The 144,179-nt window shown below is 40.5% G+C and overlaps 6 protein-coding genes across 9 annotated transcripts; 5 read left to right on the forward strand and 1 right to left on the reverse strand.

The window, feature by feature from the left end:
- The first annotated feature begins 7,919 nt into the window (after window positions 1-7,919).
- Window positions 7,920-51,389, forward strand: pkig (protein kinase (cAMP-dependent, catalytic) inhibitor gamma). 4 transcript variants are annotated; one of them, XM_085782996.1, is made up of 3 exons: window positions 7,920-8,212; window positions 42,245-42,447; window positions 50,694-51,389. In XM_085782996.1, exons 2-3 carry the CDS (start codon window positions 42,273-42,275, stop codon window positions 50,771-50,773), a joined length of 255 nt encoding a protein of 84 aa, XP_085639122.1. In that variant the 5' UTR covers window positions 7,920-8,212; window positions 42,245-42,272; the 3' UTR covers window positions 50,774-51,389. The 4 variants fall into 4 exon arrangements, with proteins under 4 accessions (XP_085639122.1, XP_085639123.1, XP_085639119.1 ...); XM_085782997.1 differs by lacking the exon at window positions 7,920-8,212 and adding an exon at window positions 28,407-28,555; XM_085782993.1 differs by lacking the exon at window positions 7,920-8,212 and adding an exon at window positions 29,942-30,053.
- Window positions 51,390-57,951: 6,562 nt separating this feature from the next.
- ada (adenosine deaminase) lies at window positions 57,952-89,530 on the reverse strand. Its single transcript, XM_085782958.1, has 11 exons — window positions 89,396-89,530; window positions 82,741-82,802; window positions 80,038-80,160; window positions 76,684-76,827; window positions 75,889-76,004; window positions 73,155-73,279; window positions 65,443-65,514; window positions 62,985-63,086; window positions 61,065-61,132; window positions 59,868-59,997; window positions 57,952-58,106 (listed from the first exon to the last, which is right to left on the reverse strand). The coding sequence occupies exons 1-11, from the start codon at window positions 89,441-89,443 to the stop codon at window positions 58,002-58,004; spliced, it is 1,095 nt and encodes a 364-aa protein (XP_085639084.1). The 5' UTR covers window positions 89,444-89,530; the 3' UTR covers window positions 57,952-58,001.
- Window positions 89,531-117,860: 28,330 nt separating this feature from the next.
- ccn5 (cellular communication network factor 5) lies at window positions 117,861-129,595 on the forward strand. Its single transcript, XM_085782960.1, has 5 exons — window positions 117,861-118,349; window positions 120,515-120,731; window positions 122,348-122,596; window positions 126,809-127,071; window positions 129,134-129,595. The coding sequence occupies exons 1-5, from the start codon at window positions 118,287-118,289 to the stop codon at window positions 129,422-129,424; spliced, it is 1,083 nt and encodes a 360-aa protein (XP_085639086.1). The 5' UTR covers window positions 117,861-118,286; the 3' UTR covers window positions 129,425-129,595.
- Window positions 129,596-133,359: 3,764 nt separating this feature from the next.
- On the forward strand, window positions 133,360-134,434 carry LOC146985212 (P2Y purinoceptor 1-like). The gene has a single exon (XM_085782961.1). It carries the CDS (start codon window positions 133,417-133,419, stop codon window positions 134,383-134,385), a length of 969 nt encoding a protein of 322 aa, XP_085639087.1. The 5' UTR covers window positions 133,360-133,416; the 3' UTR covers window positions 134,386-134,434.
- Window positions 134,435-139,412: 4,978 nt separating this feature from the next.
- Window positions 139,413-140,473, forward strand: LOC146985213 (P2Y purinoceptor 1-like). Its single transcript, XM_085783246.1, has one exon. The coding sequence runs from the start codon at window positions 139,478-139,480 to the stop codon at window positions 140,471-140,473; it is 996 nt and encodes a 331-aa protein (XP_085639372.1). The 5' UTR covers window positions 139,413-139,477.
- A 1,796-nt stretch (window positions 140,474-142,269) lies between these two features.
- Window positions 142,270-143,308, forward strand: LOC146985214 (P2Y purinoceptor 1-like). The gene has a single exon (XM_085783248.1). It carries the CDS (start codon window positions 142,313-142,315, stop codon window positions 143,306-143,308), a length of 996 nt encoding a protein of 331 aa, XP_085639374.1. The 5' UTR covers window positions 142,270-142,312.
- The last annotated feature ends 871 nt before the right edge of the window (window positions 143,309-144,179 follow it).

Below are 144,179 nucleotides of genomic sequence, written 5' to 3' on the forward strand. Positions count from 1 at the left end.
CTGTAACGGCTGTAATCCACACCGAGCCCGGCTCCAGCTCCAGCCCAGACCACCTATAGAAGCCCATTTCTGCCATTTAATGAAAAAAAGAAAAGATATAATAACTCAAAATAATGAGATACTAAATCAAAATTATGAGATAGTATATGATTATTTTGAGTGATCGCATCATTTTTGATTCAGTATCTCATTATTTTGAGTTATTAAGTCAAAATGACGAGATACTAAGTCAAAACTATGACATAATAACTCAAAATAATTGGATACTAACATCTGTAACATCTGTAACATCTGTAACGGCTGTAACGGCTGTAATCCACACCGAGCCCAGCGCAGCGTTCAGTCACCGAAACCACGGCAACCGCAGACTCGGCCGACGCCAAGAGACCAGAACCAGAACCAGAACCGCTGCCAGGTTTAGTCTGGACCTCAGGTTGTCATGGAAACCCATTTCAACCGCTTGATGGAAAAAAAAAAAGATATAATAACTGAAAATAATGAGTTACTGATATTATAGATACTAAGTCAAAATTATGAGATATAATTTTGACTTAGTATCTCATACTTTTTAGTTCTTATCTCATTATTTTGAGTTTTTATCTCATTATTTTTGACTTAGTATCTCATCATTTTGACTTAATAACTCAAAATAATGAGATACTAAATCAAAATTACGAGATAACTCAAAATAATCATATACCATCTCATAATTTTGATTTAGTATCTCATTATTTTGAGTTATTATTATATCTTGTTTTTTTTCATCAAGTGGCAGAAATGGGCTTCTATAGGTGGCCGTGATGTTGCTCTTGTTCATACTGCTCCTCAAATGCACTTATAATATAATATAATATATTATATTATATTATATTATATTATAAGAGATGAGGGATAATGAAAACCCACAGTGATCATCAGTGTGTGAGCAGCTGAAGTCAAACTAAGTGGATATTTTCAAAGTTTCCTGTGTTTATTCGACAAATTTCACCCATTTCGATTAAAACTCTTATTTTTACACTAAATATGAGCTGAAATGAATCTCTGTAATATACGTATATCTGTATATATATATATAAACGTTGGTGTTTTATCCCTCATCTCCCTCCACAGTAGAGCAGCGCTCTCTGGACAGGAAACTAAATACAGTGTTTTTTCTGTTTTAAAACCATGAACTGGTCTGTTGTAAAAGTGTAAAAAGCAGCTTCTGTAACTAGGGATGTCACCATTATACATGTTCTTGGTACGATTATTGTCAGAGAAATAATCACGGTACTCCGATTATCACGATTATTATGCATTAATTAATTTCACAACACTATGAATGTGTAAAATCAAATTTAGCCTAGTCAAAATATAATTACTCATGTTTACACAAAATATTTCAAGTATCTATTATAATATATGACCAATTCTTAACCCCCAGGGGAAATGTTTGAAATATTCAGGTCATAAATTGTCGTCTATACCAAATGTTTGTGTTTATTTTAATCGTTTTTTGTTTTGTTTTGCTTTTTTTTTTAAATTGACACACTAACATTTAAATTCCTAACCATTCAGTGTTACGTTAGATAAATGGACCAGTATCTGTGCATTTACCCATATTTTTGCACCACATCTGCCAATATAGTCTACTTGCCAGCCCATAGGGCCCCATTGTGAACCCGGAAATGTTGAGTACCCCAAAGTTTTATGTTAGAAATAGATAGTATGGGTCCCCAGTATTCAGAAACTGCCGGATGCTAACTTATATATATTGGGCAATTAGCATAATTGACCTCATTAGCATAAATTAGCATAATTGCCTATATGGGCAATATTTCAACAAAATTGACTTGGCTGATCTGGGCAATATTGGAGTGGTTTTAGGGGTTATTGATGATGCTGAATCCATTTCTGACATTTTCAAAATTCTAAATGGCTGTCTAAACCGGAAGTGACCAGATGTTAACCGCCAGTGGGCCGATTTTGATGGATTTCAAAATCTGGTCATCGGTTTAGACAGCCATTTTGAATTTTGAAAATGTCAGAAATGGATTCAGCATCATCAATAACCCCTAAAACCATATAGGCAATTATGCTAATTTATGCTAATTAGTTCAATTATGCTAATTGTCCAATATATATAAGTTAGCATCTGGCAGTTTCTGAATACTGGGGACCCATACTATCTATTTCTAACATAAAACTTTGGGGTACTCAACATTTCCGGGTTCTCATTGTTGGCAAGTAGACTAATATGGCGCCAATATATCAAATTTTTGTGAAAGTGACGGTATTTAGGAATCTTTACGATCAATTAATTGTGGCGTTTAATACCACGATTAATTGTGAAAACAAGTAATGATGACCTCCCTATCTGTAACTCAAACTCCCTCATACTGTTGGTTTTCTGTTTATTCATCCTGATGTGCAGACAGATGCTGCCATGGCCTCCTGCTGCTGCTGCTGCTGCTGCTGACGTCGATGCGTCGCCTTAAAACCTGTCGTTAATCAGTCGATGAGGCATCAGACGTCACGTTGGAACCAAAGCAATATTTAGTTTTTAGTTTTCTGGTTCAGTATTTTCAGGCCTTTTGTTCAGCTGTTGGTGTTTTGTTGTTTTTTTTTTGCTTCTCTCCGGCTCGCAGAGGATTATTTTTCTAAGTTAGATAATCTGCCTTATGTTTCTATTTTTTTTGTTTTTTTGGGACCTTTTCTGACCTGTTTGCCTGTGTTTGATCACGCCGTCTTAACGCAGCGCCGCCACACACACACACACACACACACTCGGTCTGGTTTGCCAAATCTCCCACCAGACCATGTACAGTACAGAAATGTGCAATAATAATAATGAAACTAATGATAATAATGATAATAACATTGGCTTGAATCGTTCTGTTGACTCTTTTTTTTATATATATATATATATATATACAGTATATATATATACACATATAGTATATATTTTTATTTGAAGCATTGAAGCATGTCTGTGATTGGTCAGCTGTGTTAACTTGTGTTGCAGGATATTTATTGTTGGTGACGTAGACGGTGTCAAAGTAAAAACTCCAGCTGATAAAAGCAGTGCTGTGTGTGTGTGTTTTCTCTGTGTGTGTGTGTGTGTGTGTGTGTGTGTGTTGTTGTTGTTGGCTCCTTCTCTGCAGCCTCTGGGGGACTTGTGGGTATTTTCACAACATAATTGCAGCTGAGTTGAACAGAGTTTCCCAAACCGGACTCACGGGCCGAAGGAGCAGAAATAGATTCATGTGAGAAGCTGAAGAACAAAAACAAAACTCTCTGTGCGTTTGATGAAAACTGGGTTTGCACAGTTTCCCCTTTATGATTCTTATTATGACGCATTATTATATAAATCAAACTTCTTCTTTTTTTCCCCTTTATTCATTTATGTGAATGGGACTGTGCATATTACTGGATGTTCAATAGAGGATTGTCCTATAAATACACCAGATTTAGCACAGCTGCTCGTTTCCATCCCAGTGAAGATAAAAGAAGGTGCTGGTTTAGGACTTCCCTTAGTGAACAAGACAAGGCGGTTTTATCTGTATAGCCCGTTTTTACCAACAGTTTGTCTCAAAGGGCTTTACATCCAGGGCCGTTGCTAGGAATTCTGGGCCCCCTTAAAGAATACTAAAGTGGGCCCCTCCCCCTAACTTTTCCTTTTTTTTTTTCTTAGACTACGTATGTATTATCGTTTTTTATTCAGCCTTCTTTGTTTTGATGCTAATGCAGCATTACACTGCAAAAACTCAAGTATCTTACCAAGAATATTTGTCTTATTTCTGGTCAAAACAAATCTCATTCTACTTAAAATAAGACTCATCATATTAAAAGTAGCTTGTTTTTAGATACTTTTTACTTCTTTCAAGCAGATTTTCACTTGGAATAAGTAGAAAAAATCTGATAGTGGAGCAAGTTTTTCTTCCTTATTACAAACACAAAATTGGCAGATTTTTCTATTTATTGTGAATTTAAGTGAAAATGATCTAAAAACAAGTTAATTTTTAGGTGATGAGTCTTATTTTAAGTGGAAAGAGATTAGTTTTGACTAGAAATTAGACATTTGGACAAGAAATAAGACAAATATTGTTGGAAAGATGTTGAGTTTTTACAGTGTACTATGAGTATTAGTCAGGGTCTTACGCAGAATAAATCAGTCATACAAAGATTAGACTACTGGGGTTTTTTATGGGCCCCACTGGGCGCTGGGCCCCTAGAGTTATCATCACCTTTCTCCCCTAGACAACGGCCCTGTTTACATCCCAACATTTTCTGCCCTCACATCGAGCTACTTTTAAAATTCTTGGTTTATTTTGTTGACATATTAGAGTCTTTAGTTTTTCCAGAGGAGGATTGTGGATATCTCTTTTTATCACTCTGTAAATGAGAAAATACTGTCACCAGCCCTAAAAAAACATCTAATTTTGCCACATTTTTAGTACTAAAATGTTGTATAAATGAGGCTGTGAATGATATATCAACAATCCCCTCTGTAAAAACCTTCAGAATATAGAAAGGGATCAAAGTGGAAGGTTTGGTGTCTGGAAGTGCTGCTGAAGTGGAGATTTCTAGAGAGGAGTCTGAGTCTGAAAAACTCTTTCTGAGAAAACGGCCTTTAAAGACTTGGACTGTAAAACTACAGAGATTGTTAATGTCAATCCTACTTTTAGGATTTGTTACTGATACAAAGGAAATTACCTCATTGTTCAGGAGAGAGAGAGAGAGCTTTACAGTGATACCTGACATGACACGGCTCAGACTGACTCCTGGTGAGTTTATTAGGAGAAATCTACTGATGAAATGAAGTAAAATAAAAACCTTAATGTGGATTTTCCACCGTTTCTTCCTATTGTTCTGAAAGAGGAAGAAAAACAGCCCAAAATCTCAAAATTGACCAGTGCATGTGTGTGTGTGTCATGTTAACATCAGTCAGACTGTAAATGAGCTCCTGAACTTTAAATATTCATCAGCAGCTCGTTGGTCGAAGCTCAAATGACCTGAAGTGGATTAAAACTCAGAGGTTCAAACAGCTGCAGGTCAGTAAATCATAAATTATAAATAATAAATACTAAATAAAAACCTCCTGAGGTGGATTATTCTTAAAGGGATAGTTCAACATTTAGTCAAATTGGCCCGTCGCCATAATCCCTATAGTCACAGCAGTAGGTTCGTTACCTTTAATTGTCGGTGCAAGCTATTTTGAGAACAGTGGAGCAGAGCCGTGAGCTGCTCAGAGCTACGCTACGGAGGCTCATTATGGGATTTCTTGGTTTCCCTCATCAAACTCATCAAATACACAATCCAACAACTCCACAATGCTCTGGTGGACAAGTTGTGAGCTGCACATTCACCACGCTATGAGATAATAACACAACGTTACCACACAGAGTTGTTTTAGAGGGAAATTCATGCAAAACCTCTGATGCACGTTTAGAGTTTAGAGTTTATTTATTTAGCACACATGGCTTGTACATGTAATGGTGCACGGAGGGAACGAAGCCGGTTGGCTTGTACATAGGTTCCACCCCTATAACAAATTACAACAAGACAAATTTCTATGGCTAACAAATAAACATAGAAAAAAAGAGATAAAGTGCATAGATAATCAACGTTATATGAGCAAAATGAACAGAAATGAGAAAAAAATAAAGAGATAAGGTGCAAAGTGATTTGGTAACAAATAGAGACAATAGAGATAAGGTACAAAAAAAATTAATTAATTAAACTCATAAAGAGACAAAGTGAGGATGTGGGATATGGAGAGAGCGAAAGAGAGAGAGGAAAGAGCGGGAAATTCAAGAGAAGTTGAGATGTATTTTTAATATGCCCATCATCTTTGTTAATCTCTTGCAAACCAGGCGTTGCCTTCAGGGACAGTTGTTCATCATCAGTCTCTGTATTTCCCTCTACAACAACTCTGTGTGGTAACGTTGTGTTATTATCTCATAGTGTGAGAGCAGACGAGGCAGACGAGTTGTTGAACGACCTTCACGCTCAGAGAAACAGAAACAACAGATGTGATGAGAAGAAGAAGAAGAAGAAGGAGAGTTGCATTATGGGAAATGTAGGATTCAGATCCATCATGAATGTAGAGAAGTTTTCACTCTGACTGAAAACAACATAATATCTTTTCATTTGAGCAGCTGCAGGTTCAAACTCTCTTCACCTCTGGAGAGATGAAGATACATCTACATGTTATGACATATATGATAAACCATCATAACTGTGTATTTGTACTGTAATACTACATGTGTGGAAAATACCTAAATAATGTATTTTATATGGTACTACTACTGCATGTTGCAACACTATGTTTAATTTATATATGTACATGTATTAAAACAACATACATCATATACGCTGCTTACACACGGTTTTATTATCGATTCTAAACACATATCTCTTTCTTTTATTGATATGATCACGTGTCAATGGGCCTCGGTCTATAGACGTAGATAGATATATGTATATGTGGTGTTTCTATATGATTCATTCATGAAAAATACACATAAATATAACATGATATACTGTATATGTTTATATACTTACATACATGCACTTTCTGATACATTTTATATCTTTATTCACTTTTACTCATATAGACCTTTTCTTTTTTTGTATTTTTTGTTAGTCATTATATTGCTCATTATACAGCTGGTACCTATAGGCACTGGCGGAGGTGCAACAAGCAGAAATGCTAAGCAGGTATTACCACCAACCTGTTAATTAAAAAAATATCTATCTATCTATCTATCTATCTATCTATCTATCTATCTATCTATCTATCTATCTATCTATCTATCTATCTATCTATCTATCTATCTATCTATCTATCTATCTCTATCTATCTATCTATCTATCTATCTATCTATCTATCTATCTATCTATCTCTATCTATCTATCTATCTATCTATCCCGTTCTTTCTTTCTTTCTACCACCTTTCTTTGTCTTTTTACTTCTTTCTTTCTTTCTTTCTTTCTTTCTTTCTTTCTTTCTTTCTTTCTGTCTACCCCTTTATCTCTTTCTATCTATCAAACCCCTCTCTCTGTCTCTTTTTTTCTTTCTTTCCTTCTTCTAACCCCTTTCTCTGTCTTTTTACTTCTCTCTTTCTTTATTTCTACCCCTTTCTCTTTCTTTCTTTCTTTCTTTCTTTCTTTCTTTCTTTCTTTCTTTCTTTCTTTCTTTCTATCTCTCTGTCTTTTTACTTCTCTCTTTCTTTATTTCTACCCCTTTCTCTTTCTTTCTTTCTTTCTTTCTTTCTTTCTTTCTTTCTTTCTTTCTTTCTTTCTTTCTTTCTTTCTTTCTATCTCTCTGTCTTTTTACTTCTCTCTTTCTTTATTTCTACCCCTTTCTTTCTTTCTTTCTTTCCTGCTTTCTTTCTTTCTTTCTTTCTTTCTTTCTTTCTTTCTTTCTTTCTATCTATCCCACTGTCTTTTTACTTCTCTCTTTCTTTATTTCTACCCCTTTCTCTTTCTTTCTTTCTTTCTTTCTTTCTTTCTTTCTTTCTTTCTATCTCTCTGGCTTTTTACTTCTTTCTTTCTACTCCCCTCTATCTCTATCTATCTGTTGATGTCCCTATATGAAATTAATTTCTAAAAGGTTTCAAATATAATTCCTACATGTATATTTTAAATTCATATTTACATATTTTTGTTTCTCATATACACGGTATATAAATATCTCCAGTGTTTGTTGTTGTTGTTGTTGTTGTTGTTGTGTTGTTGTCAGGAGGAACAGGTGAAGCCTCATCGGTCACGTGAACAACTTCAACCTGAAGACACTTTATTATTATAATAATAATCACAATGATAATAGTGATGATGACAATAATAGGACTGTGTGTGTGTGTGTGTGTGTGTGTGTGTGTGTGTGTAGTGTGTGTGTGTGTGTGTATCTCCCAGCCCACAGAGCAGCAGTGGGAACAAGCCTCCACGCGCGCCTCTGATTGGCTCGCACGCGGACAACTCCATTTTGGAAAAACAGCTGTTTGAAGACACCACCTCTCTCTCTCTCTCTGTGGTTCAGACGGAGCTCCAGGCTTCACGCTGCTCTATCTGTTCCTCTGTCTGGTCCATGGTCCCTGAACGCAGCATCCTGCTTCATCTGCTGCTGCGGCTCTTTGCTCTCTGTCTGTCCGGCGCAGGAGGGTCCATGCGGCCGCGGCTCGATTCCCTTTGTAACCAGTGGAGGAGAAGAGGAGGCGACCAGACCAGGGTTAGTGACGCTGCTGTATTCTCTCTCTGTGTGTGTGTGTGTGTGTGTGTGTGTGTGTGTGTGTGTGTGTGTGTGTGTGTGTGTGTGTGTGTGTGTGTGTGTGTGTGTGTGTGTGTGTGGTGCGTTTACGGACAGTGTGTGAAGTGACCGACCAACCGACCGCAGCAGAGTCACGAAGCGGCCGCAGGTCGGTGAGTCTGAGCCGGGCAGCTTCTCCTCCGAGCCCCGCTGCTCCGCTCCACGGTGCTGGAGCTCCGTGCGTGTGTGTGTGTTTATATGTGTGTGTGTGTGTGTGTGTGTGTGTGTGTGTGTGTGTGTCTGTCAGCCTTTAATGTGAATCTTTTTTTTTTTTTCTTTTTACATTTTTATCCCCTCGGACGTGTGGGGCGTTCAAGTGCTCCCATTATCCTGGTAGTGTATTGTGTGTAGGCTGTGTGTGTGTGTGTGGTTGTGCATTGTGTGTAGGCAGTGTGTGTGTGTGTGTGTGTGTGTATGTGTGTGTGTGTGTGTGTGTGTGTGTGTGTGTGTGTGTATTATGTGTGTGCGTGTGTACAGAGGCATGCACGTCCTTCTTCCCACACACTCTCTGCTGCTGCTGCTGCTGCTGCATTCACTGTCCGTGGTGACAGACTGTGTTGTTGCCTCTGAACGCCTCATCAGCTCCTCTCCTTTCCTTCCTCTCCTTCTCTTTCTTTCTTTCTTCATTTATTTTTTTATTTAACATATATCTATCTATCTTTGCTCTGCCAGTCCCCCCTCCTCCTCTTCCTCCTCCTCCTCCTCTTCCTCCTCCTCTTCTGTCCATCTACACACCAACTGTGCTGTGTTTGCTACGGGATGAGACGCTGACAGCAGCTCCAGATAATAGTCTGTAGCTATCTGTCTGGACGCCAATGTCACATTGCTGCTGCTGGAAGAGGAGGAGGAGGAGGAAGAGGAGGAGGAGGAGGAGGAGAAGAGAGGAGGAGGAGGAGGAGGAGTGATGGGGATGGAGGGATGAAGCTGCCCCCCCACTTTGCCTGAGTGTTGCTGGGCAGCTGCCAGTCACAGGCAACGGGGCAGTGGTGAGAATAAACACTGGCTGGCTGCCTGTGTGTGTGTGTTATAGCCTACTGTGTGTGTGTGTGTGTGTGTGTGTGTGTGTGTTACTGTGTGTGTGTCTGCTCTTCGTCTTCATGTTTATATTGGAGGTTTTTAAATAAAGCAGGTTTGCAGCGTTGCAGTGTTTCTGCAGAGCGAACAGAGCAGAGCAGTGCATTGTGGGAATGGTTTTTTTAGTTTTTTTTTAGTGTTTTTTTACATCACGGCTTCAATAGAAAAAAACTGTTGCTCACCAACCGTCCGGTGGCTTCATGTTGGACACGACCTGCTGATCCCAGGTCAGTGAGTGGTTTAAAGGGATATTCAACATGTTGTCAAACCGGCCCATTGCTATAATCCCTACAGTCACAGCAGCAGCAGCGGGTTCGTTACCTTCTGGTGGACAAGTTGTGAGCTGCACATTCACCACGCTATGAGATAATAACACAACGTTACCACACAGAGTTGTTTTAGAGGGAAATACAGAGACTGTTGATGAAAAACTGTCCCTGAAGGCAACGTGCATCAGTGGTTTTGCATGAATTTCCCTCTACAACAACTCTGTGTGGTAACGTTGTGTTATTATCTCATAGCGTGGTGAATGTGCAGGTCACAACTTGTCCACCAGAGCGTTGTGGAGTTGTTGGATTGTGTATTTGATGAGTTTGATGGAGGGAAACCAAGAAATCCCATAATGAGCCTCCATAGCGTAGCTCTGAGCAACTCACGGCTCTGCTCCGCCGTTCTAAAAACACCTTGCACCGACAATTAAAGGTAACAAACCTACTGCTATGACTATAGGGATTATGGCAATGGGCCAATTTGACAAAATGTTGAACTATCCCTTTAAATATATACTGTATATGTATAAAACACAAAGGAGCAAAGTTGGGATCATTGTTGTGATTATTGGTGAATTATTTGTTTGATAAATCAGTGACGGTGCAGCAGGATGATGAAGGTGTTTGGTGTTTCGTCTTGACAACGACTGAAAGAGATTAAACATATTAATATTATTTCTACTAGTGATTCATCAGGAGTCATGTTGTTGTGTTGTTGTGTTGTTGTGTTGTTGTTTGGCCCAGAGGTGAGTCAGTCTGGTCCTGGATAAAAAAAGAAAAGAAAAGAAGAAACACATCATCACATTAATACTACGGTGGCCTGGAGGGGCAAACCAACATTACAACTTCCCAAACACTTTCACAAACAGAGACAAGTCAAATTTACATTTTAGAGAAAACGTTTTTACATTTCATAAAACAAAATGACATCAACGTAACACATTTACCTTTCAGAAAACAAATGAACAAGAAACGAAACACTTTTACAAATAACATCAACCGGAAAGGGAATGTAGCTACCAACTAACGGGAGCAGCCAATAGGAGTTGTTGTTGTCGTTCAGCGGTCGTCAACCCGTCGATGGAGACGGTCCCAGTCGATCTCACTAACACCGGAAAAATTAGTTCAGAAACACATTACTGTAGACTGAATCTCCTTGTTGTTTACCATAGATATACTGACTAGATGCCGCGTTCCTAGGCAGCTCTATTGAGTGGAATACGTCAACGTGGCGGCCATCTTGGTCAGGGGGAAGCTGTGTCTACTTCCTGCACTAGTCAACAAAGGCAGAAGTCTATCAACCCTTAAAATCGCCATAACTCACCGAATATTCAACCGATTTTCAAGCCGTTTGGTTTATTATAAATGTCAGACATATATTTATGATACAACAACAACAAAAAATGTTTTGAATTTTTTTTATAGCTAATTTTTGTTTTTATGTATTAAACATACACTTAGATACTCAGACACACACCCACCGGCATAAATACACTGAAATTTGTTCTACAAGGTCTGACCAGGTCTGACTGCTGGTCAGACGTTTATGGTCAGCCCTAAGCTAACGGCGGTAGCTAAGCTAACCGCAGTAGCTAAGCTAACAGCGGTAGCAACGCTAACAGCAGTAGCTTAGCTAGCAGCAGGACGTCAGCTGTTAAAACCCTCCCGTTGTGGGACACGACATGAAACTACTCCAGTTAGCTCAGTCATGTTGGAACTCAGATATCCGCTGGAGAAAATATTTTTTCATGGAGCGTTTATTGAGTCACTGAGTTATTAAAGTTAAACAGGTAGCTAACCGTTAGCCCGGCTAATCTATGATAACCATGACTAATTACAAACATGTGCACACAGAAATAGTAATGTTTGTCCAATCATTGGTTTTATAAACTTTACAAACATCAGATTAGTCTAAACGGTGATATAGTGACATGAAAAATGAGATATAAATAGTGAAACTCTCGTCCGTCACTATTGTTCTCATGCTGGTTTTCTACCAGGAAGTAGTTGTAAACAACAAGGAGATTCGTCCTATAGGCCCGATTGATGTTCGGCTGGCTTTTTCCTATTTTTATTATTTTTTGGGTGCTACATTAAATTAACCAATGAGATAAGAGAACAGATCTTCTGTTCTGTATCTGCTGCTGCCAACAACAACACTCTGACTCTGAGAACATCTGCAGCTGCATTAGGAACTCACTCTGTCTGTGGTTGTTTGTTTTAAGTGGTCGTCAGATTTTCTCCTCTGAAGCTTCACTCAGATCCTCTTCCTCCTCCTCCTCCTCCTCTTCCTCATCTTCCTCTTCCTCCTCTTCTTCAGGCTGTTGGAAATCTTAAAGGGATAGTTCAACATTTAGTCAAATTGGCCCATCACCATAATCCCTATAGTCATAGCAGTAGGTTTGTTACCTTTAATTGTCGGTGCAAGCTATTTTTTAGAACGGCGGAGCAGAGCCGTGAGCTGCTCAGAGCTACGCTACGGAGGCTCATTATGGGATTTCTTGGTTTCCCTCATCAAACTCATCAAATACACAATCCAACAACTCCACAACGCTCTGGTGGACAAGTTGTGAGCTGCACATTCACCACACTATGAGATAATAACACAACGTTACCACACAGAGTTGTTTTAGAGGGAAATTCATGCAAAACCTCTGATGCACGTTGCCTTCAGGGACAGTTTTTCATCAACAGTCTCTGTATTTACTCTCTCTCTCTTCGCCAACAGACCTTCTGCCGAACGGGAATTCGGCTTTTTCTTTTTAGCATTAGGATCCACTTCTGAACCTCTTGGTCGCTGCTTCTGGTTCTCCACCATGTTGCTTCTAGCGGCGCTCGAAACGGATCTTTACAGACACGTAGAAGTTAAAGCAGAAGTATGCGATCCGGTGGTTTTGGCTAATGCTGCGTTCCAGGTAGGCTTTTGAAACCGTAAGTTACAGCTTCAAGTCACGACTTACGACTTTGTAGCGTTCCAGGCAACCCACTCGTGTTTCTCCGACCTGTTTTACCTGTGAAAGTCACTATAACGGCCACTCGTAACTTCTGACCCGTGAACTCGTACCAGATCGAACTGGTACCACTTCACAGGTCTGAAATACACGAGTTACGGGTTGCCTTGAACGCACCATAACTTCCTGTCAGCAGATGGAGTTAGCAGTCCCCGCCCTCGTCATGGATCTATTGGTCCTCGTCCCTACGTCACCACATTCAGGCGCATCCCTTGGCTGCACACACAGAGAGGACTGCCCCTTTATGCCGTTCTCTCTCCTCATTGGATAAAGGTTGTAGGATACAAGGAAAGTTTTCTCCTGGGCTCAGAGCAGAGCAGAGTGACTGACAGACCCGTGTTTCAGACCAAACACTCTATAGAAGTGATTGCTGTCGGAAGATACAACTATTTAAGACTTAGATTAACACAAACATTCACCTTACTTCTGCTTTAACAAACTTGAAGAAGGAGCTGAGACGGCGAGGAAGCAGAGAAACGTTCTGGTGTGATGCTGCTGGTCCAGCACCAGCACCAGCACCAGCACCAGCACCAGCACCAGCACCAGACCGTGTGTGTGTGTAACAGCCTCTCCTGTGTTCAGGGATTCGGGTCATTTCATGCTTCAGATAAAAATAGAAATCTATTCTCAGAACTGGTTCAAGTCGAGTGCATCGTTTGTTGAGACCGTGTCCGGCTCAACCTGGCTCGGCTCGGCTCGGCTCGGCTCGGCCTGGAGGCGTTCCTGGTCTTCCTGGCTGCAGTTTTTTACTTCTATATAATGATGAAATGTGTCTCAGAATGACATTAAATTCAGCCGAGGTCCTGAGACGCGTTGCAGCTGCAGCATCTGTTGGAACAACCAGAGTGTGAATCATTCTCCTGTTGATGCTGGTGAGAGGTGAAGAAGCTCAGATGGTTCCTGCAGAGCGGAGGAGGAGCAGGAGGTTGATGCTCCGACACGTAAACAAGCCTCACATGATGGAGCAGGTTTGATTCCTGCAGCAGGACCGGTCTGCAGCCTGAGGTGTGACTGTGTCTGCTGGAGAGGAAGTCGCTGATTGGACGAGTGTTTCCTGTGGTGAAGGAGCTTTTAGCTTTTAGTGGCTGATAAGACTGAACACCTGATTGACTGTGTGTGTGTGTGTGTGTGTTGAGGCACCCTAAGTAAAGTCTTTATTTATGGATCCACTTCATCCAGAGTTCAGTCGACAGAAGATCAGATTCTACTGTGACCACCAGGTTTTGTCTTTAAAGAGGGAAATACAGAGTCTGCTGATGAAAAACTGTCCCTGAAGGCAACGTGCATCAGTGGTTTTGCATGAATTTCCCTCTAAAACAACTCTGTGTGGTAACGTTGTGTTATTATCTCATAGCGTGGTGAATGTGCAGCTCACAACTTGTCCACCAGAGCGTTGTGGAGTTGTTGGATTGTGTATTTGATGAGTTTGATGAGTTAGAAACCAAGAAATCCCATAATGAGCCTCTGTAGCGTAGCTCTTAGCAGCTCACGGCTCTGCTCCACCGTTCTAAAAATAGCTTGCACCGACAATTAAAGGTAACGAACCTACTGCTGTGACTATAGGGATTATGGCAATGGGCCAGTTTGATAAAATGTTGAACTATCCCTTTAAAACCTTCCTTTCCCTCTATATGAGCATGTGTGAGGCTGAGATCTTGTTCTTGTTCTTCCACTGAAACCCTCTGTGACCTCTGATGTGACCACGGCCTGAGGGATCATTACGCCCACACACACACACACACACACACACACACACACACACACACACACACACACACACACACACACACACACACACACACACACACACACACACACACACACACACACACAGGGAGGGAGTGACACATGCAGGGTGGAGCTGGAAGAGTCCGACTGGAAACTGGCACAGGAAGCAGTTTCAGCCTCAGACAAATATAAATATACAGTATAAAAACAACCCGATGTGGCACGACGGCCTCGTTAACGACTGCAGCTGCAGACCCTGAACACAACATCAGTCCATTCTTCCATTGTTGCCACATTTACACTGCAAAAACTCGAAATCTTACCAAGAATATTTGTCTTATTTCTAGATTTCAAAACAAATCTAATTCCACTTAAAATAAGACTCATCACATTAAAAAGCAGCTTGTTTTTAGACACTTTTTACTTCTTTCAAGCAGATTTTCACTTGAAATAAGTAGAAAAATCTGATAGTGGAGCAAGTTTTTCTTTCTTATTACAAGCACAAAAAACTTTCACTGGCATTTTTCTACTTATTTCAAGTGAAAATTAATTTGAAACAAGTGAAAATGATCTAAAAACAAGTACATTTTTAGGCGATGAGTCTTATTTTAAGTGGAAAGAGATTTAGTTTTGACTAGAAATGAGACAAATATTCTTGGAAAGATGTTGAGTTTTTGCAGTGTAAATGAGGCGGTTTGTTGGAGTTGGTTGCCATGGTCACCAGAGCCTTTTTCTAATCAGAGCTGGTTGTTGTGTGAGTGGATTCTTCCAGTGTTTGAGCTAAGCTAATTAGCGACTTTAGGTGGAGGCAGGCTAACACTACCTATACACTTCCAGTGTTTGAGCTAAGCTAATTAGTGACTTTAGGTGGAGGCAGGCTAACACTACCCATACACTTCTAGTGTTTGAGCTAAGCTAATTAGCGGTGCGCCAGCTCTGCCCGTATCTCCCTTGTTGCTGCACGCACAGTCAAAAGGATGGTGTCTATCTGCTGGTCATGGACTCGGGAGTGAGGTGAGACACGAAAAAAAAATGTTGGCGTATCCCTTTAAGATCAATGAGAGCGATGAGACGGACGACCGATGTGGCCTTCACTGTCTGTGGGAGAATCGGAGCCTGTGAAGCTGCGAGTGGGAAACTCTGCTGCTTTAAATGACTTCATTGTGTTTAGTTTTGTTCTTGTTGATGTGAATCACAGCGGAGAGGAAACTGATGAGCTGCTGACAGGAAGTCGCTCTCACACAGGAACTCATTAACATCATTAAACTCACTTGACAAGTGTAAACATGAACTTTATGTTGATGGAGGAAAAAAAAAACCTCCTTCATGTTCATTTCACTCCCAGTTTCCTCCGATTATGTATTGATCTCAGTGGGATATAGAATCAGCTGCAAGGAACAACTGAGTCATTGGTGAAATAATCAATCAATCAACATCTATAATGTGATGATCCAGGAACAGTTTTAGTTGTTTTCATAAGAAATCTATGTTGTTTCCTGTTTCCCTCAAATGAAGATTTCATTTCATGTCTTTATGTCGATGAAGTCGACATTTAAAAAAGTTTCTTAAATAATTTTCAGGTTAATTAATGGTGAAATAGTCTGATAATAATGAGTTAATGATGATACAAGAATGACAGAAGTGAAATCTGCTTTTACTTTGAAAAGCTGCAGTATGACGGGGCTTTTAAACTGAAGGAGTTGTTGTTATGATTTTACTGTAGGAACACAACAAACACTGTGTGTGTGTGTGCATCTTTTCATGAGGAGCTGAGTGGAGGAGGAGGAGGAGGTGTAAGGGCGAGAAGTAGGGGGAGGAAGAGAGGAACAAGGAAGAAGAAGAGGGGGGGAGTAGGAGGAGAAGAAGGAGGTTAGGAACAAGCAAGAAAAGGAAGAGAAGAAGGGGGAGGAAGGTGAAAGAAGAGGAGGAGGAATAAGGAAGGAGAGAAGGAGGAGGAGGAGGAAGAGGAGGAGAGGAGTAGTGTCTGTCCAGGAGGAGGTGCAGGGAGTCGTCTCCTCCTCCTTCAGTCGTTTCTCTGCTGCATCAGGAGTTGAGAGGAAACACCGGAGCCTGTGAGGGACATTTCCTTTTATAGCAAAACACAGAACACACTCAGACACTCCTCCTCTTCTTCCTCCTCTGCTGCTCGACCAGCGTTCCTCTATCTATCCCTCCTCTTCCTACTCCCTCCTCCCTCCATCCTTCCTTCTCTCTCTCCTTTTGTTCCATCCTCGTCTGTGTTTCCATCCTCCTCCATCTCCACTCATCTCCCTCTCATCTTCGCTTCGTTCTCCTCCTCCTCTTCCTCCTCCTCCTCAGCCCAAGGGTCTCACTCAGCCTTGTGTGTGTGTGTGTGTGTGTGTGTGTGTGTGTGTGTGTGTGTGTGTGTATCTGTGTGTGTATCTGTGTTTTGTGTGTGTGTGTGTGTGTGTGTGTGTGTGTGTGTGTGTGTGTGTGTAGTGTGTGTGAGCCTGGGAAAAGACAGGGCATAATAAACAACAGAGGCAACAAACCACCTGCTTCCTGCTGCTGGTGTGTGACCAGAAATAGAAGCAACACACACACACACTAAACACACACACACACTGAAGCTCCAAACCAACACATTGATCCATCAACCGAATATATTATTTGCAGCTGCAGGTTCCAGTTTGTCTTTGAGGATTTTCACTTTTTCTTTGTCTCTGAAGTCGTTTTCCCACTAAACTCAGCGGCTCGACGCAGGTTTTTAAACGCAGGTCGACCTGCTAACGATCGGCATTCGGCTCCTTTGACCAAACTGAGCCGAGTCTGGAGTGGAGGTCTGAGTGGAGGTCTGAGTGTGAGGTCTGAGTGGAGGTCCGAGACGTCTGGCTCAGACCTGCGGAGCACCAGGACCGCGGAGGACAGAGAGTCTGCTACGGTTGTCATGACAACACAACACGTCGGTTAAACAGACGGTCGCTTCTTTTGTTTTCCAGTAGTTTGTGGTCGGTGTTGTTAGATGTTGTGATCCCAGTCTGAATGAGAGCAGAGTTTTGTTTTGGTAACGTTAGGCTACGTGATATGAGACGCGACCGGCGCGATGACGTGGCGTCACGTAGCGCTCAGCGTCATCACGTAAACTAGCGAGTGGACGTGGGTCTGGCGTTCCCACTGCAGCCGATCAGAGCCGAGCCGATTAAAGGCGATTTAAACCCGCGTCGCTTGCCGAGTCGTTTGACCCGCGTCGACGCGGCTCAGTGCCTTTCCCACTGCCACCAGAAGCCGATTGTTAGCGGGTTTAAACAGTGGGAAAGGGGTAGCCTATATGATTGTGAAGTGAATATTATGGGGTGTTTGGTCTGTAGCCTTGACGGAGCAGTGATTCTCAAAGTGGGGTCCGGGGACCCCCAGGGGTCCTTGAGAGGGTTTTTATTGAAATGTTACTACTTTTTTTCTAGAATTTTTTTTGTTTTAATCTTACCACTTTTTTGTAGATTTTAAAAAAAAAGTTTTTTTTATCACATTTTTCCAGATTTTGTAAACTTTTTTGTTTGTTTTTGTTTTTAGAAATTTTACCACTTTTTCTAGAATTTTTTTAAAACTTTTTTTTGAGAAATTTTACCACTTTTTTCTAGAATTGTTTTTGAGAAATAAAAAAAAAAAATTCTAGAAAAAAAAAATATATAGCCTATATATATATATTTTTTTTTTACTACTTTTTTGTAGAATTTAAAACAAAACTAACTTTTTTAACACTTAGTTAAAAAAGTTAGTTTTTGGAGAAATTGTTCCACTGACTAAAAAATGTTCTCATGTCTCAGAACAAATATTTGTGTAATTATTTCTGGTGCTTGCTTCAAAATCTTGTCCAATGGTCTAGTAATTTGTGTAAATTTCGGGTCCTTGATGTGAAAAGGTTTGAGTCTCTCCAGCTGAACTCTGGTCTGGACGTGGACCTGCTCCTCCTGCTGCTGCAGCTACGTTGTTAACAACCCACACGTTGAGTTTTATCGTGGTGTCGAATGAGAATCGAGAATCGTAGAAACTGGAGTCGAGTGCTGTCGTTCTGTTACCGTGACGACGAGTCTGAGCGTTTATCTCCGTGACGACGAGTCTGAGCGTTTATCTCTCTATCTGAGCCGCTGCAGCTGAAGATCAGAGGACGAGTCCACGTGTTGTTTTCTACCAACGAGTCTGAACAGTTGCTGTTTAGATTCATTTATTTCTTTATTTTTAACTTTGTGTGTGTGTTTGTGTGTGTGTTTCTGTGTGTGTGTGTGTGTGTGTGTGTGTGTGTTGCTGTGTGAGGTTGTAATCATGTTGAAGCACCTGCTCCTGACTCAGCTGTGACTCATGGGCCGTTGACGATCCTCAGTCACACCCATCCTATTCACACACACCATTACACACACACTACACTACACACTACACACACACACACACACTACACACACACACACACACACACACACACAGAGCGGGGGATTCCCTGCAGCCGGCGGCGGGAGGACGAGGACACGCCGGGGCTCAGATGTCTCACTGTCTCACGTTAAAACAAAGACCAACCAGTTTTTATTTTAGGTCACAGGGAAACACACACACACACACACACACACACACACACACACACACACACACACACACACACGCTGCTATCGACCGGGGCAGCTGTTGCTAAGTGAGCTAAGCTAAAACACACAGCTGTAGTAGAAGCTGTTTATTCTAAGATCGGCCATCTGTTGAAACCAGAAGACGACTTAGTAGATTTAACAAAATCAATCTGAAAGTGTGTGTGTTGTGTGTGTGTGTGTGTGTGTGTGTGTGTGTGTGTAGTGTGTGTGTTTGGGTGACTGAGAGCAGATCTGTGTTTTAATTGTGTGTGTGTTATATAAATGTTGTTTTTAGTGTTTAACACTGCAAAAACTTTAAATCTTTCCAAGAATATTTGTCTTATTTCTTGTCAAAATGTCTCATTTCTAGTCAAAACTAATCTCTTTCCACTTAAAATAAGACTCATCACCTAAAAATTAACTTGTTTTTAGATCATTTTCACTTGTTTCAAACTAATTTTCACTTGAAATAAGTAGAAAAATCTGCCAGTGAAAGAAAGTTTTCTGTGTTTGTAATAAGAAAGAAAAACTTGCTCCACTATCAGATTTTTCTACTTATTTCAAGTGAAAATCTGCTTGAAAGTAGTAAAAAGTGTCTAAAAACAAGCTGCTTTTATGTGATGAGTCTTATTTTATGTAGAATGAGATTTGTTTTGACTAGAAATTAGACAAATATTCTTGGTAAGATATTAGAGTTTTAGTTTTTGCAGTGTAGTTAGTGTTGCAGCTGCAGGAATCTGTTTCCTGGAGGATTCGGTCTCTTCCTTCATCTGGAGATGTGCAGGAGGAACCACTTGTTGATGTCGTTTTATGATTTTAAGGGAAGTTTAAAATCTAAACATAAAATTTAAACAGTGTGAGTCGCTAGTTATTATGACTCCATTATGACTGAGCTTTTGTGAGCAGAGCTGGACGGAAAAACATAAATTTTCTGGCTTTTTATGCTTTTATTTTGAAAGGACAGGAAATGGTGAAATAGTGAGAATGGGAACGACACGTAGCAAAGAGCAATACACAGTACGTATGAATTATACATGTTAGGTTTTTTTTAGATTATTGTCTGAACAAACAACTTGTCGTGTTAAATTTGAAAAAAAAAACTGCATTAATTAATGTAACTCAGATCTTTAGTGTAAACACTGACTTCCTGTTGATGCAGCAGGTCAAAGGTCAAATCTACATCATCAGTTCTCAGAATCTGAGCCACAACAAAGACAAATCTGTATCATAACACAAGAATAAATCAATATTAAATCAAATGAATGAGACTGTAATGTTAAGTCCTAACACCTGTTCCAGATGTGAACAGATACAGTAACATCTGTATGATCCAGTCACATCCTGCAGCTCTGACACGTCTTCTACTTTTATCATTGATCATAGTGAATGTGTTCAGTTTAACAGCTGTTTATAGCAGAGAGCTGCTGCTGAACTCGACTCCGTTATATTGAAATATGCAGCTTGATGTGTTATAATATTTATTGCAGACTCAGGTCCAGAAAGACAACACATAACACGTAGTAAAAGATGCTAAAAGTTCATAATTAACATGAAAAAACCTGTGTTAATGTTATTCTCCCTTCATATTTATAGATGTGAGCTGTAGAAACAGTTTCATACGATCCAGTTTCAGTCCAACAACTACAACGACCTCAGCTCAGTGTCTTATTAAAGCTGAAGTTAATGTCTCAGCTGGTCTATCCACCACTTTCCGGAGAATGACGCTGGGTGTCGCCATGACACTCCATTCCACCGGAAAGATTAGCTGGGCTAACCGTTAGCTGTTAGCCGTTAGCAGTGTCTTAAATAACTCAATAAACGGTCCATGAAAAAAATATTTTTTCTAGCTGATATCCTAGTTCCAACATGACTGAGCTAACTGGAGTAGTTTCATGTCGTGTCCCACAACGGGAGGGTTTTAACAGCTGACGTCCTGCTGGTAGCTTAGCTGCTGCTACGATAATAATAACCATGACTAATTACAAAAACGTGCACACAGAAATAGTAATTTTTGTTCAATAATTCGTTTCATAGACTTAACAAACATCAGATTTAGTCAAAATGGTTTTGGCAGCCCGGAGCCCCCACATTTGGTACCTACATCAGTGGCTAACGCTACCAGTTAGCAGCTCGCTAGAACCGGTGGCTAACGCTACCAGTTAGCCGCTAACGCTACCAGTTAGCCGCTTGCTAGAACCGGTGGCTAACGCTACCAGTTAGCCGCTCGCTAGAATGCTACTACGGGGTGAAATGGAAGTTAAAAACCGACTTCCGTTGTGGTGTGACGCAATGGATCATGGGAAAATAAAGTGGTGGATAATATCACTGGTGCTGTATAATAAAGTGGTCTCTCTGTAGTTAGCTATAAACGACCATGAAGGTAAAACAGCTCGGTGGCTGAAGCTGCTCAGTTTCACATCATACAATCAATTTAGCGCAGAGAGCTGAATTAAAACATGGCTGAATTATTCTTCAGCTCCTGTTTAAACTGTGGATGAATGAATGAATGAATGAATGAATGATAGGCTAATGTTTCACTGCTGCTGAGAGAGCTGCTGTTAAACACCTTAAACATCCAATCCAATCCAATTATATTCATATAGCATGATTTAAACAAACACAAGGTTTCCAAAGTGCTGCACAGCAAGATAAAAATACAATAAGTAACACAACAGAAGCACAATAAAACAATGGACACAATAAGATAAATAAAATACGATAAAACAGAATTAAAATCAATGAGATTTTACACGTTAAACATGTTATAGAACCCAGACTGGAGACAACGACCTGGAAACACGTGTGAATCAATAATCAATGATATTTACTACAATACTTTAACTATTTATGACTGAGACGAAGTGTTTAAGTCAGACGACAGCATCTTCAGCGCCGACAGTCCAGTGTTTCTCAGTTTAAACAACACAACCACTGATGAACGTGTGTTTGACCTTTTGACCTCTTCAGTTTTCTGCTTCTCATTTCTTATTTTTTTATCTGATCTGTTTTAGTGAAGTGAAGGAAGTTACAGAGACAGTGAACTGTTGTTTGTTCAGAGTGAGAAAAGGGTTTTAACATATTAAATATTAATGTACGTTTACAGATGATATAAAGGTTTAAAGACGCTCGCTGGGATTTAAACATTACACAAGAAAAACAGTCGACATCTTTATTATTTATGATGAGAAATGACTTGAATAAAAGTGTCAGAGCTGGATAATAAATAATGCAGGAACAATAATCCTCCCAGGGAGACGGTTAATGATGATGATGAAGATGATGATAACCTGCTGAGACTTTGTTTCATCATTTATCTTCTCTCTGTTATTATTTATTTAAAGAAGCAGGTCAAACTGAGCGATAAAGAAAAAGATAATCATCTTCTGCACCTGAGCAGCAGCAGCACAATAAAAACATTATATTACCTCACTGATCTCAGGTCAGACTCAAACCCATGAATCAGTTTTTTGACTTTAGCTACGTTTCCATCCAGCGTTAAAGCTATAGTGCGTAACTTCTACGTGTCTGTGAATATCCGTTTCACCCGAGCCACTACAAGAGGAGATGATACAACGCTGATTAATCCGTTTGGCTCCTCAAACGCCTCGCGGTATTTTTCAGTATTTGTTCTTTTTGTATTTACTGTCTTGGAGCGACTTTCCCGCGCTGGCGGACAGGAAACGACCGAAACGACGCGTTTTACTGGGTTTTACCCAAGGGGGCAGTTGTCGGTCTGAGAAGTGAAGCTCACTTCCGCGTTCAACAAACTGCAATCCCCCCGGCTGTCGCTGGGGGCTGGTACCAGAAGGGAGCAACTCCAATTGAGCCCCATGTTAAAATAGCCGATTTTACAGCTTAAAAGAACATATTTACCGTTTTACTATTATTAGGTTTAAAGTTCTGGCCAATTAGGGCGCAGAACCGTTGAGTGACAGGTCCGGCGACCGCTGCTTCGAGGCCAGTGGGCGGGCTCTCGGCCGGCCAACGGCCGCACCGCTCCAGATATGGCAAGTAGAATCCAACATGGCGCGGCTCAAACCCCCGTAGTAGCGGCACAAAACAGACTCCCCCAAACCAATGGGTGACGTCACGGTGCTACGGCCATTCTGTTTACAGTCCATGGTTTTACCTGACAACGAGAAGGGAGGAGGGAGGAGAGCGCTCCGCTGCTGCTAGAAGCAACAGCTGTTAGCAGCCTGGTGTCAGCCACATCGTTAGCAGTAAGTTACTAGGTGTGTAGCCCGTGTTGCTGTGTGTAACTTACTGCGGGGAGTCTGTGTGCTCACTGTGCTGTGACGAGCAGTGTGCGGCGAGTCGCCAGTGTTATAGTCTGTAAACCATGGTCCGTGACCAGCAGCATGTGGTGTGTTACGAGTGTTACTGTTACTGTGTGTGATGTGCATTAGCCTTACAGTCTATGGCATTAGCATAGCGGTGGGGAGGGGAGGGAGGTGCCGGCCGTATCGTTGTAATAACACAGAAATCCTCTAGGGGGCGACAGAAGTTACGCACTATAGCTTTAAGTTATATCGAATCATAACAGTAAAATCTGATATGGACAATAAGTTTTGTCCTGTCAATCTGATCAGATTTTCTTATGATTAGTAAAAGGATTATTATGGGATACATGCTGATGGAAACGGGTCTTTGTTGGATAAATGTGAATTACGATCACGTTTTACATCAGTTCTGCTTTTTGTTTCTGGCTTTTCAAAGACACGTTGGGAGTAAACAGAGGTAGATGCAGGTGGACAGACAGACGTTTCAACCTCGACATCCCAGAAGTCTTTGGGGCGCTGCTGTTCCCAAATATATAGCTACTATATTAACTTGTGCAGTATTTACCATTTGTTGGTAGATGAGATCCATGTTTGCTAAAAAGCTAAATGAACTTGGCTGGTGCTCAGTGGTTTCCACACTTCTTTGGCTTGTGCACATTTTGGTTCTATGATGTCAGTGCTAAAATAAATGGAAACACCTTAAAATGCAAGAAATGTCTATTTAATACATCAATCGATTGATCGCAAAACAGTGCATGGTGCCTTTACGCATGGGTTTTTATTCTATTTATTTAAGCATTCTTTCGCTGGCTTTATTCACATTAATGTTTTTACAGATCTTCAGATAATTCAGTTGAAACTCAGCTTGTTCCAGTTGTACTTGTATCTGGAAATCAACCGTATTCGACTGAAACAGACTTTGGATGATTTGGTGTTACAATATAAAGGTTCCTGTTTATTTTTAAAGATCTCCTGAAGTCAGACTGTGAGTCATGAGGATTCACTCTTTACTCACTCACTGTCACAGAAGGATGTTAGGACGCTTCTCTTTTCATTTACAGATCGACTTCTGTGTGTGTTGCACAGTGATTCTTTTCCTTGACTCTTATTTATTTGGAAACCAAATTCTCTTTTGAGTTGTGATGTGTACAGTGTGTAAATGTGAGGAATGTGGAGCTGCTTTCGACTGTGCGTGCAGTAACAAGGGAGATAGAGCCGTATCGCCCGTAATTAGCTTAGCTCAAACACTGGAAGTGAATGGGTAGTGTTAGCCTGCCTCCACCTAAAGTCGCTAATTAGCTTAGCTCAAACACTGGAAGTGAATGGGTAGTGTTAGCCTGCCTCCTACCCGAGCCGAAACCAGCAGTCAGATTTCATTTTAGCTCTAAACTCTGTAAATATATCACTTTATCCACATTTCAAACATGTTTAGGTGAGAAAGTAGCCGTTTAGATCAGCAGTGTGTCGTTAATTTGTCTAAATACCAGCTGTTAACAATTTTGTTTGGACGAATTCGGCGCTACTCAAGCTAGCCGTTGTGACCAACGCACTTCCGGTTACTTTCACAAAATAAAACACTCGTTGCCCTTTACATACAGAAAACCATGACGATAGAATTTGTGCTTTTAGTTTGAAATAGGAAGCTAACCTACCCTCGATGTAGCTAGCTTGAACCAAAATAAAGCGTCTTTGCTTGAACCCTCCGTTTTGACCGATCTGGTCCCGTTAGCGGCATTTGACCGCTCAAGATGCCTTACCGGAGAGTTTTGTCAGCTCTGAGACCAAGATCGGCCCGCCGGTTTCCGTTTAGAGCTGCTGAAGAGTTTCTCTGATGACTTTAGGTGGAGGCAGGCTAACACTACCCATACACATCCAGCAGGGTTGCCAACTTTTGGTCCTGGGCTGGAGTGAGATTCTGTTGGCGGGGGGGGGGGGGGGGGGGGTTGTCTATAATAATAATAATAATAATAGTTATGTTTATTGTAGTTTTTCTCTCTCTCTGTCTCTCTCTCACACTCACACACACACACACGCACACGCACACGCACACACAAACACACACACACACACACACACACACACACACACACACACACACACACACACACACACACACACACAAACACACACACACACACACACTATACCTGCAAACTGAGTAGGCTAGAGGTGTAATAGGTGACAAAATACGTATATCCCTCTAGGGGGGTCTGGGGGCACCCCCCCAGGAAAAAATTGTGATTTTAACATGTATTTGAAGCATTCTGGTGTACTCTGAGAAGAAAATAAAGGGAAAACACAACATTTGCTTCAGATAAGAGGGAAAAAAAGCAGATCTGTGGTTCCTATCATTGTATGGCTGGAGTGTATGAAACTGGTCTAGTGGGGAGCTGTGGCTTTTGGCCTGGACCAGCCTATTGAGCCTATTAATATATGAAAGGACAGAACAGACACGTCCTGTGATTTTCAGTCTTATATTACAGCCTGATGATACAAGTCAGGTCCTGAAATGTGTGTTTCTCTTCTGTAATAAACATTCTACATACCCATTCGGAGTTTGCAGGTGTGGCCCACGTGCATGCATGCGCAGTTGCGCACACACGTACACACAGACGTACACACACACACACACACACCTGTTGCTGCGCTGTCTCTCTCTCCTCTGCTCTCTGGACTGAGCTGCCTGGCTGTACTTTTGTGCTACCCAGTCTGCATCTTGATGTTATAGTTTTCAACGGACTGGCCCAACCAGCCCGACCACAGGCGTCAGTTCGAGCCGCGTTCAAAAACATAACTCAGTCAGGTCAGGTTGTGTCTCGGGCTTCGCTCTCTCCCTCTTTTTTTTGGCCATCGGATTCGGACCAAGTCGGGTCCAGGCTTCAGCACCGTGCCGCTGTTGGTGGGGGGGGGGCGCGGATCGACAACTCCCCGTCCTACTGTGCTGTGATCACATGAGCAGCCGTCCAATCGACACGCGGATAAGCATCACGAACACCAATCAGAGAGCCTATTGATGAGAGCCAAAGCTCGCTTTAAATTTTTTTTTTTTTTTTTTGCCAAATCGCTTGATTTTGGCGTGAGAATTGTTTGAGTGGCGTGAGAGCGTGAGACAGGACCTAAAAGCGTGTGACACACGCCAGATGCGTGAGAGTTGGCAACCCTGCTTCCAGTGTTTGAGCTAAGCTAATTAGCGACTTTAGGTGGAGGCAGGCTAACACTACCTATACACTTCCAGTGTTTGAGCTAAACTAATTACGGCGATACGGCTCTATCTCCCTTGTTACTGCACGCACAGTGGAAAGGATGGTGTCTATCTGCTGGTCATGGACTCGGGAGTGAGGCAAGACACGAAAAAAAAAAGTTGCCGTATCCCTTTAAATACGATATAATGAATGAGTGGAGCTGCAGCCGTTCTTACTTTTAACATTCCAGCAGTGAACGCCTCAGTCTGGGTGTAATTCTGTAGTCTTAATAGTGGATGAATGGATGGATGGGTGGATGGACAGACAGATGGGTGGATGGATGGGTGGATGGATGGACAGATGGATGGATGGACAGACAGATGGGTGGATGGATGGACAGACAGATGGATGGATGGACAGACAGATGGGTGGATGGATGGGTGGATGGATGGACAGATGGATGGATGGACAGACAGATGGGTGGATGGATGGACAGACAGATGGATGGATGGACAGACAGATGGATGGATGGATGGATGCCTCTCTCTCAGTCATTTCTGTGTTTTTCTCCTTGAGAGAGAAGGACGGTGGGAATCGATCAGTGAGTTGTGGATCGTGGATCGGCGGCTCGGCCCAGAGAATCTGTCCAGCCTGATTGATTTTTGATTTGTCTGCAGCAGCTTTCTGAAGTAGAGCGGCGCCGCCCGAGTGCCCGGCCCGTTGTTTCATTCATCAGTCCGACTGAAGAGGAGCTGAAGCTAATGGCCTCGGTCCGGTCAGGCTTCTTCTCCGACTGCTCCTCTGATTCCTATAACGCCTCAACGCCTCAACGCCTCGGGGCCTCGGGCCGGAGCAGCGGAGCGGTCTGGTGATCCGGTGATCAGGTGATCTGGTGATCCGGTGATCCGGTGATCCGGTGATCCGGTGATCTGGTGATCCGGTGATCCGGTGATCCGGTGATCCGGTGATCCGGTGATCAGGTGATCAGGTGATCCGGCTCGGTGTTGGAGCTGAAGAGACAGGAGAGCAGGGTTAGTGGTGGTTCTGTCTGACAGAGACTTTAATATCAAGTCTGAGACTTTGACCTCCTGTTGACCCAACCTGTTCCCTTCCTCCTTCCTTCCTTCTTTCCACAATCCTTCCTTCCTTCCTTACTTCCTTCTTCTTCCTTCCTTGAACAAATCTGTTCCCTCCCTCCATCTTACTTTCCTTTCTTTTTCCCTTCCTTCTGTCCACAATCCTTTTTCCCTTCCTTCCTTCCTTCCTTCCTTTCCCAGTTGACTCAATCTGTTCCCTCCCATATCTTTCCTTCCTTCCTTCCTTCCTTCCCTTCGTCTTTACTTCTTCTTCCTTCCTCTTTTGATCCAATTGACCTGATCTGTTCCCTATACCTCCATCTTTCTTTCCTTCTTTCCCTTTTTCCTTCCTTCTTCTTCCTTCCTTGAACGAATCTGTTCCCTCCCTCCATCTTTCTTTCCTTTCTTTTTCCCTTCCTTCTGTCCACAATCCTTTTTCCCTCCCTTCCTTCCTTTTTGACCCAGTTGACCCAATCTGTTCCCTCCCTCCTTCTATCTTTCCTTCCTTTTTCCCTTCCTTCTTTCCTCCCATCTTTCCCTTTGTCCTGCCTTCCTTCCTTCCTTCCTTCCTTCCTTCCTTCCTTCCTTCCTTCCTTCCTTCCTTCCTTCCTTCCTTCCTTCCTTCCTTGCAACAGGAGAGTTAAAGTGCCACAGAGCGAGGGAGAGGAGGTGAAAAGTTCTTGTGGTCGGTGTGAGCTCACGTTCACAACCTCCTCATGTTACATCACAAGCTGCTCTGTTCTCTTCACCGGGGGCAACTAGGGCCTTCACACCCTGCTGGTGGGGGGGCAATGACGAGAGGAAGGATATGGGTGAATATATACGGCAGCAGGGCTGAATGGACGGGGGGGGGGGGGTTATTTATTTATGAGAGGAAGAGAGCAGAGGAGCAACAATGCAGCTCTGCTCCCGACGAGGAAACAGTCTGAGTCTGAGGGGGCTGGTTGTCAAGCTGCTGCTCACATCATGACAACAGACCCACAACAGACCCACAACAGACCCACAACAGACCGAGCCACTCGGCTGTGGCGCTGCGTTCAGGTCGTAGAGAAAACCGACTGAAAGACTTTGGTAAGAAACAAGAGTTCAGTGTTATCAGCCTCGTTCTGCTGCTTCACATCAACGGAGCTACAGCAGCTTCATGTTGTAGAGGACTGTTGTTACGGAGCAATGAACTTTACTTCTCCGTCCTCTCCTTCTGTTTAACGTGACTGACAACTGGTAAATGGCTTTGTTATGTTATGTTATGTTATGTTATGTTATGTTATGTTATGTGTATTTATTTATTTGATATGGACATTGAGACTGTTCCAGATGCTTTGCTTGGGTATGTTTAGCACTGGAAACACTCTGCTCTATAACATGTGCACACTGCAAAAACTCAAAATCTTTCCAAGAATATTTGTCTTATTTCTTGTCAAAATGTCTCATTTCTAGTCAAAACTAATCTCTTTCCACTTATATAAGACTCATCACCTAAAAATTAACTTGTTTTTAGATCATTTTCACTTGTTTCAAAGAAATATTCAATTGAAATAAGTAGAAAAATCTGCCAGTGAAAGCAAGTTTTTTGTGTTTGTAATAAGAAAGAAAAACTTGGTCCACTATCAGATTTTTCTACTTATTTCAAGTGAAAATGTGCTTGAAAGAAGTAAAAAGTGTCTAAAAACAAGCTGCTTTTTAATGTGATGAGTCTTATTTTAAGTAGAATGAGATTTATTTTGACTAGAAATAAGACAAATATTCTTGGTAAGATTTTGTGTTTTTGCAGTGTGTGTAATTTTCAACACCAGTCCATAGGCGGCAGTTCTTTTAGATGCATCACTTATCTCACCTTAAACTACAGTAGTCTACCTTACAAGAAAATACTAAAGTGTAGTTTACTGTAGCTAAGTAATCCAGTAAATAACTGTTTCTGTTTTGTGGACTCATGCTGCAACAGTATACTACTGCATTTTTGAAATAATAATACATTTTATTTGTAAAGCACTTTTCATAAAGTAATCTCAAAGTGCTACAGTAATATACTCTAGTTTATAATAAAACTCCCATTATGCAGTGCATGTTACAGTTTTATACTGTTCAGTGTTTTTAGGTTATTTTACTGGACATTTTTAAGTAATTAACTGTAGGTTTTACAGCCAAGGCTAACAGAGTTGGTTGTTTTTAGTGACTGAACAGTGTGAAAGAAGACGAAACATGTCGATGTTTTCAGTTTAAAAAGGACATTTCTGTTGTTTTATCAGAGCTGGTGATTAGTTCACTCATCATCTGAACAACAGAGGTTGTTTCACTTTTCTATAAAGTTTTATAGTTGGAGTTAAAACGACAAACAAAGAGATGGTTTCAGCTTCTGTGATGTGAAGACTTGACTCTGTCCTGAGGCTAAAAACAGCAGACGTGACCCGTGACTCTGACAAACTGTGGCTAATTATTATTTCCATCATCATATGGCTGCTCATCTGATGATGGTTTTTCTTGACTATCGACAAAATATCAATCGATTAATGTTGGAAAACGGTGACGGTTTGTCCAAACCAACGCCCCAAAGAGCCCGAAACCTTCAGGAGTAAGTAAAGGTAACATCCGCTGATTATAGACTCTTTGTTTCTTTATGGGTTATTTCTGTTAATATACTATATTCATGCTTCACTGCAAAAACTCAAAGTCTTTCCAAGAATATTTGTCTTATTTCTTGTCCAAATGTCTCATTTCTAGTCAAAACTAATCTCTTTCCACTTAAAATAAGACTCATCACCTAAAAATTATCTTGTTTTTAGATCATTTTCACTTGTTTCAAACTAATTTTCACTTGAAATAAGTAGAAAAATCTGCCAGTTTTTTGTGCTTATAATAAGGAAGAAAAACTTGCTCCACTGTCAGATTTTTCTACTTATTTCAAGTGAAAATCTGCTTGAAAGAAGTAAAACGTGTCTAAAAAGAAGCTACTTTTTAATGTGATGAGTCTTATTTTTAGTATAATGAGATTTGTTTTGACTAGAAATGACATTTTAACTAGAAATAAGGCAAATATTCTTGATAAGATTTTGAGTTTTAGCAGTGTTTGTGTTTGCCATGCTGTTTTTGGCAACGTTAGAAATGATAAATTAGCTTTAAAGGTTTCATTAATAGCCTAAATGTAGTTTATTATCACTGAAAATGTGAACCCAGCTGGTTTTTTAGTGTTTTTGCGTTTAAAAACATGACAAAAAGTCAAAGGAAAAAAAAGATTTACCAGAGAACATGCAACCATTTCCTTGGTAAACTCTTTCTTGATTTTTATTCACTCTAATTAATGGATAATGAAAACAGTCATTAGCTGCTGGTGGGCTACAACATCCCATCAGACTAATGGCAGCGATGACGAGGCTGAAGCTGGAGCTCGGTTGCTAAGAGCAGCAGAGTGAAACTCATTCACGTGAAGGACTTTTTTTTTTTTGCTCTGTCAATAAAAAGCAGCAGCAGCAGAATGAGTTGACAGACTTGAGACGGGGTAATGGATGTGGAAGCCGCTCCTCCTCCTCCTCCTGGTGTGGGTTATTGCAGATAATGTGAGTTTATTACACGCGGCTCAGGCTTAAGAGGCTCCGGCGGGACGGTCTCCCTAATGGCCCGCTGTAAAGAGTCTGTGCTGAGTCACGGTCCCTCAGCGAGCTGCTGTTCTGTTCTTGAAGGGATAGTTCACCCAAAATTGAAATCTCCTCCCCCTCATGTGGACTAAGGGCTGGGAGAAGTTTCAGAGTCCTCCGTGGCTTCTCTGAGTTACAGGGGGTCTCGGCGTAGCAGTGCATGTCCATATGACGGTTGCAAATGGATACCAACTGTCTTCATAACAAAAAGACACACCAAAAAACATCCAGATACCTCCATGCTGCTCGTATGTAATGTCCCTCTGGTATTGAAGCCCCGACATGAGAAATTGTCCTGAAAAAATTAAATAAGTCTATATTTTAAGCTCCCAGTGTCTCATGTTGGGGCTTCAATACAAGACGGACATTACATACGAGCAGCATGGAGGTATTTGGATGTTTTTTTATGGACATGCACTGCTACGCCGAGACCCCCTGTAACTCAGAGAAGCCACGGAGGACTCTGAAACTTCTCCCAGCCCTTAGTCCACATGAGGGGGAGGAGATCATGAGGAAAATTTCAATTTTGGGTGAACTATCCCTTTAACGTCTCCATCCCTGTTACATGTGTGGTCACTGTTTACGTCCTAGAGGAGGAAGCCTTTGTGTGTGGCCTTTGCTTTTATTCACCAACAAGCTAATGGTGTGGTTTTGTCTGAGTGTGTGTGTGTGTGTGTGTGTGTGTGTGTGTGTGTGTGTGTGTTGCACTGCAAAAACTCAAAATCTTTCCAAGAATATTTGTCTTATTTCTTGTCAAAAAGTCTCATTTCTAGTCAAAACTAATCTCTTTCCACTTAAAATAAGACTCATCACCTAAAAATGAACTTGTTTTTAGATCATTTTCACTTGTTTCAAATCTGGTCATTCCTCCATTGTGAGAGAAATGAAGCTGCATCACATCACACTGCAAAAATTCAAAATCTTACCAAGAATATTTGTCTTATTTCTAGTCAAAATGTCATTTCTAATTCTGCTTAAAATAAGATTCATCACATTAAAAAGTAGCTTGTTTTTAGACACTTTTTACTTTTTTCAAGCAAATTTTCCACTTGAAATAAGTAGAAAAATCTGCCAGTGAAAGCAAGTTTTTTGTGCTTGTAATAAGAAAGAAAAACTTGCTCCACTATCAGATTTTTCTACTTATTTCAAGTGGAAAATTTGCTTGAAAGAAGTAAAAAGTGTCTAAAAACAAGCTGCTTTTAATGTGATGAGTCTAATTTTTTCTATAATGAGATTTGTTTTGACTAGAAATGACATTTTGACTAGAAATGAGACAAATATTCTTGGTAAGATTTTGTATTTTTGCAGTGTGATGTGATAATGCAGCTTCATTTCTCTCACAATGGAGGAATGACCAGAAGTTGAATCAGTAATAACTCCCTCGTCCATGTCGGCTTCACCCCCGGAGCAGGAAGGAAGGAAGGACAGCAGGAAGAGTCTGAAGGCCAAACGGAGTTCAGCTGCACTGATTTATTTCACATACACACACACACACACATACACACCTGTGACATTTGTGTTTGTAGTGTTTCCAACCGCAGGTGTGTGTCGAGTTTCACTTTGTATATACTACTACACACACCCTGGCCTTTCACACTGAGACTTTGTGAGTCATTCAGTGACTCCAGTGAACAAACAGTGTGACTCTAAGAGGAGGAACTAATTTATACAAATGTCATTTACCAAGAAACTTTCCGCATGCTGCTTCAGCTTCATTAAAGGGGAATTTCTGTTTTTTACAATCTGGACCTTATGCAGAATGCAGCCTCTAAATAACACATTATCTGCAGAGAAACTCCTTCATTTCACCAATATTTAGTTCTGATAGGCTAGTGCTATTCCCCTCTGAGTCCGGGGTTAGCTGTTATCAACATCCAGGGTCTGTAGGTTGACCTACTGACCTCTGACCTGGATGATGTCATCTCTGAGCGCCGCCCGGCTCATTCTGATAATAATCATTCTGCTTCGGCATTCGGGTCCATTTTTATCTCAACTAGCCGGAGCTTTAGTGAGTCCAGGTTGAGGAGAGGAAGCCTGTGGAAGCTGAACTTCATCCAGCTGCTCATTTTGTTCTGACAAGTCAGAAACACGTAGAAACAAACCGTAGCATTAGCGGTAGCAACAAGCTCAGAGATGACATCATCCAGGTCAGAGGTCAGTAGGTCAACCTACAGACCCCGGATGTTGATAACAGCTAACCCCGGACTCAGAGGGGAATAGCACTAGCCTATCAGAACTAAATATTGGTGAAATGAAGGAGTTTCTCTGCAGATAATGTGTTATTTAGAGGCTGCATTCTGCTGCCCTGTAGACTCCATTATACAGATATACGCGGCAATTCCCCTTTAATTTATCTCTAAACTATTTTACATTACACTTTCCTTTTCATTTAGTCGCCTGTCAGTGATGTGGTTTCCTGCCAGTGCCACATAAATGTCTATTTATATCACATTTTTCAATACAACATGGTCGTTTTCAGCTGTTTTGTTGTTTTTTATAAAGAAAACGAGATGAATGATTTTCTTTATCGTACGTCTGGATCTGAAGTCATTAGAGGAGAGCAGAGTAAATGTTTCCCTCCATCAGGACCGCCCTGCGTCTGCTGAGCTGTCGGCACTGATCGCTGATCAAATCACATCAGATCACATGATGTTGATGTGGTTTCCTGCTGCCTGGCGGTTGAATCTCTGTCTGGTTGTAGAGAAGACGACACGACACCTGAACGTAAAAACCTCCTCAACGTCTGGATCAGAGAAACAAGCTCAGGTTACTTTTATTGTTCCTGTAGGTGGATTTGTTTTGCAGACAGATGATGACATGACGTCCTTTTGGAAAATATATGCAAAACACAAAACACAATGAAATGTAACACAAAACCAACACAAATGAGCTGACTATAAACATAATGATAAAAGTGCTAAAAGTAGACTTGTACTTCTTGAGACCACTTTACTGTGGTCTTGGTCTCGTCTCGGTCTCGACAGTGTTTGGTCTCGGTCTCGTGTCTCTCGGTCTGGGACCGGCAGAACGGTCTGGAAGGGATTTGTAGTCTACAACATCCAGGCAGCCATGCTTTTTTATTTTTAGTATCATTATTTATGCGCCCCCCCTTCAAGTGGTACCAATCACATTTTTTGACACAGACGCGTTGGTACTCGTCCTCTCGCGTTCTACAACTCATGCAGAATAGAAAAATATGGTGTATGGTTTGGTGTATGTTTTTTTTTTTTTGTCTCGGTCTCGGTCTTGAGCTCAACTGGTCTTAGTCTTGACTTGGTCTGTCTTGGTCTTGGTCTTGTCTTGGTCTTGATACTCTCTGGTCTTGGTAGTGTCTAGCTGAAAGTGCTCAAGCCTCCACCAATCAGGGCATAAAAGAGAGACAATAAGGGTCAATGAAAAAATTACTCGGGTAAAAATTAGATAAATAAGAAGCCGGTGCATATTCTCATTTTTCCAGGTCATAGTATCTCAAAGGAGGTTAAATGTAAAGCAACTGGACTTAGTTATTTGTCTAGGAAGACGTTTCACCTCTCATCCAAGAGGCTTCATCAGTTCATGTAGCATCTGACCAGGCTGGGACTGGTCCGATGCGTACATGTCTTCCTAGACAAATAACTAAGTCCAGTTGCTTTACATTTAACCTCCTTTGAAAAAAAAAAAAAAAAAGATAAATAAGAAACAATGTTAAAATGAAGTTAAAGCAGAAGTAAGTGGTCCGGTGGTTTTGGCTAATGCTGCGTTCCAGGCAGGCTTTTGAAACCGTAAATTACAGCTTCAAGTCACAACTTACGACTTTGTAGCGTTCCAGGCAACCCACTCGTGTTTCTCCGACCTGTTTTACCGGTGAAAGTCACTATAACGGCCACTCGTAACTTCTGACCCGTGAACTCGTACCAGATCGAACTGGTACCACTTCACAGGTCGGAAAAATACGAGTTGCCTTGAACGCACCATAACAGTCCTCGTCCCTACGTCGCCACATTCACGGCGTTCCTTGGCTGCACACACAGCCCTGCATGCCGTTCTCTCTCCTCATTGGATAAAAACTGTAGGATACGATAAATGTTTTCTCCTGGGCTCAGAGCAGAGCAGAGTGACTGACAGACCCGTGTTTCAGACCAAACACTCTATAGAAGTGATTGCTGTCGGAAGATACAACTATTTAAGACTTAGATTAACACAAATATATCACTTACTTCTGCTTTAAAACCCAATAAAAATAAAACATAAACCAATAGAAACCAAGCTTTTACTGATATAATGACCTTGTCTGTTGTTGTTGTTGTGAAGATGAAGATTCCTCTGTGGATACTTCAGAAAGCAGCAAACAGCTGTGGTGGTAAAACTCCCATGATCCCTCACTAGAGGCAGAAACTACAAACCAACCGTGCATGGAAATAAAACACTCAACAAAACCAAACAGATTCAGGGAATTATGTCAAACATGTCCCACTATTTTACTAAAAGTAATTGAAAAACTGTTTGATGGATGATAATAAAAGATAAAATGTAATTGTTGATGATGATGATGATGATGATGAATGGACGTTGTGTCGTTCCATTTAATGAACAGGAGCTCTGATCAGCTCAGTCAGGCAGAATAAAGGTTCAAAGTCTCTTTACATGTTGATTTGCATCATACACAAATCGCAGCAGGTGAGCGACGACAACAACAACAACAGTCAGACACACAACAACAACAACAGCTTCATCATCACACTGAGCTGTTGTGGGTTTTATATCCAGGATAAATAGATTTTTATTTTAAAGCGGCGCCATTAAACAGCTGAGACCACACACCATCATCATCATCATCATCATCATCATCATCACTGGCCCTCCATGGAAACCTGTTAATGATCTCATGGTAGGACTTGATCCACGTGTGTGTGTGTGTGTGTGTGTGTGTGTGTGTGTGTGTGTGTGTGTGTGCAGCCAGACCTACTAATTAAACAAACAAATGGCAATTAGCTGGAGCTCCCATAAGTCACAGAGACAAACACAACAGACTGTCGCACTAGAAACACAGGAACAGCTGCTGATGATAAACAGCCAATAGCATCGAGCCGCTGGTGAAATATTTAGGCTATTTCATATTTATTTCAGACATGTAAAACAAAATAAGGCTCAATTTCAGTTTGTTCCTTCGTCTGTACGTAAAGAACAAAGAAGTTGAAGAACAAAAATCGGAAACAAAAACACAATGCAAATCAGAAAAGGTGAGAAGAAACTGTGCTTATACCTGTATCTGAAAATACAGTACAATGGTTGTTAGTAGAAGTGTGTGATATTAACAAAAAATTAGCAATTCTTTATAAAAGATAGTTTGATATTTTGGGAAAACCTAGCCAGCTAAAGCTAATCTAGCTTAGCACAAAGACTGTAAACAGAGCTAACATGGCTAACTGGCCAGCAGCACCTCTCAAAGTCTCATCCCAGGTAGTAAATTCACATTGAATCAGTGTTGAAATATGATTATCATTATGATAGATCATATTTTCAGCCACGCAACTGGTAGCCTACTAAATCATCACCTTCACCACTGTCTTCATGTAAAGCACATTGAGTTGCCTTGGTATGAAATGCGCTAGGCTATATAAATAAAGACGCTGCCTTGCCTTCAACTTTCACCCAAAAGCAAGTTGATTTTACATTAAAACAATGTTACTGGATCAATTCTGAATCAACCTAAATCTTTAAGTCTACATGTAAACATAACATATGTTATCTTACCTCATTTTAAAGCTCATAAGTCTAAGAAACATGAATTCACAGTAGCCTGCATTAATTTGCTTGCCATGCTGTTACTTTACGGTTACTGTGGGGTGTAGTGTAAGTTTCACACAGACATAAGAGAGGCTATTATATTCATCGTTGATAGTATTATGACAAGCAACTGAAAGTTTACACCAAGATCCACTGTTGTTGTTGAATGCTTGAACTGTGTAGCCAGTTTACAGCTGCTAATTAGTTTGTCTTGTTAAAATAGATTTAGTAAGAAGAAGCACCACTCTGAGTTATTTAGATCTTTTAGTGAACAAAGAGCAGCTGTGTCTGATATTGTTCATGTGAATGTGATTTTTTTTTTCTGGGCTGTTAGAACAATTAGCTCAGACAGGAGGCTAGCAGTTAGCTTAGCTGTTAGCTCAGACAGGAGGCTAGCAGTTAGCTTAGCTGTTAGCTCAGACAGGAGGCTAGCAGTTAGCTTAGCTGTTAGCTCAGACAGAGGCTAGCAGTTAGCTTAGCTGTTAGCTCAGACCATGGATGTATTACGCCAGGTTCACACCGGACGCGGAAGCGCCGTGAAGCGGAGCGGTCGCGGAAATCGAGCGCGAGCCGCGTCCCTCCAGTTCACACCAGACGCTGATTTCTCCGCGGCGGTCACAAGCGCCTCTGCTCCTCAGCTGTTGTTTACTCACATTCAGAGCTGTGTTTTTTATATCATGGATGAGTAAATAACCTCATATAATTATAACACCGTGTGCTGTGGGTCAAACAACTCCCTGTACTTCTCCACTTCCAAGATTAATTTCACGTCGTCCTTCTCTTGACAACAACTCGTCTCTGCCTCTCTCCCTCTCTCTCTCTCTCTCCCTGTTTGTTGTTTCTGTTTTTGTTGTTGTTTCCCACTCCGTGTCTCCCTTTCCTGTGTGTGTGTTTTCATCTCTCTCGCTCTCTGTTGAGAGTCTGACAAATATAAATAAGATCGCATTTGTCAATTGCTGTATTTTATTTTGAAAAGTGTTTTATTTTGAAAATTGACCGGATTCTCTCGTTGTTTCATGTGTGACTTCCTGCCAAGATTGACGCGATTGCTCGCGGCTCGCGCACAAAATAGAACAGACGCCGAAACGATAACTGCACGGCGCGAGCAATCGCGGCGCGAGCAATCGCGGCGCGTCGCGTCTGAACTACACAACCTGTTAACTTGGGCGCCGAAGGGACGCGGTCTCCGTTCCGCGGCTCAGACAGAGGCTAGCAGTTAGCTTAGCTGTCATCCAGTTTAGTCTGCAGTTGTCACTGTTAGAGCTGTGACAGTCATTAATGCATTCAGTTCATCTACTTAGATCAATTAGTTTAATTGATCTAATCAGTTAATCATTTCATCTACACACCAAGCCAATGTCTGTGTGTCTTGCTTTGCTGGAACCAAACACACTGTTTTATAGTTTACTTTATTTATTTATTTTGAAACAAGAAACCTTTTTTTTAAATTTTTTTTTTTAATTCTGTCGATACAATGAGATAGCCTAATCAATAATTTCTCTAAATGTTGCAGTACTAAACAGTCAGACATCAGCTAGCTTACTGCCAGGTGTTTATAAAACACTATACTGTTCCTGGACTTGTTGGGATGTATCAGTGTTAGCGAAGGCCTCGGCTGTGTCAACCTCATGTTCAGGTTGTGGCTCAGGTAGACGGTGTAATTATGAATCTGGTCTCCGTGGTGACGGGCTGGGCTCGCTGATGACTGTGCAGATAACAACCTGTACCACACACACACACACACACACACACACACACCACCACCACCATAGCAGCAGCACAGAGTGCTCTTGTCTTGTGTTTGGTAGCTACTGTATGAGCACTTGGGAGAAATGCCATCAACCCAGAACTCAAACCCAGGAGAGAAACACCCTTTTTTTGTTTTGGAAATCAGACACACAATGTTGTAGAAGGTTTTACAGCAGAAATGATCTCTAGGACCTTCAAGGATCTCAACCTGGTCAACTAGTAGCTATCTGGTCAGCCAGGTAGCCTACACTGCAAAAACTCAAAAACCTTCCAAGAATATTTGTCTTATTTCTAGTCCAAACAAATCAAATTATACTCAAAATAAGACTCATCACATTAAAAGCAGCTTGTTTTTAGACACTTTTTACTTCTTTCAAGCAGATTTTCACTTTTTTTCTTTCTTATTACGAGCACAAAAAACCTGCTTTCACTGGCAGATGAAATTATTTCAAGTGAAAATTAGTTTGAAACAAGTGAAAATAATCTAAAAACAAGTTATTTTAAGTGGAAAGAGATTAGTTTTGACTAGAAATGAGACATTTTGACAAGAAATAGGACAGATATTCTTGGAAAGATTTTGAGTTTTTGCAGTGTATCAGCCATCTGACCAGGCTGCTACCAAATGGCTGATATCTAGGCCTATAGCTAAACTCCTGTTTGTTACTACTGTTCTCATTCAAATTACGTGCTGGTTTTCTACCCGGAAGTAGATGTAATCAAAGAGGCGATTCTGTCTATTTATGCCATTGTAGTAGGCTACCTACATATTTGCATTAGGAACATGTCCCTGGGGTTTCCAGTGGCTCGTTGACCGGGTTGTGATCCTTCAAGGTCCAACATGTCGTTTCTGCTGCAAAACCTTCTACAACATCGTGTGTCTGTGTTATCTGCCTTTGCCCCCGGGGTATCGGTGACATTTCCTGAGGTAGTTGTGAGGCTACGCGGCTCACACGTTGCACTTCACTGCAAAAAAATTCCCCGTTTCCCAAACAGTGGAACGTCGCCTACGTCTGCAGCTCGTGACCTCTGGTGACCTCTGACCCAGGAACAGTGTGTGAGTGAGCACATGGAGGGAAAACAATCGCTGGACCTTTCTGAATCAGACTGAAAGAATGTGAGTGAAAGTGTGTTGGGAACAGGCTGGCCCCGGGTCAGCTCCGAGCTCCGAGCTCCGAGCTCCGAGCCGAGGCTGCCAGCTCCTTTTTTTAATTTATTTTTTTATTCCTCTTCCCCCTGGTTTCCCCCCGAGACTCTGATCCCTGGCTTTCCTTAAAGATTCCTAGCTCAGCTGCTCAGCTGCTCTGTCACGGTTGTTGTAGTGTTACACGCTTTATTAGAGGAGGAGGCCGAGGCTGAAGTCCTGTCATACTGTTCAGCACTCTGTGTGTGTGTGTGTGTGTGTGTGTGTGTGTGTGTGTGTGTGTGTGTGTGTGTGTGTGTGTGTGTGTGTGTGTGTGTGTGTGTGTGTGTGTGTGTGTGTGTGTGTGTGTGTGTGTGTGTGTGTGTGTGTGTGTGTGTGTGTGTGTGTGTGTGTGTGTGTGTGTGTGTGTGTGTGTGTGTGTGTGTGTGTGTGTGTGTGTGTGTGTGTGTGTGTGTGTGTGTTCTTGTACATGCTACGTTGTGAGGACTGGAACGAGTTTTTAACCAACAGACTGAGGACATTTTTGGGAAATGAGGACATTTTGGCCGGTCCTCACTGTTTCCAAGGGCTGTTTGAGGGTTAAGACGTTAGATTATAATTAGGTTTAAATTAGGTTTAGAGTAATGGTTAAGTTTAGGTTATAATTAGGTTTAGAGTAATGGTTAAGTTTAGGTTATAATTAGGTTTAGAGTAATGGTTAAGTTTAGGTTATAATTAGGTTTAAATTAGGTTTAGAGTAATGGTTAAGTTTAGGTTATAATTAGGTTTAAATTAGGTTTAGAGTAATGGTTAAGTTTAGGTTATAATTAGGTTTAAATTAGGTTTAGAGTAATGGTTAAGTTTAGGTTATAATTAGGTTTAAATTAGGTTTAGAGTAATGGTTAAGTTTAGGTTATAATTAGGTTTAAATTAGGTTCAGAGTAATGGTTAAGTTTAGGCATTTGTTTAGGATGGTTAAGGTTAGGGTTAGGGGATAGGGGATACATTATGTCAATGACATGTCCTCACAAAGATAGATTTACAAGGGTGTGTGTGTGTGTGTGTGTGTGTGTGTGTGTGTGTGAGACGACATTTACAGGACGGCTCAGTGTCTTTTTACGTCTCTAAACTCTCCTCTCTCTGTCCTTTCTCCTGCTCGGTCTTTCTGGAGCAGTCTTCTGTTCTGTCCCGGTCTCCGAGGACTCACCAGCTGTGTAGTGTTTTAGTGGCTGGCAGCACAATCCATGACCTAGTTAAATATGGACTGAGAACAGGAAACCGGAGGAATGGATGGCAAATGGGAGCTCCACTTTTTATTTTTTTTATTCTGGGTCTGTGTTGTTCTGGCTCCACCTCGGCTGCTCGTCCCTTTGAACCGGTGAAAGCTGCTTTAAAAACTCTCCGGTCTTTCGCATATCGATCTGTCCAGGACCTCCTTCCTTCTGGTTTTAGGTCCTTGCTGTGTCAGTTCCTCTGAGACCCACAGATAGACCATAATAATAGGGTAATAATAACAATAATAGATAGATAGAGGGTCTGGCTGCAGGCAAGAGTAGCTGAGTCTGAAGCAGCTTTTTGTTTTTTAGGACGACCAATTAGCACAAATAGGCCTATTGCTGCCTGGTGGCATCAATCGCTGTGCAGGAATAGAAACCACAATTATTAACTCCTTCCTTCTCCTTTTGTCTTTAATGATGATCTCCTAAAGACATAAAGTTACAGACGACACCTTCCCTTTGTTTATTTATTTCCATCTTTTCTTTGGGGGGGCAAACTTGAGTCTAATGACGCATTGATTGGTCAGTAAAACATGGACCAAAAGGTGTAAAGTCATGGTTTATTGTGCTTTCCCTTTGTACATCAAGATATGCATCGACAAGATGAAGATAAAGAGCAAAAACCACAAAACCAAAACAAGACAAAACCAGACAGAATTCATATTATGGTTTATATTTGCAAAACAAAAGAGAAGACTAAGAACAGAGAAGCTTGACTCTCCACTTCTCCATGTAGTCCTGTAACCCTTTAGTGTCAGTAATGTTGGATTTGTACTTTTTTTTTATTTTTAATTTGCAGATTTAGCTACAGTTTTTCAATTCAAGATTATTCCAAAGATGAACTCCTTTACTCATGTGACTTGAACTTTTGCATGATGCCACTGTGATATTCTTGTGTCATGTGGAACGGCTCAGGACGCAGTGAGACCTTCCTTCTCCTCCTCTTCCTCCTCAGACTGTTGAGGTGGAAACAGACAGCAGGTGGTTGGTTGGTTGATTGACTGGCCCCTCCCCCTGCGCCAGGGGGAATGCACATGTAAATGTGGGGTGGGGGGTCTTATGTCTTATGTTTTATGTTCTTATGTCTCTATGTAATTGAGGTGTATGAAATGTGGGAATGTATGTAAATGTATGTAAGTTGCACTTCTCGAGGTCGCTCTGTACCAAATGGAAAGGACAAATAAACTCATCTATCTACGTATCTCTCTCTCTCTGACAGGTCTAATGCGAGCGCTGGTCATGGACAGATGATGGACGTGGAGACGTCGTACTCGGACTTCATCAACTGTGATCGCACCGGCCGCAGGAACGCGGTGCCGGACATCGGCGGGGAGGAGGGGGCAGCGGGGGCAGGGGGGGCGGCGGGGGCCAGCACCAGTCAACTCACCAAAGACCTGGAACAGATGGACCTGAAGGCTGCAGGTGAGGGTTCACCAGGGGGGGAGTTGTAGTTCTCCAAGTGAAGACCACTTCCTCGTTCGAAAAGCTGCAGTTCCCCATCCGGCCTCTGGGGGCTGGGACCAGAAGGGAGCAACTCCAACTGACCTCTGGCTAAGCCACACCCCCAAAAGTGATGAGCCAATCACAGTGCGCATAGCTAGCCCATACACTCGGACATTCTCTGCTTCCACCTCCATTGAAATGCATTGCACTTAGTCAGTTTTCATTGGTTTTTATATGTTTTTTCTTGACATTTTAAGTTTAAAATGTTCAAACGGTGTTCATGGGGTACATGTAACTCTGACACTAGGTATCCTGAGAGGCCACGGGGGGGATTTTTTTTAACCTTTTCCTAAGCCACATCTCAACCAAGAGAAGTGTCTGCTCTGGATAAAGTTATGCAGTAGACCACAACACCAACTAAACCTGGATAAACTTAACAAGGATGTCTACATCTGTTCTAAGTTAAGTCAACAACGTAATTGAGGCAACATATCGTCAGAGATGTTTAGATGTTAGCCAGCATCACAACTAAGCATAAAGTCTGCTAGCTTAATGCTAACGTATAATGTAAAACTCCATAGACAGGCTAACAGAAGTTAGCCCGTCGCTATCGGCCTTTCGCGGCAACCGACAGCCATAGCAGTAAAGCTCAGTGAAGTTTTGGTGACTTCCAGATGATATTTAATCTTTCTGCCTCCAAAAATCATCAGTTGCCTCCTGTGAAATGTCTCTTACGTGTTTACGCTTCAAATTCGTGCATAAATTACGTTGAGTGACAGGTTCACAGAGAGTTTACCGGCCGTTAATTGGTTGCTTTGAGTTCAGTGGGCGTGTTCTCAGCCGGCTAACCGCAGCACCTCTCCAAATATGGCAAGTAGACTCCACCTAAAATCCAAGATGGCGCAGTTCAAACCCCCGTAGTAGCGGCACAAAACAGACTCCCCCAGACCAGTGTGTGACGTCACGGTGCTACGGCCGTTCTGTTTACAGTCTATGGGATTTACCTGTAGCTACACCACAGTGTTTCAGAACCAGCGGCCCTCGGCCCCCTGGTGGAACTCGGTGTAATTGCAAGAGGTTCATAAAACCATAAAATATCATTTAATTGAGTGACTTTACAGACATTTATCAGTTTTACTAAAGCTAAGATAATTGGTGTTTTTCCCAATCCCGTGTGTTTAAATGGGAAATTGGTCGTATTTTAATAAGGAGCCACATTTTGATGGTTTATTACGCCGTTACTACAAACTCAACACTTGCTGTTTTCATTTCATTTCACCTTTATTTATTCAGGGAAGGTCAATGAGAGCGAGTTCTCTTTTTCAATGACGCCCTGATTATATAAACACACAGTTATATATTATACAAATCATAATCAACAACTACATACTGTACAGGCTGGAGAACAGTTGATAGTAAGTTTTTGAAGCTATCTAAAGAAATGAGGTGATCCAGTTTCAGACAGCTTTGTAGGTTAGTCCACTTTGAGGGGCATAAAACTGAAAGTCTTCCCCAATTCTGTCCTGATACTGGGAGTGTTTAAGACCAAGGAATCCTGTGAACGAGTGCAAGTTACAAACTCTAAGTGAGATTAAACTGGCAAGGCAAGGCATCTTTATTTATATAGCGCATTTCATACCAAGGCAACTCAATGTGCTTTACATACAGACAAAACACTAAAAAAAGGAGCATAAGACAGAATAAAAACAAACAAAACACTAAAAACAGAGTTAAAGCAGCAGTAAGCGATCCGGTGGTTTTGTCTAACTTCCTGTCAGCCGATGGAGTTAGCAGCCCCCGCCCTCGTCATGGATCTATTGGTCCTCGTCCCTACGTCACCACATTCAGGCGCATCCCTTGGCTGCACACACAGAGAGGACTGCCCCTTTATGCCGTTCTCTCTCCTCATTGGATAAAGGTTGTAGGATACAAGGAAAGTTTTCTCCTGGGCTCAGAGCAGAGCAGAGTGACTGACAGACCCGTGTTTCAGACCAAACACTCTATAGAAGTGATTGCTGTCGGAAGATACAACTATTTAAGACTTACATTAACACAAACATTCACCTCACTTCTGCTTTAAGAGCAAATAAAAGTAAAATAAAAGAAAATAGATAAAGTTTTAAGTTCTCAGCTATAAGCACGTGAAAAGAGAAATGTTTTTAACCTGGATTTAAAAGTGCTTACAGTGATTTCAGTTCTGCTGGTAGTTTGTTCCACTTGTGTGCAGCATAACAGCTAAATGCTGCTGGTAAGATAAACAGGTAAAATTTCAAGCAAGGCTTTGTAAATAAAAACCATGCAATGTTGTTCCCTCCTTACACTTGTCAAAGTGTCTTGTCAAATTATTATTTTCTTGTCAAATTATGAGCCCGTTTCAGTGGACAGTCTCCAATTATTTCTCAATTGGGCTTTTATTGTGAAATACCGCACAGGAAGATGGTGTAAAACTCACTATTTGCTCTTTATTTCACACAACTGGAAAAAAAACAGCATTGAAATTCCTCAGGGTTGTTAAACATAATCCAGCATGCAGGGGGTCCAGACGATTGAGTCTAAACCTGGTAAATAAATATAAACACATTTGTGCGTGCAGCTGTCAAACTGTTGAACTTAAACAGTTCACAACAGTTTATAAAGTTGAAGTCTGTTAATGTTTCAGTCTGTGACTCATCACTGAACCTCCAGAGCCGACGTCCAGTCAGGTGAAGGAGTTAAAGTGGATTATTTTAGCTGTTATCCTCCACCACCAGCACCACCTCTACTCTCAGGACTTATTCACCCATTAACCCCCAAAACATTAAAAAAAGAGGTTTAAATTATTAACTGAACTTATTTCAGCGGCTGAACTCAGGACTCAGACTCGTGTGTTCATGACAACAGATCCATGAAACTGCTGACTCGTCACAGACACAGAAGTCGACCTCAGCAAAAAAATATTCTGTTGAACATTGCGACATTTTTCCTCCTTCTGTGATTCTGCAGCAGTTTCACTCAGAACTCAGTCTCATGTCGCCGCCTCCACATGAAAGCAGCACCAACAACTGAAACTATATAATAATAATGATAATAATAATAACTTTATTTTACACAAATGCCATAAAACCATAAGAGTTGGACCACGCAGCAACACAAGAACCCAACAACACATTGAGATCAGGACTCACACTGCAAAAACTCAAAATCTTACCAATAATATTTGTCTTATTTCTAGTTAAAATGTCATTTCTAGTCAAAATAAATCTCATTCTACTTAAAATAAGACTCATCACATTAAAAAGCAGCTTGTTTTTAGACACTTTTTACTTCTTTCAAGAATTTTTCACTTGAAATAAGTAGAAAAATCTGATAGTGGAGCAAGTTTTTCTTCCTTATTACAAGCACAAAAAACTTGCTTTCACTATCAGATTTTTCTACTTATTTCAAGTGAAAATTAGTTTGAAACAAGTGAAAATGATCTAAAAACAAGTTCATTTTTAGGTGATGAGTCTTATTTTAAGTGGAAAGAGATTAGTTTTGACTAGAAATGAGACATTTTGACAAGAAATAAGACAAATATTCTTGGAAAGATTTTGATTTTGAGGTTTTTTTTTTGCAGTGTTAGAGAGCAGGATGCAGTTAAGAATAAATAAAATAGATAAAAAGGGGGGGGGTATGCATGATAAAAACAAATCGATCAGATACAGTAAGATAAGAAAAGATGGGATAAAAGAGTTAAAACCAAAGAAAATGTAAAGTAAAACAAAAAGCATCTGAGTAAAACTGAGATAAAATAGAGGATGACATCACAGAAAAGTCTGTAAAAGTGGATAGAAACGATTTTATTGTTAATGTTTGAAATGTTTCTGTTGGAAACTCGTGATGTGGATGAACTTCCTCCAGAGAAAACCCTGATCAGCTGACTGAGAGGAGCTGAGCGGTTTGATGATGATGAGGCTAATTGATTAAAACTGTCTGAATTTACCCAGAATTCATGGCAGATTATAAAGAGGCTCAATGTAATGTAATGGATTACAGTGTGTCAGTCTGACGCCGGTTTAGACCAGTTCAGTGTCTACTACTACTGGATTTAAAGGGACATTGTGTAACTTCTCCTGTTCTCTATTCATAAAAAATGGATTATTTGGTTCTTCAGTCTGTTTTTCATTAATCAGTAATCCCCAAATCGTCTGTGAAAAGTCACCGCGGTAACGCAGTGAGGAGGAATGGAGCGTTACATTGATGCTGCATTCACCTGCAGTCGGGCAGACGGCCGTCGGTAGGCTACACTGCAAAAACTCAAAATCTTTCCAAGAATATTTGTCTTATTTCTTGTCAAAATGTCTAATTTCTAGTCAAAACTAATCTCTTTCCACTTAAAATAAGACTCATCACCTAAAATCGATCTTGTTTTTAGATCATTTTCACTTGTTTCAAACTAATTTTCACTTGAAGTTTTTTGTGCTTGTAATAAGAAAGAAAAACTTGCTCCACTATCAGATTTTTCTACTTATTTCAAGTGAAAATCTGCTTGAAAGAAGTAAAAAGTGTCTAAAAACAAGCTGCTTTTAATGTGATGAGTCTTATTTTAAGTAGAATGAGATTTGTTTTGACTAGAAATAAGACAAATATTCTTGGTAAGATTTTGAGATTTTGCAGTGTAACAAACCAGACGTCATTTTAGTCCAGAGAAAGCCGGTAAAACAATACCACATCACCATGACAACATATTGTCACGTGTATTGTTTTGCCTCGTGCTGACGGACCACTTGTTTCCATAGAGGCTTGTTTATGCCGTTACTCTGCCGTCTGCCCAATTTCAGGTGAATGCAGCATGAAAAATACGACTGAGTTGCTTGTGATCTACAACCACAACGCTACTGTAGATGGGAGGAATTCCTGGTCTGGTGGGAAACCTCAGACTCTCGTCACGCTGCCGCTGCGCTGCAACAGGAAGCTGCACTTCCTTCCTCAGGATTCTCATTACTCACGTCTATCAGAGAGCTTGAGAGCAGATGTAGAGCAGCTCATTGTTCCAGACTTTACCTCTGGTTCATACGTTTAGTATCTGAATTGCTCCATTTGTTTATGCCTTTCCCACCGCCACAAAAAGCCGATTGTTAGCGGGTTGAAACGGGTTTTTTGACCAGTGGGAAAGGGGGTATATGATTGTGAAGTGAATATTATGGGGTGTTTGGTCCTTGAGAGGGTTTTTATTGAAATTTTACCACTTTTTCTAGAATTTTTTTTAAAACATTTTTTTTTGAGATATTTTACCTCTTTTTTTGTCTTAATCTTACCACTTTTGTAGATTAAAAAAATGTTTTTTTTTTCCATATTTTGTAAACTTTTTTTTTTTTTTTGAGAAATTTTACATTTTTTTTTCTAGAAATTTTTTTAATTTTAATTTTTTTAATCTTACTACTTTTTTGTAGAATTAAAAAAAAACGACTTTTTTTAACACTTAGTTAAAGCAGAAGTAAGGTGAATGTTTGTGTTAATATAAGTCTTAAATAGTTGTATCTTCCGACAGCAATCACTTCTATAGAGTGTTTGGTCTGAAACACGGGTCTGTCAGTCACTCTGCTCTGCTCTGAGCCCAGGAGAAAACTTTCCTTGTATCCTACAACCTTTATCCAATGAGGAGAGAGAACGGCATAAAGGGGCAGTCCTCTCTGTGTGTGCAGCCAAGGGATGCGCCTGAATGTGGTGACGTAGAGACGAGGGCGGGGGCTGCTAACTCCATCTGCTGACAGGAAGTTAGACAAAACCACTGGATCGCTTACTTCTGCTTTAAACAAAACACTCCATTTATTTTCTACAAACCAACAGTTTCATAATGTGTCATCAGCTCTGGCCTCAATAATCCAGAAGCAAGTTTTCCTACAAGATGAAGTGGAATTCACTTCTTACCAACTTTCTCAAACTCTCTCCATCGGTTTTTAAAAAGTCTGTGAAACGCGTCCTGTGTAATCAAGAAGTGAATATCTAGTTATGTGAAGCGTCTGCCTTGTATGGAAGCCTGTATTACTGTCAATGCGTTGTCCGCTCATGTCTGCTGTGCATAATATGGAGCCGCAACTAATAATTGATTAATTGAACAATAACAGAATATTAAATTAATCGTCAACTATTCTGATAATCTAATAATCAGTTTGAGTAGTTTTTTAAAGAAAAAAAAGTCCAGATTCTCTGATTCCAGCTTCTTCAATGTGAATATTTCTGGTTTCTTTGTTCCTTTATGACAATAAACTGAGTCTCTCTTTGGTTTGTGGACAAAACAAGACATTTGAGGACGTCGTCGTCTGGTGGTTTGAGAAACACTGACTGATGTTTTACAACATTTTTTAACATTTTATCGACCAAACAACTAATTGATGAAACGTTTAAATAATTGACAGATTAATCGATAATGAAAACAATCGTTAGTTGCAGCTCTAGTATAATGTTTTTGTTTTTATTTTATTTTATGGTCATTGTAAAACCTTGACTATGTACGACGGAGTATTAGGGCCACACAAAACAAAACACAGACTTCGAGAATAAAGTCGTACATTTCTTACGAGAAAAAAGTCGTACATTTCTTACGAGAAAAAAGTCTTACATTTCCTACGAGAATAAAGTTGTACATTTCCTACAAGAAAAAAGTCATAACATTACAAGAAAAAAGTCGTAAATTTCCGAGAATAAAGTCGTACATTTTCGAGAATAAAGTCGTACATTTCCTCTGAGAAAAAAGTCGTAAATTTACGGGAATAAAGTCATACATTTCCTACGAGAAAAAAGTCTTACATTTCCTAAGAGAATAAAGTCGTACATTTCCTACAAGAAAAAAGTCATAACATTACAAGAATAAAGTCGAAAATTTACGAGAATAAAGTCCTAAATTTAGGAGAATAAAGTCGTACATTTCCTCTGAGAAAAAAGTCGTACATTTCCTACGAGAAAAGTCGTACATTTCCTACGAGAAAAAAGTCATAACATTAGGAGAATAAAGTTGTATATTTATGAGAATAAAGTTGTAAATTTTACGAGAATAAAGTCGTACATTTCCCCTGAGAAAAAAGTCATAAATTAACAAGCATAAAGTCGTACATTTCCTCAGAGAAAAAAGTCGTAAATTTACAAGAATAAAGTCGTAAATTTATGAGCATAAAGTCGTAAATTTCCGAGAATAAAGTCGTACATTTCTTATGAGAATAAGGTCGTACATTTCTTACGAGAATAAACTCGTACATTTCCTACGAGAAAAAAGTTGTACATTTACAAGAATAAAGTCGTAAATTTATGAGCATAAAGTCGTAAATTTACGAGAATAAAGTCGTACATTTCTTACGAGAATGTGGTCGTACGTTTCCTACGAGAATAAAGTTGTAAATTTACGAGCATAAAGTCGTACATTTCCTCCGAGAAAAAAGTCTTAAATTTACGAGCATAAAGTCGTACATTTCCTACGAGAAAAAAGTCAAAACATTACGAGAATAAAGTCGTACATTTACGAGAATAAAGTCGTACATTTCCTATGAGACAAAAGTTATAACATTACGAGAATAAAGTTGTACATTTACGAGAATAAAGTCGTACATTTCCTACGAGAAAAAAGTCATAACATTACGAGAATAAAGTCGTACATTTACGAGAATAAAGTCGTACATTTCCTACGAGAAAAAAGTCATAACATTACGAGAATAAAGTCGTACATTTACGAGAATAAAGTCGTACATTTACGAGAACAAAGTCGTACATTTCCTACGAGAAAAAAGTCATAACATTACGAGAATAAAGTCGTACATTTACGAGAATGAAGTCGTACATTTCCTACGAGAAAAAAGTCATAATATTACGAGAAAAAAGTCGTAAATTTACAAGAATAAAGTCGTAAATTTATGAGCATAAAGTCGTAAATTTCCAAGAATAAAGTCGTACATTTCCTACGAGAATAAAGTCGTACATTTCCTACGAGAAAAAAGTCATAACATTACGAGAATAAAGTCGTAAATTTTACGAGAATAAAGTCATACATTTCCTACGAGAAAAAAGTCGTACGTTTCCTACGAGAAAAAAGTCATAACATTACGAGAATAAAGTCGTAAATTTCCTACGAGAAAAAAGTCGTAAATTTACGAGAATAAAGTCCTAAATTTACGACTTTATTCTCGTAGTCTGTGGTATGTTTATGTGTCGTGTGGCCCTAACGCTCCATTGTAACTCTGCTAAATAAAAACCAACCACCTGTTGTCGTCCTGCAGAAGGCGACGCGGCGGCGGCGTCCCCAGCGCCTGAGGCCGACGGCGCCGCCGGCCAAGAGGGAGGAGGAGGCCCGTCCTAAACTCCTCAACCAATCAGGAGAGGAGGAGGAGGAAGGGGGCGGGGCCAAGGAAGAAGGGGGCGGAGCCAAGGAGAGAGGGGGCGGAGCCAAGGAGGAGAAGAGGAAGAGTAGAAGCAGGTGAAAGTGGAGAGTAGAGACATGGATGAGACGGGACAGCGTGGACACGAGGACACTCCGCTCCTCTCCGAGCCTTCCTATTGGCTGAGAGAGACTGAGCCTTCCTATTGGCCGAGAGAGACTGAGCCTTCCTATTGGCCGAGAGAGACTGAGCTGCTTAACGCTTCATTAGTGGTTTATATTCCCTGAGCAGACACAGAAAGCACAGAGACTCTGGACTGAGCTGAACGGAGAGGAAGAGGAGGAGCAGCGTATCCATAACAACCATCTGTCTGTCATTTTCTTTATTTCTATATGTGTGTGTGTGTGTGTTTGTGTGTTTGTGACCCTCTTGTTCCCCCCCCCCCACCACCACCACCACCTTTTTTCTTTTCTTCCGGTAACATAGTCGTCATTATACCGTCGTCGTGTTCGGACTTCATTCATATTTATTGCTAAATGTTCAGTGATAACTTTGTGATAGCAATTTTCTTTGTGTAATAAAATACTTATGAATTACTGTAACACTCTGGGGGCTTTTATGTTGACACACACACACACACACACACAGACAGGCACACACACAGACAGACACACACACAGCAGCTGTAAAGGTACACTGCAAAAAGTCAAAATCTTACCAAGAATATTTGTCTTATTTCTAGTCAAAACACATCTCATTCTACTTAAAATAAGACTCATCACATAAAAAGCAGCTTGTTTTTAGACACTTTTTACTTCTTTCAAGCAGATTTTCACTTGAAATAAGTAGAAAAATCTGGTAGTGGAGAAAGTTTTTCTTATTACAAACACAAAACAAGCTGATTTTTCTACTTATTTCAAGTGAAAATGAGTTTGAAACAAGTGAAAATGATCAAAAAACAAGTTAATTTTGATGTGATGAGTCTTATTTTAAGTGGAAAGAGTTTAGTTTTGACTAGAAATGAGACATTTTGACAAGAAATAAGACAAATATTCTAGTTTTTGCAGTGTAGCTCGTCCGTGTCGGAGCAGCAGATACTGAGCTCAGCAGCTGCAGCGGTTTGTGAACATTAGGAGGACGAGGCTGTTTACATCTCCACCTGCTTCTCGTCTCCCAGAGTTCACATCATGGAGAAAAACTGCAGCGTGAAGCTTCCTCTGCAGATTATTCACCTCTTTATGTCACCAGACTGATCCCAGAGCAGCTTCAGCTCTGCTGCATGTTTACATCACCGTGCATCGTTTCTGCTGCAACGTTTCCTCCTCCACGACGTCCCAGAGGGTTTTTCTGTTCTACCGGGTCCAGGTCTGGAGACTGCACTGCAAAAACTCAAAATCTTACCAAGGATATTTGTCTTATTTCTAGTCAAAACAAACCTCATTCTACTTAAAATAAGACTCATCACATAAAAATGTGCTTGTTTTTAGACACTTTTTACTTATTTCAAGCAGATTTTCACTTGAAATTCACTTGAAAGTTTTTCTTTCTTATTACAAGCACAAAAACTTACTTTCACTGGCAGATTTTTCTACTTATTCCAAGTGAAAATTAGTTTGAAACAAGTGAAAATGATCTAAAAACAAGTTAATTTTTAGGTGATGAGTCTCATTTTAAGTGGAAAGAGATTAGTTTTGACTAGAAATGAGACATTTTGACAAGAAATTAGACAAATATTCTTGGTAAGATATTGAGTTTTTGCAGTGTGGGGAGGTCACTGGAGTTCAAGAAACCAGTTCAAGACGAGTTTTACTATTCAAGTCATGGAAAACACAGGGAAAATTAGAGAAAAAGAAAGTCAAACGTTCTGGAACATCATCAGCTCCCAGAGCTCAGTCTGACTTCTTCAGACCCACTGAGGAGTTATTCTCCACTCTGAGTCGCTGAGTGTTTCCAGTGTTGGAGCTGCTTTGTACCACATCATCACATTACAATGAATGACAACAGTCCTGAAAGCAGTGTGCTCTCTGTGGCCGAGTGGCAGAGTAAAGGTTTAGTGATCATGAGGTCATGGGTTCGATTCCTGCCTCAGTCACATCATTGCTTTACTTTTGATTCCAATTATTCAGCTGTCATTGGACAGTCTTTGATTCCTCATAGTAGAAAGCTCATTGTAACTCAGGTTCTCTGTGGCCGTATGGTTAGTGTGTTAGGTTACCACTCATGGAGTTGTGGGTTCAATTCCTTCCTTAGACATGTTTCTTGTATGTTATTCCACATGTCTTTGTCAATTTATTCTGCTAATTCAACATGGTTCAGCAATGGCTTTCAGCATTCACACGCATTTTCCATTAGGAAATGCTGTTTCTAGTTTGGTTCTTTTCATTAACCAGTAATCCCCCCCATCAACAAAGTGAAGTGTTCCTTTCAGCTCTGAATGAGCCGTTCATATCATCCATATCTCCATGGAGCGGGTAAGCTCGGTGCTGCTGCCATGTGGTGTTTTTACGTAGCTGAGTGTTTCCAGTGTTGGAGCTGCTGAGGGACAGACTGGAGCGGTCTGGTTTAAACACTAAAACTACATGTTTGTGTTGTTTATTCTACATTTGTCATAAGCAAGTAAAAGATTCAATAAGTTACAAACTGGTTCAATTTACAAAATAAGGTTCAACTGTGGAAAAGACTTCTCCACAGCCTGAATGTGTTAGTGTGTGGTTGGTGTGATAACAACATGTAGTGTTGTGTCTGCATCTTCACTGGCCACATGATTTAGTTTGATTACGATTCATCACATCCTCAATTTTCTACATTGCCAACCCGTGGCTTTTTCATGAACATAAATAGTCAGATGAATATGATAACTTTATATTTACATACAATTATATAGAAAATATAATTTAAATGCATTTTCACAATACAACAGCTTCATTGGAGCCTGAACACACAAACAAAAAGGAGCACGCTGCACTTGTTAATTTCTTAAAGACAAAACCTAAATCTTGGCATTGTGCTTTAAAACAAAATGAATCACTAGTTGCGTTTCCATCAGCTGTTTAGATGCTCATCTACTGTAGATGTATCGCATCGGAAAATGATGATGGAAACGCCGTAATTTGAATTAAAATCCCCTGATTCGCACAAACTGAAATACGCTGCTATGGCCGGGTTTTGGTTGATTGCAAAGTTGGTTGGTGCAAAGTCTGTAGATGGAAACACACAGGATTCAAATTTCTTTTAATGTGCATTTCCCAGTAATTCAAATCACTTTGGATGGAAACATGGCTTAGTGTCTCTGTATGTGAACAACATCATCAAACTTAAGTAATTACTTGAATTTAAAAATCGATTATGTGACCTAACTGCATCGATTCAGAATCGTCCCATCAAGAATCTCGATGCATCTTTGAAACTATTACTTTTCAGACTGTAGCAGCTGAAAATGTCCTGGAAAAATGATTTTCAGTAAAAGAAAGAGGCCTGGAGCTCCTCCCAGACGAGTCTGAGCCTCAGGTCGAGTCTGACCAGATGTTGTCGTGCTGCTCTGATCCTCTCGCTGTGTTTCTGTCCAGAGCTGCTGTTTGTCATCAGAGTGAAACCTCTGCAGTCGGTCGTGTGTCGCTGCAGAGCAACAGTGACATCTCCCCCTTCACTCTTCATATTTGATTCAGATTAGCCTCTTTGCTTTACAAAGGTCAAAGGTCAAAGGTCTCTTTATTGTCATACAACACATGTTAAAAACATTTCGATGCCCGGTCCCGTGCCAGCCCACTAAGATAAATAAAAATAAATAAGTACAATAAATAGAAACTGTAGTTAAAAACTATGGTAATGTCACTTAGGAATGCAATTCTTATTTAGTCCTGGTTAATTCATGTTCAGTTAGTTTATGCAAATTGTGTGAAAATAAAGATTAAACAATAGTTTATAGTGGCAGGTGGTTCCAAGCTGGGCCAAAAATGGACATTTTGGAAAGTTCGCCTGAATATTTTGTAGTAAAATCTCAATAATTTTGTCCTGCTTCAATTAATCAGAATCAACCACTGCAGAGACAATGTTCACATATTGTACAATGATTTTATAGAGAGTTTGAGCTTCATTAGCATTATTCTAAAGGGCACTCATCAAAAATATGATAATTTTTTTTCTGTGTGTCATCTTCATTTACTCTTCACCAGTAACAGATATACTGAAATTTACTGTACACATCTCAGCAATTCCTCAATTTTTTTCCCTTTACTATGACACCAAAAGTATTCAAGTAGACCTTGTGGTTGCAGAGATAGACTCATTTTATTATGGATGTGCAATTTTCGAGAAAAGGCCTAAAAAATAGGCTGGTTTTTAAAAAGGTTAAAAACGTACACTTGCACTTTCGCTGCTGCTGCTGCTGCTGCTGCTGCTGCGCTCTGATTGGCTGGCTGCAGCTGCTCCTAATAAAGTGCCTAAACAAATGGGTCTGAAGGACAAAGTCCCAGCTCCATTAGTTTTTTTTAAAGGAAGTTTTTGTTAAAAAAACAAAAAAAAATCACAAATTTTGGACATTTTTTTATAGGGTCACCATGATACCTTTTTTTCATTTTGTGAAACATTGTATAGTGGAAAATTAAGGAAGTGTACTTCAATTTGCCATGTATTGTTGTATTTTAATATACTTTGGTGAGAAATATTTTTTTATGGGTATATTATATCGGGTAAAAAATACCCGGCGTTAGTGATGGTGTTACTTTTTGTAACGTTAGTGTTCTAGGGTTAATGAGTTGAGTCGGACCAGACACAGAAACATTTTTATAATAACAGCTTTTTATTTATGGTCAAAGGTCAAAGTTTTTTTGTTTTGTTTTTTCATAAGTGCGTAAAATGTGTAAATAAATATATACATCACATCATAAGAATTGAGAGAATAATTATCAAATGTAAAAACCACATGAGGCTTCTCCACAGGCTGCGTGACGGGACGGCGCCACCTGGTGTTCAGATAGAAGACTAGACCTTTTGGTTTCCAGCTGTTTCACCTGAAGTTGCTGTTGGGTTTGTTTGTTTTTTTTGCACCTTGTGGGCAGAAAGCACTTAGTCCCCGACCCCGACCCGATTCCCTTCAACCGTACGATGGATATTCACAGTAAAAACCTTAGTTTGTTTTGTCTTGTTATTTTTTTCCCAGAGGTTCTAAGTTCACAGCCTGAACACTGCAAAAACTCAACATCTTACCAAGAATATTTGTCTTATTTCAAGTCAAAATGTCACTTCTAGTCAAAACATATCTCATTCTACATTAAAAGCAGCTTGTTTTTAGACACTTTTTACTTCTTTCAAGCAGATTTTCACTTGAAATAAGTAGAAAAATCTGATAGTGGAGCAAGTTTTTCTTTCTTATTACAAGCACAAAAAAACTTGCTTTCACTGGCAGATTTTTCTACTTATTTCAAGTGAAAATTAGTTTGAAACAAGTGAAAATGATCTAAAAACAAGTCAATTTTTAGGTGATGAGTCTTATTTTAAGTGGAAAGAGATTAGTTTTGACTAGAAATGAGACATTTTGACAAGAAATAAGACAAATATTCTTGGAAAGATGTTGAGTTTTTGCAGTGTACTGAAACTGTTTTCATTTCTCCGTCTCCACATCCTTTTCCTCCCTGAAGGTTCCCGATCCGCTCCATGACAACAGGATGTAAACACGAGATGAACGAAGAAGAGTTTTGATATATAGATATAAAAAAAAAAGGAAAAAAAAGAAGAGAAAGTCACTCCTCGCACCACCGCGTCCTCCTGTAAACTAAATATGTAAGAACAAAGTAGAAGCCCTCATGATGATGATGATGAAGCACAGATACAACTGCAGGAAAAATGAAGAGTTCACTTTCACAAATGTTTCTTAAAAAGCATCTCATTCCTTTCAGTTTTCTTTCAGATTTTATAGGAAGATTATAAAAACCACTGCTGGGATTAAACATTATTATTAACAATATCCCACCAAAATCTGATTTATAAACTCTTCCTAAGTTAAAATAACCATGTTGCGTTGTTTAGGAATGAATATGAACGTGTTTTCTTTGCATTTTTCGAGGTCTGAAAATACTTTTCTGTGGATAAATGCTCTAAAAATGACAATATTTCTGTAACCCTTTAATTTACAGACCGTTAATTATGTGATAATGTCAAGAAATAGCCAAAAAATAACAATTAATTGCGTCATAATGTCTCGTCGAAATAGCCCAGAATAGAAATAACGGTCAATTACAACGACTTGGTGGAGAAAAATCCTGGCTTTTCCCAAAGAAATCAAAGCATGAAAACCATGTGTTTATGGAAAACATGACGATCCTATGAAATCGTCTGTTATTTCTTGGCTATTTCTTGATTCATGTAATTAACGACCTGTAAATTAAAGGGTTACCTCATATTATCACTTCAGTTTTGGGGAGAAATGTCGTCAGTAGTTAATAGAATAAAAGAAAAATGTTCATTTTACTCAAACACAAACCTATAAATAGTAAAAACCAGAGAAGCTCAACATGTTGAAGTGAAGCGGTCTCTCCATTGTTTCCAGAGCTGTAGGCTATGTGTTGAAGGCTGCAGCCATGTGATAAACAGCTTTTATATTATATTATATTATATTATATTATGTTCTTCTATAGGTTTGTATCTGGTTACAAATGAGTAAAAACACATTCCCACGTGTCCAGTGGGCGAGATTAAGGGTTGAGAGCGTCTTGTCCCTGGGTTCGGTCACCTGTCCTCCTCTTCCTCCTCCTCTTCCTCCTCACTGCAAAAACTCAAAATCTTTCCAAGAATATTTGTCTTATTTCTTGTCAAAATGTCTCATTTCTAGTCAAAACTAACCTCTTTCCACTTAAAATAAGACTCATCACCTAAAAATGAACTTGTTTTTAGATCATTTTCACTTGTTTCAAACGTATCTTCACTTGAAATAAGTAGAAAAATCAGCTTGTTTTGTGTTTGTAATAAGAAAAACTTTCTCCACTGTCAGATTTTTCTACTTATTTCAAGTGAAAATCTGCTTGAAAGAAGTAAAAAGTGTCTAAAAACAAGCTGCTTTTTAATGTGATGAGTCTTATTTTAAGTGGAATTAGATTTGTTTTGACTAGAAATGACATTTTAACTAGAAACAGACAGATATTCTTGGTAAGATGTTGAGTTTTTGCAGCGCTCCTCCTCCTCCTCCTCCTCCTCCTCCTCCTCCTCGGTGTGGGGTTAGAAGGCGGTGCTCCGGGTCATCCCGTAGGCCTCGTACAGGCGGAGCAGCAGCTCCTGCTTCTCCTGCTCCGGCAGGAAGCTCGACTCTGCAGACTTGATGTTCTACAGGAAACAGGAGAAGAGTTCAGGTGATAAACTCACTGTTTGGTGTTATAACATAGTGGCTGACCACTGTGTAAAACCTGCTTCATCACTGCAAAAACTCAACATCTTACCAAGAATATTTGTCTTATTTCTAGTCAAAATTTAATTTCTAGTCAAAACAAATCTCATTCTACTTAAAATAAGACTCATCACATTAAAAGCAGCTTGTTTTTAGACACTTTTTACTTCTTTCAAGCAGATTTTCACTTGAAATAAGTAGAAAAATCTGATAGTGGAGCAAGTTTTTCTTTCTTATTACAAACACAAACTTGCTTTCACTGGCAGATTTTTCTACTTATTTCAAGTGAAAATTAGTTTGAAACAAGTGAAAATGATCTAAGAATAAGTTCATTTTTAGGTGATGAGTCTTATTTTAAGTGAAAAGAGATTAGTTTTGACTAGAGATTAGACATTTTGACAAGAAATAAGACAAATATTCTTGGAAAGATGTAGAGTTTTTGCAGTGATGCTTCTGTCTCAGCTCCATGTTGTAACTCTGACACCTTTCAAAGTTCATTTAATTTGCGAAACGTTGTTTATCTTCCTACTTCGTTGTTCCAGGCACAGTGAAGTGAACAATGAAAAGAGTGTTTGTTTTGTTTTTTTGAGTTGGAGATGATGATGTGGAACAACAAATGCTACCAACACTTTAAAGGAACTATACGCAGGATGTGTACCTTTATTTTGCTACTGTGTGTGAACATAAATACACAATCCAACAACTCCACAACGCTCTGGTGGACAAGTTGTGAGCTGCACATTCACCACGCTATGAGATAATAACACAACGTTACCACACAGAGTTGTTTTAGAGGGAAATGCAGCCGGAACTACATTCGCTGGGCAGAGGGATTTCAGAAGAGAAAGTAGTTCAGAGTATTATCTCATAGCGTGGTGAATGTGCAGATAATTAAAGGTGATGAACCTGCTGCTGTGACTGTAGGGGCTATGGTGAGAGGAGGAGCTGAATAAATGTCGGACTGGCCCTTTAAGGATGAAAGGAATAATCTGGTGCATGAAATCAGCATCATGGTGGAAGCTGGTTGGTCTGAATACTAAACTAACACATGAGAGGAATCTTGATCTGAACGTCTAAATTACACTGCAAAAACTAAAATATCTTATTTCTAGTCAAAACAAATCTCATTCTACTTAAAATCAGACTCATCACATTAAAAGTAGCTTGTTTTTAGACACTTTTTACTTCTTTCAAGCAGATTTTCACTTGAAATAAGTAGAAAAATCTGATAGTGGAGCAAGTTTTTCTTTCTTATTACAAACACAAAAAACTTGCTTTCACTGGCAGATTTTTCTACTTATTTCAAGTGAAAATTAGTTTGAAACAAGTGAAAATGATCTAAAAACAAGTTAATTTCTAGGTGATGAGTCTTATTTTAAGTGGAAAGAGATTAGTTTTGACTAGAAATGAGACATTTTGACAAGAAATAAGACAAATATTCTTGGAAAGATGTAGAGTTTTTGCAGTGCAGCTCAGATCTCCCTGTGATGGAGCTGATTGTAAAAACCTCCATGGTGTTTTCACCGTGCGCCGGCTGCACTGAGGTTTCTTTTCTTTTCTTTCTTTCATCTGAGCTTTTGTTCCGGCGTTAATGAGCCACACAGACACATTGCCATGCACACGGTGTTCTCTAACCACAGCAGCTCTCTCTCTCTCTGCTCTGTGTTACATTACATAATAATCCCTGTGTGTGATCTGACCAGGCGTTTGAACTCGTCCTCGGTGAAGCCCATGTGCTGCTGCGCCGTCTGGTAGTCCAGGTGCAGCGTGGAGTTGAAGATCAGAGGGTCGTCCGTGTTCAGGGAGTAGTTGGCCTGGTCCTTCCTGAAGCTGCACAACAACAGGACGGAGAGGACGGACCATCCTGAGTGCTCTTAACTTGTTTTATTTTGTTTTATTTTATTCTACTTTGCAAAAACTCTTACCAAAAATATTTGTCTAATTTTTTGTCAAAATGTCTCATTTCTAGTCAAAACAAATCTCATTCTACTTAAAATAAGACTCATCACATTAAAAGCAGCTTGTTTTTAGACACTTTTTACTTCTTTCAAGTAGATTTTCACTTGAAATAAGTAGAAAAATCTGATAGTGGAGCAAGTTTTTCTTTCTTATTACAAGCACAAAAACTTGCTTTCACTGGCAGATTTTTCTACTTATTTCAAGTGAAAATTAGTTTGAAACAAGTGAAAATGATCTAAAAACAAGTTCATTTGTATGTGATGAGTCTTATTTTAAGTGGAAAGAGGTTAGTTTTGACTAGAAATGAGACATTTTGACAGGAAATAAGACAAATATTCTTGGAAAGATGTAGAGTTTTTGCAGTGCAGCTCTGGAAAAAATTAAGAGAACACTTCCACAAATGTTTCTTAAAAGCATCTCTACATGTATGACAGTCTTACTTTTCTTTTCTTTTCTTTTTTAAACACCAACACAAACACAACTCATTCTCCTTAATGAGACTCTGATGAGGTCGTCACCTGAACCAGATTATAAAAACCACAGCTGGGATTAAACATCGACATTATCCCACAAAAACTGATTCATAAACTCTTCCTGAGTTAAAATATTCTTGCTGTGTTGTTTAGGAATAAATATGAACATGTTTTCTTTGCATTATTATTATTCAAGGTCTGAAAGGACTTGATATTTCTGTTATTTAGACTAGTTTAGTCATTTTCAGCCAATAAAAGCTCTAAATGACAATATTTTTTTTTCAATTTTGGGAGAAATGTTGCCGGTAGTTGATAGAATAAAACAAAAAAAATAATAATTTAATTTTACTCAGACACATACCTACTGTATAAATAGTAAAACTAGAGACACTGGTCATTTTGGGAGGGGTCTCTTCATGTTTTCCAGAGCTGTGTGGTGTGTGTGTTAGAGGAGGAGCAGCTCACGTGATGACGGGATGTTTGGTGAAGTCGGGGTCACAGGCACCGGTCAGTTTACTGGAGACTGGACACACCTGCAACCAGAGCAGACGGAGACACGTCAGCTCCACTAGGGGGCGCCGTGACATCACTGTGACATCACTGTGTCCACACTCAGGACTCACACTGCAAAAACTCAACATCTTTCCAAGAATATTTGTCTTATTTCTTGTCAAAATGTCTCATTTCTAGTCAAAACTAATCTCTTTCCACTTAAAATAAGACTCATCACCTAAAAATGAACTTGTTTTTAGATCATTTTCACTTGTTTCAAACTAATTTTCAATTGAAATAAGTAGAAAAATCTGCCAAGTTTGTTGTGTTTGTAATAAGAAAGAAAAACTTGCTCCACTATCAGATTTTTCTACTTATTTCAAGTGAAAATCTGCTTGAAAGAAGTAAAAAGTGTCTAAAAACAAGCTGCTTTTAATGTGATGAGTCTTATTTTAAGTATAATGAGATTTGTTTTAACTAGAAATAAGACAAATATTCTTGGTAACATATTTGAGTTTTTGCAGTGTTGCATTACAGTTTTTCTCCGTTGGTTTGACTCATTTCTCAAAACAACATGGACAAACCTCCAAACCAATTATATTTCTCATTCATTTCATCAAATTGCAAATGTCTTCGTACATGTTTATAAATGATGAAGTCCAGGTAGCTGCAGCAGCACCGTGTCCAGGTGAATAGATGTTATTGATCTAAACTGTTGATTCTCAGTCTGATGGTTGTTCTCTCTCTAAAACACGTCAGCATCATTTCATTCTATCAGTCGTCACATGAACAATAGTCTGATCATAAAACCATGAATACCATAGATTTATTTACAGACTGTAGGCTATATCTACGTTTCTGTTCATGTGTTTATATTACAGTATATTCTGCTGTTTACATTTTCTTTTTACTCTGATGAATGGAAGTTTACTTTACTTTATGTGAATACAAATGGCTACCTTTCCTTGACAGTATGAGAGCAATGTGTGGTGTCAAACATTATAGGTTACTCTTACCATAAAATCCAGCTTTTATTTAAATTTTTTATTTTATTTTTTTCAGTTTTATATACAATTGTATTCTGTTAGCTAGACAATAGAAATAAAACTAGTCCAGTAACTATAGTGAGTGAAGCACTGGGCTCAGACTGAGAGTTGGACATGAGGGACATTTCAATGCTCCTCTGCCGTAGAGACAAAACATCTAAACACGGTGACCTGCAGTGACACGACGCCAAAGGGACGATGCATTCTGGGTAAACTGAATATTTATATGAGAAGGAAATTTAGTTTTGATACTTGAGTGAAGTGTTTATGGAGAGAGAGATGAGCTTTTACCAGTGATCTATGGAGTTGTGCTGAACTGTAAGTCTGTTTTACCAAAGAAACGAATATCAAAAACAAGAAAGGACTCGCCACACTGTAGTAGCTCCCAAATATACAAACATTTATTAGAGTTGTCCTTTTTATAGTCCTCTAATAAATTAAATTATCTACAAACAAGTTTATTTTATTTAAACATTTATTAGAGGACTATAAAAAGGAGCTACTACAGTGTGGCGAGTCCTTTCTTGTTTTTGATATTCGTTTCCCTGGACTCAGCACCTGGCTGCACTTCTGGATGTGTGCGAGCCTTTTTTTGCTCATTTTACCAAAGAAATGAGCCGAACCAACTGAGAACAACTGTAATCAAACTCTTTCTCCAGTCTGTGGTGATCAGACCTCTCTGTGTTTTCATGATGAGCAACGTTTGTTTTGTTACGTAACCGACTAATTTCTGCATTTTTGCGTTTTCCATTTAAATAAAAACCCATAATAAAACTCCCGGGTCAGGAACCTCGATGGTGTTTCTGCTTTCTGGTGAAACGTTGCTGCTGCGTGTGGAGTTCCTCACCTCAAAGTGCATGTCCTGCTGCAGCAGCTTCCTGTACAGCTGCTGGTCCTCCAGCGTCCTGTAGCCGTGGCCGACGCGCTCGGCCTTCAGCACCTCCACCGCCTACAACACCGTCCACACGGTACAGGGTTAAAACCACAACAACACAACAACAACAACTCTCCCATTCTGGAAACAGCCTGTTAATAGACAACTGCATAAATATGCCGCTCTGGTCTATGTTGTGCACGTCAGCAGAATCTGCTGCAGGTTATTTCTAGAGACACAGTCACAAACTGCTGCGGCGTCGCTGACCACAAAGTCTACACTGCAAAAACTCAACATCTTTCCAAGAATAATTGTCTTATTTCTTGTCCAAATGTCTCATTTCTAGTCAAAACTAATCTCTTTCCACTTAAAATAAGAGTCATCACCTAAAAATGAACTTGTTTTTACATCATTTTCACTTGTTTCAAACTAATTTTCACTTGAAATAAGTAGAAAAATCAGCTTGTTTTGTGTTTGTAATAAGAAAAACTTGCTCCACTATCAGATTTTTCTACTTATTTCAAGTGAAAATCTGCTTGAAAGAAGTAAAAAGTGTCTAAAAACAAGCTGCTTTTTAATGTGATGAGTCTGATTTGAAGTAGAATGAGATTTGTTTTGACTAGAAATAAGACAAATATTCTTGGTAAGATTTTGAGTTTTTACAGTGTAGAGACGTGAGATCGATGCAGACGGGACAGAATAATTACAGGATCTAGGATTTAAGTGTTCACATGTGTTTGTGTAGTTGTTGTTGTGCTTTTCTTATGGTGACGCCGCTTTTTTATTATCTGTGATATTCTTTAAAGGGACAGTCTAACATTTATTCAGATCCTCCTCTCACCATAGCCCCTATAGTCACAGCAGCAGGTTCATCGCCTTTAATTATCGGTGCATGTTGTTTTGAGATGGGCGGGGCAGAGATGTGAGCTGCCCAGTGAACGGTCCAGGTCCCCTGTCCCTCATCAAACTCATCAAATGCACAATCCAACAACTCCACAACGCTCTGGTGGACAAGTTGTGAGCTGCACATTCACCACGCTATGAGATAATAACACAACGTTACCACACAGAGTTGTTTTAGAGGGAAATTCAGCCGGAACTACATTCCAGACACGGCTGCTGGGCGGAGGGATTTCAGAAGAGAAAGTAGTTCAGGTAACTCTTTAATTTACAGGCTGTTAATTATGTGATAATGTCTAGAAATAGTCAAGAAATAACATGACATGTTTTTCATAAAGGTAAAAGATTACACATGCTTTGAATTTTTTTGGAAAGACCAGAATTTTTCTCCTTTCAATTGGCCGATATTTCTGGGCTGTTTCTATGCATCAGTCGTTATTTCTTGCGCATATTTCTCGACATTACTATAAAATTGACCGTTATTTCTTAGCTATTTTTTTGACATTATCACGAAATTAACGGCCTGTAAATTAAAGAGTCACCGTACTTCCAAGTATTTGCTCCATGTGTCGTAATGTTACATAATTAAAGGAGATGAACCTGCTGCTGTGACTATACACTGCAAAAACTCAAAATCCCTCCAAGAATATTTGCCTAATTTTTAGTCAAAACTAATCTCTTTCCACTTGAAATCAGACTCATCACCTAAAAATTAACTTGTTTTTAGATCATTTTTACTTTTTTCAAGCATATTTTGACTTGAAATAAGTAGAAAAATCTGCCAGTGAAAGCAAGTTTTTTGTGTTTGTAATATTGTTCCACTATGGTGATGAACCTACTGCTGTGACTACACTGCAAAAACTCTACATCTAACCAAGAATATTTGTCTTATTTCTAGTCAAAACAAATCTCATTCTACTTAAAATAAGACTCATCACATAAAAAGCAGCTTGTTTTTAGACACTTTTTACTTCTTTCAAGCAGATTTTCACTTGAAATAAGTAGAAAAATCTGATAGTGGATCAAGTTTTTCTTCTGGCGAGAGTCAGGCTAAGTTTTTCTTCCTTATTACAAGCACAAAAAACTTGCTTTCACTGGCAGATTTTTCTACTTATTTCAAGTGAAAATTAGTTTGAAACAAGTGAAAATGATCTAAAAACAAGTTAAGTTTTAGGTGATGAGTCTCATTCTAAATGGAAAGAGATTAGTTTGAGACATTTTGACAAGAAATAAGACAAATATTCTTGGAAAGATGTTGAGTTTTTGCAGTGTAGGGGTTATGGTGAGAGGAGGAGCTGACTACATGTTGAACTGTCCCTTTAAAGCCCCTCCCAGTCGGCCTGTTGTAGTTGTGTTTGTTGGGCCGGTGCCACCGAGGTCGCTCTGCTCTGCTCTGCTCATTATCATCATCAGTGTGTGACTGCATTGTGTGTCTTTGTGCAGCTGTTACATGTTCCACCGAGCTGCAAAGTGAAAACAACAAAGTTCTCAGATTCTTCATGAATGTCTCGACTCCACGTCGTCGTCTCACCTCCTGCACCACGGACGGCGGGCCCACCTCTCCCGCGTGCACCGTCCTGTGGACCCCACAGCGCACGGCTTCCTGTCAACACAACCAGTCACACAGAGACACACGGTGAGCTCTGCACACACACACACACACACATCTGGCTTCCACATCTGCAGCTGTTACACTTCAGGTTGTTTTCCTGCACGTTTCATCTCTCTGGTTTAAACTGAGACACTGCAGGTGAATAGGGTAAAAAAAATTAACTAACACATATCACCATGAAACTTCCCAAGTTTATCACTCACATTAAGACAAATATTTTTTGTATTAAAAGTTTTGTCAAATTTTTATGTTTAAAGGGGAACTAAACCCCTCAGTTTTGGATGACGTGCTCTAAGCTTGAAATTCAAAAAATGCCTTGATTATGGGCGGGACTCCAGGAGCACTCCCCCCCTCCCCCCTGCGCCCCATTCACACCCGCGAAATCACACAAAAGAGAAAAAAAAGTAATAAACACACATCGACACTTCTGCTAGCGCTAACGAGCTACTAACGAGCTACTAACAGCACTAGTAGGGCGGACACTACTAGGAGAGGACGCCAGAGCCGTGACACAGCATCTACAGCTGATCCGCCGGCTCGTTAGCTCGTTAACGGCTCGTTAGCGCCGGCCGCACTAACGATTCCCGTTCAGGCAGCTGTTAGCAGCTGTTAGCAGCCGTTAGCCGCAGCAGAGCAGCTAGAGCGCCTAGCAACCGTTAGCGGCAGATTGGCCGGGGAGCTGGTGGCCGGTGACGAAAGCTGCCTCCAAAGCGTCATCTGCCTCCATCTCAGCCAATAGAAAAATTCGATTGTAATAGCCGTGTTTCAACCCATAGAGGGCAGTCACTCTACATTTTTACTACAAAATACACTAAATTGAAATATTTTGACTAAAATGTCAAAAGTTGGACCAGAATCAACTGACAACACTACCTTATACCCAAATACATTTGTTTTCAGCAGAAAAAAGTGGTTTAGGGGTTTAGTTCCTCTTTAAATATGTAAATGAGGCAATATCTAATGAAATATGCGCTAATTTGCATACATTTTTAATGTGTTTAATGTATCGATTGAGAGACACTGCAGGTGAATAGGGTAAAGATTTAAACTAACAGATATCACCATAAAACTTCCCAAGTTTATCACTTACAGGGTCAAATTTTATGTTTAAATATGTAAATGAGGCACTATCTAATTAAATATGCACTAATTTGCATATCTTTCCAGAACAGAAATCTGAACAATGGATAAAGCTGCTTTGTTTTATTTTGTTGACATATTAGAGTCTTTAGTTTTTACAGAGGAGGATTGTGGATATCTCTTTTTATCACTCTGTAGATGAGAAAATACTGTCACCAGCCCTTAAAAAACATCTACTGTCTCCATGTTTTTAGTAATAAAATGTTGTATAAATGAGGCTGTGAATGATATATCAACAATCCCCTCTGTAAAAACCTTCAGAATATAGAAAGGGATCAAAGTGGAAGGTTTGGTGTCTGTAAGTGCTGCTGAAGTGGAGATTTCTAGAGAGGAGTCTGAGTCTGAAAAACTCTTTCTGAGGAAACGGCCTTTAAAGACTTGGACTGTAAAACTACAGAGATTGTTAATGTCAATCCAAGTCCACATCATTGTTCAGGAAAGAGAGATTTACTATGACACCTGACATGACGTGGGTCAGACTAACTTTTGGTAAATTTAGGAGAAAATCTACTGATGAAAGAGACAAAATGAAGTAAAATAAATGTGGATTTTCTACCATTTCTTTCGACTTTTCTTAAAGAAGACATGTTAAGGAAGAAAAAATGCCCAAAATCTCAAAATTGATGAGTGCAACAGTGTTTTTGCCTGTTAGTGTCTGGCCTTAAGAAGCTGCAGTGTGAGAAACATCCTAGAGGAGAAGCTGAATACAGACAAGAGGACGGTTCATCTCAGCAGATTTAACCTTGGACACACTGAGGTTTAATCTGCACATACACACTCTCTATCTGCAGGAAGATAACCCTGAACGTTACACTGGACTCTGCTCCCAGACCTCCGTTCAGAACGGAAGCACATGAAGAACAGATTCAGTTTGACAGCAGCTCAGATCCTCCCGCTGTTTTCTCATCATAATAACTATTCAGTTTATATTATATATAAACCGATATATTTCAGAATCATTCTTGCTGCCTCAACGGCTGCAAACAAGTTGGTTTGAACCAAGTATTGTAATGAATGAAGTCTGGGTTGTACTGTTTTACGATATTTGTCTGTTGGAAAACTCTACAACCAAAGTTAATGCTGCAAAACTTGAGACATTATCTATTTGGTCTCATGCTACTGTATTGCCTTTATTAACGGGCTTTTCTAACATATGTTTTATTTAAATGATTGTTTGGAGTTTGGTGTATATTTGTTCAGAATTATGTTTTTTTCTTTTTATTGGCATTTGTTTGTGTGACCTTCACTTAATTGCATATCGTTTGTTGGTCAATGACAAATGGATATAGCTGAATATTCATTTAGGCGATTGTTTAGGGTGGAGTGTTTTATTCAGTTTATTTATGCGGCTCTTATCTCAACTAAAGTGTTTTTTTTTTACAGTGAATAATACACACACACACAATCCCACTGTGAGACGAGTGAAGAAGTGAAACTTTATATTTCTGATCAAGTTCCTTAAACAGACACAGTGAATAAATCAACACACGAGTTTAAAACCTTCACTCACTGACAGAGTAGTTTGAGTTAAAAGAGGAAATCCTGAAACACTTCTGCTGAGTCAGCGACACCGTATCACACCTGTGAACTGTTACACAACCTCACAGCTAATTATATTTATGACCCGTTCATGAATTATTGTCCAACTCTTCGTCTTAAAGGACGTTTAAGTGGTTTGTACTTTAACTTCATGTCACACAGGTTGTTAGTTAATGATCGCACACACACCCACACACAACCTACACACCTACACAACTACACACACACACACACACACACACACACACACACACCTACACACTGTTGAAGCATTTACATTCAGACTTCAGAGTTAATTTAACTTCTACACTGTGACTACACTGCAAAAACTCAAAATCTTTCCAAGAATATTTGTCTTATTTCTAGTCAAAACTAATCTCATTCTACTTAAAATAAGACTCATCACATAAAAAGCAGCTTGTTTTTAGACACTTTTTACTTCTTTCAAGCAGATTTTCACTTGAAATAAGTAGAAAAATCTGATAGTGGAGCAAGTTTTTCTTTCTTATTACAAGCACAAAAACTTGCTTTCACTGGCAGATTTTTCTACTTATTTCAAGTGAAAATTTGTTTGAAACAAGTGAAAATGATCTAAAAACAAGTTAATTTTTAGGTGATGAGTCTTATTTTACAGTAAGAGGAAAGAGATTAGTTTTGACTAGAAATGAGACAAATATTCTTGGAAAGATTTTTGAGTTTTTGCAGTGTACATTACCCAGGATGCATTGCAGCAGCCCTGATGACACTGTTCTGTGTCTTGATGTATAAGCTGATGATGGTGGTTGTAGTGTTGCCATAACGACTGTGTTTATTATGGCTACTCTACCTTCCACCTTCTGTTTCATTTTCATATCCGAGCGATAACGACGTTTTTATCTCGGACTGAAGCGACAGGACTTCGTCTGGCAGCGCCGCACTTTGTATTAAACTGATTAATCTGCCTCGTTCATTATGGTCTGGCAGGCAGAATCAATCACTTTTACTGTGGTTTTCTCCGAATTAATCAATAGATTCTGTCTGAAAAGCAGATTGGATTTTTCTGAGAGGCCGTCGGTCGCAGGCTATAAGAGGAAACCGGTGTCACGGTGTTTCTCACTGAGCTGTTTCCAGATAAAGACATTTAACCCTCTATGGTACCATGCTGCCCTCAGGCAACATACCACTTTTTGTCCTGTCACATCTCCACAATTCATCCCATTTAATGCTGTAATACTTTAAAAAAGAGAGGAGACCTTAGAGAACCAATAACAATGCTTTAATTTATCACATGACTTTCAAGAAGCCACTGAAACCCTTTTTACAGACTTTTTCAAAGGAAACAGGTTTGCCATTTTGCTCCACTAAAACGGTCTGAAAACATACAGTAACTTCCTGGCCCTTTTTCATCTGGAAAAATATATATTTACACTAATAGATTAGTAAAGTTTAATTTTTAATAGTTCCATGCAATTTATTTACTTATTAAATAATGGAAACTTGTTAAAATGCACCTGTTGCCCCAAAGCAACAACGTACCATTATAGAAAATTGCAACGTTGCCTTGAGGCGACAGTGGACCATTATGGAATCAATATTACATTATGAGACTATGGTAGTGTGTGTTTAGGTGTAAATAAAATGTTCAAAAACATATAATTCATCATAATTTTGTTTTTTATCCTTAATAAATTAGATTTTTGATACAGTAAAGTAAACATCAGGCTATTATGATGATGATGAGGAAGATGAGAATGAGAATGTGGATGAGGATGAGGCCAGTGAAGGTGAAAGTCTACAGAGACTGGTCGGTGTTTCTAATACAGTCATGGTACAATGTTGCCTAGAGTCAACAAACCCCAAAAACTTCCAAAAGTAAATAATTTTTTAAAAATGTCTTTAGATTATGTTTATTTAGTCTATTTTGAGACGTAAAAACACTACAAACATTTTTCCCCCACTGGCATCATAATGCAGCGTACCATCATGTACCATAGAGGGTTAACACCTTCATCGCTTTGATGGAGACGATGACATCGATGTTGATCAGTAAACGTCGTGTCAGTCAAACAGCAGCAGCAGAAACCAGTTCCACTCAACCAGCAGAAACAAACACCATCAGTCACAGTCACGGCTTCTTTACGTAGGAATGTGAACCAGAGCCTCCGAGTTCAACAGGTTCATGGAAACACATCGTTGTGTTAATTCGACCTTTTGACTCCCTTAGAAAAGTCCTATATAAATGTTATGTCTTATTGTTATTAGAAAAGTCCTATTATGTCTTATTGTTATTATCAAGAGTTTACAGTTTTACACAAAAGTGCAGAAAAATATTCAAGGCAAACTGCAGGACTGGTGAAAAGATTATTAAAATGCTGTTTATTTGACATGGTAATTAATTAAAAACCATGGCCAGTGTGGCTTGAATGTCTTTTTGCACTTTTGTGTAAAACTGTAAACTGTTGAGAGAAACACACCCAGAGTTTTTAAGGTCAAAGGTCACCTGAGGTCTAGAAACAACAACAAATGACCGAGCAGCAGCACTTCCACCTGTTTGGATCTAAAGTTTTATTATTAATATTATTATCATCTGGAACAAAGAATTGGCGTTTGATAGAAAGAATTAAACGTTGACCAAATTTGGTAGCAAACATGAATATATGAATCATGATTTAAGTCTAGATATTTCAGTCTGGACCAAAGTTTTGGATCAGATCAACATTTCCCACTGTGTTATCTGGAAAATGAATGGAAACCGTTTCTCCCTAATATTTGATGTTTGGCTCTCGCCGTGTTTTTTTTATCCTTTGTCCAGCCACCGTAAAAACACAGCTTCAGATTATTTCTAAGGACCCCCCCCCTCAGGATCAGTGTTCATCTAAATGGACGGGTGGATTCCTGAAAGCTGTTGGTGCGATAAGCTGCAGCCATGTTTCCATCGGCCTGTGGGAACAGGAGGTGAAGTCTGGGACTGTAAAAAACCTTTTTATAACCTTGAAATGACTGTCAAAGAAAAATATTTTAAAGGGATACACCAACTTTTTTTTGTTTGTGTCTTGCCTCACTCCCGAGTCCATGACCAGCAGATAGACACCATCCTTTCCACTGTGCGTGCAGTAACAAGGGAGATAGAGCCGTATCGCCCGTAATTAGCTTAGCTCAAACGCTGGAAGTGTATAGGTAGTGTTAGCCTGCCTCCACCTAAAGTCGCTAATTAGCCTAGCTCAAACACTGGAAGTGTATGGGTAGTGTTAGCCTGCCTCCACCTAAAGTCGCTAATTAGCCTAGCTCAAACACTGGAAGTGTATGGGTAGTGTTAGCCTGCCTCCACCTAAAGTCGCTAATTAGCCTAGCTCAAACACTGGAAGTGTATGGGTAGTGTTAGCCTGCCTCCACCTAAAGTCGCTAATTAGCTTAGCTCAAACACTGGAAGTGTATGGGTAGTGTTAGCCTGCCTCCACCTTACCTCATCAGAGAAACTCTTCAGCAACTCTAAAGGGAAACCGGCGGGCCGATCTTCGTCTCAGAGCTGACAAAACTCTCCGGTAAGGCATCTTGAGCGGTCAAATGCCGCTAACGGGACGAGATCGGTCAAAACGGAGGGTTCAAGCAAAGACGCTTTATTTTGGTTCAAGCTAGCTACATCGAGGGTAGGTTAGCTTCCTGTTTCACAGTAAAAGCACAAATTCTATCGTCATGGTTTTCTGTATGTAAAGGGCAACGGGTGTTTTATTTTTTGAAAGTAACCGGAAGTGCGTTGGTCACAACGGCTAGCTTGAGTAGCGCCGAATTCGTCCAAACAAAATTGTAAACAGCTGGTATTTAGACAAATTAACGACACACTGCTGATCTAAACGGCTACTTTCTCACCTAAACATGTTTGAAATGTTGATAAAGTGATATATTTATTTTATTTATGTTTGAGCTAAGCTAATTAGCGACTTCAGGTGGAGGCAGGCTAACACGACCTATACACTTCCAGCGTTTGAGCTAAGCTAATTAGCGACTTTAGGTAGGAGGCAGCCTAACACTACCCATACACTTCCGACTTCCAGAGTTTGAGCTAAGCTAATTAGCAACTTTAGGTGGAGGCAGGCTAACACTACCTATACACTTCCAGCATTTGAGCTAAGCTAATTAGCGACTTTAGGTGGAGGCAGGCTAACACTACCTATACACTTCCAGTGTTTGAGCTAAGCTAATTAGCGACTTTAGGTGGAGGCAGGCTAACACTACCCATACACTTCCAGTGTTTGAGCTAAGCTAATTAGCGACTTTAGGTAGGAGGCAGCCTAACACTACCCATACACTTCCGACTTCCAGAGTTTGAGCTAAGCTAATTAGCAACTTTAGGTGGAGGCAGGCTAACACTACCTATACACTTCCAGCATTTGAGCTAAGCTAATTAGCGACTTTAGGTGGAGGCAGGCTAACACTACCTATACACTTCCAGTGTTTGAGCTAAGCTAATTAGCGACTTTAGGTGGAGGCAGGCTAACACTACCTATACACTTCCAGTGTTTGAGCTAAGCTAATTAGCGACTTTAGGTGGAGGCAGGCTAACACTACCCATACACTTCCAGTGTTTGAGCTAAGCTAATTACGGGCGATACGGCTCTATCTCCCTTGTTACTGCACGCACAGTCGAAAGGATGGTGTCTATCTGCTGGTCATGGACTCGGGAGTGAGGCAAGACATGAAAAAAAAATGTTGGCGTATCCCTTTAAAGCTTTAAAGCAGTCACACAACTTCTCCTGACACATAACACTCGGCTCCTCCTGAAGCAGCAGAACCAGTTGTTGATGAACTGACCTCAACATCTTAACCTTTAATTTAAATTATAGTCGTTTCTCGCGGCGTTGCGTGTGACGCTGTAATTAAACCGTATAAGAAAGAGAAAGAGAAAGAGACACACCTTTTTAATCTCCCTCATGCTTTGACACACTCTTTGTGCTGACTGGGCTCATGTTTCTCACCTCGTAGGCGTTCCTGTGGCCGGGGTAGGCTTCGCAGTTGAGCGACTCGTCTCCCGCCAGGTCGATGGCGACCACGCCCTCGGTCCGATATTTCTTACACAGCTCCACGATGTCCATGGACCAACCTGGAGGGTCAAAACACACACACATTAATACACACGCAGGTGACGGATGAGTGTGATGATGCTGTCTGAGCATCGACACAACAACGACACAACAGCAGCAGTAGCTACCCAGCATGCATCAGTGATGGGTTTGGTCTGTTCTTTAAAAGTAGGAGGGATAGCCCTTTAATTTACAGGCCGCTAATTATGTGATAATGTCAAGAAATAACAAGTAATGACAAGTAATTGTGTCTAAAAATAATGGTCAATTTCATAGTAGTAATGCCAAGAAATAACGATTGATTGTGTAGAAATAACCCACACTGCAAAAACTCTAAATCTTACCAAGAATATTTGTCTTATTTCTAGTCAAAACAAATCTCATTCTACTTAAAATAAGACTCATCACATTAAAAGCAGCTTGTTTTTAGACACTTTTTACTTCTTTCAAGCAGATTTTCACTTGAAATAAGTAGAAAAATCTGATAGTGGAGCAAGTTTTTCTTTCTTATTACAAACACAAAAAACTTACTTTCACTGGCAGATTTTTCTACTTATTTCAAGTGAAAATTTGTTTGAAACAAGTGAAAATGATCTAAAAACAAATAAATTTTTAGGTGATGAGTTTTATTTTAAGTAGTCTTGACTAGAAATGAGACATTTTGACAAGAAATAAAACAAATATTCTTGGAAAGATTTTGAGTTTTTGCAGTGTAGATATATCGGTCAATTCCAATTTAGGACTTGGTGGAGAATAATTCTGTCCTTTCCCAAAAAATCCAAAGCATGAAAAGCATCTTTAGCCTTTATGAAAAACATGACAATACTATGAAATCAACCGTGATTTCTTGACATTATCACGTAATTAACGGCCTTTAAATTAAAGAGTAAACGTAGGAGTTTGACTTTGTTGGAAAATGTGCTTCTGAAAAAACTGTAATTTGAATGGACAGAGCCTGAAGCTGTCAGTGCTTCAGATAATGGTGTCAATGTTCAGTCTTCATTTCATTTGCATTATCGCTTCTATCAACATGACACGTATTTACATAAACACAGATACAATGTTACACAACGTCCCAGATCATCATCATCATCATCATCACACACTATCTGAACATTACACAACAACAGCTTGTGTAAGTCGATGGTTTCCTAAAAATAGCAGCGTTTCCGTTTATAATGACAAAATCAGATGTTCTCCAGACACGTGAAGACGAACGACATGAAGGTTTTGCAACATGATGGATTGCACTCGGCGGTTTGTGTTACAGAGGAAACAGCTGCACGGGCGGAGCAGAGCGCATACAACTACATACAGTACTACAGTACTACTACTGCTGCTGTGACTCTGGTACACAGTGAGTGAACAACTAGCTACTGCTGCACTTAAAGGTTTCCCAACTCTAAACCAACCGGCAGTAATAGTAGGATACCAATATAGCACATGTTATTACTACTGTCCTGTGAAAACCATGTATCTCCAGAGGAACAGAGCAGCTCTCAGACATGTAACTAAAAATATTTAAAATAATGCAGCATCTGACTCCTGCAGACTGAGATGGATCGCTCCTACTGTAGCCTAGATGTTCAAATCTTAAAAAACCTCTGGATGAACTCAGAACAGTCACGTCCATTTGTTATTTTATCCAGAAGAAGCATCATTTGTTCAGATGTGTAATTTGTTCTGCACTTTTTTGTTGTAAAGGGACCATGTAGGCCTTTAATATTACGCATAAATGGTAGCCTACTACTTAATTGTACCAGACTCGACTTGCTAATGGTATCTCCATCCACTACAGTTGTAGGCTAGTTTATGTGCTAATGTTTGCAATAAAGAAAGAAAGAAAAAAAAAAAGGTTTAAGTGCTAATAAGCTAGTTTTAACATGCTAAACTATTACTTTTTAATTTTACTTTTGTTTTATAAATAAAGTTTGATTTGGCTTTGACTAAAATATAGTAAAAACATTGCACCATTTAGCATCAACATGTTAAACTCTTCATCATGAGCATGTTAGCATACTTTTGCTTAAAACACTACGTTAGGCCTACTTGTAAAGGGATGATGAATAATAATATTAAGCTTAAATGACACCATTTAAAGCATTGTACCAGAGTTATAGGAGCCAATTTACATCTGCAGTTCCTTGACAGTCCATTGTGACACCTGAGAACTATTTTAATTTGTGGAAAAGGGGCATAATATATAGGCTATGTCTTTGACAGTTTGACTCGACTTTGACTAAACTAAGATAGTAAAATTACACCTGCTGTTTAAACTATACTGATGGCAGCATTTTGCTTAAATCATTACGTTAATGATTTAGACAAAAAGAAGGAAACATATTTTTTGAATCCATTAGCCTATTTTCATTCTAAAAATTCAAAATGACTTAATTAGGAGATGCATGGTTTTCACTGGATGTTCTGAAGCAACAATATGAATCATCCGCTATAATCGGAACAAGTTTATAATAGACATGAACTTTTCTTGGTGTGCTGTGTTTTTCTGCTCCCGCTCGTTATGTAAGAAGCCTGAGCGAGGAAGAGCTTTCAGGAAAGAAAACAGTTCAGTCAGGAGCCTTATCTCACAAGGTTGTTTTGGTAGACGGGAGCGTGAACAGTTCATTACTTGGCATGTGGCGCATGCAGCATAGAATGGACCTGGCTTTGATATTGAAGGCCTTCTCGCCCTCGCTGAGGCCCTGGTTCACCAGCTGCACCACCTCGTCCGGACTCACGTCTCCTCTGGGTGGAGACAGAAAACACAACATGAGACAAAAATCCAGAGTTTCCTTCCTTTAAACACTGCAAAAAATTCAAAATCTTACCAAGAATATTTGTCTTATTTCTAGTCAAAATGTCTCATTTCTAGTCAAAATAAATCTAATTATACTTAAAATAAGACTCATCACATTAAAAAGCAGCTTGTTTTTAGACACTTTTTACTTGTTTCAAGCAGATTTTCACTTGAAATAAGTAGAAAAATCTGCCAGTGAAAGCAAGTTTTTTGTGCTTGTAATAAGAAAGAAAAACTTGCTCCACTGTCAGATTTTTCTACTTATTTCAAGTGAAAATCTGCTTGAAACAAGTAAAAAGTGTCTAAAAACATACATAACTATGTATGTATATGTATAAATACACTAAGCAAATTTTCCACTTTAAATAAGTAGAAAAATCTGACAGTGGAGCAAGCATAAAAAAAAAACTTGCTTTCACTGGCAGATTTTTCTACTTATTTACAATTGAAAATTAGTTTGAAACAGGTGAAAATGATCTAAAAACAAGTTAATCTTGTAGGTGATGAGTCTTATTTTAAGTGGAAAGAGATTAGTTTTGACTAAAATTTAGACATTTTGACAAGAAATAAGACAAATATTCTTGGAAAGATGTAGAGTTTTTGCAGTGAAAAGCGCAGTTCACTCACTCTGTCTGGTTCCAGGGGATGGGCTCCACTTGAGTGTTGGCCAGGAAGTGCGGGCTGTATCTGACCTCCACATAAATCACTCCTTCCTTGGCTTTGTCCTCCACAAACTCGTAGGCGATTCTCTTGATGGCGTCTCTGTCTCCACTGAAACACAACAAGGAAAAACAACTGTTAACCTCTGGCTCTGCTGAGCAGCCAGTCAGTCCCAGTGATAATAAAAGACAACATTAGTCAAAGCTGATCGCTTATATAAACTGTGATGGATTATTAGACTGTCAGCTGCTGCAGGATGTGGAGAGACGCAGCAGGGGACCGTCTATGTTCTGGGTTTCATCACTTTATTTCAGCTTTTGCTTTTGCTAAATGATTATTAACAGGTCAATAAGCCCGACCCCAACCCTAGATATTAAAGATTAAATAAATATAACACATGAAAGATAAATAAAACGCTATCCAACCACATCCACAGTCACAGCTCATCATCTTTTTCTACTAATCACTGACTTAATATATTAATATCCTTATTTAATTAATGTCCTGGATCTGAAAACACACAGGGCAGCACATTGTGTCGGCTCCCTCTTTGACCTAGAAGTTTCATTCTTGATTGTGTTAAAATCCAACAAGCGGTCAGTTAATCAATCAGACTACACTGCAAAAACTCTAAATCTTTCCAAGAATATTTGTCTTATTTCTTGTCAAAATGTCTCATTTCTAGTCAAAACTCAACTCTTTCCACTTTAAATAAGACTCATCACCTAAACATGAACTTGTTTTTAGATCATTTTCACTTGTTTCAAACTAATTTTCACTTGAAATAAGTAGAAAAATCTGCCAGTGAAAGCAAGTTTTTTGTGCTTGTAATAAGAAAGAAAAACTTTCTCCACTGTCAGATTTTTCTACTGATTTCAAGTGAAAATCTGCTTGAAAGAAGTAAAAAGTGTCTAAAAACAAACATAACTATGTATGTATATATATAAATACACTTATTTTAGGTAGAATGAGATTTGTTTTGACTAGAAATGACATTTTGACTAGAAATAAGACAAATATTCTTGGTAAGATTTGGAGTTTTTGCAGTGTAGACTCAGAGAATGAATCAGGAGGGATTGTTTGCAGGATCTGCAGCTTGTGTAGAGAAGCTGAATCATTTTTGCATCTTTAACGGTGACGACCGAACTAAACAACCTGCAGGTCGATTCATTTAATTGATAGAATAATCAGCTGGTAATTAACATTCAGTCCCATGTCTGTCTGCTTCTGTTTCCTTTAACTCAGCATCAGTTTCTGTTTCCACGTGATCACGTGAACACGGCTTCCAGCAGTTACACTGCAGCTGCTGAATGCTCATCACACACTGAAAGCCTGTTGTTCCTCTCAATGACACACACACACACACACACACACACACACACACACACACACACACACACACACACCATGACCAAGCTCATACAGCAGTCCTGCATGAGCTGCACTCAGCCAGCAGCTTCCACTCAGCCTTGATACAGAGACGAGTCAATTCAGCACAACTGGCCTGTATGACCTCTACTACCTCCACAGACCTCCATCTCCAGCTCATCAATGTAGCCTAGTATTTGATTTAAAAAGGACAGTGTGCAGTGACATTAATTATTGAGAAAAATAAAAAGATGGCTGCACCATAAAGTGCAGAATATTCAAGTACATAGGATATCACAAAGTGCTTATTGATCAGTGCAATTAAAGTGCGAAGAAGACGAAAGGACCAATCATTATTAGTGATGATCGTTCTCAATCAGCCAGTTGAACAGGTGACCTATATAATATATAATAGTTCCTGTACTGAGTCTAGGCGGCCGTTGTTGGAGGTTTTTCTGCTCATTGAGGATCTGAGACACTGAGAGAGTTCTGGTCTTTTCTCTGTGACTGTAAGACACAACGACACCGGAAAAGCCCCAACAAACAGCTTCACTCTCCCTTTAGTCTGGTCTCCATGGTGACAGTAATGATGTTGCTCCTGTCCTGCATGGCTGGCCTTTAAAATCACTCTTCCCTCCTCCCTGTCCTCCTCCTCTTCCTCCATCCTCCTCTTTCTCCTCTTTCTCCATGGTGACAGTAATGATGTGTTTCTGTCCTGCATGTCTGGCATTTAAAACCACTCCCTCCTCCATGGTTGTGTCCTAAACCCCTCCCTCCTTCCCTCCTTCCCTCCTTCCCTCCTCCCTACTCACTATATAGTGACTATATAGTGACTCACTGGTCAAATAAAAAAGCACTTTCAGACACTTAACAGTTAATGACGTATTACATTACGTAATTAAAACGTTCCGACCGCGATCATAACGGCCGGTGTAGGTACCATGGATACAACCATGGTAACGGCCGGTGTAGCATAGACCTACGGGTGTATGTACCAACATAAAGGGGAGTAAAGCAATATATTAAGCGGTAATATATATATATAAGCATCAAAGATGTTCAATCAAACCCACAAAGTTTAAAACAACGTTCAAAACACACACAGCCAGTGTCACAACTAAGCATAAAGTCAGCTAGCTTAATGCTAACGTATAATGTAAAATCTCATAGACGGGCTAACAGAAATTAGCCTCGCTATCCAGAGTCTGTGGTCAGTTTATAACACTTGTTAGGAATTTGCTCCGACGTTTGTTGTGGGAGTCTGTGGAACCGGACCGGACAACTCTGGCAGCTGGACACATTTATTGAGGCTGCTGCACTACTGCATTTATTTGGTAGCTACACCGGTCACTACTGCATTTATTTGGTAGCTACACCGGTCACTACTTCATTTATTTGGTAGCTACACCGGTCACTACTTCATTTATTTGGTAGCTACACCGGTCACTACTTCATTTATTTGGTAGCTACACCGGTCACTACTGCATTTATTTGGTAGCTACACCGGTCGCTCTGGGTCGCTGTGGTAACGGCCATCTGTGACCGCAATGCATGATGGGATATCTTGCTCCGGTTAGTGACCATCACATGTTCACTACATTTCGCGGATAATTGTGGGATAGATTCAGTCACTATATAGTGAACATTCATAATCACTAAACATTCGGACACCACTACAACAACCGGTCACTAGATAGAGAGGAGGGGGGGCTACACACTCCGGCTGCATCATAACCAGAGTCAGTGTGTGTGTGTGTGTGTGTGTGTGTGTGTGTGTGTGTGTGTGAGATAATCAGTGTGACTGGACTTCGAGCCCGGTCGTAAACATTCCTGAGACACTAACGAGGTCGACCATGACTCTTCGCCCCCTCGCCGTCGCCGACCAGAGAGAAAACACCTCGGACGGTTCAGTTATGAAACGTGAGTCGTAGTCGTGGATCAGTCGACACTTACGCAACCACGTGCATGTACTCGGCGAACTTTCCCAGGAACTTGGTGAGCGTGGCCGGCTCTTCCAGAATGATGAGCGCTGTCATGTCCTCCACCGAGTCGGCCGGCATCGAGATACCGCGTCTCCTAGACGACCGGACGGAGAGACACACACCACAGAGTCAAGGACGGAGCTTTTATTTACTACCACACCAGCTTTTATTTGGCCGGTGGTGAGATTATATTTATATTGTAACTGTAGAGCTGCAGCTGAACATGTTGAAGCAGATTCACATACAGAGAGTTAAAGCTGCTTTAATTGATACTTAAAGAGACACAGAGAGATCTTTCAGCTCGTTATTCTGGTTTCACACTGGCTCAGTTTCCATTTACTTGTCAATCGAATTATCTGAAGATCACTAAAAAAGTAAAGTGCAAAAGTGTGTTTCCATCTCGGAAGCTTCGAATCAAATTAAAATCTGTGCGTAATACATTTATACATTAATACATTTCTTGCATTTCAAGGTGTTTCCAGTCATTTTTGCACTGAAGTGTGACGAGCCTTGGAAACCACTGAGCAAAACGAACGCCAGTTAAGTTAAACTGGCTTTTTAGCAAACATGGTGATATTGCTAGTTATAGTTTAAGTTTTTAAGTTGAAGTTATAACAGTGCTTACAGTACTGTATGTACCAACTAACTGCGACACACCAAGCTGTCGTCGGTGTGAAAACACCTCGAGTTAAAAGACTCTTCCCTTCTTTCTTTTTTCTTTCTCCAACCACCATGTCTTGGAAAAGCCAGAAATACGCAGCAAAACTGACATAAAACATGATCGAAATTCACATTTATCCAGAAAAGAACTGTTTCCATCAGTATTTATCACATTAATAATCCTTTTATCATGACATTAAACAGGGTTGCCAACTTTTGGTCCTGGGCTGGAGTGAGATTCTGTTGGCGGGGGGGGGCTGTCTATAATAATAATAATAATAATAATAATAATAGTAATGTTTATTGTAGTTTTTCTCTCTGTCTCTCTCTCTCTCTCTCTCACACACACACACACACACACACACACACACACACGCACACACATTATACCTGCAAACTGAGTAGGCTAGAGGTGTAATAGGTGACAAAATATATCCCTCTAGGGGGGTCTGGGGGCACCCCCCCAGAAAAAAATTGTGATTTTAACATGTATTTGAAGCATTCTGGTGTACTCTGAGAAGAAAATAAAGGGAAAACACAACATTTGCTTCAGATAAGAGGGAAAAAAGCAGATCTGTGGTTCCTATCATTGTCTGGCTGGAGTGTATGAAACTGGTCTAGTGGGGAGCTGTGGCTTTTGGCCTGGACCAGCCTATTGAGCCTATTAATATATGAAAGGACAGAACAGACATGTCCTGTGATTACAGCCTGATGATACAAGTCAGGTCCTGAAATGTGTGTTTCTCTTCTGTAATAAACATTCTACATACCCATTCGGAGTTTGCAGGTATAGCACACGTGCATGCGCAGTTGCGCACACACGTACACGTACACACACACACACACACACACACACACACACGCACGCACGCACGCACGCACACACACACACACACACACACACACACACACACACACACACACACCTGTTGCTGCGCTGTCTCTCTCTCCTCTGCTCTCTGGACTGAGCTGCCTGGCTGTACTTTTGTGCTACCCAGTCTGCATCTTGATGTTATAGTTTTCAACGGACTGGCCCAACCAGCCCGACCGCAGGCGTCAGTTCCAGCCGCGTTCAGTCTGAAAACATAACTCGGTCAGGTCAGGTTGTGTCTCGGGCTTCGCTCTCTCCCTCTTTTTTTTGGCCATCGGATTCGGACCAGGTCGGGTCCAGGCTTCAGCACCGTGCTGCTGTTGGTGGAGGGGGGGGGTCGCGGATCGACAACTCCCCGTCCTACTGTGCTGTGATCACAGGCCTGAGCAGCCGTCCAATCAACACGCGGATAAGCATCACGAACACCAATCAGAGAGCCTATTGATGAGTGCCAAAGCTTGCTTTAAATTTTTTTTTTTTTTTCCAAATCGCTTGATTTTGGCGTGAGAATAGTTGGAGTGGCGTGAGAGCGTGAGACAGGACCTAAAAGCGTGTGACACACGCCAGATGCGTGAGAGTTGGCAACCCTGCATTAAATCTAATTTTACTGTTTCCATCAGACATTTTGGTAACACTTTACTTGAATAGGTATTGATAAGATTGACATAACAGCTGTCATAAACATCAATGAATACTTATGACAGCTGTGGTTAAGTGTCATTCGGTAAGTTATATCACTTTTGATGCAAAGTTGACATTGTTTGAGATGTTTTTGTTCTGACAACTTGACATAAAGACAATTTAAACTGTCATAGCAGACCTAATGGACAAACTATAAAAATGATGTCAAGTTCTCATAACAAAAACATCTCAAACAATGTCAACTTTGCATCAAAAGTGACATAACTTACCGACTGACACTTAACCACAGCTGTCATAAGTATTCATTGATGGTTATGACAGTTTTATGTCAATCTTATGAATACCTATTCAAGTAAAGTGTTATGGTTTTACATTTTTAATTCAATACGACTTAAAGAGCATTAAAACGTGTGGATGGAAACAGAGCTAGTGAAGCTGCAACATTACTGTAATACTTCAGCTTCTCATCGTCTAATGAAATGAAATGTAAAAGCGACTCACTTGGCGACGTCGAGGATGGTCTGCACCCTGATGGCTCCGTCCAGGTGCACGTGCAGTTCCACCTGCGGATGATAAATGATAATAAATGTGGGTTCAATCAATCAATTTGTTTATTTCGGGCATGTCAATTTAAATCATCATCATCACACTTCATCTTAGCTCAAGTAATACAATACACATGGCCGAAAGGGAAAGCGGGAGAAGCTAAAGCTGATCTAGTCCCGCCCCCATTACCCACAGAATACAGATCTTTATCATAATCTTTTCTTCTCTTTTGCTTTTTAGATTTTGACATAACATTCTTTTACTTATGACATTTTGACATAACATGTTACAGCAGTAGGTAGTATACAGAGCTGCAGTCTAGCTCTAGACAGTACATACAGATTACATGTGTGTCCATATTAGTCCGTCCTGAGTGAACAACAGTCTCGTCTTGTAGCCTGGTAAGTCACAAAGTCACAGAATGGTCCAATCGACAGAGAGCAAAGTCCAGTGTGCTGATTATTTGTTGGGATGGTGTGAGAGCCCTTTTATGCCTTTTTCTTTTATTCATCCGTCTCCTCTGCAGCCTTCGCCGCGTTTAACTTCGCCATATCCTCCCGAGTTTTGCCGGGTTAATGTCATAAAGACTTTTAGTCATGTTGCAGCAGCAGCAGCAGGAGCAGTGAGGTGAGTTGAGCTGCAGCTCAGCGCTCTGCTCTGGCTCTGGCTCTGGCTCTGCTCCACCATGAATGCATGCGTGCGCGTGACTGGGCAGCGAGCAGCGAGCGGCGGGCGGGAGGCCGGAGGCCGGAGGAGCCAGCGGAGGGTCAGAGAGGAGTGAGAGTCCTGGCTGCACTTCACCACACAGCTGATTGATCTGTGCAGATGACACCCAGAAATATCTGCTGCTCCTCCAACGCCCTCAGCCCGGCTCTTTAGATTCAGACACTGCTGATTTTACCTTCTTCTTGTGCCTTAAAGGGATAGTTCAACATTTTGGCAAATTGGCCCATTGCCATAATCCGTATAGTCATAGCAGTAGGTTCGTTACCTTTAATTGTCGGTGCAAGCTGTTTTTAGAATGGCGGAGCAGAGCCGTGAGCTGCTCAGAGCTACGCTACAGAGGCTCATTATGGGATTTCTTGGTTTCCATCATCAAACTCATCAAATACACAATCCAACAACTCCACAACGCTCTGGTGGACAAGTTGTGAGCTGCACATTCACCACGCTATGAGATAATAACACAACGTTACCACACAGAGTTGTTTTAGAGGGAAATACAGAGACTGTTGATGAAAAACTGTCCCTGAAGGCAACGTGCATCAGTGGTTTTGCATGAATTTCCCTCTAAAACAACTCTGTGTGGTAACGTTGTGTTATTATCTTGTATGGCAATGGGCCAATTTGACTAAATGTTGAACTATCCCTTCAAAAACGACTTCATGAATCCGATTTCAGGTTCAGAGAGTTGATCACACACACACACACACACACACAGCTTAGCTTTTATTCTGAACTGACTGTGAAGAGAGGAAGACGATGACTCAGTCTTTTACCTGCTGAGTAACTGGGACTTCCCCTCAGACACCGTCCTGTGATGTGTTCATGTTGTGTCTTTGTCTTTTCATTCATGCGAGTCAGTGACAGAGACTCACAACTAAAAACAACAACTGTCACAAATGTATGAAGCTGTGTGTTGTGTCATTCATCCATGTTGTTACCGCTCTGTCCTTATATGGTCACAAGGGCCATATAAGGACGGACGGCCGTCATAGGGCGAGGTGTGGTGTTCACCTGCCACAGTCACCTGGCTGTCAAAGTGCTGACACACACACACACACACACACACACACACACACCTACAGGCAGTTCAGAGTCACTGATCAACCTGTTCACATGTTTGTCTCAACAACAACAGGAACATTATTATTATGAATCATGTGTTTCAGTGTCGAACACGTTTAAACTTGTTCTATAGAAACAAACTGAAGTTTCTAACTCAGGTTTTAAAACTGTGAACTACAGAATAAAAGTCAAAGTCCGTCGAGGAATCACCGTGTTTATCATTTAAATCAGCACAAAGAAGCAAAGTCTAAACACTTTGGTCTTTGGTTGTGTTTCTAAAAACTCACTGAGGTAACAAAGCTGCGTGTGTGTGTGTGAGTGTGTTTACTGTTTAAATCTGATATGAAAGTGAAGTGAAGCCGCTGTTGAACTTGTTTAAAAGGGATAGTTCAACATTTTGGCAAATTGGCCCATTGCCATAACCCCTATAGTCATAGCAGTAGGTTCGTTACCTTTAATTGTCGGTGCAAGCTATTTTTGTTTTGGAGGGAAATTCATGCAAAACCTCTGATGCGTGTTGCCTTCAGGGACAGTTTTTCATCAACAGTCTCTGTATTTCCCTCTAAAACAACTCTGTGTGGTAACGTTGTGTTATTATCTCATAGCGTGGTGAATGTGCAGCTCACAACTTGTCCACCAGAGCGTTGTGGAGTTGTTGGATTGTGTATTTGATGAGTTTGATGAGGGAAACCAAGAAATCCCATAATGAGCCTCCGTAGCGTAGCTCTGAGCAGCTCACGGCTCTGCTCCGCCGTTCTAAAAATAGCTTGCACCGACAATTAAAGGTAACGAACCTACTGCTATGACTATAGGGATTATGGCAATGGGCCAGTTTGCCAAAATGTTGAACTATCCCTTTAATCAGGGAAAAATGTTTCCATCCAGAACCGGACTCTGTTAAAACCACTTCATGTTTTACATTCTCTGCCTTTAATCAACATCACTCAACAACGTTGAGGACGTTCGTATCATAACTCATAAAGGCTTTTTAATTAAAGAGCAGGATTGTATGAGGAGGTATCAGTGCCACGTTGTAATCCTGCATGTTTCTCCTTCTTCTTATCTTTGTTATTCATTTTCTGTAAAAGACTCAATTTGATTCCTCCTACAGTTTAGAGAAAGAAAACAGTATATAGGCCAATAAAAATCCAGCTTCATTGGGATCACTGCTATTACTTTTCTCAGTGGTAAACGCAAAAGACTGATGTGAAACTGTGAATATTCCTCCATAGAGAATGAATGGGAAGAGGTTTGATTGGTTTGTTGCCTCTGCTGATACAGACCCACCAGTGTTTGTGACACAATCAGTAAATTCATCAATTAATTCATTAAAAAAATCTTAATCTTATTCAGATTTTTTTTTTCACCAAACACACGTCTCCATGAGCTGTAAACCAGACTGTTTCCTGAGAACGACGACAACAACATCATTAAAGTAACCAGAAGAGTTTTGCTGAGCAACAGAAACACAAACACAAACATCGTCATTTCTCATATTAAATCCAGACGATGTTGTTGATAATGAGCCGCTTTAAAGGGATAGTTCAACATTTTGGTAAATTGGCCCATTGCCATAATCCCTATAGTCATAGCAGTAGGTTCATTACCTTTAATTGTCGGTGCAAGCTGTTTTTAGAACGGCGGAGCAGAGCCGTGAGCTGCTCAGAGCTACGCTACGGAGGCTCATTATGGGATTTCTTGGTTTCCCTCATCAAACTCATCAAATACACAATCCAACAACTCCACAACGCTCTGGTGGACAAGTTGTGAGCTGCACATTCACCACGCTATGAGATAATAACACAACGTTACCACACAGAGTTGTTTTAGAGGGAAATTCATGTAAAACCACTGATGCACGTTGCCTTCAGGGACAGTTTTTCATCATCAGTCTCTGTATTTCCCTCTAAAACAACTCTGTGTGGTAACATTGTGTTATTATCTTAGCTCTGCTCCGCCGTTCTAAAAACAGCTTGCACCGACAATTAAAGGTAACGAACCTACTGCTAAGACTATAGGGATTATGGCAATGGGGCCAATTTGCCAAAATGTTGAACTACCCCTTTAAAACTTTGATCTCTCATCAGCTGCTCCAGATGTTGGAGGATCTACTTCCTGTCTCTTGGACTCGATCATTTGGAAACTGAAGGTGTTTTGTGTTTTGTTCTGATGACGTGAACAACCTGAGTGACTCATAAAGAAACTGATTGTAACTTATCACCTGTTAATGAATCAACGTGGTCGGTTTGGACCCACAGCACATCGTCATCCAGATGTTGTCCAGATGTTAAAACACTGACGTCATGTTCCTACTCTTCTTGTTTACGGCAGAAAACAATGTTTGTTAGTGAAACTCATCGGTTTACTGCTGTTTGTCTTATGCTGAAAGCCTGATGTGTGTGTGTGTGTGTGTGTGTGTGTGTGTGTGTGACGCTGCAGCTGCTATAACAGACCGACAACATCTGGATTACTCATCTGCAACATGAGGAAATCCTGCAGCAGTGTGTGTGTGTTGTGTGTATACGACACCACACACACACTTCCTGTGTTACTTATATAAGTCGCTAGAATTTATCGTAGTTTTCATCGACACCACAGCAGCGTGAGTGAGTCTGAGTGTGTGTTATCGTGTAACATTGTCTGATTGGCTGAGAGACCGACTGCAGACACATGTGTGATAATATCTGACAGTGTTTATAAGAAACCAATCATTAATCATTGATATTGATCATTGATCATTGATATTGATCATTGATCGGCGATGGAGCCGCAGATCGACTGTTGCATGAAGTCGATATCTAGGATCGGTTCATGTGGCTTCATGGTCGCTCATATTTCATATCACAACGAACGTCCCGATCAGTTCATCATCTCAGCTCCTTCTCATCATAACACCATCTCTCTCTTTTCATTTCCTGTTTTTCTCTGTTACACAGTCGTAAAAACTGCAGATTTTGGACGTTTGAGGACGAGACAGTGATTAAAAACAGAATAATATCTACAGTATGTTTATAAATATGATACATGTTGATTTAGAGACATGTCAAAGACGGTTTTTACCATTAAATCCATATAGCATGAGTTTGATGAGGGAAACCAAGAAATCCCATAATGAGCCTCCGTAGCGTAGCTCTGAGCAGCTCACGGCTCTGCTCCACCGTTCTAAAAACAGCTTGCACCGACAATTAAAGGTAACGAACCTACTGCTATGACTATAGGGATTATGGCAATGGGCCAATTTGCCAAAATGTTGAACTATCCCTTTAAAACTTTGATCTCTCATCAGCTGCTCCAGATGTTGGAGGATCTACTTCCTGTCTCTTGGACTCAATCATTTGGAAACTGAAGGTGTTTTGTGTTTTGTTCTGATGACGTGAACAACCTGAGTGACTCATAAAGAAACTGATTGTACAGTAGTATGTTTATAAATATGATACATGTTGATTTAGAGACATGTCAAAGACGGTTTTTTACCATTAAATCCATATTTTATTATACAATTAACCAAATTTAATTATTGATAAAGGGGATTTTCATGAGTTCCAGCTCTGGCTATAATCTGATCAGTGATGAGTTTCTATTTCCAGCCTCTCAGTTCTCCTTCCTCACAGTTTTTGGTTTAAAGTTAAACGAACCGACATCATTTATAAACTTTATAAACAGACTGATCAATAATCAAACTGCTCCTCCCTCTCAACAATCACCAGGACGACATCCAATAATAAGCAGCAGGAGCCCGGGTGACGGTGAGCAGCAGCAGATAATGAGCTGGTATCAGTTCTACTACACAAATTAATATGTAATGAGATTATGTGCAGACACACTCCTCCCTCACACACACACACACACACACACACACACACACTCCTTCTCGGTCTCTAACACTGAACCACTTGTTTCCTCTTATCAGCACTGACTAGATGCTGTACACACACACACACACACACATGTGCAGGTGCTGCTCGGTCCAAAGGGCGGATTGTTCCTTTATCACCTGCAGCTTTAACGCTGCTGCACTGCAAAAACTCAAACGCTTCCCAAGAATATTTGTCTTATTTCTTGTCAAAATGTCTCATTTCTAGTCAAAACTAATCTCTTTCCACTTAAAATAAGACTCATCACCTATAAATTAACTTGTTTTTAGATCATTTTCACTTGTTTCAAACTAATTTTCAATTGAAATAAGTAGAAAAATCTGCCAGTGAAAACAAGTTTTTTGTGCTTGTAATAAGAAAGAAAAACTTGTTCTACTATCAGATTTTTCTACTTATTTCAAGTGAAAATCTGCTTGAAAGAAGTAAAAAGTGTCTAAAAACAAGCTACTTTTTATTATTATTTCATTCATTATTGTTTTGACCAGAAATTACAAATACTGTAAGACAAATATTCTTGTTATTCTTGAGTTTTTACAGTGTGTTCAGACTCTGTTCTCTTCATGTATTCATGTAGACAGGAGGACAGGCTCATACAGGTCTACACACACTGTTACATACCACACACACACTGTACACACTCAGCTGAAGCCGGCTGCCGGTCACATGGTCTCTTCTCTCCAGCCTGAAACCTTCCTCGTTTTAACACGAGTGATTCAGTTGAGAAGCAGCAGAGAGGAGGTTTTCTATCTGTACAGTGTCTCAGTCTGTAATGTGTCTCTCCGTGGGACCGTTTATGTCTCAGTGTATCTCTCTGTCTCTGCTCGGGCACAACGTGCGTAAAAACCGTCTCAACAAGTGCGCTGGGTTCGGTTTCCAGCTCCGCTCCGTGTTAAATGATTCATGCTGTAGGAGGTAAAAGGAGAAGGAGAAGTCAGACAGTCACCGACCTTGGGCTTGTCGAACACCACTGGTGCCGGTGCTGAGGTGTGGTCCATGTTGTCGGAGAGGAGGCTGCTGCTGGTGGACAGGCTGCGGCTGGCTGACAGGCTGCTGGTGCTGCTGGTGCACAGGGCGCTGAGGACCAGAGGGCCGATGCCCCGCAGCGCGGCGCCGCGGCCGCTTATAAGCAGCATGCTGGCTCCCCGCGCGGACAGGGACACGCCTCTAGTCTCTACGCAACAGCAGAGAGAGAGAGAGAGAGGGAGGTGGGGAGAGAGAGAGAGAAAAATCAATGAGAAAGCGGAGGATGGTGGAGATGGGTTTGGAGATGCGGAGGCTCCGGTCCGGTCTGAGTCCTGGTCAGTGCAGCAGGTGAAGGATTAACGCGCCGGCATCATGGCGGCGGCCGCAGCAGCAGCTTTGTGCCCATGTGATGACTGAGAGCTTTACCTCCGGGGTAATTAACTCTGTCAACCTCAGTCAACACAACAAGACAAACTGTTGTTTCCTTCTTCATGTCTCTGCACTGACAAACACATGACTGGGGTTTTTCTTTTTCTTTAATGGAAACAGGCAATAGCATACACACAATGTATACACAATGCACTGCAAAAACTCAAACTCTTTCCAAGAATATTTGTCTTATTTCTTGTCAAAATGTCTCATTTCTAGTCCAAACTAATCTCTTTCCACTTAAAATAAGACTCCTCACCTAAAAATGAACTTGTTTTTAGATCATTTTCACTTGTTTCAAACTAATTTTCACTTGAAATAAGTAGAAAAATCTGCCAGTGAAAGCAAGTTTTTTGTGTTTGTAATAAGAAAGAAAAACTTATTTCAAGTGAAAATCTGCTTGAAAGAAGTAAAAAGTGTCTAAAAACAAGCTGCTTTTTATGTGATGAGTCTTATTTGAATTATAATGAGATTTGTTTTGACTAGAAATAAGACAAATATTCTTGGTAAGATATTTTTGCAGTGTCTACTGACAAATCACTAACGAAAACAGACAAACAGAAAACAAAGGACAGAACAAACCTCACAACATTATAAAACAGGACAGAGAAATAAGAAAAAACTAAATAAACAACTACAACAAAAAGGGTGTGAAACTACTAAAACTACTAAAATTAAATTGACAGTAACTACTTAATATACATGTACTCAAACGTAAGTTGTTCCCATTTTTTGTTAGGCATTTCCACCTTATCTCGATTTGTTGTGATATTTTTTTCCAAAAGAAATTGGCAATGCACTGTATTTCTAAAATAAACCAAGTTCAAAAATGTTTTTGTTTGGGTCTTAAAGCAGAAGTCAGGTGAATGTTTGTGTTAATCTAAGTCTTAAATAGTTGTATCTTCCGACAGCAATCACTTCTATAGAGTGTTTGGTCTGAAACACGGGTCTGTCAGTCACTCTGCTCTGCTCTGAGCCCAGGAGAAAACTTTCCTTGTATCCTACAACCTTTATCCAATGAGGAGAGAGAACGGCATAAAGGGGCAGTCCTCTCTGTGTGTGCAGCCAAGGGATGCGCCTGAATGTGGTGACGTAGGGACGAGGGCGGGGGCTGCTAACTCCATCTGCTGACAGGAAGTTAGACAAAACCACCGGATCGCTGACTTCTGCTTTAACTCTGTCAACCTCAGTAAACACAACAAGACAAACTGTTGTTTCCTTCTTCATAATAATCTTTATTTATACAGCACCTTTCACAGATAAAAATCACAAAGTGCTTCACAAATAAAATACAACAAATAAAAGCAGTGGCAAATAAAACGCAATAAATAAAACCCTAATTTAAACTATACGCCCGCTCAAATAAAATTGTTTTTAGGTGCTTTTTAAAGGAATCGACAGAATTCAATCAAGCAGCATATCGAGAGAGGCAAGCCGTTCCAAAGCCTAGGTGCAGCTGCTTGAAAAGATCGGTCGCCTCTAGTTTTAAAATGAGTGTGAGGGTCCACTAGCAGCATTTAGCCTGATGACCTGAGACAACGGGAGGGAGAGTGGAGTTGAGTCAAGTCAGAGATGTAACGAGGGACTTTCTTCTTTTCTCTGCAGTGACAAACACGTGACTGTGGTTTTTTCTGGAAACAGGCAATAGCATGCACAATGTATAGATAATGTACTGACATTATCTAACCAAAACAGACAAACAGAAAACAAAGGGCAGAACAAACCTCACGACATAATAAAACTGGACAGAGAAATAAGAAAAAAACTAAACAAACAACTACAACAAAAGGGTGTGAAACTACTACAATTAAATTGACAGTAACTATTTAATATAAGTTTTTCCCATTTTTTGTTGGCATTTGGCATTTCCACCTTATCTCGATTTGTTGCGATATTTTTTTCCAAAAGAAATTGGCAATGCACTCTAGGCTATTTCTAAAATAAACCAAGTTCAAAAATGTTTTTGTTTGGGTCTTAAATATGAATAATTTCCTCAAAAGAATGATGGTGTTTACAATCTGCGGTATTTTACCTCCAGTTCTCCCAACAGAATATTTAGTGGTGTAAATTCAAAATTAATCTTTTTGGGTCATGTAAAGGTGAGATATGAGAGTTGGGTTTGATTTTTGATTTTCTTTTTGTGTCATGTGCTTTTTTATTTATTTATTTTTACTGACTCCACGTGCTTCCTGTTTTATTTTGGTAACCACGTATCTCTGCTCGTGTGTGGTTCTTTACTTCCGGTGTGTCTTCTCCCTGAGCTGGAGCTCCCACTGTCACATGATCCATGTTCCTCAGGCAGTTTGCTGAGTTGTTTTTCTCTTAATGTTTTGTTGTGTTTTATTTATTTGGGTGGTTTTCAGTCCAATTCCTTTATTTATGATTTTAAATGTGTGTTGTTTTTGGTCTTTGTGTATTTACTTCCTGTGTTTCCAAGGATCCCTGCATGGTTTTTTGTCTCCGGACCAGCCGGTCGGTTCTGGACCCCTGAGGTTGTTAGTGAAGTAACTTCCCCTCGTCTTCCTGTCTGCGCTCACTTAGCTACAGATTAGACTGCAGGGACTAGAAACCATCACAGTATTAAAGGGACAACGAGGAGTTTTGGAAAAGCGAAGTGTTTTCTCACTACATTTATGAGCCTCCGCACCGTGAAATTCTTTGACCGGTGCAAGACAGACTCATGTTTTCATTCATCAAGAATTAAAGTCAGAGGTTGGAAGACGATCACATACCGTCGTAGTTCCCACCATAAACGGAGATTCGGCGGCATAGTGCGAAATACGGGGGGGTTTGGGGGGGTCGGACCCCCCCGATTAACCCCTTGAGACCCCCTGAAAGACTCAAAAGCAAAATCTGAGGGGGGTCTCAATCTTGTCAAAAAAAAAATATATATAATATAATACAATAATTTTATTGTGGTCAATTAAATGTGTTTAAGATCACCATGTCCAGTATTCATAATTCAAAACATTTATTCGTTTAACATTAAGCTGAACCATGTCACCTGCGCATTATGCAAATTAGCCATGTGCGCCAGCCCAGCGCAGGAGTCGAGCCCACTCGCTATCAGAACAGAGGATCCCGTTCCTCTCCACCCTCTGCCGAAGAAAGTGAAGTTGAGGCCGAGTGCTCTGAAGACGTAGCCACAGCCCCGGCTGCTAGCACTGGTGATTGGCCGCTTTTCTTTTCTTTTTTTTTACACCTAAGCAGGTGGGGTAATGGAAATACCGCAACCCTTGGCTTGACATTAAGGCAGGAAAATAACTTGAGGTAAGAGGCTAGCCTGCTTCAGCATACGATGGCCTGAACCCCCAGTGGTGTTGTTTGGCCAGGCGCCTGTTGTGAGCTATTTGTCTGTGCTTTTTCAATTTTCATGATGGCCCGTTATACGAATGTGATTTGTGGATGTGTTCAATGCTGTGTTTAAACGTATTTGCTAGATAGATGGTTAGATAAGGTTACATGATCGGTCATAGTTGCAGGCTGAGGATCTCGTGCACATAATTGCACGTCAGTCTCTGATCTCCAGATTTATACAGTTGGTTGTTATTCGAGTGCACGAGTTTGGTGTCTTTCATTCATTTTAATTGTTGTATTTTATTTATTGTCTATTCGTTTCTGCATTGCCCTGATCGCGCGCCAGTCTCCTATACCTGGCATTTATTCATTGTTCAAGTGCGCCAGTGTGGTGCCAATTATTGTCTTTTATTTATTGAATTATCGTCTATTTATTATCAATTACTTTCTGCATTGTAATGCACAACTTTGCCTCTCCTTTTTAGGCTATAGGCTAATTTTCTTGGCTTATTGTAATGTTATAGTCCTACTTTATAAAAAGAAAAAAAAATAACGGTACTGCGCAACAATCGCGAGTTAGGGACCCCCCCGAATATTGATGGGTATTTCGCACACTGTTCGGCGGCGTTATTCTCATGACTCGCCACGAAACCGAAAGTAAAGAAACGCTGGTCGGCTCGCCCAGCATTTCCACCACCACTAATAATAACAAAATAACCATAGAGACAAAACCATAGATTTATCTAAAATGGACCATTAACAAGTGGTAACGGAGATTCATCCACATTAATATCAGACTTTTTTATTGTAGCGGAATTTTTCGTTCTGCCGATGGAGAACTCCTCGTTGTCCCTTTAAAGAAACGTGTTGAGCCAGAAGACTGAGAGAGGAACTAGATGAAGAGTCTGAGCCTGAGCCTGAAGGTCTCCAACACTGGGTCAAAGAGGAACTCTGTAGGATTTCCACCTTAACTCAGCTCCATGTGTCCCTTGTCTCTAGTTCTGGTTAAATCAATGCCTTGTAACTAGTTCCAGGGAGAATGGAGCGTCTCTTGGCTGAAAACCAACCTTGTAAGATCAGAGCCTCCGACCCGGTGTCCCAGCTCTCATCTCCATGGCGACACCGCCTTTGATACTGTCGACCATCCGTTGCTCCTTCGGAGATTAAGTGAGGTGGGTTTTGATTCTGACTCCTGTAAATGGTTCCAAGATTATCTGGCACAGAGAAAGCAATGTGTCGTTCTAGGAAACAGCCGTTCTACACATTTAACACTATCAAAGGGAGTCCCACAAGGCTCAATACTGGGTCCTGTCTTGTTTACGTTATACATCAACAACATTACGTCCAACATAACAAATTGTAATGCTCATCTTTATGCAGACGATACAATCCTGTACTGTTCTGCTGACACTGCACATTTAGCCATTCAAACCCTTCAACAAGCATTCGATCAATTGCAGTATACCTTATCTAATCTGAAACTAGTTCTCAATTCAAAGAAGACCAAATACATGCTATTCTCCAAAGTTAAAGACGTTAATGACCCTGGGTTATCTATCACCACTCTCACAGGACACAATATTGAGAGAGTTTCTGAATATAATTATCTGGGAATCTGGTTAAATCAAAAATTCACTTTCAAATATCACATTGACACTCTGTCAAACAAGTTAAAAATCGGTTTCCTTTACAGACACAGAACCAACTCCCCATTGTTCAGCAGAAAACAGATCGTAGAAGCCATATGCTTATCTGTTTTAGATTACGGTGATGTCGTCTATAAGAACGCCTCTGCCTCCACACTTGCTGCCCTGAACCCCATTTACCTTTCTGCCATTAGATTCATTACTGGTAACAGCTGTTTGACTCATCATTGTGTTTTATATGAGAAGGTGGCTGGGCCCCTCTAGTTTTAAGACGAGACAGGCACTGGCTCTTATTCATTTATAAAGCTTTAATTGGAAAAATGCCATCATATTACTTCCCTGCTAAGCCAGTCTCATACTCCATTCTCAACTCGTTCAAGTAACTGGTTGACACTCAAAACTCCACGGACAAACACATCATTTGGTAGAACTGGTTTTAGTTTTTCTGCAGCATCTACCTGGAATCATTTACAACTAACACTGAAACTAGAGAGACTTGTGTCTCTGGGTCAGTTTAAAACTATGATAACAAACTCCTCTGTCTATGAATGTAAATGTTTTAATTGATGAAACTGTCTTCTGTGTTCTTTCCTATTGTTATGTGTGTTAATGTTGTCTTACTTGTGTTAGTTGTGCAAATCTGACTTGTACTCTCGACATCATTGAAAATGAGAGCTTACTCTCAATGATTCTCGAGATTAAATAAAGGTTGAAAAAAAAAAAAAAGACCTAAGACTGAGGTTTGTGTTGCTGTGGAGTCTCAGCCTCCGTCTTGTCTGTTCTTGGGTCGGAGGTTCTGTCCAGTGACTCATCTGGTCCTGTGTTGAGGAGCTCAGATGAAGTTCTGTCAACACTTCATCTGCTCCAGAGTTTGGTTTTCCCTGTCGGCCGTCCCGCCTGCAGCTGCCGGCCTCTAGGACCTCCAGTCTGTCCTCTGGCCTGCAGACCACAGCGGTCTCTGCAGACGTAACCAACCTCTCAGTTATCCACCTTTTTCCCAACGTCAAAAACGTAAGCCGGTTTTGCTCTTCCGGTGGAATTTCATGTTTACGTTTCCATGGTTTCGGTATAGTCGCGGTAAATGCATGGATTTTTTTTTTTTTTCAATGAAAATCTGTAAAACGCATGGATCATCACAACAGCTTTTAACAATGGATACCACACAATTGGCTAACTTCCTGTCAGCAGATGGAGTTAGCAGCCCCCGCCCTCGTCCCTACGTCACCACATTCAGGCGCATCCCTTGGCTGCACACACAGAGAGGACTGCCCCTTTATGCCGTTCTCTCTCCTCATTGGATAAAGGTTGTAGGATACAAGGAAAGTTTTCTCCTGGGCTCAGAGCAGAGCAGAGTGACTGACAGACCCGTGTTTCAGACCAAACACTCTATAGAAGTGATTGCTGTCGGAAGATACAACTATTTAAGACTTAGATTAACACAAACATTCACCTTACTTCTGCTTTAATAGATCCATGCCTTTACCGCAACTAAAAAACCATGGAAACGTAAACATACGATACCACCGGAAATGCAAAACCGACCATAGATGACGTTCAGAAACTTGTGGATAGTCCAGAGAGGAGACGGGCGTCGGCCAAACCCTCCTGACCCTGAGGGAACCGGTCTCCTTGATCCTCCGACCCCCCAGAGAGGAACCACGTCAGCCTCCAGCTTCCTCTGGAGGATCCGTCCTGTCCTGGACCTCGGCCTCGACTTCTCCCTTCTGTGTTTACTCCATCATTAATAAATGTGTTCATAACAATCTTCTTGGTTTTGTCGCCACACTGCAAAAATTCCAGTCTTTCCAAGAATTTGTCATTTTTCTTGTCAAAATGTCTCATTTCTAGTCAAAACTAATCTCTTTCCACTTAAAATAAGACTCATCACCTAAAAATGAACTTGTTTTTAGATCATTTTCACTTGTTTCAAACAAATTTTCACTTGCAATAAGTAGAAAAATCTGCCAGTGAAAGCAAGTTTTTTGTGCTTGTAATAAGAAAGAAAAACTTGCTCCACTATCAGATTTTTCTACTTACTGTATTTCAAGTGAAAATCTGCTTGAAAGAAGTAAAAAGTCTCTAAAAACAAGCTGCTTTTAATGTGATGAGTCTTATTTTAAGTAGAATGAGATTTGTTTTGACTAGAAATAAGACAAATATACTTGGTAAGATATTTGAGTTTTTGCAGTGCATCAAACTTGGAAGCTAGGTTTGGTGCAAAGTGATGACTCAGCACTTTTCTCTCTGTCAGTGTTATTGATGGAGATTATAAAACATCATTCCACAGAGCTGGAATCAGCTTTAACATCTGTGAGCAGCTGACATGTCACACTTGTGTATTATTATTATTATTACATTATTATTATTATATAAGACTCTCGTGAGCAAATTGAAGGGTTTTTCCAGAACAGCGTGTTCTGTGGCGACAGAAACAGAGAAAAGAAACAAACAACAGCTCAACATTCAGCTTTTCATTGTGCTGAGCCGATCCAAAGCAGCTTGGAGGGTTCGACCCCCCCGCAGCGGCCTGCAGTGACCTAAACCACATCAGTGACATGTGCAACTTTTACTTCCACTTCCTTCGACCAGATTTGGTCTCTCTGCATGTTTCTGTTTTCTTCTTTCTGCAGATCTTCAGCCTTTTTCGACGTGTTGTGACTTCCTGTTGGTGTTTTGAGTTTCCTGCTGCAGACTCGGAGCAGGATTTGATTTGTTGTGTGAAGCTCAGAGCTCCAACGTCTCCATCAGGACTCAGACTATGGCAAGCGGATTTAACATTTAAAAGCCAAGTTTGACTATATCCGGAATTAACATAGTAGATATCAACAACGTCTTTCTGACTCGTCGTAATTATATTTTGAATAGTTGGATTTTTTATTCAAGATACCATAATTCAGTTTTGCCTCTTGTCAAAAAGAACATTTCAGATCCACAACTACGTTCTTCCTATAGGACAGATGACGTCACTTTAACCATTCATGTGTATGGGGTTTGTCATTACAGATATCTACAGTTCAGTTGCAGATATCCACTATGTGAATTACAGATATCTGTAACTGAATTACGACTAGTACTAATTCCAGTTACAGATATCTACAACTTCATTTCGCCTAGTCAAAACTTAATTACAGATATCTGAAAAGGGACGTGTAGATATCTTTAATTGAGGTGAATTAAAGATATCTTGAACTGGAATTATGACTAGTCAGAACCAAATTGTAGATATCTCAAACTGGAATTAGTACTAGTGGTAATTCAGTTACAGATATCTGTAATTCACATAGCGGATATCTGCAACTGAATTGTAGATATCTGTAATGACAAACCCCATACACATGAATGGTTACAGTGACGTCATTTGTCCTAGGAAGAACGTAGTTGTGGATCTGAAATGTTCTTTTTGACTCGGCAAAACTGAATTACAGATATCTACAACACACATCCAGTCTGGCTTTTAAATGTTAAAATGGCTTGACATACTGAGACTGTAGTTTCACTGCGTCGTCTTGGTCCATTAGCTCCATCTGCTGGTCGGAGCTCAGCAGTGTTTTCATCAGCAGGTTGTCTGGTTGGTTTATACACAACGACGTGGTCATGGAAAATAACCGTGCAAACAAGAACTCAATACTCTGCTATTAGTGTTTAAACAGCCCAGCTCGGCTTTCCTTAATTACATTAGCAAAGATAAGGGATATTGTGCAACGACTGACTCTTGATACGAGTCTGTTCTTATCAGAGAGAGAGAGAGAGAGAGGGAGAGCGCTGGGTTCACTGGTAACAGATCAGTTTTTATTCCTGAGAGATAATCTTCATATTTAAAAAATGGCATTTTAATATTTTATTCAGATATTGTGCAACGGCTTTGTGAGCTAACTTCTCCAAATCTCTGTTGGAGGTTTTTGTTCTGCCAAGTTTTTACAACGACTCATTTTTACTATCCATGTTTTTTCTGTCAGAACAGCATGTGCTGCAGTCACAGAGAGACAGAGAGGAACTGAGGTCAAGGTCAAGACACCCTGCAGTTTTTATTGTGCTGAGGAGACACAAACAGATTTTTGTCGCATGAAACCAAAACTGGAGAGAAGGAAACATAATGTCACATGATTTCTGGTTGAACAAGGAGATCATTTTAGTTTTAATGCTGCAATCAAGAAAGAATAGGATCGTAACATCTGTTGTTTACAGTGGTTTGGACTAATGGTGAAAAGACAAATGGAGAAACCAACCAACATATAAATAATCTATAGCCACTTATCTAAAGATTAGAGCCGGTGTGTGTGACTACGTTGGCAGAGTGAGCTGAGTGATATTGAGTGGAACTCCAGACTCAGAGACATTAATGCAGCGTCACATCGGATCAGACGCCTCACAGACTTTTCCATAACAACGGACCCTGCAGCTGCAGAGACGTTTTCCCTTTCAGAGCAGCTCAGGCTGATAAAGTCCCACTCCGTTCATCCTCAGAGTCTTCACACAGATCTCTGCACAACCCTCAACCTGTCTCATCAAAGTCAAACCACCTCTTCATGAACTTTATGAACTGTAACAAGGATAAAATGGGCCTGTAATCGCATTTTTCATTCATTCAATCATTCATTCATCTTCAGTTTCAGTTTAGCCTGGTAAATAAACGGTGGAGCAGTGTAGTGGTAATGTGCATAATATCTCTGACTGTTTATTTCTGTAAAGAAATCATCAGAACAAGGACAAAGTGTTCGTTTCTGTGGCGGGGAGAGCAGGCGCTCTGTGATGGGATAGTAATGTCTTTCCAGGATGTTTCAGAGTTCGGCTATCTGAGGTGAGAGGCTACATGCAAAAACACAAAGTTTATACTGTTTCTACTCTACACTATATGAGTTCAGTGGTGTCTCTAAGGATTCCAGTCATGTACCATAGATATCTGATTGTTGTGGTTATAAAGAATTGCCCCCATGGGTTAGCGTTGTCGCTATCCCTAGCGCCGTCTTTTTGTTCCCCCCCAACACTGGGTGACCATCAGGACAACGATTTAGGGGTCAAAAATGACCGGAATTCTCCTTTAATGATGTTTCTCACCGGGATCATTCAGTTGGTGATGCAGCATGAAATTCAGCACAGATACTCTCTAAGGGTCACTGAAAAAAATTCAACATGGAGGACCATTTTTCAAGATGGGCTCTGGATATCGTACCAGTGTGTCTGATATCTGCATGTAATTATTAAAAACTCAATTCATTTTGGTCTAAAGTATTTTATGGGTCTCACATTTCATCAGTGTTGTTTGTTTTTTGTCACAACAGCATTGTGTGTGTGAAACGTTGTCTTGAGGATGGCATCCAAGATGGCCGCCGTGAAACTAGTTGGAATAACTCATCATCTATGAAACAGTTTTTGGTTCTATACATAGATTTTGCAGCGTTTTAGATCAGACCTTGATCAGAACAACCCCCCAAACTTCATGTTTGTATCACCAAGTGAATGATTCTTGCCATAATGAGTTTGGTAAGCGCTGCTTTAAAGCTTCAGTTGGTAACAATTATTCAGTCATATTTGCTGGAACTGTCACTATATTCTGATGGTCAGACATTAAATGAGTAATTTAGGACCAAATCCAACTCCTCTGGCTCCACCTACAGCCTGGAATCGTATTTGCCAAAATCCACCACGACCGACGATTCTCCACCAGTCAGGTAGAGGGAGCAGGAGGAGCAGACAATCGCGCTCCTACACGTCGTGCTATGGATACGGTACATCTTCTGTGGGTGCGTTTATGGCTACTTTGTGTGTGTCTGTGTGTGTGTGGGGCGCTTGGCAGAGGTTCATAAAGGGACCTGACGGAGTATTGTCTTGAAATTTCCGACCAAGTCGCGGAGTTTACTTTCACTTTCGTCAACTTACCAACTGGAGCTTTAAAGCAGATATCAGTGGAATGTTTTTGTTAATATAAGTCCTAAATAGTCCTATTTTCCGTCAGCAATCACTTACATGAAGTATTTCAGCCTAAACACGAGTCTCTCCGTCACTCTGCTCTGCTGTAACCCGAGGAGAAAATTTTCCTTGTGGGATACAAGTGTTATCCAATGAGGGGAGAGAACGGCATGAAGGGCTGTGTGTGCAGCCAAGGGATGCGCGTGAATGTGGTGACGTAGCACGAGGACCAATTGATGCCTGACAAGGGCGGGGGCTGCTAACTCATGGTGCGTTCAAGGAAACTCGTACTTTGTGTTTTTCCTTCCTGTGAAGTCATACCAGTTCGATCTGGTACGAGTTCACGGGTCGGAAGTTACGAGTGGCCGTTATAGGGAACTTTCACAGACAACAGGACGGTAAAAACACGAGCTACGGGTTACCTGGAACGCTACCAAGTCGTAGTTGTGACTTGAAGCTGTAACTTACGGTTTCAAAAGCCTGCCTTGAACACAGCATTAGCCGAAACGGCCGTGCCGCTGTTATCTGCTTTAAGTACGCTGCACCTGCTGCTTGGAATGCACTGTAGAAAACTCTAAAGTTAAAGGAGCTCATCAACATTGGATCTTTGTAAACTCGTGTGAGAGAAATTGGAGCAGCTTCATATCGCACTTGTTCTTGTTTTAAAGTGAATCCGGAGCTTTAGTCCTGTTGTTTCTATTTTGTAATGTATTTTATCTGTGTTGCTGTGTGATTTCTGTGTGTCTTGTAATTGTTGCAACTTTTCTATGCTGCTGTCTTGGCCAGGCTTCCCTTGAAAAAGAGGTACACTGCAAAAACTCAACATCTTTCCAAGAATATTTGTCTTATTTCTTGTGAAAATGTCTCATTTCTAGTCAAAACTAATCTCTTTCCACTTAAAATAAGACTCATCACCTACAAATGAACTTGTTTTTAGATAATTTTCATTTGTTTCAAACAAATTTTCACTTGAAATAAGTAGAAAAATCTGCCAGTGAAAACAAGTTTTTTGTGTTTACTCCACTATCAGATTTTTCTACTTATTTCAAGTGAAAATCTGCTTGAAAGAAGTAAAAAGTGTCTAAAAACAAGCTGCTTTTGATGTGATGAGTCTGATTTGAAGTAGAATGAGATTTGTTTTGACTAGAAATAAGACAAATATTCTTATACGTCTTATAAGTAAGGTAAGATATTTGAGTTTTTGCAGTGTAGTTGTGTCTCAACGGGACCGACCTGGTTAAATAAAGGCAAAATAAAATAATAAAATAATAAGAAACGAGCCGGAGAACCCATGCAACAGGGAGAACATTCAAGCACAGAGCCCTCTTGCTAACCACTGCGCCACCGTGCCGTCAATTGTATTTTCTAATGATGTATATTTCCCTTCTTCCTCCTCCTCTTCCTCAGTGGCCAGTGAAGTCCTGGACACGGTGACACGTCTCTGACCTTGGACGGACGAGAAGCTCTGAGCTGTAATTAATTAAAGAAACATCTGTCTGGACTGTTAATGGGTCAGTGAGTGTTGGTTTTAGTCGGAGGTTGAAGTTCCCCCCCCCCCCCCCCCGGCTATTAAACATGTCTGGCAGACGTCACCTCACTGACTCATTCTGTACATTCAACAAAACTCCTCCAATAATATTTAAACTAAACTGTGTTTTTCCCCCCCGTCCCATCAGTTCTGGGTGTTAAACAGAAACACATATTGGTTTCGGTTCCTGACCAGTAAAAATCCTTCTGGAAATTAAAACCTTTCATCGAATCAAAGGAGGATGTTTCTACCTGTTCTTTGATCCACCTCACCATCTCATTGATCTCAGCGGTTCTTTGTTGTTCAAAGACGGTTTCAGCCTTTGTTGTGTCTGATAAAACAGACGTGACAGATGGAGGAGGAGGAGGCTGAGTGTCCATCCATCGACCGCTGGGGGATAAAACGTCTTTTTATGACCTGTATATTCTAGAATAATAGTAACACACATCTAGAAAGTCCAACTCTCTGCACAGTATAATAGATTATCAGTTATCTGAGTCAATTTACAAACATTTTCATGACAAAAACCAGACAAACCACATAGAACAGATGTCAGAGATTTCCATAACAAAGTCCACTAAAACTCATTCATTAACATTGAGAAAAATAAAATTCTAAATCATTATTAGTCTGTTCATGCAGCAGGAGCAGAGGGATCCTCGTTGATGTTTTTATGCCACTCTCTCTCTCTCTGGGTCTTGAGTTGAAGCAGAGCATCGTTCACATTGATTCAGACTCAGGTTTCATCCTGATGATCGTCAGTCTGATCTCTCTCTGGTGTCTGTTTCCTCCCGTGGGGAATATCTGACTCTCTACACATGTTCACCAGCTCACTCTGTTCTGTTCTGTTCTGTTCTGTTCTGTTCTGTTCTGTTCTGTTCTGTTCTGTCGACTGTAGAGTTAATAAAGCCACACTGTGTTTTTTAAAACAAAGTATTGCCTGAGAATATTAAGAATTAGTTTGGTAACCCTTTAATTTACAGGCCGTTAATTACGTGATAATGTCAAGAAATAGCCTTGAAATAGCGATCAATGTTATAGTAATGTCATGTTTTTCATAAAAGGCAAAAGATTACTCATGCTTTGAATTTTTTGGGGAAAGGCCAGAATTTTTGCAATTGACCGATATTTCTGGGCTGTTTCTAGACATTATCATGTAATTAACGGCCTGTAAATTAAATGGTTAACAACTGTTTGTGTTCACATTTGATTTCAAGCATCAAGTGGCGACAATGTGTAGCTACTTCTGTTGTTGGCGTAAAACGATTTGAAGGGCTGCATTTAAAGGGATATTCTGGTGTAAGTTTAACCCATGGTCTAACGCACCGTGACACCGAGTTAGACCCCCCCTCGAGAGATGAAGTCGCTAGCTTTTCTAGTTGTAGCAACTTTAGCAAAGACCGCACCATGACAAACAGCGCAACCGGTCAAAAAGCCACTTACAGCCACAAATAATGCTCAGAACAGCACCAAACGTCATCAACAGTACAAACAGGGTCCCATCCCATAATACGAGGCACCAAACATCTGTTAGCTTAGCCTGGTTTCTATTGAAAAGAGACGAAAACAACTCACCCACTCTGCTCCAGTTATACGCTATGCAGCAACTTTGTGCATCCAGGCACTGACAACACACGTCCGAGGCCGACTGGCAGCACAAACATCTGGTTTCAGCACAAACATCTGGTTTCAGCACAAACATCTGGTTTCAGCACAAACATCTGGTTTCAGCACAAACATCTGGTTTCAGCGGCCACCGACAACTAACATTTTGAGAACCGTTCCAATGCATTTCCTATGGGACAAAAAAATCTGAAAAGTTTAATATTTGAAAAAAAGTATAAAGAGTATATAAAAATGAATGTTGAGAAAAAGCTGCACAATTTGATGTTTTAATTGTTGAAGTAGCAGAAAGTATACAGGACTAGTTGGACTGCAAAAAATGCCGGAAGATGTGAGAATTCCTAGAAAGAGCATTTCCATAAGGAAAATGCGTGTGAATGCTGAAAGCCATAGCTGAAGCCATAGCTGAATGAGCAGAAGGAATGGACAAAGAGAGGAAATGTAGGAATGAGGGTCAGCGTCAGAAGCTGTGGAGACACTGACATCACAACAGCTGGCAGCACGAGGCCCCGCCCCCTAAACCCAGCCAGTCCAAATATGGGCAGAGAGGGAGACTTCAGTCCACACAGGTTAGTGGTAGAGACAGAGCTGCCACCTGCTGACCCGGTTCTGACCCGGTTCTGACCCGTTATCGGCGTACACACACACACACACACACACACACACACACACACACACACACACACACACACAATGCTAATGGAGAGCTAATAAACGAAATTAAATGAAAATAATAAGATAACACTGAGGTCATGACTCCAGTGTGATTGTGTTTCTGTGAGAATCCCAGACATGACGCTGCACATACTGAACAACCAGATCCCTGAAACCGATACACACGGACTCACACACACACACACACACACACACACACACATGTGATGATGTCACTGAGTCTGTTCTGTCAGGTCACACTGAAGCTTCACCGCACTGACAAGTTGTTATAGCAGAAAACTAAAAGACAAAGGTGTTTCTATTAATATTAATATAATTAGCCCGGTTAATTCCAGTAAACTGACATCCTGTATATGTTGATTATTATGGGATGTTACACACAATACTGTGCAGAAACTGGTTGTGAACTTTTACCAGTAATTTTCACAACAAAACAAACAAATATGGATTGTTAAGATCAGAACAGTGAGTGTAAAGTAACGTCACCTTGTTGCACTTTGCTCATTTGGCCACTAGAGGGCTCCAGTCATGTTTTTAAAACAGTCTCTGCAGGATCAAGAACAAGTGCAGAGACTATGGGATGTTTAAACCCTTCACAGTGTCTCCTCCTCTGTTGCTCACGCTGAGCTTTCTCTTGGTTTTCCCTGTTAAAAGGGTTTTCCATGGAGTTTTTCCTCAGTGGATGTGAGGGTCAGAGGTCAGAGGATGTTGTTATGATGGGATGTAAAGCCCTTTGAGACAAACTGGTGGTAAAACCGGGCTATACAGATAAAATTGCATTACACTGCCTTACAGGAGGAGACTCCCTATACTGAAAGGAAAAGCAAAAGCAAATCCTGAATATCTGTTTGATTGGTTGCACAGTTTCATCTTGACTTATTAAATGTGCAGCTTTAACTAGGTACATTTTGAATGTCGTACTTGTACTTTATATTTTTACGATGTGGTTCTGCTGCTGTAACTCAGTCCCTCAGACTGGGACATGCTGTGGAAACAGACCGAAGGGAGGGGAGCTGCCGGTCAGTCCTAAAGACTCATCTTCACAAACATAACACAGGGGGGGAAAAAAAGAAAAATATTTACCAGAATTTGAACCCAAACTTTGTGCAGAATGCAATTTAAACTTTTCACAGACTATTTTTTCCCAAACGAGCGGTGGGAAAGGAACAGCACATCCTGACTACTCCCAGTCTGGCAGCTGTTACTTCATGCCATCACTGAACCATTTCACCTGTAATTAAGTTACTGTTGTGTGTCCAAGGCCGTGTGTTTATCTCAGAGCCGCGGTCGGGACTTTATAGACTTCATAACGCTGCTGCTGCTGTTTCTGGAAATCGACCGGAATAATTCACTGTCGGTGACATAACAAGAGGAAGTCTGTTATTATTATTCTGCTTTTGTTGTCAGTAGACGACATCGTGTGTCCACAGCTAAAAAAGATGTTTGACTGTAGCAGCCTCAGACGTCTCCAGCTGTTTGCAGCTGTCTGCGTCGTCGCTTCGCCTGAAGTCAAGACACAATCTGGGATAAAAATATTGCCAGTGTGTGCCAGCGCGAGGAAGTGGCTTCGCTTCATGAACGGAGCACTTGTTCCTTATTTATTTGTTCTGATCTTATTTTTAGTAACCAGGAGCCAGAAATGGAGATGTTGTTGGTTTAGGTGTGTCAGCGAATGCAGCACGCTATTTTCTACTCGCGCTGCTGCAATCGAACTCCTCCGCAAACAACCTCCTGAACCCCGAGCCGTGACCGGGATCAAGGAGACGACGAGGGAGCAAAATGCAAATCAGCGTCCGAGCAACTAAGTTAACATCAGCGTTTAGCTGTTTACTCACCAGTCTAGAAGAAACGCTGCAAGTTCAGAAGCACATAAATGTTGTTTTAGAGGTAAATTCATGCAAAACCGCTGATGCACGTTGCCTTCAGGGACAGTTTTTCATCAACAGTCTCTGTATTTCCCTCTAAAACAACTCTGTGTGGTAACGTTGTGTTATTATCTCATAGCGTGGTGAATGTGCAGGTCACAACTTGTCCACCAGAGCGTTGTGGAGTTGTTGGATTGTGTATTTGATGAGTTTGATGAGGGAAACCAAGAAATCCCATAATGAGCCTCCTGTCCAGTAACAATCACCACTTTCTGCTCTTGGAAAGAAATCCTCATCAAAAACAAAGAAAACATCTCCTTCAGCAGGTTAGCAGCATGCTAACAGACAAACTGAAGCAGGTGGGGTTAACGCAGTGTTTTTGCAGGTGTTTGGTGAAGAATTGGCTTTATGCACATAGCTCCACTACTTCCTGAACTTAATGCAGCTCCTTTATTTCCTGTGTTACATCATTGGACAAACTGATTAATCCAGGTGTTTCTGACCATTGTTGTGAGTTCAGGCACACCTGGATTAGTCAGTTTGTCCAATAATGTAAGACAGGAAACAAAGGAGCTGGCTAAAGTTCAGGAAGTAGTGGAGCTGTGCATAAAGCCTATTGGAATGATAACAACTTAAAAAAAAAAAAAAAAATTATTATTGGTTTATTTGGGTGGGACAATGCACATTAATGGACATAAAAACATGTAAATGTGCCGGATTGTTGCAGCTAGTGCTAGTTTCCATCCAGAGTCCCAAAACATAAAAACAGTACAGTGTCAGAACAACAACAACAACATAGTATTGTAAAAAAAAATGTAATGCAGACAACAACAGACAACTTTAATGAAATAAAACATTGACATTTTGACAACAATCAGCCATTCGGTGGCGCTAGATCTAATAAATCCTGGGACATTTCACATCTTCTGTCCTTAGATCATTAGATCACTAAGTGTCTGTGAGAAGAAGCAAAAGTGAGAAACGTCATGAAAAATTTGTCAGGAAACCACAAACCTTTGTTTCCCTCATCAAACTCATCAAATACACAATCCAACAACTCCACAACGCTCTGGTGGACAAGTTGTGAGCTGCACATTCACCACGCTATGAGATAATAACACAACGTTACCACACAGAGTTGTTGTAGAGGGAAATACAGAGACTGTTGATGAAAAACTGTCCCTGAAGGCAACGTGCATCAGTGGTTTTGCATGAATTTCCCTCTAAAACAACTCTGTGTGGTAACGTTGTGTTATTATCTCATAGCGTGGTGAATGTGCAGCTCACAACTTGTCCACCAGAGCGTTGTGGAGTTGTTGGATTGTGTATTTGATGAGTTTGGTGAGCGAAACCAAGAAATCCCATAATGAGCCTCCGTAGCGTAGCTCTGAGCAGCTCACCACTCTGCTCTGCCATTCTAAAAATAGCTTGCACCGACAATTAAAGGTAACAAACCTACTGCTATGACTATAGGGATTATGGCATTGGGCCAATTTGCCAAAATGCTGAACTATCCCTTTAAGATAAGTCAGACAAACACTACTTGATTGAACCAAATAGCTTCAGCTAGATAGAGAGCTGTTTGACTACAACGTTGTGGACAGAAGGACGGAGACATCCCATGAGAAACTAGATTTCCTCCTCCTCTTCCTCTTCCTCCTATTCCTCCTCCTCCTCTTCCTCTTCCTCTTCCTCCTCTTCCTCCTCCTCCTCCTCCTCCTCTTCCTCCTCTTCCTCCTCCTCCTCCTCCTCTTCCTCCTCCATCAACGTCTCTGTTCACCTCCTGTCTGGAGCTAAAACCACTTCATCTGAACCGGCAGCAGTTCATCAGGTTCAGTCGTTCTTCCTCTTCCTGACTCATGTGTCACTGTAGCTGCTGTGATGATGATGCTGATGATGATGATGATGATGATGATGATGATGATGATGATGATGATGATGATGATGATGATGATGATGAAGATGAAGATGATGATGAGTTTGTCTGTCGGTTGGGATGAACACTGTTACAAAACCAGACATGCTACGGAGGGTAAATTCACCTTATACCCAAAGTGAAAACCAACAAGATGAAAAGCACGGTAATGTATAGTTGCCGTGGTGATATGGAACATATCATCCAAGAACATAACAAATACAGATTTAAAGATCTATTGAAAGAACATTTATTAGTCAAACAGCTCTCTATCTAGCTGAAGCTGTTTGCTACAATCAATTAGTGTTTGTCTGATTTACTTGAAATATCTTCAGTCTGCTTGTGTATTGGTTCTGTTTCTGTAAGTTAATGTCATTATGAGGAACAGATGTTGCTGAACATCTGATTATTTCACTACTATGGTTAATAGCTACACTGTGGAAATGAACAAGGTCCAGTAATATGTAGCTATATGTTGTTTGTATTGTTTGGTTGTTTTGTCTTGTAGGTTGTTGTGAGTTGTTGTGGACAGGGCCGGCCCTAGGATGTTGGTGGCCCCCTAAACCAGGTTTTTGTTTGTGGCCCTGCACTCTAAGACAAACACCAAATCACTGGTTAAAACTGAATACAGACGTGTTTATCCCTCTGAGGTTTGAGGCCATTTTCTCGACTTTTACATATTTTCTTAAATGTATCTTTTTAAGATACTTGCAGATGTAACAATACTCAAGTGTTTTATGTCTAAATATTAGAACCTCCGCTGTAAGCACACTGAGGCCAGTTTGTCCTAGAACACTGTAGAAAGAAATAATTTAGGACAAATGCTGGAAATTTGAGGTCTGCTTTTTGAAACATGTCCAATCCCTTGTGAAAACACTCCTTCAGTCATGAGAATGAACTGTTTTGGTGCTTGAAATAGGATATGAATACAGTAATAGATACGTGTAGAAAACAAGTCTAAAATGACATTTTGTAAGATTGTTTTCTGAGCACAAATGTTGTCATTCTGCCGTTCTATTTTCACCAAATGTCTCAAATGTGAGATAAAAGAAGCTGAATATTGACTTCACATTACATATAAAGCTCATAGCTGCACGTGCAGACCTCAGGATGTTTAAATGACTTGATGAACCCCGGTACCTTTCTGATCATGTGGCCCCCCACCTAACGGCTGTGGCCCTAAACAACCACATAGAGGGTTTATGCCAGGGGCCGACCCTGGTTGTGGTTATGGATGTTGTTATTGTGTTTATGGTGTGGATGATGTGTTTCTGTATTTATCTACTGCAATGGACAGTTCATCTGTGGAGGTCGACTCCAGGAAGAATAGCGATGGCCTTTGCCAAAGCTGATGGAGATCTAAAGAAATGAAATGAAATGAAATGAAAAGTGTGTGTGAACCAGATGTGATGTGATATGAACGACGACCTGTTCTGTTCTTCTGTCCGTGGAGACTCGGCGCTCTGACCTCGGCCCCGTCTCGTCTACGTCAGGATTCTGACCTTTGGCCGTAGACGACGTCCTTCTCGTCAGCTCTGGGCGTTCCTGTGGCAACACGGTGGGATGGATTTTCACACATCGGGCCGGAATGCCGGGAATGCAGGTGTCATTTTAAGGGGAAAACATTTTGGCTGCGGCGGCCGGAGTTATGTATCTGTCCTGCTGCTGCTGCTGCCTCCTCCTGTAGCTGCTACATCTGGAGCACATCTTCACACATCACATCAATCTTATACATGCACTAATACACACACACACACACACACACACACACACACACATAGGACTTACACAATCAGACCTTGAAGAATTCTTTTCCTCTGGTATGTTTTTCTTTTTCCTCTTCGTGGTTTCCGACTCGTTTTTAGACTCCTGGTGTGTGGAATTTAGGTAATTACCATATTTAGTCTCTGGCTGAATGTCTCGGTGGAATTAACTCACGTCTCACTTCTCCGTCGTGGATATATTTAGATCACTCACGACCGTTTAAGATGAATGTTTCATCATTCTGCAGCGGTGCACCTGTAGGGTTTCCTCTGCCCGGTGTTTTCAGAGGAAACACCTGGACATCTCATTCCCTTCAAAGTGCGTTTGCTGCTGTTCATTATGTTATGTAAATGCTCGGAAACTTTTTTTTTTTCCCCTCCGTCTGTTTGAACATTTACGTCTTCATCTTGTCTTTTTTCCTCCCTATTAAAAAGTTTTATGACTCAAAACTGCGTTTCCACTCTTCAGGGACGAATATACGGAATAAAAACAACTCCACGTGTTCTGGTTGGTGATGAACAAACAGAGGTCGCTGAGCTTCTCTGTGACCGTTTGTCTCCTTTAAAGGGATAGTTCAACATTTTGTCAAATTAGCCCATTGCCATAATCCCTATAGTCATAGCAGTAGGTTCGTTACCTTTAATTGTCGGTGCAAGCTATTTTTAGAACGGCGGAGCAGAGCCGTGAGCTGCTCAGAGCTACGCTACGGAGGCTCATTATGGGATTTCTTGGTTTCCCTCATCAAACTCATCAAATACACAATCCAACAACTCCACAACGCTCTGGTGGACAAGTTGTGAGCTGCACATTCACCACGCTATGAGATAATAACACAACGTTACCACACAGAGTTGTTTTAGAGGGAAATTCATGTAAAACCACTGATGCGTGTTGCCTTCAGGGACAGTTTTTCATCAACAGTCTCTGTATTTCCCTCTAAAACAACTCTGTGTGGTAACGTTGTGTTATTATCTCATAGCGTGGTGAATGTGCAGCTCACAACTTGTCCACCAGAGCGTTGTGGAGTTGTTGGATTGTGTATTTGACGAGTTTGATGAGGGAAACCAATTAAGATATCCCATGAGCCTCCATAGCGTAGCTCTGAACAGCTCGTGGCTCTGCTCCACCGTTCTAAAAACAGCTTGCACCGACAATTAAAGGTAACGAACCTACTGCTATGACTATAGGGATTATGGCAATGGGCCAATTTGACAAAAATGTTGAACTATCCCTTTAAAGCCATTATGTAATTAATCTCAGAGCTGTGATTCTGTTATTTGATCTGAGACTCATGGAGGAGGAAGATGGAGGAGAAGGAAGAGGAAGAAGAGGAGGAGGAGGAAGAGCCGAGCTGCAGCAGCTGTTGTGAGTGGATGAAGTGGTGTCGGGCTGTGAGCTCTGCAGGGCGGCGGTGTGATCATTACATTATATTAGCTCTGTGAAACGTCTTACTGGAACAATGAGTCAGTGCAGCTCAGAGCATCAACACGGTGAACACCCGCTGTCCTCGCTGAAACCATATACCTGCAGGTCTGGCAGCGTCGACGCGCCACTGACCGGAAAACTGTCGGCGACACGGGGAGCAGAACGCCTCACACACTAATTGGCCCTGCAGTGTTGTTATGTATGTGTCAAATATTGTCCCGGGGAGAAGATTAGAGTATTATTTGTGGCTGTTACAGAGGCCGCAGAGGTCTGTTTATTCTGAGTCACAGTCAAATCAGTCACAGCTAGTTGGCAAAACCCAAAACCCACAGACTGGCAGACATGAATATTGTCTGGGTGTGCTGAGGTCACCGTGGTGGAAATGGACTTTTCAGAAAAAGCACACGGCTAAAAATGTGTGTGTGTGTGTAGGGGGTTTAGAAGGTGTCGGATCTGAAAGCTCTTTTTTTAATCTGCTTTGATTTGTGGAGATATTTTTTAATGTCATTGTCGGTTTCTGTGATTTATCTTTCTGCCTGTCTCATCCTGAAACCTGGGTTCTGTTTTATTTTCTTTATATTCGTCATCACTCTCTTTTACCGGTGTGGTCGACCTTTCTCTGGTTCCACCTTTTCCTGCCGTTGACGGTTTTATCGTCGACCTCGCCGCCTCTTCTCGAGGCCGAGATGAAAACAAGACTGAAGGTCGAGCTCGCTGGCAGCAGATGAAAAGATAATTTAGCCGTTTCCTTTTTCACTCACATAACAACGTGAGGAAAAGGTCACGCAGGTCTGTCCATGGGGCTCTGGGCCGGTTCTGGTTCTGGTTCTGGTTCCTCAACTCAATTTTGAACCGAAAAACAAAAACCAAACAGATTCAGAACCTGAAGAGTCGCTTCTCAACAAAAATAGTTTGTTTTTCTTTGCGAACTGTGACATCATCAGCTGAGGAAATGAAATATTCTGAACCAGTATAGTATAGCATAGTATAGTATAGTATAGTATAGTATAATGTCTATACTATATAGATACTAATAAGTACTATATAAATACTAGTAAGTAATCTATCTTCTTGTTTAAACACCATCTAAAGGAAGAATCGCTAAACTCATATACATAAATGCACATCCTGGGATTACAAATTGCATGTTACTGTAAGCGTAAGTTGTGTTAATATGTAGTATGTGAAATGTATATAAGTGTCAAGTGCGTGTAAAATGTGTATAGCCTACACTGTGTGTCAAATGTTAAGTGTATGTCTAATGTATGTGAAATGGCTCCTGCTATAAGCTTTAGTTAGCTTCCACAATATGATCTATCAAATTAATTATGATTTTGTGTGTCTGAATAAAGCACTACTACTACTACTACTACTACTACTACTACTAGTATAGTATAGTAGCCTACATGACATGACTTTAAGAACCTGGGGACTGGTTTAATCTGTGGAGAAGAGACAGAATACGTCTCCTCTAAAACCAGAACCAGAGATTCATCCTCTGGGAACCATGAAAACCTGTCGAGAAAACGTTCATGTCAGTACGTTCAGCAGTTGTTGACGTATCCCTTCAGTATTTCCTCTATGGGAGCATACGTCAGTCCGACTGCCCAAAAGTCCAACGGCTCATTTCTCCGACTACCCATTCTACAGTGTTAAGGTTAGGTTTAGGGTAAGGTTAAGGGTTAGGGCTACTTAAGTCGGAGAAATGGGAGGTCGGACTAATGGACGCAAAAATAAAGAAATGTATGGTCGGAGAAATGGGTAGTCGGACAGACGTCATGCGCCCTTTCCTCTAATGCCACAAAAAAACATTCAGCATTGTCTGTGAAACTGTTGGCCACTACGTTTCTGGATATGAATCGATCAGCTGTTATTTTCTCAGAGCTGCAGCGTTCCACGTCTGTAACTGTGATTTAAACTTCACATAACTCAGAGTATCACAGAGTCCTCGCTGTATTTCATGCCGACTCCACTCCACTCAGGTATTTCTGGGTTATTGGACGACTTCTCTGAACATGTGTTAGACTTTTCTTTTCTTTTTTCTTTTTTCTTTTGCTCCACAGCGACAGATTCTGGTGAAGGGATCTCAGATCAATTCATTCTTTTCTAACGTTTTACAGGACAAATAATATTTTCATTACTTCTCCCGCTGCAGTTTCATGAATCAACAGGGGAATCCAGTGGGCTCTTCCTACATACCAGCACATACCAAAACAATATTCACCCATGAGTGAGTGAATGAGCGTCATTGTACAGGATTTTTTCGGGGAGGATTGTCAAGTGAAACTTTCTCCAACATCTGTTTCACTCTGGAAAAAATGTGTTGAGCCTTTTCTGGCTCTTCTGGTTAAGGTTTGAGTTGGCAGCTTCTCCTTCACCATGACTGATACTGGCTGCAGGTTGTTGATGTTGTGACTTGACTTTATCCTTTTTTTTTTTTTCTTTCACACTGTAGTTGTTCATAGACGGAGCAGCAGCAGCGATCCCAGACGGTGAAGCTGCATTATTCATACAGTTTGTCCTTCCAACACGGTTCAGAGGTTTCGGAGCTTTAAGGTGGTTTTATTGAGTGGTATTTGTAATATTCGAGAAGTTTTGTCTTCCAAACTGCTGCTGCTGCATGTTATAGTGGAGCTATTCAGTGTTTTAGTGCAATCCTTCCAGTCTCTGTCATTCTTGGAGAGCATGGAAAACACATGGAGACGAGGGCCAGGAAGGCATAGTTTTCAGAGAAAGCAGTGAAGTCCTACACGGACATGGAGCCACATGGAGCCACATGGAGCCACATGGAGCCCACCTGCCAGGGACACACTGCAAAAACTCAAAATCTTACCAAAAATATTTGTCTTATTTCTAGTCAAAATGTCATTTCTAGTCAGAACAAATCTCATTATACCTAAAATAAGACTCATCACATAAAAAGTAGCTTGTTTTTAGACGCTTTTTTACTTCTTTCAAGCAGATTTTCACTTGAAATAAGTAGAAAAATCTGACAGTGGAGCAAGTTTTTCTTTCTTATTACAAGCACAGAAAACTTGCTTTCACTGGCAGATTTTTCTACTTATTTCAATTGAAAATTTGTTTGAAACAAGTGAAAATGATCTAAAAACAAGTTCATTTTTAGGTGATGAGTCTTATTTTAAGTGAAAAGAGATGAGTTTGGACTAGAAATGAGACATTTTGACTAGAAATAAGACAAATATTCTTGGAAAGATTTTGAGTTTTTGCAGTGCACACATACTTTCCTCTCCTCCATCCATCCATCCATCCATCCATCTAACTATCCATCCATCCATCCATCCATCCATCCATCCATCCATCCGTCCGTCTGTCTGTCTCCTTCTTCTATTTATAACTCATCAGCGGACGTCTCTGCTGCCCACCCAGCTCTGTGACAAATGACTGATGTTGAGATTCAGGAATCTAGTTTTACTTCTCACTGAATTCCTTTCACCGTGAACGGCTGACGCTCCGTTTCAGCGGCTGCAGACTCTTTGTTGTAGAGTTTGGATTCAGGCGTGTTACCGGCTGCGTCAGCATCTCTCTCTAATAGCCTACTGTGTGTGTGTGTGTGTGTGTGTGTGTGTGTGTGTGTGTGTGTGTGTGGACGGGACTGAGCTGTAAAATACATGGTTTTGTATTGTTGTTTGACATGTTTTCAGCCGCGCTAGTTGATCCACCAGTCGGCCTTTTATCAACAACTATCTGACACTCTGGAAATGAGTATACCCTGGTTTTCATGTTATGCCACTTCATGTGTTTCCTTCACTACAGTTCTGTTGGGAATACAAATACTACACTTTCTACTCCACTACATTTATTTGAAACCTTTTAAAACATAAAATGTGATCAACTGTTGTAGATTAAACTAACCAGCAAACCAGCAATGTTTAAAATAAAAGCTTCAGAACACAGAAATTAATCACGCTTTATCACTAATAAGGATCCGAAAATTAAAATAAATGAAGGAATTTTCTCCTTGGCCGGAGTTCGGCCCACTGGAGTCTGGCTCTATAATCTGATTTCTGTGTGTTCAAACAGTCATAGGCGACTCGTGATTATTCACTGTGGTGATTCATCATGTCTACATTTTAATTTGTCAAGAAGGAGCTGGTCGTTAGTTGAGCCTGATGTGTAATCCACATCCAGGTCCAGAGCTGGGATCAGGAAAACCAATAACAACAACAACAGAACCTGTAAAGACTTCGTCCATGAATCTGGGCTGGCTAACGTTAGCAGCTGGCTAATGTTAGCAGCTGCTAGCTAATGTTAGCAGCTGGCTAATGTTAGCAGCTGGCTAATGTTAGCAGCTGCTGGCTAAACTTAACTGAAACCAAAACTGTTTTATAGTCATTAAAGAATTGAAACTCACCTTAACAACCACAACCATCTGTTCTGCTCTTTCACACAGGAAGTGGTATCAACAGAAACAGAACAGAAACTGTTTTCTTTTTCTTGGTGGGGTGGGGGGGGTTAACACATGGGACCAAGCACTGTGGCATTATGGGAAACAAGACCAACAAACAAAACAGATGGGCCTGATGTCCCAATTAGCAAGTAGCTTCTTGCAAAGTTCAGAATTGGCTGGATTTTCTAGTTAGCACTTAGGTTAGCATGCTAACATGCTAAAATGTGACATTGCCAATGGTTACAGTTGCTAAACAACATGTTAGCATCGGCCATTGTAGCCTAGTAGCCTACATACAGTAACTCAGTCTGGTTGAGCAGCTGTGTCTCTGTTGCCTTGAGGTGTCTTTGGCAAAGTCAATTAATTTTAAGTTTATCAGTGGGAGCAATTGTGGCAAGGTGAAGAGGGCCCGGGCGGGGATTGAACCCACACCTCCCGGGTAATAGTCACACGCGCTTGCCAGTCACCCAAAGGCACATCCCTTTGGCCAAGTAGCCAGGGCACATGATCAATTGGAGGCATAGTGACAGGAACCTGGGAGGTGTGGGTTCAATCCCCGCCCGGGCCCTTCACCTTGCCACATTCTGGCGTTGTTGGCAGGATCCATGTAGCACTAGGGGTGGGTCCATGGATTCCTAATGTGTGGCAGCCTGCGCGGAAGCACGAGGACGTGCTTGTGAGAAGAGGGGGAGAGATGTGACAGTTGACAGGTCCTGTCACTAGGCCTCCAATTGATCATGTGCCCTGGCTACTTGGCCAAGGGGATGTCCCTTTGAGTGACTGGCAAGCGCGCATGACTCTTACCCGGGAGGTGAGGGTTCAATCCCCGCCCGGGCCCTCTTCACCTTGCCACACAATCATTTGGCCTCAGTTTTGCTGGATTATGAGGATTTGGGGCTCTTCTTGGGGCTGTATTTTGGAAGTCCGCAATTAGTTTTTGTTTGTTTTTGTTTTGGCGGCCGACCCAATATGGGCCATTTAAGGGGCCGTACATCCACCAAAGTGGGAAGCCAGTTTTGGGCCAAATTTAGGACCATAATGATTTTACTATCATAATATCTGTGTCCCAATCCAGGGTCTGGATCCCTCAGAGGATGGAATCTATGCAGTCAACGAAGGCAACGCGCCAACGGGGGGTAAATTGGACGGTCTAGCATGTTTTTTTACACTTCCAACAGATCCTCAGCTCCTAACGCCTGGGTTGTGACAGTGCCCCCAAACATTAGTGCACTGTATCTGTCATATATTGTGGTAATCGTGTGTGTGTATTGTTGTTTGTTTGTTGCTGTAGGCTAGCTGTTGATTCTCTGCTGGCTGTACAACAAATTGCCCCACATGGGGGGCAACCGCCATTCTGACATCCCACCAGTCCGACATTGGCCTCTTATTGTCTAAATGGCAACACTTAATTTTCTATCAAACGTCCCTTCATTCTGACTCTTCTTGCCTCCTATGGTCGGAATGACGGTATTTTTCTTCTTCTTTTTTAACATCCTGCCTTTCCGACAATTCCTTTAATAGCGTATTTTTTCCCCCAAAAAAGATTTTGCACTGGTTGGGTTTAGGCAATGAAGAAAGGAGTTGGTTAAGTTTAGTAAAAAGAGCAGGTAGAGGCTAGACAGGCAGACACACACAACCATGTGGGTATTAGTATTGAGGGTATTAGTATTGAGTAGAAATTAGACATTTTGACAAAAAATAAGACAAATATTCTTGGAAAGATTTTGAGTTTTAGCAGAGTATGATTCATTTCTATATGGTAATACACATTGCAATCATGTTAACGATACATATTCAATTTATAGTTTTGGAGGGAAATGACAAATGAAATAGTGGAAATATCAGCTGCTTTATCTGACTGACTGCAGCTTTTTAAAAACAAAACAGCAACAAATCTCATCAACTGGAATCAGAGTCATCACCACAAAAAAAAAAGAAAAAAAAGAAGAAGCCCTGGAGGTTGTTTGACTCTAGACGACTGGGCTAATGTATTTTTCTGTGCTCAGCTCGTGTTAAGCTGTGTAAACTCAGAGCGCCACAAGACTGGAAAGAGAGGGAGGAGAAGGAAAAAGAGGGGAAAGAGTTGGGGGTGGAGGTGTGTGTGTGTGTTTCTGTGTGTGTCTGGAAGTGGAAATGGGCAGCAAGGAGGAGGAATGTGAAACATTTCTGGTGCCGGTCCAGCGGCTGTTTACACGGTAGTCAGCCCGTGACATCAGAGTCCAGACTTTATAAATGTCAGCAGGAGCAAGAATGAGCAGTTAGCAAACAGCTGCTGCGCTCCGGTCCGAGAGTCAGAGGGACACAGAGAGTCAGAGAGACAGAGATACAGAGAGTCAGAGATACAGAGAGACAGAGAGACAGAGAGACAGAGAGACAGAGATACACCAGCCTCCATGGAGCGACCGCTGAGCGACTGTGTGATCACTGTGGCTGTGCTGCTGAGCGTGGCGACACAGGTGAGGCCTCACTTCACCTCCAGAGTCAAATACTACTACTACACTGCAAAAACTCAAAATCTTTCCAAGAATATTTGTCTTATTTCTTGTAAAAATGTCTAATTTCTAGTCAAAACTAACCTCTTTCCACTTAAAATAAGACTCATCACCTAAAAATGAACTTGTTTTTAGATCATTTTCACTTGTTTCAAACTAATTTTCACTTGAAATAAGTAGAAAAATCTGCCAGTGAAAGCAAGTTGTTTTGTTCTTGTAATAAGAAAGAAAAACTTGCTCCACTATCAGATTTTTCTACTTATTTCAAGTGAAAATCTGCTTGAAAGAAGTAAAAAGTGTCTAAAAACAAGCAGATTTTTATGTGATGAGTCTTATTTTTTAGTATAATTTGATTTATTTTGACTAGAAATGACATTTTGACTAGAAATAAGACAAATATAAGATAGGTAAGATTTTGAATTTTTGCAGTGTAACTACTACTACTACTACTGCTGCTGCTGCTGCTGCTGCTGCTCACTTCCTGTTACTTCATGTCTCATGGCTCAGTTTGTTGACAAGTGTTGAAATGCTGTTTTCATTTATTTATTTATCAGTTACCAGTCTCTGTTTCCAGGATGTAGTTACCATGGTGATTTAACAGCTTCTTGTCTGTTCTCATTTTGAGATGAAAAGTTGGAGCCAGAACAGAAAAACACTGCATTTTTAGATAATTTTCACTTGTTTCAAACTAATTTTCAATTGAAATAAGTAGGAAAATCTGCCAGTGAAAACAATTTGTTTTGTGTTTGTAATAAGAAAGAAAAACTTGCTCCACTATCAGATTTTTCTACTTATTTCAAGTATAAATCTGCTTGAAAGAAGTAAAAAGTGTCTAAAAACAAGCTACTTTTCAATGTGATGAGTCTAGAATGAGATTTGTTTTGACTAGAAATGACATTTTGACTATAAATAAGACAAATATTCTTGGTAAGATTTTGAGTTTTTGCAGTGTAATGAGCTCACAGACAGGAACTGCATGGAGTTTTTATTTATTTATCTATTCATTTATCTATCTTTAGATCAGATTAGGTTAGAAAAACTTTATTGTCTCTGTCACAGAAAATCATCTTTGATGTGGCTCAAAACACATTAAAAGAAGACAAACATTCTTCAGACAGACTTTTTGTTTTTGTTTCAAAGAAGGAAACTTCTTTGAAACAAAAAAAATATTAATTGATGATCAATTAATTAGCTGTAATGAGGCGTGGAGTCGCTCCAGTGGAAGTGAAGCCAGCAGCGTTTATGTAACTCTGACTGTGCATGTTCACGTTTCTCTCCAGTGTGATCATGTCTCGCGTCGCCTCGTGCTTCACAAGTTGATGAGTAATAGTGGAAAGAAAGTGTAGTGGTGTGTGTTGGGCTGTGTGTGTGTGTGTGTGTGTGTGTGTGTGTGTGTGTGTGTGTGTGTGTGTGACCGTGCTGGACAGTGTGAGTGTGTGAAGTAGAAGTCCTGGTGGGGTTGTGCTGCTCTGGGTTTTGTGTTTCTGGCTGCACCAGACTCGTGTAATTGGAACCAGTGGTTTGGCCGACGGAGCCGGATCCAGTTCCTGAGAAGAACACAACAACATTCTCTAACTCTCTCTCACATGAATATGCAGAAATGAGATTAAAGCGATAGTTCACCCAAAATTGAAATTGCACTCATTATCTACTCTCCCTCATGTGGGGCTGGGAGAGGTTTCAGAGTCCTCCGTGGCTTCTCTGAGTTACAGGGGGTCTCGGCGTAGCAGTGCATGTCCATATGACGGTTGCAAATGGATACCAACTGTCTTCGTAACAAAAAGACACACCAAAAAACATCCAGATACCTCCATGCTGCTCGTATGTAATGTCCCTCTTGTATTGAAGCCCCGAAATGCGAAATTGTCCCGAAAAAAATTAAATAAGTCTATATTTCAAGCTTGTTTGTAGCGGAAGCTTCTCTTCCCGGTTCGTCAAATTTGGACGAACCGGGAAGAGGAGCTTCAAGAAGCTTCCACTACAAAACAAGCTTGAAATATAGACTTATTTAATTTTTTTCGGGACAATTTCGCAGGTGAGTAGATAATGAGTCAAATTTTAATTTTGGGTGAACTATCCCTTTAAGATTATATCTCTGATTGGATGCTTCCTGTCCTGGTCTCTTACAGGTGTTGTGCCAGCTGTGCGAGCGGCCGTGCCTCTGCCCCGGCCCCCCCCCTCAGTGCCCCCCAGGAGTCTCTCTGGTGCTGGACGGCTGCAGCTGCTGCTCGGTGTGTTCCCGCCAGCGGGGCGAGTCCTGCAGCGACATGTCGCCCTGCGACGCCCAGAAGGAGCTGCACTGCGACTACAGCGCCAGCTTCCCCGGAGAGCCGGGGGAGTGTGTCGGTAAGACGGTCACAGATAGCTGCCAGCCACTTTCAACCGGCCGGAGACAATAACCGGTTCTGACCCTGAGGAGTCGGTCCTCAAAGTGGGGTCCAGGTCCTTGAGACGGTTCAAGGGGGTCTCCAACTTTTTCTTGAAATTTTGCCTCTTTTTTCTAGAAGTTATTATTATTATTTAATTTTTTTCGATTATTTTATACCACTTTTATTATTAGGGCCACGGGCCAACTGCGCAAAATTTTGCATTGAAGTCAATGGGACGGGCGGAAAAAAAAGAGCAAAAAAGACCAATCATTGGAGTTTAACAAACGTCTACTGCTCAGGCATACTTTCACCTAGAGACTTCATTTAAACTTTAAACAGTAGACACAAGTCTTGTGTATTGTCGTATTACTTTTATTTTGATAGGTCATATAGTTTTTGATCAATCCCTGATCAATGACCATGATCATTTTTGGAGAAATTATGAGATTATAATGGGTGTGTATTGCACGGAATGTTCGTGTCAGAGTAGGTGACGTCATCGGTTAGAGTGGGAGAGATGCCAGAAAAACTCCAGATTTTTACTCTTTCCACACTCCTCCTGGACACAATTTACACTCTACACACATGATTTTTTCCAAATTTGTAGACAAACTTGTTCTGTTTCTCACCATGTGCTCAAAATATCAGAGAGACTTACACAATTTGAATTATCAGCCTCTGAGTGCGGCCACATCTGTCTCTGCTCCTCATTGACTCCAATACAAATATTTTCTGAGAGAAGCAGAACGGACCGATGTTTTAAAACTGCCAGCGTCGCCAAAATATTTACTGTAGAAACACCAAATCGTACCAAATCTTTCAGGAAGTCCTTAGAGCAATGTGATCTGTGTTTTGTTCTCATAGGAGTTACCGTTTTGTCACAGTAAGCCTAAATGTGGGACCAGTTCTATTCCAGGCTGCTGCTGCTGCTCTAACGACGGCGCTCTCAGCGTGATAGATTGCAGAGAAAACACTCGTGGATTGAAAAACACACTCGTCAGTAGTTTCTCAGTAGAGGCCATGCAGCTTCCCCATGAAAACTCCAACAACCACTGGCAGAGACAGCAGCTCCAGTGTCCTCACCTCTCTCTCTCTCTCTCTCTTTGATTTCCTTCCACTTCTTAGGTGATGAGTCTTATTTTAAGTGGAAAGAGTTTAGTTTTGACTAGAAATTAGACATTTTGACAAGAAATAAGACAAATATTCTTGGAAACATTTTGAGTTTTTGCAGTGTACAGGGGGTCTCGGCGTCGTCAAATTTGGACGAACTGGGAAGAGGAGCTTCGAGAAGCTTCCGCTACAAAACAAGCTTGAAATATAGACTTGTTTGTACCTATGGAGGTATATTTGGATGTGTTTTGGTGTGTCTTTTTGTTACGAAGACAGTTGATATCCATTTGCAACCGTTATATGGACATGCACTGCTACGCCGAGACCCCCTGTAACTCAGAGAAGCCACGGAGGACTCTGAAACTTCTCCCAGCCCTTAGTCCACATGAAGGGGAGGAGTGAAATTTCAATTTTGGGTGAACTATCCCTTTAAGTTTCCCACTGCAGTCGGAGTTGACCTTGACCTTGTGTGTGTTCCCTCAGCTCAGGAGGATCTGGGCTGTGAGGTGAACGGCGTCAGCTACCAGGAGGGCCAGTCCTTCCAGCCGTCCTGTGACAGCTACTGCCGTTGCCATGGCGGCGCCGTGTCCTGCGTGTCGGCCTGTCCCCTGACCGGACGCCTGCCCTCCCCCGACTGCCCCCGCCCCCAGCTGGTCCGCCTGCCGGGGCAGTGCTGCAGGGAGTGGGTCTGTGAGAACCTGGACAACACCGTCATCCAGGACGCCATCACAGGTAAATACCACAAGACATCGCCAAACAAGTTGCAAATGCATTAGTTCTGTCACAGCTAGATTATTGTTCTCCAATTTGGTCTAGTGCTTCAATGAAGGATCTGAACAAAGTACAAGTGGCACAAAATAAAGCAGCACGCTGTGTACTACAGTGCTCCTACAGAACTAATGTTGGTTGGCTAACTGTCACTCAAATAAGTTCTTACATTTTGTTGAACTTCCTTAGGAATATTATTGTAAACAAGTCTCCAAATTTTTTGTATTGTTTGTTTTCACATCAGTGGAGTCAACATAATTATCCGACAAGACATGCTATAGAAGGGAGGTTTACTTTGCCTAAAGCGAACACTAATGTGATGAAGAAATCTGTTTTGTTCAGAGCTATCTTAGAGTGGAATTCGTTGCCACGTTATATTGTGTTAAAGGGACAACGAAGTGTTTTCACACTACATTTATGAGCCTCCACGCACCGTGAAATTCTTTTACACTGCAAAAACTCAAACTCTTACCAAGAACATTGGTCTTATTTCTAGTTGCAACAAACCTCATTATACATAAAATAAGACTCATCACATAAAAAGTAACTTGTTTTTAGACACTTTTACTTCTTTCAAGCAGATTTTCACTTGAAATAAGTAGAAAAATCTGATAGTGGAGCAAGTTTTTCTTTCTTATTACAAGCACAAAAAACTTGCTTTCACTGGCAGATTTTTCTACTTATTTCAAGTGAAGATTAGTTTGAAACAAGTGAAAATGATCTAAAAACAAGTTCATTTTTAGGTTATTTTAAGTGGAAAGAGGTTCGTATTGAGTAGAAATGAGACATTTTGACAAAAAATAAGACAAATATTCTTGGAAAGATTTTGAGTTTTTGCAGTGTATGATTCATTTCTATACGGTAGCCACATTGCAATCATGTTAACGATACATATTCAATTTATATTTATAGTTTTTCAAACAACATACATACAATTTCTTATACTTGTGTTTTTCTCAATTAATAAATTGATTAATTTATTATTCATTTAAAATTCTATCATCTATTTTCCTGTTTTAGGAAAGAGGTCTCAGACTTTTGAACCATAATTTATACATAAACAGGATATAATAATGATCTGCAATATAAACTTCATATTTCATTGGCTAGACATATGTTCCAATGTACAATAGGTTTCAAATATGTTTTTATTTTGTTCATGAATATATGTAAGAAAGACTTTAAATGAAGAGTTTGTGAATTAAAGAGACACAAATTCAGCTCAGATCCCAAACTGTTGAACTTCTCCTTTAGGTTTGATCCTCATATTTATGACATATTTTCCAGATGTGTCTCCACATCTTGGTTTGTTTCTCGCTGACGATCGACGGCCCGGCCCCTCCTCTGTCACTGGTGGTCATGTCTGGAAGTTTTTACTGGAGCGTTTTTTATGCATTAAACTGGGGTGTGGTCTGGGGCAAAAGGAAAAACTCCCAGAGTCCAAATATAACCCAGATTTCTTTGGCCAAGTCAAAACATTTTTTCTTTTTCACCCGTCACCAAGTTTCCTAGTTTCATAACAACAAACCAACCGCAGCTGTGTGACAATTAAACATATGAAGCCATGTTGAGATTACATTACTCCATTAAAAGGGGTGTGTGTGTGAGAGAGGGAGGGGTGTGTGTGTTGGGGAAATGAAGCCACTCTAAAAACATCTGGAATTCCAAACAGTGTCTGAGTCAAACTACATTATGAGAACAGCAAAGGAACATTTTGTTCTTGAATACAAATGCTGCCATGTCATGCCTGAAAAGCAGCTGATTGTTATGACTTTTACGTGTTGGCTTTGGCTGCAGAAAAAATTTGTTTTGGATTTTTGTATGAACAAAAATTCAAAGCTTTGGACTTGAATGGAGATTTTTGTAAAGCAAAAAAAAAAGAACAATGGGACGAGACGATAAAGTTACTGGAAATGATTCACCGGGGTAAAGAAGTTCAGTCAGCATCTCCTTCAGCCTGGTCACAGTCATTCGGTTTCATTATCAGTGGAGCTGTGACTCAGCCGGAGACACCGACGCTTCATAATCCAGTTCCAGTCAGATCTGACTCTCTGACCTCTCATTTCCATTATGAATACTTGTCTAGAAGTCTGAATAGAAACCATATTCAATTAAAGAACCTCCTTCAAACTTCTAAACCTGCCTTCCCATCATCTCATCATCATCAAAGTTATCCAGTGACGGCTCCTCCGCAACAGGAAGTTCAACTTTAACTTTATTTACATCACAAGAGGCCATTAGTTTTGCAGACAACAGACACATTAGATAACAAGTATAGAGATGGTCGTGAGTCCGTCATACGAGGAGACGATGAGTGACAATGAAGTGTTGACTCGATCACCTGAGGGTCTGGGGGGGGGGGGTCGTAGCTGATTCATAACATAGGAATCATTACACATCTTGTATGGCAAGTGGATTTAACATTTAAAAGCTAAGTTTGACTCTCCGGAATTAACATTGTAGATATCAACAACGTCTTTCTGACTGGTCGTAACTACATTTTGAATAGTTGGACTTTTTATTCAAGATATCTGTAATTCAGTTTTGCCTCTTGTCAAAAAGAACATTTCAGATATCTGCAACTATGTTCTTCCTTTAGGACAGATGACGTCACTGTAACCATTCATGTGTATGGGGTTTGTCATTACAGATATCTACAATTCAGTTGCAGATATCCACTATGTGAATTACAGATATCTGTAACTGAATTACGACTAGTACTAATTCCAGTTACAGATATCTACAACGTCATTTTGACTAGTCAAAACTTAATTACAGATATCCGAAAAGGGACATGTAGATATCTTTAATTGAGGTGAATTAAAGATATCTTGAACTGGAATTATGACTAGTCAGAATGAAATTGTAGATACCTCAAACTGGAATTAGTACTAGTCGTAATTCAGTTACAGATATCTGTAATTCACATAGCGGATATCTGCAACTGAATTGTAGATATCTGTAATGACAAACCCCATACACATGAATGGTTACAGTGACGTCATTTGTCCTAGGAAGAACGTAGTTGTGGATCTGAAATGACAGTTGTGGATATGAAGAACGTAGTTGCAGATATCTGAAATGTTCTTTTTGACTAGAGGCAAAACTGAATTACAGATATCTACAACACATATCCAATCTGGCTTTTAAATGTTAAAATGGCTTGCCATACATCTTGTGGAAATTTTCTGTCACTTGCTGTTGGTGAATAATAGAGACTTACAAAGGAGTATTAGCCAGGCCAAAAAAAGAAAAAAAAATCCAGCTCAAGAAAAAAGAAGGATCCACATGGGAATGTTTTTTCTTTTTTTTTTCTTTGCCTGGCCTTTTTTTTGCCTAACTTTTTTTTTTGTAACTGTTTTTTTTTTCTTGTGCTGGATTTTTCTTTTTTTTGCCTGTTTTTTTTTTTTCTTTGCCTGGCCCTAATACTCCTTTGCAGAGACTTCTGCCGGATGACAAGTTTTTATTTCCTTGCAAGGAAAGATCAGTGATGGTAAAGGAAAGACCCAAACATTTATATCCGAGCAACGTCTCTAGAGAGTTTCACACATGTCGTCTGTTGCAGGGAGCGGCACCCGGCCCGAGGGTGTGTTTCACACTTGGAATATCCTGCAGGGTTTTATATCTAGATGAAAAGTTACGAGGTCTAAACATCACATTCATAAATGATTAAAACAACAAAAAAGGGAGACCTGGGGCCAGATTCACAAAACCTTCTTAAGAAAAAAAGTGTCATTTTTTTTCTTAACTTCAGTCTTAAGAAAAAAGAGAAGTCATATTCTCCAAAAAAGTTCTTAAGTATTTTCTCAACTTTCTTCTTAAGTTTCTTCTTAAGAAAAAACGTAAGAATAAATGGTATTCTTGAAATCAAAGTTCTTAAATTTGTTCTTTACTTTTTTCTTAAGACAACCTTGACCTGTCTTAAAATGGCACGTGCAATGCAATGCAGTGACAAATTTTAAGAAGTTCTTAAGTAGGAAAAATAAGAAATTCGTAAGAAATTACTGTTCTTAATCTTAAGAAAGTATTGAGGAATTGCACTTAAGAACTTTCTTATGGACTTCTTAATTTTAGATCTTAAGACGTTTCTTAATCCGGCCCCGATATCTTGGTGGAGAAGCAAAAAGATTGAAATTACTGCTCGGTGTTTATTTGGTTTATTTGGTTTCCCAGCAGCCATGAGGCCCGACAACCGGCTGTGGCCGTCGCTCCCGAGGCTCCGCCCCCTGAACCAACCGGCCCCGCCCCCCCCGCCCCCCCCTCCCTGTGTGGAGCAGAGCAGCCAATGGAGCGCCTGCTCCCAGAGCTGCGGCGCCGGCGTCTCCACGCGCGTCTCCAACCAGAATCCGGCCTGCAAGCTGCAGATGGAGACAAGACTCTGTAAAGTCCGACCCTGCAGCGCAGTTCAGCCGCCGCCGCCGCCTCGCAGGAAACACACGGTGAGCTCCGCAACAGGACACAACACAACACAACACAACACAACACAACACAACACAATACAACACAATACAACACACCACGCCTAGAGCGCTGTAAAAGAGAGTAAGGACACCACCATTGACTCCCGTGGTAAGGGTTTAAGGGTTTAAGGGTTTAAGGGTTTTGCGCCCCTAGTGGCAGGATATGGGTGTTGCAAAAGCGCCCAGAAAACCCATTCACTCCAATGTATGTGTGTTGCCCAGTTGCTTGTAAACTGATGAAAACGGCCGTGTTTTTGTTTTTAGGTGTCTTGGTCATATCAGATTATACTTATAATTAGTTTATTACAAAATGTAGATTGAAACATTAATGTAGACAACTGTTTTTTTGTTTATTTACTCACCTATGTGTTAATGTTTATCTGTAAAGGATCCTCAATGATGCTATTAATGTGGGTGATCTATAAATGTCCTTAAATTATTGAAAACACCACACTGCTCATTCACCAACAATGCAGAGATGTCAGTTCTTTTGCAAAACCCATATTCCTCCACCAGGAGGCGCTGCCATTGGACCAATGCTGTCATTACTCCCTTTTCCACTGCTCTAACCACGCCACACTGCCTACCAGATATAAAGATATGAAATAAGATTCTGTGACTGTTGCACAACCAAATCTAAATAAAATCTACAACACCAAATCAAAACAGGACAGAACCAAGACAGACTTTTATTGTGAAGTTCATGCTTAGAATTAAAAAAAATAAGAGCCGTAGGAATTATTGGACCTCATGATTTATTGTTTATTAGCCTTCACCAGTATTTCTCTGACATTACATATGTTGACCAACTTTAACCGTATCTTCATGGTCTTGGTGCCACGTGGTCTCTCTCTAGTCGCCATCACCACATTACACGCTGGACACAAAGCAGTAACACAGTCTGGAGGTTTCCTGCTTTAACTGGCTGCAGCGTTGTGGCTGAAATGTGGTTATATAACTAATATCATTTTCTCAGTGAAGCACTGATCTGCTGGTTTGTAGGTCAAGAGACCAGATTAAAACCGGTTGAGACGAGGCGTTTGTGTTGGATCTAGATCACATTTGACTTTCTGACTGTATTTCAGGTATTTTGATCTGGTAGGACCTTGACAATGATCTAATGCAGTGGTTCCCAAACTCCTGCATACTTTCCTTGTCTTTAAAAGGGTCTGCAGTTATATTGTGTTTCACTCTGTCAAACAGAGTTCATTTGCGCACAAAAAGCCATGAAAGTACAGAAACACTTATGTTTTGCTGTTGTCCAACAAGTTCAATCAGAGGTTCAACTTCTTTATCGTGGTTTCAACTTTAAGGTTGTGTTTTTTTTGTGTGTAAACCCCTTAAGTCTCTTTGTATACCTCAGTTTGGGAATCCCTGATCTAATGCATTCAGGCATGTTTTTATCTTAAATATTTCTTAGTTTCTTCTATTAATTTCTTACCCCTTTCTTTAATGTAAGTAAGAATTTAATTGCATGTTTTTTTAAAGGGATGGTTCAACATTTTGGCTAATTAGCCCATTGCCATAATCCCTATAGCAGTAGGGTCGTTACCTTTAATTGTCGGTGCAAGCTATTTTTAGAACGGTGGAGCAGAGCCGTGAGCTGCTCAGAGCTACGCTACGGAGGCTCATTAAGGGATTTCTTGGTTTCCCTCATCAAACTCATCAAATACACAATCCAACAACTCCACAACGCTCTGGTGGACAAGTTGTGACCTGCACATTCACCACATTATGGATTCACAACATTACGAAATTGAGCCGTTTTCGAGGTAAATACAGGGTAAATTCAGAGACTGCTTGATGAAAAACTGTCCCTGAAGGCAACGTGCATCAGCGGTTTTGCATGAATTCCCTCTAAAACAACTCTGTCTGGTAACAAACCTACTGCTATGACTATAGGGAAAATGGCAATGGGCCAATTTGACAAAATGTTGAAGTTTAACTTTGATCCCTTTAAGCTGTGTACAGTATATGACAATAAACATCTTGACTCTGTTATATATTATCTCCTCTGACTGTGTGTGTGTGTGTGTTGCAGTGGCCCCAGCAGCAGGGCCGCTGTAAGGCCAGCTCCTCGTCCCCGGGGCCGGTCCGGCTGCTGCACCACGGCTGCTACAGCACGCGTCCCTACCGGCTGCGGTACTGCGGTCAGTGCAGCGACTCCCGCTGCTGCACGCCGTACCACACCACCACGGCCGACGTGACCTTCCGCTGCTCCTCCGGCCGGCTGCTGCAGCGAGCCGTCATGATGATCCACTCCTGCGTCTGTCACAACAACTGCCCCTACTCCCCGTACAGAAACCCCGCCTTCTGGGCCTACAGGCCCTGAGGGGGGGCAGTCGGACTGATCCATCATCAGGTGGATCCACATGGGCATCTTCAGTAACACTTCACTTGAATAGGTATTCATAAGATTGACATAACACTGTCATAAACATCAATGAATACTTCTGACAGCTGTGGTTAAGTGTCATTCGGTAAGTTATGTCACTTTTGATGCAAAGTTGACATTGTTTGAGATGTTTTTGTTATGAGAACTTGACATAATTTTTAAAGTTTGTCCATTAGGTCTGCTATGACAGTTTAAATTGTCTTTATGTCAAGTTGTCAGAACAAAAACATCTCAAACAATGTCAACTTTGCATCAAAAGTGACATAACTTACTGAATGACACTTAACCACAGCTGTCATAAGTATTCATTGATGTGTATGACAGTGTTATGTCAGTCTTATGAATATCTATTCAAGTAAAGTGTTACCGCATCTTCTAATCAATGGACCTTTGAGGGAGAAATTGATCTTTTTGGATATAAACTGTGACTGAGGTGGGATGAATGTTGATCTGGACGTCGGCCAAATCAAGCATGTAAACACATCTACGGCCCTTTTCCATTACACAGTTACAGCTCCACTCGACTCCACTCGGTTTCGGTCATTTTCCATCTTTCACCAGCTCCAAACTCACTCGTCTGCATCTCCTCGATGGACTACGGTGTAGTTTTCCGCATTAGAATAACAACAGTTGCAGAACAGATTGATTGATTCTTGTGTCAGTTGTGTAGTGGGAACTTTCTAAAACTGAGTACTCGCAAACAAGATGAACGTCTTGCCAGTTTATTCACTTGCAAGTGGGCGTTCCCAAACAGCAACAGTTACGTCACCAGTTGGAAAGATGCGCACTGTCTCTGACAAAGAACTTGCTTATGGTACCAGACTACGGCACCGTGCTGAGAGTAACAAAAACAGCCACGGGGGGTCGTAAAGTGTCAAAACACTAAACATACTGTACATTTCAAGGTTTTACCATACATAGAATGTACAGGGAAGACGCTAAAACAGAGTACAGACCATATAGGAAAACCTCCGAGAGTGTGTTTTCCCAATACAGTTGTCATGAGTCTTCCATTGACGACACTCTCCGGCCAATCAGTGGCCAGCAGCTGGTTGACGTGATGTTTTCGTATCGGTTCGACTCGCTTGGAACCTCGGTACCAAATAAAGTAGCAGGTAGCAGGTAGCAGGTAGGCTACTGCCTCTAGTGGAAAAGCAAAGAAACTGAATGGAGTCGAGCCAGGTAGCGCTGGTGGAAAAGGGCCATTACTGAGAATACGTAGCACTTTTTAGAAACAGAAGTCCGTAGTGCTTTACAGGGAGAAACAGAGAAACAAGAGTTAAAGACTCTTGTTAAAGATGTGCACTGATTTAGTTTCTCTGAGACTTTTCCCTCCCAGATATTAAAGAGCACGACGACTCCTTCAAGAGATTGTGTCTCTTAGGTCACAGGAAGAGACAGGAAGCCAGTAGTGAAAACCTGCAGTATAGAACTAGTTTATTCTGTGACGTTGGTTCTTTTTATATTCAACATTTTAATAGAAGTTGGAGTCTGATTTCTCCAATGTTCCTCAACTGGAAACAATCAGGACTGAACCAGTCAAGTTGATGGTTTGACACCAAATAATACAAAATATTTTCTTTCTTTACTCTGGTTTAGTCTGAGTCATCTTGGAAAAAAAACAGAACTTCTTTGAATTCCAATAGTTTTTCCACCAAAAAAAAATCCCAAAGTATGAATTAAGGACAATTGACCATGATGTTAATTTGGTCATAAAGATAAAAGGACTCGTTTGTTTGACAGATCTGTGTTTGTATGTTTTCTGACTGGAGTGAGGCATCCTTCACTTTGTGTAGTTTTGTTTCTGTGTTTTGTAGTCATTGCACTTATTTCTCCATCTTCTGTTTGCTGTAAATAATTCTGGACAGATGTGTCTTATGTATAGTGAAAAATGTCAATATTTAACATGTGTCCTGCAGCTGTACTCCTGATAATGTTTGTGTTTGTGATTTTATATTTTTTCATGTCATTACAGTACTCACAGATTTTATAAATGCTGGTCAATGCTGTAGCTTTTTATGACTTTTGAAACCTTTCACATCCTCCTTCTCCTCCACCGCGGTAATGATGCAGAGATCCAGATCCAGGGTCGTTATGTTTTAGATCATTCTGTCAGTCTCTGTCAGATTTTGAAAACATTATTGTCATGGTGACCTCATAAAAAACCTCAAGTTTTGGCCTCATGAACACAATATACTGGGAACTCCTGAAGGAAATCCCTTTGAATTTGGACACAGAGACCTCGTAAAACAAATATCTAATAGAACAAAATGATGATGTGTTTTATATCCAGATGGTAAATGGTAAACTTCATCATCATATTACAGTATTTGTGGATATTAATATTCAAAACTAGCTCAGGAAGATGATTTATTTCCCATAATCACACAGATATACTGTTTGTCTAGTGAACATTTTACAACTCATTTAAAAATCCAACATCAACAGCATCAAAGTTGTTTCATTTCTTCTTTCTGAGGGGAACTTGATCTTCATCGTCATCGTCAACATCAAACTATGAGCCAGAAATAGTCTACACTCAGATGTCATTCTGTACATAGATTTATTCTTAGATTCACTCTTTTTCCTGTGAAAACCACATCTGCCAACCTGTTGAGGCAGCTTGAGGCTGGGCCACAAAAACAAACAGATTCATAACTGCCTTCATTAATGCTGCTGTACACTTAACTGCCAATTTAGTAGGACAACTGAATTTAGTCTAATAATCCAACAAACCTGCAATAAAACATCCTTCATGACAGTTTTGTCAGTTTGTGTTTTTTTTGTGATGAACTGGTTTATTTAGGGGTTAATTCAGCTGCAGCGTGTGTTTAACAACCAAACAAGTTTACTTCCTTATTTGTGTTTTACCTCAGAATGTGGTAAACCTTGACTGACGTAAACTAATGACTAGCTAACATTAGGTAATACCACTCACTACTGTAATAACTTACACATCAGCGTCATTGTCACTGTGCAATTTTATCTTTAACTCATCTAAATAACTTATATAAAATAGGTTTATTAATAATATTATTGACTGTTTGGTAACACTTTACAATAAGGGTCCCTTAATTAACGCTAGTTAGTACATTATTAAGCATTAATTAACTGTTTACAGATATATTAACAATCATTATTATGTGTTACTTAGGATTAGGAAACACATTAATTAATGCAGCCTGTTAGTAAGCAGTTAATTAATGTTTACTACTCAAAGTTAGTTAATGAATTTAAAAGTTGAATAATGTAATTAGTTATCATTATGTATGCATTACTCAGCATTAATTAACACATATATCAATGCTTAACTAACGTTAATTAAGGGACCCTTATTGTAAAGTGTTACCAACTGTTTTACATACATAGAATGAACATAAGATTTGAAGCATATTCTGCTGATCTAGAGTCAAACTTATTTCAGTTTCCATATTCACAGGCCTGTTGTCTGTTGTTGTCGTCATCACTAAAGTTCAAACAAACCTGTAGATTCACTTTAGATTTTACATATTATCCATAATCTAACCAGCCGGCTTGTTGCGGTGCTTTTGCACGTCCCTTGATTTTCCTCCTGTTCCTAGATCTGTTTGTTTGTTTCCATCCCTGGTACCTTCCCACCTCCCTACACACCTGGTTCATCATTTCCCTCACTTCCCTTAAACTGGTCTTGTTTCATGTCTAAATGTGTCTCCTTTTTCTTGCTCTACCTGCTGTCTGTTACCAGCCTGTCTCATGCTTCTAACATCAGCCCAGATAACCAATGTCATTTCCTGGGTTTTTGCAAAGGGGCCAAAAACTCAAATGTCGCATGTGGAGGCTGTGGTATAAAAGAGGAAGTCACTTACACATCTTGTATCTTTCTGTATCTTAGCTACACACAATCTGCATTCTTGTTTGAGGAAGGAACTGCTCTGACAGCCGTCCACAAGATGAAGAATAACACATCGTGTTCTGGTGTCAGCTTTGACTTTACGGCCAAATTCCTTCCTCCTGTTTTGATCTTAGTGTTCATCGTTGGTCTGGTGGCTAATGGATGGGGACTGAAGTCTTTGTTGCAGAACTGGAAGAAGCTGGGGATCGTCAACGTGTTTGTTCTCAACCTTGGACTTGCAGATATTTTGTACCTGCTCACACTCCCGTTCCTGGTGGTGTACTACTTGAAGAACAGTACGTGGATCTTTGGAGATGTATTCTGCAAGATAACAAGATTCTGCTTCAACCTGAATTTATATGGCACCATTGGATTCCTCACTTGTATAAGTGTGTACAGGTACCTGGCTATTGTCCATCCAATGAGAGTGATGGGAAGAATCACTGTCACTCACTCTGTGGTTATCTCCATGGTGGTTTGGCTGTCGGTGGCTGTTCAGAGTCTTCCAGACATGTTCTACACCAAGACATTTAAAGACAAGCCTGAGAAATGCTACGAGACCACCAGTAAAAAGTATGTTGAGGATTACCTGAAATACAGCCTTGGATGGACAGTGACTGGGTTTTGTATCCCGTTGCTCATCACTCTGGGCTGCTACGGACATGTGATTGTAGTTCTCTGCTCCAAAACCACCACTGACAAGGTACTGACACAGAAATGCTTGAAGCTGTTGTTGATCTTGATTCTTCTCTTCTCTGTCTGTTACATCCCCTTTCATGTGTTAAAGAACCTGAATCTCTGGTCCAGAGTTCTGGACAAACAGAAGATATGCCATGAATGGGCCGATGGAGTTTACATAGCTCATCAGATAAGTCGTGGCCTTGTGTGTCTGAACAGTGCTCTCAACCCTCTGGTTTACCTCCATGGGAATAATCATATTCTCGCTCAGCTCAGACAGCTGCTGCAACGAGCTCGTCAAGCTGTCACACAGATGTCCTTCACCTCAAGTCATGTTCCCCCGCTGTAAATGGTCTTTTAATTACAATGAAATTGAATTGCATCATATTGTATTGTATTGTATTGTGCTCTATTACCTAACCTGATATAATACGATAAAAAAAACAAAAAAACAAGAATGACTTTGTGTAGGTTTGTTCTTACTGTATGGTTGCAGATTACTGTAAGACCACATACTGTGACTGTGGTGGGGCCTGTGGACCGTTACAGCAGGAAGGAGATCTAAACAGAGACAAGCATAGAGGCTACCCCACAGGAAGTGTAGGAAGTGCATTCACACCTTTGCAGCGATGATCATGTATCTCTTTTGTGTTTAGAGGTTTAATTATGTCTGCAAAGTGCAGCTGCCCAGGACTGTTAAAGATCTGTGACTGACACAAAAATTTGCTCAGCTACTAAGTCAGTAGTTTAGAATAAACAGAATGTTTCAAGATAAGAACAAAATGGTAAAATAAAATAAAATAAAATGAAATAAATAGACAGTCAAAACTGCCAGCTAAATTACAGATTGTTTGGTCAGGTAAAACAAGTTAGTTTTTTTAAAATTTGATAACTAAATCTATCAGTGAAATATTCACAACTAAATAAAAAACTACTAGAGAGATTTTGTCCCGAGGTCCCAATTTAACAGAAGTTAACGTATATATATAGGGTCAAAAGGCGACACTTTTCATGTAGGCCTATGTATTTTGTACACGTTCAATTTCTTGTATTAACACAATTGAAAAACTGGGTGAACATATAGGTGATATAGGTGAACATATATGTGCACATATAGGTGAACATATAGGTGATTATATAGGTGCACATATACTGTAGGTGACCATATAGGTGAACATATATGTGCAGATATAGGTGAACATATAAGTGATTATATAGGTGCACATAATCGTTGGTACTTCTTGAAATGTTTTGGTACTTCTTGATGATACTTTCCACCATTGACACTGACACGCTCTTGTACCTTTTCCTTCTTTTTTGGCATTTCCAATGTGTCCTCACTGAGCTCTCTGGTCTTTGCCATAGCAAGTCTTGCGTTGACATGAAAATGACTGAAATATCCCAAGCAAGTCAACTTTTACAGTCAGAAAACTGGTCAAAAAAACTCCCAGAAATATTGAAAATAATTGTAAACACTTTAGACCCTTAAACGGTTTGTTCGAACATCCTATCACTGACAATCCATCTGCAAAAGAAAAACAATTCTATATCGTCAATCTTATTATAAGCTACATTTAGCCAAATGGCATATGTTACACAAATCAAAAACCAAAAACCACTCTTTCTCATCTTTGAAAATGAAGTCAAACAATATTAAAACTATTAAAAAAATCTATCAATATGAAAACTATCAAGACTTTGAATTTATGTAGGCTGCTCTTTACAACGTTTTTGTATGAAAGCTTGTAGGACTCCCTGGCGGCGCTGTTGCATTGATTTACATTGCAATATACGGACTCAATAAAGCTTTTGAAAAAAAAAGACAGACCGCGCACAGGTAAAATGGCGGACACAGGGTGGCGGTAATGCACCTGTTGCCGCCCGCCAAAAAAAACAACAAAAAGGAGGAGGAGAAGAAGGTAAAATAGCACAGGGACAGGTAGCTGCCTCCATGTGATGGTGGTTATCTTGCACATTCATCCACTAAAGACAGGATGATAATGGAAAAAAAGAAAGAAAAGAAGAGAGTCCTCAGATAAAGACCGAGATGAGACCGGAGGAAGGTGGACTGACTGGCCGTGAGGAGCTCCAGCTTGTGGAGCTTCTAAACACCGAGAGGTTTCCAGAGCTTCTGCCCGGACGGAGCGGACTACAGGCGGCCCAGGAGCTCCAGTCTGACCCCCCAGCCTCCCTCAGCCTCCCTCTCCTCTCTCAGTAAGTTATTACATAGAAATACACCGTGTAACATGTCGTAACGTTAGCCAACAGCTGCTAGCCCTGCAGCTAATGTTGCTATGGTTACTGGCTAACTGTTATGGTTAGCACATCACGGTAGTGCTAGGCTAGCTAGCAGCTAGTGCTAACGGGGAGGCTGAGCTGTTTGTTTGGTCTTGTGTTGTCACTGTGGTGGTGTTGAGCTGTTGTTATTGCTGTGTTGTTGTTGTTGCTGTTGTTGGTGGGGGTGGGGGTGTTTCTGTGTTGTTGTTGAAGTTTATTTATTTAAGAAACGGGACAATGCATAGGCTATTAATGAATATTAAAAATATATATATATGAAAAGAGATTGTAGCTGTACGGCTCATTTCCATCTCAGGTCCGTTTCACAAAGGTTCAACAAACTCTGAGTCTAATCCTGAGCTCTGAGTTGATCTACTCTGAGACAGGAAACCCAGAGTTTGCCTCATTTCAGGGTTAACACACTCAGAGTTTTCACTAAACCTGCTTTGTGAAACGGACCCCGTCCCATAGGAGTTGTTGCTGCTGCTGCTGCTGTGTTGGTGTGGTGGTGGTGTTGTGTTTCCCTGAGCTTCATACCACTGCTGACTGTGGCTGGGAGGTGAAAGGAGGGAAGACTGTGGCTGGATGCTGTGTGGCCATAGACACAGACGGCAAGCAAGGAAACGTCACTTCCGGTTAGGCCTGTGGGGGAAAACAAACCGTTTTCCCCATACACACTCATGCAAAAAGGCGGCATTTTAAACCTTTGTCAAACGCTTGTTCGCCGTCCTGTCTTAGTTTTAATCACATGTATGTGCTGACAATGAGCTATATATTAGAAAACTCATCACGATCTGGGTCGATTGCTGTCCGTACATCTTAAAATATAAAGTTTTCACAGCCATAGCCTACACCGAGTCAGCAGGGTCGGCAACCTTCACTTCCGGTCAGAGCGTTACACGTTTGGAGAAGATGAGCGAAGTTCCGATATAAAAGTTCAGGTTGTGGTTTTTGAATTTATTTGCGGTGCAAAATAATACACAATAACTCAGGCAGTGTCTACGAGTGTCTAGAGCCGGCCGGCGGCGACTAAGAGAGCGTCAGAGCCGTGGGGGAAGACAAATATGACTGACTGTGAAATACCTAATATTTTTAAATGTACGGACAACAATCGACCCAGATCGTGATGAGTTTCTAAAAATATAGCTCTCTGTCAGCATATACATGTGATTAAAACTAAGACAGGACGGCGAAAAAGCCTTTGACAAAGGTTTAAAATGCCGCGTTTTTGCATGAGTGTGTATGGGGGACACGGTTTGTTTTCCCCCACAGGCCTAACCGGAAGTGACGTTTCCTTGCTTGCCGTCTGTGTCTATGGAAGCGGTTGTTTTGGTGTGAGATGCTGCTGGCTCAGTGCGACATCTAGTGGCAGTGATGAGGTGCAGCGCCTGAGAGGATGTCGCACTGTCGGGGTCACGTATCGGTACAGAGAGGAGGCTGCAGTCTGACGTTACCGGTGGCTGTACATTCACCAGGAGAATCCACCCAGGCCAAACCTGAATACTTCACTTGCACATATTAATAATATATTCTGACTTCAAACAATTGCATCTGTCAATAACATACTATTATTTGTATCTACAACATCAGAAAACAGGCATGAAAGTCATCAAAACAATCATAATCCAATTTAGATTCTCCTGCCAGACAAAAACAATCATCACCTACTGTAGCAGATCAAGAGATCAATCAAATCAACTAAATAAATACTTATAAAGATTTTAATTTCTTTAAACCAAATGGTAGTTATTCCTGTCATTAAACATTTTCAAACTTAACAAAATTTCCTCATTAAATTAACGATGACATACTGTGACTTTTAATACTAATATGTGAAACAGGAAAATACAGGAAATATACAGTTAAACATATATCATCATGTAATCATCATTATGGACATAATTATCAGTCTTTCCATTATCAATCCTGCCATACAACATAAAACTGTAATTTAAGTCTGATCAGAATTACAACTTTTACACTCATCTTGTGGGCAATTGTTAGTTAAAATGTCTGCCATTACAGTTTAGTGGTTATGCATCACTACTGAATATAGCTTGCTCTACTGCCCTAAAGTAGAAACAAATTAAAATGTTTATAAACCACTTTTGTCCTGATTAGTTAAGTCTTCTATAGTCCTAACCCTAACCATACAGTCTCTGAGAATAAGGAATGCTACAAAATATTGTCCAAATCCATCCTGCTACTGACATCTTTCACAGGAATTGTGAAAACTCTTACTGTTGATGCTAGATAAAGAGTGAGGGTATTATTATCTGAGGACCATGAATGTCAGGAGGAAATGTAATGGCAATGCATCTAATAGTTCTTGAGATAGTTCAGTCTGGACCATTAGTGGTCAAATACCATCATTAAAATTTTTGCTCATAGTTGTCTCACCAAATACACCTCACAAACACATCACCTACACATCAGAATGTTAGTGTAGTACTTAACTGCTGCATTTAGAGACCACATCTGTTTGGTTTTAGCACTGACAAACACCCAAACTGGTGTTCTCATTTCTCTCACATTCATCAAGGTCAGAAAGAAAACCATGTTTCACTGTCACACATGTGAAAAACTTTGGACTTGCTAAAGCCTCAAGAATAACTTGCAGGCAGGAGCTTCACCTATGTTTTTCTCTTTTGCAATAAGGAATATTATTATGAGTTGCTTATGTTGGCCTGGAACATGATGTAGACCTGCCAAAAACAATTAAAAATAGGTCTATGATCCAAAGAGGCTGAAGTGGCTCTGCCACCAGAGGGAGACTCTTACCTTCCCATTTGCTGCTTTCCAACTGAGCTGAATTGACACAAACAGTACAGATGAGTGAATTTTGCATTTCTTGGTGAGGTGCAATGGAGCAAATCTGTTATAATGTTGAGTTTGAAAGTAAAAAATATGAATATCAAAAGGTACAAAACAGTAAACCACACTCCCTAAACCAGTTGTGAGAAAGAGTGGTGGTTGTGCACAAGTAAGAATATGCACGTGTAGAGGAGGACTACAGTGTAACCTCAATTCTGAGTTAAGTGCGACCCAGTTTCAAACAGGAAATCGTCTTTGCACAAATACCCAGCTATGTTCTTCTTTACGTCTCATATGCCAGATCATTCACAGAGGAAACAGTTTACACGAACATCTTTTCAGAAGACAGAATGAATATCACCTGTCATAGAATCAGCATTGGCTTTGAGCATAAATTCCTTCCTTCTGTTTACCTGCTGGTTCTTATCGTTGGTCTGGTGGCTAATGGATGGGGACTGAAGACTTTGCTGCAGAACTGGAAGAAACTGGGGATCGTCAACATGTTTGTTCTCAACCTCGGATTTGCAAATATTTTGTATCTGCCCACGCTCCCGTTCCTGGTGGTGTACTACTATAAGAAGAGTACGTGGATCTTTGGAGATGTATTCTGCAAGATAACAAGATTCTGCTTCAACCTGAATTTATATGGCAGCATTGGATTCCTCACTTGTATAAGTGTTTACAGGTACCTGGCTATTGTTCATCCAATGAGAGTAAATGGAAGAATCACTGTCACTCACTCTGTGGTTATCTCCATCGTGGTTTGGTTGTCGGTGGCTGTTCAGAGTCTTCCAGACATGTTCTACCCCAAAACCAGGCAAAGAGGAAAGTTTAACGTTTCAAAATGCTACCATACCACCACTGAAGACTACCTTGAGGATTACCTGAAATACAGCCTTGGATGGACAGTGACTGGGTTTTGTATCCCGTTGCTCATCACTCTGGGCTGCTACGGACATGTGATTGTCGTTCTCTGCCGGAAAAATACGATTCACAAGGAACTGAGACAAAGAAGTCTGAAGTTGTTGTTCATCTTGATTCTTCTCTTCTCTGTGTGTTACATCCCCTATCATGTATTCAAGAACTTCACCCTCTGGTCAAGAGTTCTGAAAAAACAGAGAATATGCCGTGAAGGGTCTCATGGAGTTTACATAGCTCATCAGATAAGTCGTGGCCTCGTGTGTCTGAACAGTGCTCTCAACCCTCTGGTTTACCTCCATGTGACTGAAGTAACTCCTCAGCTCAGACAGCTGCTCCAACGAGCTGGTCAGATGTTTAACTGTCAGAAGTTTCTGTCAAATCATGACTCGGTACCTGTGGCTCAAACTGAGGAGGACAGCGTTTAACTATTTCTACTTGCACATACTTGTACATAGTGCACTGTTCTCTATTGTGGATATTGTTTTAGTATACCTTTTTTATTTTGTCTCTATAGTTAGTTATTGTATTGTTGTACTTTTTACGTATTTAACTAGCCTTCCTTCTTGGTCTTTAATACATAATATCTAATTCCTTGGCAATAAATTCTACTCTGATTAAGATTGTAGTATTGTAATTTTCATAACAAATAGCATTAACAGCTACTGCTACAAGTGTTTCAATCAGCTGTTCATCATATTTAGTGGTCGACAGTGTCAATGAAATGCTCAGTGCGTCTTTTTTTGGGTGCAATTTTTGTGTTTGTCTTGATGCTGTTAAATCTTTTAGATAAGCAGTAAGAGAAAAACCACAGCTCATGAAGTCTCACTGTTTGGTGAAAAGAATCGGGTTGTACAGCAGTTTATTTGGTGTGAGGAGATGTGAGGTTTTCATGCATTACTATTTGGTACAGTGTAGGCACTTAAGTCATCATGATACTCTGAAAATCATGAATGTTTGTCCAAATATTGTCCAAATCCATCCAGCTGTTGAGATCTTTCACAGGATTTGTGAAAACGCTGTCCTTCTGTTGATTCTAGATAAAAAGTCATGGTATTACCTGAGGACCAAGATGATCAGGAGAAAAGTTAAAGCAGAAGTGTGCAGAATGTTTGTGTTAATATAAGTCTTAAAAAGTTATATCTTCCGACAGCAATCACTTCTATAGAGTGTTTGGTCTGAAACACGGGTCTGTCAGTCACTCTGCTCTGCTCTGAGCCGAGGAGAAAACTTTGCGGTATCCTACAACCTTTATCCAATGAGGAGAGAGAACGGCATAAAGGGGCAGTCCTCTCTGTGTGTACAGCCAAGGGATGCGCCTGAATGTGGTGATGTAGGGACGAGGGCGGGGACTGCTAACTCCATCTGCTGACAGGAAGTTAGACAAAACCACCGGATCGCTTACTTCTGCTTTAATGGCAATGCATCTATAGTTCTTGAGATATTTCAGTATGGACCATTAGTGGTTAAATACCATTATTAAAATGTTTGCTCATCACCTAGTTCTTTAGCAAATACACCTCACTGAAGCTACACATCAGAATATTAGTGTAGTACTTCACTGCTGCATTAGAGACCACATCTGTTGTTTTTAGCACTGACAAACACCCAAACTGGTGTTCTCATTTCTCTTACATGCATCAAGATCATTCACAGAAAGAAAACCATGTTTCACTGTCACACATGTGAAAAACTTTGGACTTGCTAAAGCTTCAATAATTTACTTTTTTCCAGGATTTTTCACCTATCTTTTTCTCTTTGCAATAAGGAATATATTTATGAATTACTTATGTTGGCCTGGTAACATGATGTAGGTCTAAATAGGTCTATGATCAGAGAGCTGGAGAGTGTTTTCCTCTGAAGTGGCTCTGCCACCAGAGGGAGACTCTTACCTTCCCATTTGCTGCTTTCCAACTGAGCTGAATTGACACAACAGTACAGATGAGTGAATTTTGCATTTCTTGGTGAGGTGCAATGGAGCAAATCTGTTATAACGTCGGCTTTAAAGGCAAAAAATATGAATAACAAAAGGTACAAAACAGCAAACCACACTCCCTAAAACAGTTGTGAGAAAGAGTGGTGGTTGTGCACAAGTAAGAAAATGCACATGTAGAGGTGGACTACAGTGTAAACCTCAGTGCATTCAGGGTGGCACAGTTTCAAACAGGAAATTGGAACAAATATGAGGCTATGTTCTTCTTTACGTCTCATATGCCAGATCATTCACAGAGGAAACAGTTTACACGAACATCTTTTCAGAAGACAGAATGAATATCACCTGTCATAGAATCAGCATTGGCTTTGAGCATAAATTCCTTCCTTCTGTTTACCTGCTGGTTCTTATCGTTGGTCTGGTGGCTAATGGATGGGGACTGAAGACTTTGCTGCAGAACTGGAAGAAACTGGGGATCGTCAACGTGTTTGTTCTCAACCTTGGACTTGCAAATATCTTGTATCTGCCCACGCTCCCGTTCCTGGTGGTGTACTACTATAAGAAGAGTACGTGGATCTTTGGAGATGTATTCTGCAAGATAACAAGATTCTGCTTCAACCTGAATTTATATGGCAGCATTGGATTCCTCACTTGTATAAGTGTTTACAGGTACCTGGCTATTGTTCATCCAATGAGAGTAAATGGAAGAATAACTGTCACTCACTCTGTGGTTATCTCCATCGTGGTTTGGTTGTCGGTGGCTGTTCAGAGTCTTCCAGACATGTTCTACCCCAAAATCAAGCGAAGAGGAAAGTTTAACGTTTCAAAATGCTACCATACCACCACTGATGACTATCTTGAGGATTACCTGAAATACAGCCTTGGATGGACAGTGACTGGGTTTTGTATCCCGTTGCTCATCACTCTGGGCTGCTACGGACATGTGATTGTCGTTCTCTGCCGGAAAAATACGATTCACAAGGAACTGAGACAAAGAAGTCTGAAGTTGTTGTTCATCTTGATTCTTCTCTTCTCTGTCTGTTACATCCCCTATCATGTATTCAAGAACTTCACCCTCTGGTCAAGAGTTCTGAAAAAACAGAGAATATGCCGTGAAGGGTCTCATGGAGTTCACATAGCTCATCAGATAAGTCGTGGCCTTGTGTGTCTGAACAGTGCTCTCAACCCTCTGGTTTACCTCCATGTGACTGAAGTAACTCCTCAGCTAAGACAGCTGCTCCAACGAGCTGGCCAGATGTTTAACTGTCAGAAGTTTCTGTCAAATCATGACTCTGTACCTGTGGCTCAAACTGAGGAGGACGGAGTTTAACCATTTCCACTTACATACTGTACAGTTCTCTACACATATTGTGGACATTATTTTATTATACCTTCTTTTTTTCTCATTTGTAATTAGTTGTTATAGCGTTTTGTACTTTTAGTCATTAAACTATCCTTCCTTAATTTCTTGTACTAGACCTTATGGTTAAAATTAAAATTGAAGTATTAATATTTTCCATAATAAATAGCTTTTATAGCTGCTGTCGTGTTTCAGTCAGCTGTTCATCATAGTTAGTAGTCGACATTGTCATGAAATTCTCAGTCTGGCTTGTTTTGCAGGTTTTTGTGTTTTTCTTGAATCGTTGAAATCCGCCAAATAAACAGTATAATCAATACCCACACTCATGTCTCGCTGTTCGTGGATAAGAATCATTAAATACTGGAGCTTATTTTGTTTGAGGAGACGTGAGGTGTCATAACGAGCGTGCCTGTGTTCACCACAGCCCTATGTTTTCCCTCAGGCCCTATGTTCCCTCTGGACTCTCTCTACCTATCTGGACTCTACCTATCTGGCCTGTCTAGCCTCTACCTGGTCTTTTTACTAAACTTAACTAACTCCTTTCTTCATTGCCTAAACCCAACCAATGGTGGGACCAAAGGGCTGAGGGAACATAGGGCCTTATTTTCAGTGACAACAAAAGTTAGAAATGAGGGAACATAGGGCTGAGGGAACATAGGCTGTGGGAACATAGGCAGACCCCTCATAACATCACTATTCTGTACAATTGTTCACTTAGTCTTCATGATAACGCCTCCGAGAGTGAATGTATTATACAAATTAGGACTGACTGATTAATACACATTATCATAGTCATTGTAATACGAACATGGGCCCGATTTTACTAAGATCCCAGATAGAG

The sequence above is a fragment of the Trachurus japonicus genome, chromosome 7 (assembly GCF_045865225.1).
Source record: "Trachurus japonicus isolate A0001 chromosome 7, Traja_1.0".
Classification (NCBI taxonomy): domain Eukaryota; kingdom Metazoa; phylum Chordata; class Actinopteri; order Carangiformes; family Carangidae; genus Trachurus; species Trachurus japonicus.

Bases quoted from the DNA above. Each gene is read 5' to 3' on its own strand.
- pkig (XM_085782993.1), top strand. From the start codon at position 29,950: ATGATGGTTTTTCTTGACTATCGACAAAATATCAATCGATTAATGTTG. The intron at 30,054-42,244 runs GTAAGTAAAGGT...TCTCTCTGACAG, and splicing joins AGAGCCCGAAACCTTCAGGA to GTCTAATGCGAGCGCTGGTC. The intron at 42,448-50,693 runs GTGAGGGTTCAC...GTCGTCCTGCAG, and splicing joins GATGGACCTGAAGGCTGCAG to AAGGCGACGCGGCGGCGGCG.
- ada (XM_085782958.1), bottom strand. From the start codon at position 89,443: ATGGACCACACCTCAGCACCGGCACCAGTGGTGTTCGACAAGCCCAAG. The intron at 73,280-75,888 runs GTAATGAACTGT...TTGACCCTCCAG, and splicing joins CTGCATGCGCCACATGCCAA to GTTGGTCCATGGACATCGTG. The intron at 65,515-73,154 runs GTGAGAAACATG...TTGTGTTGACAG, and splicing joins GCCACAGGAACGCCTACGAG to GAAGCCGTGCGCTGTGGGGT.
- ccn5 (XM_085782960.1), top strand. From the start codon at position 118,287: ATGGAGCGACCGCTGAGCGACTGTGTGATCACTGTGGCTGTGCTGCTG. The intron at 120,732-122,347 runs GTAAGACGGTCA...GTGTTCCCTCAG, and splicing joins AGAGCCGGGGGAGTGTGTCG to CTCAGGAGGATCTGGGCTGT. The intron at 127,072-129,133 runs GTGAGCTCCGCA...TGTGTGTTGCAG, and splicing joins CGCCTCGCAGGAAACACACG to TGGCCCCAGCAGCAGGGCCG.
- LOC146985212 (XM_085782961.1), top strand. From the start codon at position 133,417: ATGAAGAATAACACATCGTGTTCTGGTGTCAGCTTTGACTTTACGGCC.
- LOC146985213 (XM_085783246.1), top strand. From the start codon at position 139,478: ATGAATATCACCTGTCATAGAATCAGCATTGGCTTTGAGCATAAATTC.
- LOC146985214 (XM_085783248.1), top strand. From the start codon at position 142,313: ATGAATATCACCTGTCATAGAATCAGCATTGGCTTTGAGCATAAATTC.